At 35.7% G+C, this 130068-nt stretch overlaps 6 protein-coding genes across 9 annotated transcripts; 3 read left to right on the top strand and 3 right to left on the bottom strand.

Moving 5' to 3' along the window:
* Positions 1-18634: 18634 nt before the first annotated feature.
* LOC127853644 (sodium-dependent glucose transporter 1B-like) lies at positions 18635-22555 on the bottom strand. Its single transcript, XM_052388332.1, has 3 exons — positions 22292-22555; positions 20042-20333; positions 18635-19831 (listed from the first exon to the last, which is right to left on the bottom strand). Exons 1-3 carry the CDS (start codon positions 22349-22351, stop codon positions 18744-18746), a joined length of 1440 nt encoding a protein of 479 aa, XP_052244292.1. The 5' UTR covers positions 22352-22555; the 3' UTR covers positions 18635-18743.
* Positions 22556-26408: 3853 nt separating this feature from the next.
* Positions 26409-32668, bottom strand: LOC127853643 (sodium-dependent glucose transporter 1-like). Its single transcript, XM_052388331.1, has 3 exons — positions 32267-32668; positions 30339-30630; positions 26409-27778 (listed from the first exon to the last, which is right to left on the bottom strand). Exons 1-3 carry the CDS (start codon positions 32324-32326, stop codon positions 26682-26684), a joined length of 1449 nt encoding a protein of 482 aa, XP_052244291.1. The 5' UTR covers positions 32327-32668; the 3' UTR covers positions 26409-26681.
* A 1809-nt stretch (positions 32669-34477) lies between these two features.
* Positions 34478-47745, top strand: LOC127853620 (uncharacterized). Of its 2 annotated transcripts, none has more exons than XM_052388290.1 (3): positions 34478-34626; positions 38078-38765; positions 44898-47745. In XM_052388290.1, the coding sequence occupies exons 2-3, from the start codon at positions 38107-38109 to the stop codon at positions 46228-46230; spliced, it is 1992 nt and encodes a 663-aa protein (XP_052244250.1). In that variant the 5' UTR covers positions 34478-34626; positions 38078-38106; the 3' UTR covers positions 46231-47745. The 2 variants fall into 2 exon arrangements, with proteins under 2 accessions (XP_052244250.1, XP_052244249.1); XM_052388289.1 differs by lacking the exon at positions 34478-34626 and adding an exon at positions 36447-36867.
* Positions 47746-49406: 1661 nt separating this feature from the next.
* LOC127852829 (nuclear migration protein nudC-like) lies at positions 49407-87275 on the top strand. 2 transcript variants are annotated; one of them, XM_052386820.1, is made up of 11 exons: positions 49407-49576; positions 66486-66563; positions 67233-67342; positions 68377-68470; positions 69722-69826; positions 74277-74384; positions 75349-75417; positions 75697-75822; positions 78860-78943; positions 80389-80507; positions 85670-87275. In XM_052386820.1, exons 1-11 carry the CDS (start codon positions 49505-49507, stop codon positions 85719-85721), a joined length of 1017 nt encoding a protein of 338 aa, XP_052242780.1. In that variant the 5' UTR covers positions 49407-49504; the 3' UTR covers positions 85722-87275. The 2 variants fall into 2 exon arrangements, with proteins under 2 accessions (XP_052242780.1, XP_052242779.1); XM_052386819.1 differs by lacking the exon at positions 80389-80507 and adding an exon at positions 79721-79839 and having other exon boundaries at positions 49408-49576.
* A 1-nt stretch (position 87276) lies between these two features.
* On the bottom strand, positions 87277-106256 carry LOC127852830 (uncharacterized). 2 transcript variants are annotated; one of them, XM_052386822.1, is made up of 10 exons: positions 106137-106256; positions 104975-105183; positions 102458-102626; positions 101549-101606; positions 100304-100367; positions 91692-91847; positions 90915-90973; positions 89383-89485; positions 89030-89089; positions 87277-87936 (listed from the first exon to the last, which is right to left on the bottom strand). In XM_052386822.1, the coding sequence occupies exons 2-10, from the start codon at positions 105127-105129 to the stop codon at positions 87786-87788; spliced, it is 975 nt and encodes a 324-aa protein (XP_052242782.1). In that variant the 5' UTR covers positions 105130-105183; positions 106137-106256; the 3' UTR covers positions 87277-87785. The 2 variants fall into 2 exon arrangements, with proteins under 2 accessions (XP_052242782.1, XP_052242783.1); XM_052386823.1 differs by lacking the exon at positions 102458-102626 and adding an exon at positions 102020-102188.
* A 7900-nt stretch (positions 106257-114156) lies between these two features.
* Positions 114157-119966, top strand: LOC127853804 (transcription cofactor vestigial-like protein 2). The gene is made up of 3 exons (XM_052388583.1): positions 114157-114392; positions 117961-118347; positions 119297-119966. The coding sequence occupies exons 1-3, from the start codon at positions 114230-114232 to the stop codon at positions 119350-119352; spliced, it is 606 nt and encodes a 201-aa protein (XP_052244543.1). The 5' UTR covers positions 114157-114229; the 3' UTR covers positions 119353-119966.
* The last annotated feature ends 10102 nt before the right edge of the window (positions 119967-130068 follow it).

Genomic DNA, 130068 nt, shown 5'->3' with positions numbered 1-130068 from the left:
CTGTTCTAAAACAAGATAGCCCTGTATCGCTCACCCAAAACTCCTTCTATAGTGTCAAAAACTTGTGTATGATTTGACTAAGTTGTAACCTAGCTTTAGCCTGCACATGACCAACTTGCAAATTCAGCTTGTGATTTGATTAAGATGGACATTGTAAGCAATTTTCATGAACATCAGGAAGATAATGTGACCTGTAGAAAGAAAAAGGAAGTTTTCTATATTTTGACCTAATGACCTAGTTTTTGACAAACTACCAACTTTCAAACTGAAACTTTATTTCATCGAGATAACATTCTGTCCAATTTTCATGAAGATCTGGAAGAAAATGTGACCTCTGGAGTGTTCACTAACCTTTTCTGTGATTTGGTTTGTTGACCTAGTTTGAACCACATATGACCTACTTTCAAACTTAACCTAGAATTGACCGAGATGAACATTAACCAACATAAGACAAACAAGGGCTGTTTGTAAAACATGCATGCCCCCAATATGGGCTGTCAGTTGTAGTGGTAGCCATTGTGTGAATATATTTTTTGTCACTGTGACCTTGACCTTTCACCTAGTGACCTGAAAATCAATAGGGATCATCTGCCAGTCATGATCAATTTACCTATGAAGTTTCATGATCCTAGGCCTTACTATTCTTGAGTTATCATCAGGAAACCTTTTTACTGTTATGAATCACTGTGACCTTGACCTTTGACCAAGTGACCTGAAAATCAATAAGAATCTGGCAAAGAGGTGACACCCAAATTTAAACATTGTAAAATGAAATCTTATGTGTTCACAATAAACTTTGGATAAAATACAACAGACAAAGAGTGATAACAAAAGCTCACCTTGTCACATCATAACAAGTGAGCAAAATAACCAAAACTATGACATCATAGAATTGCTCAGTTACTTCCAATAACAATAAAATGTTACTTTTGAAACAAATACAATACCTTCCCTTTCTTACTACAGGCTGTTCTAAAACAAGATAGCCCTGTATCGCTCACCCAAAACTCCTTCTATAGTGTCAAAAACTTGTGTATGATTTGACTAAGTTGTAACCTAGCTTTAGCCTGCACATGACCAACTTGCAAATTCAGCTTTTGATTTGATTAAGATGGACATTGTAAGCAATTTTCATGAACATCAGGAAGATAATGTGACCTGTAGAAAGAAAAAGGAAGTTTTCTATATTTTGACCTAATGACCTAGTTTTTGACAAACTACCAACTTTCAAACTGAAACTTTATTTCATCGAGATAACATTCTGTCCAATTTTCATGAAGATCTGGAAGAAAATGTGACCTCTGGAGTGTTCACTAACCTTTTCTGTGATTTGGTTTGTTGACCTAGTTTGAACCACATATGACCTACTTTCAAACTTAACCTAGAATTGACCGAGATGAACATTAACCAACATAAGACAAACAAGGGCTGTTTGTAAAACATGCATGCCCCCAATGTGGGCTGTCAGTTGTAGTGGTAGCCATTGTGTGAATATATTTTTTGTCACTGTGACCTTGACCTTTCACCTAGTGACCTGAAAATCAATAGGGATCATCTGCCAGTCATGATCAATTTACCTATGAAGTTTCATGATCCTAGGCCTTACTATTCTTGAGTTATCATCAGGAAACCTTTTTACTGTTATGAATCACTGTGACCTTGACCTTTGACCAAGTGACCTGAAAATCAATAAGGGTCATATAACAGTCATGATCAATGTACCTATGAAGTTTAATGGTCCTAGGCGTAAGCATTTTTGAGTTATCATCCGGATACTATTTTACTGTTTTGAGTCACTTTGACCTTGACCTTTGACCTAGTGACCTAAAAATCAATAGGGATAATCTGCAAGTCATGATCAATGTACCTATGAAGTTTCATGATCATAGACGTAAGCATTCTTGAGTTATCATCCGGAAATCATTAAACTGTTTTGACTCACTGTGACCTTGACCTTTGACCTAATGACCTGAACATCAATAGGGGTCATATTCCAGTCATGATCAATGTACCTATGTAGTTTCATGATCATAGGCCTAAGCATTCTAGTCACTGTGACCTTACCCTTTTATCTAGTGACCTGAAAATCAATAGGATTCACCTGCCAGTCATGATCAATGTACCTATGAAGTTTCATGATCCTAGACGTAAGCATTCTTGAGTTATCATCCGGAAATCATTAAACTGTTTTGACTCACTGTGACCTTGACCTTTGACCTAATGATCTGAACATCAATAGGGGTCATATGCCAGTCATGATCAATGTACCTAAGTAGTTTCATGATCCTAGGCCTAAGCATGCTAGTCACTGTGACCTTTCCCCTTTTATCTAGTGACCTGAAAATCAATAGGGTTCATCTGCCAGTCATGATCGATGTACCTATGAAGTTTCATGATCCTAGGCCTAAGCGTTCTTGAGTTATCATCCGGAAACCATCTGGTGGACGGACCGACTGACGGACTTACCGACATGTGCTAAACAATATAACCCGAACAAGCCACATAAGAAATGCAGCATAACACATTCTAAAAGTAAAAGACATCTGTGCAATGATATCTTTTCCTGAATGGTAAGATGAACAAACAAGAGGGCCTGAAAGGCCCAAAGTCGTTCACCTGATATAACAAGATATTATTGGGACAAATATTGTGACCCATTTTCATGAAGATCGGAAAATAAATGTGACCTCTCGAGTGTTAACAATGTTTTACTATAGCAATATAAGGAAAGATGCCCCACCCCTGGCAGCCATGTTTTTCATCCAATTGTAACCATTTTCGAACTGATCCAAGATATCATTGAGGCTTATATTCTGACCAAATTTTATGAAGATTGGAATATAAACGTGGCATCCACAGAGTTAACAAGGAAAATGTTGACGGCGCACGACGGCAATAAAGCGATCACAAAAGCTCACCATGAGCACGTTGTGTGATTACACTCAATGCGTTCAAATTTTTCTCACAGGCTTTGCCATTGACCTTTATAGTATGCATGGCTTTGTTATTATTTATTGATATCATGTACATGCAATATTGTATGTATGTTTACAATACACAAAGCATATGACATAAATAGACTAATTGAGCTTATAATAATCTGATTACTATAGCCAGGTCAATTAAGGACTTAAAAAACATTTTTGTTGTCCTGATTTCATGAAGACTTGAGCTATTTATGCACATAGAGTTTCAAGATATGGGATTATCCACAAATAAAAAGTATTTTTGATCTGTGTTGTGCAGGCTCTTTTTCCATGGCTGTCAAAGTGAAATTTCCATGTGAAATGGATGTCGATTTTTTCATTCAACCATTGTGTATAAAGAACGGTTCTGCATATAATTTGCCATTTTGATAGGAGATTGCCAGGGTGACAGAGAAAAGGGATATGCATTTTAGATCTGGTCAGGAATCCATATAAAAGTGGTTATATTTAAAAAATGTTTAATTACCACATGACCACGGACTCTAGATCTCCGTGACATGACAAAGGTTCTAAATTTATCTAGTATGAACATTTGAACTATATCTTTTTAAAACAATTAAAAAATAATATTTGATGTACAAATTTCATCTACCAATGTGTACAGATACTACTTAACATATATTTGACAGTATTGAATGTAGGAACTAGTTAAAATATCCATTAGAAAAAGAGATCAGGATATGAAATATTCATTGCCTGAAGCAAAGACCCTGGAGCTATTTTTATATATCTTTAAACACACTGATTAAAGAAGTAAAACAATACATTGATACAACAGAGGTAAAATCATCCCCTCTGAACAATATGATACATAATTATGGATCATATCTTTTTATCTGGATATGGATAGGTACACAGCAGGATGTTTAGGTGTGCGCGCTGCGGGAGAGATAAAGGAGTTACTTTTATTTTGGATTTAATTTAATTCACTGAAATTCATCACTGAAGTTACAGTATGATCTCATTTGATATAGATGTACATGATTGTATCAAGCAAAATATATTAAGTAATTATCAGTATTAATTCACTGTCATGATTTCAGTATCTTTAAAATGATTTCAGTAAAGTCTATCATTTATATGCATCAATTTTGTAAATATCAATATAAGTATACTACATGAAAACATTTTTAAAAAAAGGGCTGTTTGTAAAACATGCATGCACCCAATATGGGCTGTCAGTTGTAGTGGCAGCCATTGTGTGAATACGTTTTTTGGAACTGAGACCTTGACCTTTGACCTAGTGACCTGAAAATCAATAGGGGTCATCTGCGAGTCATGATCAATGTACCTATGAAGTTTCTTGATCCTATGCGTAAGCTTTCTTGTGTTATCATCCGGAAAACATTTTACTCTGTCAAGTCACCGTGACCTTGACCTTTGACCTAGTGACCTGAAAGTCAATAGGGGTCATCTGCGAGTCATGATCAATGTACCTAAGAAGTTTCATGATCATAGGCGTAAGCATTCTTGAGTTATCATCCGGAAACCATTTTTCAAAGTTGAGTCACCGTGACCATGACCTTTTACCTAGTGACCTGAAAATCATTAGGGGTCATCTGCGAGTCATGATCAATGTACCTATGAAGTTTCATGATCCTAGGCATAAACGTTTTTGAGTTATCATCCGGAAACCATTTACTATTTCGGGTCACCGTGACCTTGACCTTTGACCTAGTGACCTGAAATTCAATAGGGATCATTTGCGAGTCATGATCAATGTATCTATGAAGTTTCATGATCCAAGGCATAAGCGTTCTTGAGTTATCATCCGGAAACCATTTTACTGTTTCGGTTCAACGTGACCTTGACCTTTGACCTAGTGACCTCAAAAGGGGTCATCTGCGAGTCATGATCAATGTATCTATGAAGTTTCATGATCCTAGGCATAAGCGTTCTGGAGTTATCATCCGGAAACCATTTTACTATTTCGGGTCACCGTGACCTTTACCTCCGACCTAGTGACCTGAAAATCAATAGGGTTCATCTGCTAGTCATGATCAATGAACCTATGAAGTTTCATGATCATAGGCATAAGCGTTCTTGAGTTATCATCCGGAAACCGTTTTACTATTTCGGGTCACCGTGACCTTGACCTTTGACCTAGTGACCTCAAAATCAATAGTGGTCATCTGCGAGTCATGATCGATGTACACATAAAGTTTCATGATCCTAGGCATAAGCGTTCTTGAGTTATCACCAGGAAACCATTTTACTATTTCGGATCACCGTAACCTTGCTCTTTGACCTAGTGACCTCAAAACGCTATATTCATTCATCCACATTGCTCAGACACTCAATTATAATGGAAATTATTACGAATATCTGACAAAAACTTGCATTATTTATTTTTATCTTTAAACTTCCATTTCATAAATGTTTGTTTTTTTATAAACGTCGTCAATTATTAAGTGTATATAGATTTCTCTATAGTTTGAAAAACATTTAGGCAAATATTTCTCATGTAAGATAAAATGCAAATAATTAATAAAATATTCCATTTTAATCAGTATGTTGGTTTATCGGTCAATAACAATATCACTTTGAACATTGAATTATTTAAAAGTTATAACAAACATTAAATGTTCTCCGAACAAATGATTCATAACACATATAACAGATTGATAGGAAGATATGAACAAATCAAGGTTGCTAGGTTGCCCACCTAGAATGGTCCTGTTAGTATGGAAGTACTAGATATATAAATTTATTAGCCTGTCGGTGTTGTAAAGACATAAAATATTTTATGAATGTCTCAAAGCGTAGAATTATTTTGCATTTAGTAAAAGAAAGGCAACATATAACCCTTAAGTGGCTGACAAGAACTTGTGGCTGAATACAACTAAAAAGAGGCATTATGCTTCTTGAAAATAAAAGCAAACATCATTATATATGAATTTTCTGATCAAAAGTGTTATTTTTAGTGAATAGGGGAAATACATTTTCAAGAATAAACAATATAATTATAAATGTTTTGGCGAAGTGCATTATAGTATTATCATAGTACCAGTTTTGGTCTAAAAATCCAGTAACATTTTTTAAATTTCATAACCCCTTGTTGCAAAAAAAAATCATGAAAAATAGAATTTTCAGAGTAACCTATTAAAATAAAATAAAAAAATGCTTAATTAGACCCTAGATATTATTTTTGCAATCATTTTTCATCAATTACAAATGTTTAAAAAAAATTGTTTCATGTTACTCATGGTACCAGTTTTTTGTCGAAAATTAATTACATTTTTTAAAAATGCGTTACCCCTTGTTGCCAAAAAATTCATACAAAATATAATTTTCAAATATATCCTTTAAAACAAAAAGAAAATGCCTTCTTAAACCTTAAATTTTATTCCTTCAAGCATTTTACATCAATAATTATTTATGTTTGAAAAAATCATTGGTTCATGCTAAATACTGTTTGATATACTGTAAATAATGTAACTACACATCCAAGTAGTGAGTCCATCAAACTATTGCAACCGAAACACCTGGTGTGCCAAGGCACCAGCCGAAGTCAAATGCCTTCTGACTTAGTGCATTTTACTATTTATATTTGTATGCATTTGTATATGTTTGAAAAAATGTATAATCTTAAATGACATCTTCTGACCATGCATGTCCTAGATTTCAAAATCCAGGCCCTGGTCTGACACATTGGTAACATTAACGTTAAACAGTTACCAGGCTTCTGAATTTAATTAGCCAGGTCACAGGAAAAGGGCAGTCTAATCAGTATCCAATTAAACTATTTGTCATTGTCAGAAAACCGCTCTTAAGCAAACGGCTTTCAAGCAACTGCAGGCTAACTGGATCTAAACTGGCCACAATCGCCTTAATGTGTCTTTTACTGGGATACAGTTCATTTAACTTTAAAGGGATCTTTTCACGTTTTGGTAAATTGACAAAAATTGAAAAAAAGTTGTATCGGATTCGCAAATTTTCGTTTAAGTTATGTTATTTTTAGGAAACAGTATTACTGAACATTTACCATGGTCTAATATAGCCATTATATGCATCTTTTAACGATTTTAAAATTATAAAGCGTCGCAACGCGAAACGATTGAATAATTTGGAGAGTTATGTTGTTGTTGTTTAATTGTGTGAAACTACGAAGATTGCTTATATTAGGTATAAAATACGTCAACCATTTATACTTGGCAGAAAAGTCGAGCAGGCTAATGCGTTTTTACTTCAGGACTAAGGGGGTCACTGGTTCAAGCCCTGCGGCCGACTTCTTTTTTTTAAGAATTTTATTCTTGATTTTTAACTGGAGCTTTTAAGATCCAATGTTTACATTTATCAATATAAAGCATTTAATGACTAACTTCAAAACATGTTAAAATCTTTGAAAAGGCCCCTTTAACATAATATCTACTCCTATAAATATGAGGTCGATATGCATGGACTAAACGGTAAATTACGTCTATTTATTTGGACTATGATATCAACTACTTAAATAGAAAGAAGAAAGAATTCATACAAACCATTATTTGAATAAAGAGTTTGTTATCAATGTTGTATTTCAGGACAGCTTGGTGATATGCAATTCCCATATGAGCTGTTGATATCGGGTATCATAGCCATTCAATAAGTCTCAAAATGCTCGAACAAAATTTATAAAATAAATGTGACTTAAATTGATAACTAAAAATACCAGTATCATCAGTATGCCATTTTTGCCTTGTCAATCTGTCGAGATCCAGAAAGTGCTTCATTTCACATTGAATATATCCTTCGAATTCCATTTATTGTTGCATTACTAAATAGCGAAACAAGCCGATTTAAGCTGTAAGAAAGTTTTGACACGAGTATTATCAAGTCTCTCATGGGCGAAGCCATTGTTGTAGAATATGATCCATTCACATCGAATATATCTTTCGAATTCCATCCATTGTTGTCATTAGCGGTGATTAAGTGAATAAATAATTCATATATCATAAGTGACAGCTTCTAAATAGCGAAACAAGCCAATTTATGCAGTAAGAAAGTTTTGAATCGAGACTCTCATGGGGGCGGCCATTGTTGAATGTCGAAACACGAACGACAACTCTGCTAGGAGAATGTTATCAATGAAAATCAACGAGCAATCTCCTACGCAGTGGCGAATGCCCAAGGGAAGTAACTGAAACATCGAGTTATCTCAATCGGACTGGCTCGGTCTTTTACATAGGTCGCCATTGTGAAGAATTTTTTATGGTTATCATACCTTAGACAATGCTGTTCCAGCATCGTCAAAAAGTCAATTGTCAACCTAAAACATGATAACGAAACTCGCAATATAAATTAAGGGCGATGGCCGACTTACTCGTGATAGAGGCTACAATGTAACGGGCTGTTATTTTAACAAAAAGGGTCATTAAATAATGCCTGTAATAACTCTAAAACTCTAAAAGCACAGAAGATACAATCATAACGTTCGGGTAGCCAATGTTTCAAAAATATGTAATGAAAGAAATAAGATTTGAATATGAAATTGTACACAGAAAGGAAAGAGACAGTGTGACGAAGCACAATCTGTTACTTATAGTGATTTTATTGCTATTGATATCATGTGTAATGTCAATTTAAATGACCTGCGAGACGTCCTTAACAATTGTCAGTGATTGATTTCAATTATCTATTTGTTTCTTTTGTTTTTGCTTTTGAGTTATGAGTAAAAAATTTCGAGGTATATTAAACATAATAAACAATATATCAGTAAAAAAGATAGCCTATTCAAGCAGCCGTACACCTTATCATGCTTTATATTTTCTTATATAATCACATCGCATCTTATCGTAGGTGAAAGGGGAGCTATGCATCGTAAGTGATGCGTTTCGGCGCGTGCAGCAGATAGTGAAGGCGCGCATGCGTGGAAAAACGATCGATAAGGCCATGGAGATGTCCATTGACGAACACGTGGAAAACGGTGAACAGTCGGACGAACCGGACACACATGCGGGGTATGCGGACGGTGTGCACTAACAACGACACGTTTGCGTCTAATTCTTGAATGTAATCGGATATTTAATATGGTTGATCTCATATGAACAGTTATTAAGAAAATGTGTCGTTGTTAAATGTGATACGATTGTATTTAGATCTATTTGTATTGTTATAGATTGTGATGTAATGCATTATTTCCTATAAACGAAACAGCTGTTTGAAATAAGCTACTTATTATTTTAAGTTGCTATGTGGTTTTTGCATAAATTCCGTTAAACATAAAAATATATATGAACTTAATAGTGCTCGATTGGTCTTTGTCGGCTCGGGTACAACTAACATGTACCCCGGATACTCTTAAGTATACTTACATGTACCCCGGGTACGGTAAATATACTTAAATGTACCCGGCCGATATTATACTGTACCCGAGTTGTATTCCGCCAAAAATCCGATTTCGTAAAACGCGCTACCGATTACCGTTAAACGATATTGTTTATCTAAAACAAACTTCTCTTAAAAAAACTACATCAACATGCTTTTTGGATATGAGTTTCGATACTATAGAGGCCATTTAACAGAAAATTGACATAAATGTGAACATAATTATTTATTTTTCTTAAAGCCGACAACGACCGATTAAGCGTTAAAATTCCCGGGAACGTTTTAATATATTTTACCGTACCCGGGGTACATGTAAGTAAACTTTAGAGTTCCCGGGGTACATGTAAGTAGTACCCGGGCCGACAATGACCAATCGAGCCTTAATAGTATGTTTATTCAACAAAACTAAAACTATTTCTCGTTTTAAAATACATAAGTCACGCCAATTGCAGTTTATGAAATACAGTAGATCATAATGTATTTATATCTTATGCATGGATTTCATTTTAACTCATTCTTTTGTGCGAGCATTTTGCAAGTGTCTCATTGGTGTCGCACTGAAGTGCGGCGACTCGTATGTAATACGTTTTTTTTTTCGCTTATGGGAGGAGCAGTTATTTTACGGATCAATGTATATATTTTTGTTGTCAGAATATCTTGCATTGTGGTGATTTTTTGTGTAAATTAGTGTAAATAAGTACTGCATTTGTGCCTATTACATTTACTTCAACATTTATTGCCAATAATGCAAAGCTAATTCTTTTAATTAATAACTGATCACAGGGACTGGGCAATAATAAAAGATCACAGGGACTGGGCAAATACGCGAACCGGTGAAACTTTCTGGTTTTGTATAAAAACAAAACATAATCAAAATATATTTATTTTGTGGTTTTTCTAACAATAGCGCAGACTTTTGCTGTTCGAGTTTTGGTTAACGCGTATTTTCTTCAATTTTACAAGACGACAACGATTACACGGTTTATTGCTTTATTGATAACCGTTACACTACAGTCTCATATTAATATCTTAGTTAGAATGTGATTTTTCAAGCGGTTCCGTAGTGTAGTGGTTACACGCTCGCTTCACATGTGAGAGGTCCAAGATTCGAGCCCCAGTAGAATCAAATTATTTTATTTGTGTTCTATGTTAACTTTTTGTTTTGATGTAGACATTTTAGTTTAAATAAATATGCTGTTTTATTGTAACCATTTGTTGTTTTTATTATGCCCATGAAGTTGAGAAAAATATGAAAATACGCTTACAAGATGAAGCAGATTTTTTTTAAACCTACACAGTTCTGTTCCATTAATGAAAACTGCACACGGATGCCAGTAAAAAAGGAAACCAATGTAAATAAAATGATCTATGAAATATTTGGGAGTTTCAACACAAAATCAAAGATAATGGTCATTTGGGAGTTATAACACAACATCATAGATAATGGTTATTTGGGGGTTATAACACAACATCATAGATAATGGTTATACCAGTATCTTTTTCTATTTTGTTTAAAATAATCGGCCAATATTGTAGCGTACTGCCCCGTTTTGTACTACCCCGTATTGACTTAATTAGTTAGTCGTAGCAAGTTTCAAGCAAAATAACGCCGCCATAAGTTTACAGATTTATTCTATATAACGTACGTCGATTGTTGGATTACAACAGCGGATATACAAGACTCTGGAATATCTGGTTCATGGAGCTAAGCAGTTATTTCTACGTATACAGAAAACGTTAATCGACTAAAAAATGAGATGAAGAATCTGTATCTCGGATGAGTCACCACAGGATGTAAACAAACAAGTCAAAAAATGAGACAATTCATGAAGTTGAACCGATTGAAATTTCAAGCGAAACAATTACAAGAAAGAAAGTAGAAAACCTTATCTGCAAACTGGATCGGCGATTCAAGTTTAACTGTTCTCTTGATCATCCACCGAATAGCACCTCTTTAGTTCTTATGATACAAAATACGACCGTTCTTCGTGAAGGCTCGAACCGGAATGATTCCAAAAGAACGCTGATCTTCCTTGGTCGATTCAGCACCCGGTCGACCCGACATATGATCGAACAACCAACTAAGGCAAATCTAAGACAAGTTCTAAGAATCCAAGATGGCCGCCGTAGCAAATGTAAACAAAGCTCTGAAGAGGACTTACCATGAGCGATTTTTAGTAAAATGAGATATGATATATAACATAGAGGAAAATAACTATTAAAACTCTGTGGTGAGTTGAAATGGATACATATTACTAAAAAATGGAGAATTTGCCTATCAGGACACCATTAAACATAGAAACTGCTTCGCTCCTTACAAGTGTTAAGCAACAATAAAATAATTAAACGTTTATGGAAGCTTAAAATACAGTGAGGGGGGTTTTACTTATAAAATGCATTCTGTATAGACATAATAAATATGCAGTCATGTATTTGTATAAAATTCCCTCACTGGTGATCATCAAAACTCTTGGAATGTTAATACATGTATTAAAAGGTAAGTGTTCATTTACTACATAAATAGTATAATTTATTAACAAATATTAATATTCCGAATATCATTGAACAAAAGGTGGGGCGCATCATTACCCCCTCCTGCAGGAAGGCTAAGCTCCTGCAGCCTTAACAAACAATGAGGTACCAACAATGATATAACTATTAAACTGTTAACAAGAACAAGCAATATATAATAATTGAGATCAATTACTTTTGAGATCACAAAATCACTGTTCACTTTGAAAATGTCACCTTCCACAGTGTATTCACACACACAAGAATGTCACTTGAGGTTCCCACACACAAAATGTCACTTGAGGTTAAGCACAATATAATTGAATAAAATTAATCACTCTTGTGTATCACAGAAATCTTACACAGTGTATTCATACACTTAAGAATGTCACTTGAGGTTCACACACACAAGGTGTCACTTGACGTTAAACACAATATAATTGAATAAAATTAAGCACTCTTGTGTATCACAGAAATCTTACACAGTGTATTCATACACTAAAAAATGTCACTTGAGGTTCACACACACAATAATGTCTCTTGGAGTTGAACACAATATTATTAAATAAAATTAAGCACTCTTTTGTATCACAGAAATCTTAAAACACAGTTGTTTTTAATTGTCCTGACACTTTGTAATAGTTTGTAAGTTAACTGTTCATGTTGTATAAATTAAATGTCCATATTTATTTGCACAGGTAAAGATCTTCAAGAAGAGTCCACAGGTGGGGGGGAAATACCCGTACCATGCCCCCATAAGCGACCAATGCACAGTACGGACTGACCACCCACGCGGTGATCAGCGAATACCCAGATAGCACCAACTGGTACTACGTGGGCCCGCTTCCCAGCAGGCGCGACGAATACCCACCAAGTGCCCGCGTGGATTACCAGCACTTAGTGGGCCCCTGCAATTCAAGCAGAAGGCGATCATTTCCAAGGTATACAGTTACATTTTGCGCGGCCTCATGTTTTCCTTGTCCCGCCTTCGACTATCAATAGCTCTCTCGATGGAAGTTTACTCTGCGTTCCAAACGACGAAGCTCGTCCAGTATCCTTTCGGTGTTCCTGGCGGTGGCTTGACAGGCTTGAGCAGCTGTCTCCGATGCTCTCTGGATAGCCTGCAGTTCGGCATTGGGTTGTTCTTTCTCTGTTTGAGACGCCTTTTCTGACATTGATATTACCTCATAGAGAAGTGGATCCGCCTTGTCCTGTTCTGTAGGAAGAATGTCCACTGGTTCGTCCTGGACAGGTGTGGCTGCCAGGGCCTTAGGCGATGACTGTGGTGTCTTCAAGGTTTGGACCAGTGCTGTCAAAGGATCTTCATCAAAGCTAGGGGCCGTGTACAGTGCTGGGTTAACAAGAGCAGTTGATTGGTCAGGGAATATTTCCTGGGATTCTACCATTGATCTGGGTAACACGTACCTCTGCTCTGTATACTGCGGACTTAATGGAAGCGACATGGTTGATGGTGAGAAGTCCGCCTTCCTCTTTAACGGCCTCACATCCAGGAGCCATGGTGGAAGTGCTGGTTCCTCTGGATCCATAAACATGTAATCGTCTTCTTCCCTTATCGGGGTCATATCGTTGGCTGCCACAAACCAAGAAACGTTGGACTTGATCAGTATCTGTTTAAGGTCAATGTTCTGATTGCTGCCAACTGCCCTCACATGGCCCGCGTATTTGGTGAGGTGTTTTAGTAAATCATCCCTGGTTTCACACCGGAACTTGCATAGGGTGCAGAAAAAGGGAACTTGCTTTTCTGGTACGTGGTCTCTCAGTATGTGGGCCACCAGTCTCCCCTTTCTGTCCACTTTGCCGCAATGGCTACAACGATATGCGAGACCCCCATTGGATAACCTGTTCATCTGAAAATATAGCATTTTAAAGAAACGTTTAATGTGGAGCGATAAAACTTGTAAACCTGTGGTGACTCCTGTGTATAACTGTTGGTTCTGTTTTGCTTTGTAATAAAGTCTTTAAAACGTATTGTGTTGACTTTGTATATCCAACGTTACAATAGCTGATTGACAAAGCTGCTATATAAAGGTTTATTCTTGACAGCTGTTGTAATAACTTTCGTCTGAATGTGAGGCTCTCAGTGCTTTGATTTCTATAAACTGCGTGTAGGACTTTCAGGATTTAGATTTTCACTATAAGGGTTCATATCACGGGATCCACATTTAAATGGGATCCCACCGCTGCCACCAAAAAGTTGTAGCGTACTGCCCCGTTTTGTACTACTCCGTATTGACTTAATTAGTTAGTCGTAGCAAGTTTCAAGCAAAATAACGCCGCCATAAGTTTACAGATTTATTCTATATAACGTACGTCGATTGTTGGATTACAACAGCGGATATACAAGACTCTGGAATATCTGGTTCGTGGAGCTAAGCAGTTATTTCTACGTATACAGAAAACGTTAATCGACTAAAAAATGAGATGAAGAATCTGTATCTCGGATGAGTCACCACAGGATGTAAACAAACAAGTCAAAAAATGAGACAATTCATGAAGTTGAACCGATTGAAATTTCAAGCGAAACAATTACAAGAACGAAAGTAGAAAACCTTATCTGCAAACTGGATCGGCGATTCAAGTTTAACTGTTCTCTTGATCATCCACCGAATAGCACCTCTTTAGTTCTTATGGTACAAAATACGACCGTTCTTCGTGAAGGCTCGAACCGGAATGATTCCAAAAGAACGCTGATCTTCCTTGGTCGATTCAGCACCCGGTCGACCCGACCTATGATCGAACAACCAACTAAGGCTAATCGACCCGGGTCGACAAGTTCTAAGAATCCAAGATGGCCGCCGTAGCAAATGTAAACAAAGCTCTGAAGAGGACTTACCATGAGCGATTTTTAGTAAAATGAGATATGATATATGACATAGAGGAAAATAACTATTAAAACTCTGTGGTGAGTTGAAATGGATACATATTACTAAAAAATGGAGAATTTGCCTATCAGGACACCATTAAAAATAGAAACTGCTTCGCTCCTTACAAGTGTTAAGCAACAATAAAATAATTAAACGTTTATGGAAGCTTAAAATACAGTGAGGGGGGTTTTACTTATAAAATGCATTCTGTATAGACATAATAAATATGCAGTCATGTATTTGTATAAAATTCCCTCACTGGTGATCATCAAAACTCTTGGAATGTTAATACATGTATTAAAAGGTAAGTGTTCATTTACTACATAAATAGTATAATTTATTAACAAATATTAATATTCCGAATATCATTGAACAAAAGGTGGGGCGCATCAATATATTAATATTTACAGTAGAAAAAAATCGTTCCATGTAACTTCATTGAGTGCCTTTTACACTGAAATTCCCGACGCCCGTTGATGCTTTGCATCAATACTTATCTTGTATTTACTTCAGATGTTCATCGCACAGCAACATTTTGATACATATATGGCCAAGAAACTAACTTCAACATCTATTGAAATCCCCGTAACGATAATTAAAAAAAATAACATCTCATAATATGCATTAAATTTATTGAAATCCAAACATTAAAAGAGTCAGATGTGCGATATAAGTAACCGCAAGTTTAAAAGTAACAATTGAACTGTTAGAACAATACATAAAGGTAGAACAATAGTAAGAGATACAACAGTTCAAAGTTTATTGGTAATCGGCAATAAAAACATGCCTGTAGCCATTTACAAAAATAAGAATGGCAAAGACAATAAGATTGGTCAAGTCATATCATCACACACACAAAGTATACATATAAATATTCAAGCATAATAAACATGCATATATAAAATATAATTATGTGAAGGAACATTGATATACTTTGGATTAAGGAACAGATAGTTCTGTAAGGGTATTATTTCTATATAACATAGCTTCTTTGAGGTATATACACATTCCTAATATATCATTTATTTTTTTCGATGACATAGTAGTTTGTTTATTTGCTTATTGCTTATTCAAGATACTCAGATTGTTGTTTTATTGAAATTTATTTGCAAGCCCCAATTTATTGAATACGAATATATAGCATCAAGTATGGCTTGTAAACTAAGCTTTGTCGTGAACAATACAATGTCATCAGCAAAACCATGTACATAGAGAGAAGTTCTACATCTTTTCCAGTTAAATCTTCCAAATTGATAGTTTTAAAAACGTCATTTATTAATAAGATAAATAATATCGGCTATAGTGGCTCCCCTTGTTTTAAGCCCATTTAAACTTCAAAGAAATCTGAGTAAGAAATATTAGCATTATTTGCCTTTGAAAAGTTAGGCAGCTTGAGACACGACTGTACATTTGTATACATACATTTTATCATATTATTCATTTTGAAACTGATACCAGCTTTTACAAGTTTTACCCATTATGCATCATTGTTAACGGTATCGAATGCACGTTTATAATCAATGAACGCACACCAAAGTTTTTCCTTTGAGTTAAGTACCTTTTGAATAATTGCATGTAAAAGAAGGAATGCATCAGTCGTCCAATCGTTATCTACAAAATCATAACGTAGGCGAACGCTGATTGTTTTATAATTTACTAATAAAAATGTACTTTTGCTGTCAAAGACAAACGTTTTGTGTTCTATACGTGAATCTGCTACATAATTAAACTGCAATCTGAATAACCGTGTGTTTTTGTTCTTCATGTCAATCGAGTATGATTATGGACGTGATTTAAATTATCATAAAAACTTTAAATATATGTATCGCTTTACTAAAAAACCTCAATTTATATAATTCAAAAATTGGTAAGTGAATGAATGTTATTCAGCGGCGAAATTGGCCGAACTTTCAATATAATAATCTGTATACTGACATTGAAATATTAGGACACATTATTAAAATAATATATTCAATACATCAGAAACCTCAAGAAACTCAGGTGCATTCATGTAATTTAGACATCATAATCTTAAAAGATGATGCAAGTTTTGTTCACTTTATTTTTTTATTGCAGATTTAAATGGAAAACGGTCTTTCATTTCCTTTTTTACTTTTGTAAAGACATACCCGAATAAACGAAATGCAAAGTTATGAAACGTAATTTCGAAACAATTATGTTAATGGTTTCATTAAAACAAATAATGATATTTTGCCTCTTCATATTGCACAAATAGTTGTTTTCCATTTTCAATAAATTCAGATGCCAACGAACGGCGCAAAATTAAAAATAATATATGGCCATATTTATATATATATAATTCAACAATTGTTAAGTGGATGAATGTTATTCAGCGGCGAAATTGGCCGAACTTTAAATATAATAATCTGTATACCGACATTGAAATGTTAGGACACATTATTAAAATAATATATTCAATTTCAGAAACCTCAAAAAACTCAGGTGCATTCATGTAATTTAGACATCATAATCTTAAAAGATGATGCAAGTTTTGTTCACTTTTTTATTGCAAATTTAAATGGAAAACGGTCTTTCATTTCCTTTTTTACTTTTGTAAAGACATACCCGAATAAACGAAATGCAAAGTTATAAAACGTAATTTCGAAACAATTATGTTAATGGTGTCATTAAAACAAATAAAGATATTGTGCCTCTTCATATTGCACAAATAGGTGTTGTCCATTTTCAGTATATTCAGATGCCAACGAACGGCGCAAAATTAAAAATAATATATGGCCATATTTATCGATAAATTCTTAAAAATCATATTAAAATCGGTATATATGATTCAAACGTTTCCTTTCAGTACAATCTGATCAAGTTGTCCTTGACCCTTTTGTTAGTGTTTGGTTTTTGAGCACGTCATGCAGTTTTTATTTGCTGCACCTTGCAAATCAACTTTCTTATTGTGCGCATTGAACATATTTGAGCGATATTTAAAAGTCATAATCTTAAAAAAATATTTGTAACAGGCCGTTATGTACTAACTTGAGAGGGAGGCAGTACCAGCCAGCTTTATACTTCCATATTGTACGAGTTAACGAAAAATAGTCAGTGATTTACGTAAAATATGTTGGCTTAACCAAAATTTAAAATTTATAGAAAAACTCTTCATATTAAGAATATCTGGTTCGGGGTAAAGAAGATAATTGGGCGCAATGCAAAATCATGTTTTTTTCGGAGTGGGAATTCAAAGAACATCGAATCATGTTGTTGTTGCCTAAGTGATAACTGCATAAAAATGTCAGGATTTGTCCATAAATCATAATTCAACGATATGCAATTACTATTTATCTTTAACACCGGTTTCCTCATGATGCGAAATGTGTAGATTTACATACAACACAAAATAACGACCAGCACCTCTGAAATAAATTTCATATATAACCTACTGTTTGAACATGAATATGAGGTAAAACATATTTTAGTGACGTCACTTTTTTCATTTACTTTATTCATTAAGGTTCATTCATACAATAAAAGCGTATTTCAACGCATATTTTAATAAAATAACATTTGGACATTGGATATTACCTAGGTTGCACGTGTTGTGTAAGGTCTGACGGGTTCTAAGTTCGTGCTATACAACTTATATATTTTCTATAAATATTCTTGTCGGTGGTCTCACTTTTATTTTTGGTGACCCTCTCTGATTATAAACTCCATTTTAGTAAATACCATAGTTCTTACATGAGGTTCGTCCACCATATCTTATTTCTATTTAAAATTCATGAAATAATAAGAATATAAACTGTTAAGTGACCTCTCCCCTTTGTAATAACTAACATTTCGACTTATATAAGTCACGTCGTTAAAGACACAATTAAAAAGGATCACTAACAACGCATGGTATATTACTGGATAATTTCGTTTGTATCAGACATCTTTAAAACAAACTGATTGCTTGCGAGAAAAAAAGTATAGTCCATAATCAATATATTTATTGATACCATTAAACAATAACATTGAAAAGTAGACGTATAACTTAAAACCATGTACATGTGTGTTACTAATAAATATCGCAGTCCATTTGTCAGCTACTAGTATTCATGTCGCTATACCGCAAATCCGATGTCATTCTAATGTCCTCACCTGACGTCACGACCGGCGTCTGGTCCTCGTTGATCGCGAAGCGTTTTCGTGTCCAGCTTATGGCGACAAATATAACAGAAATGAGACACAGGAATATCGCAGAGAACTGCATAGCGTACAAAATAGTCCTAGGTCCGTACGCTTCGTAAAGTAGGCCCTCAATCCAAACATAAAGAAGTTGACCGAAGCCTGTAGCGAACACAACCAGCGTCAGCACCATTCCACCAACCTCTATATGCGTATTAATGTACGCGATACCGGCCGGAAATAGCGGCGCAATGAAGAAACCGACTATGGCAGTGAACGCCCATAAGAAATTTTTCCCTCGCGCTGCGAAAATATCCGCGAAGGTTACAGCTAAAAGGTTCATAAATAAATCTATCAAGAATAGTTTGCGCATAGAAATAAAGTGCGCTAAAACGGAGCCCGTGAGTCGCCCAATCGTGAAGCTGCCCCAGTAGACCGTATCAAGATAGGAGGCCTCGTTGCGGGCGAATCGAAGCTGATCTACGGAGAACGTGCGCACGAAATTTCCGAACAGCTGCTCCCCACCCACGAGATTTATGTACAACACAATGATAAACACAAACACGGTGAGACCGAACTTGAAATTTCCGTTAGCGTAGGTCGCTGGGTTTAGAATAACCAGCAATCGCTTTACTATCCCGTTCTGCGCCGGCGCAACAGTGCCCTCTTCCGGTTCATCCATGTTGTTATATTTGTTCTTGTAACGTCGGAAGCACTTCACGAAGGGGTACAAGAAAACTGGCAGCGCCAGCGTCGCAGAGCATAAACCAATCGTGACAAAAGCTAGGTTAACACGAGATTCCTTTATGACGATGAAATCCCTGCCTCCGGGGAGGGTGACGTCATTGCTCGACGCGTTGACGGGACCATACTCCAAAACGGCGAGGAAAGGGTTAATAATAATTGGAGCTAATAGGGCGCCAATTCCGAAGCCCATATGCATGGCATGCATGGGGGATGCAGATTCGTCTCGCCACAATTCTATCAGCATCCGCTGGCCGGCTGCAACGAAATTGAACGATTACTATTAGCCATTTGCTTAAACACTGTCTTTGTCTCAGGTTTTATGGTAATGTTATGGTTAATTAAGACCTAGTCATTTCGTATATTACGGTCAGAAGCAGCTCCTACGAATACATTTTTAATAAACGGCGCATTTATTGTAATCCAACACATCGATGGAGCACGTGTTTCGATAGGATAGACGCTTACCGACGTTGATAAGCCCTGCCGCTGTTCCGACGGAAAAGAACATCACCCAAAGCCAGGTCAGCGAGGCGACGAACGGCATCAAGATCACGGCGACAGTTGCTATGGTTTCCGCCAGCGTCACCACGAGGAACTTCCACGTCCTCATGGCGTCTATGACAAGCCCGCCTGCAAGCGCGCCGGCGAATATCCCGAAACCCTGGGCGGAGACTGAGCGCGCTATGTCGGCAGAGGAAGTGTTGAACTTCATGCGTAGATCCACCATAGTGGGCCCTCCGACCTCGAAAAACAGGCCCTGGATAGAATGCGATTGAATAAGTAATGGTACTTTTTATATGCGGCTGAGTAATTTCATAGGAAGTTCAAGACTAACAAATACACACAAAGAGCATAGATAATCAACTATTCGCACAGAGCCAAACAACGGTTATTGCTATAAGATTGTTAGAATATGTTCGATAGCCGCATTAATGATTGTTTGCACTAAGGTAATTTGACCAAACACAACAATACTGTATTCAAAAAGATTATTTACGTAGGCAAAATATGACAATCTTATACTAAAAAACTGTCCTCTGAAGAGCCGTTATCAATGTGTTTTTATTTCGATGTTTAGGAAGCCCTTCCGTGCCCCAAGATGCATAATGTGATGACCCGGAGTGTGTATCAGTACACTTGCCTAATAAACTTAAGGGGTTCGCGAAAGTTTGGACATATTTTAAAATCTAGCCGAAAATTCCAGCTACATGTGTTTAGTGTTTACTTAAAGACATTCAATTTTGCTGCTTGCGCTGAATATGTGCGGGGGGGGGGGGGGGGGGAGGAGCGGAGTACCCGGAGGAATCCCCACATGTCCTATCTCACTTGAAGAGGAAGCGGGCATTGAACCCGGGTCGACTAGGTGAGCAGCACGTGTACCAACCTCTGCACTAACCGGACAGCTTACCTTATCAATATTTTATGTGTTTTTATACATAAGAAATCAAGATGTTTGTGTGATAAGTATCGTCTTGAAATATATGGCCAACGTTGATCATTTTGCGCGAATAAAACTAAACATGTCAGGGTCGACAACTGTGACTAATAGGTGTTCACATGTACTACGCAGTGATTTCCATTTTTCATTTTACAGTAATAAACTACAAATGAAGTTGCATAAAATTATCGTTATTTTATTTAAGTATGTGTACTTTAGTTGCTGCTTGATTAATCGTTGCACATAATTTTGATTGATTGTTCGCAATGCTTTGCTTACGAAAAAATACTTCGTGCGTCTCGTTAACAAACTTTCATTTTCATGTGATGTAGGGTTATGCAGCTGTCACAAAAAAGAGCGTCACGTGAACTAAAACTAATATTATAACTACTGACTTGCATGTATATTAAGTACACGTGACACGGTAATTATCTTGATTAAACGTGAGATATCTGTCCAACTTAATACCATTGTTTGTTTGCAGAAATTTGTGTTTCAAGTTGTTAACATTTGTGTGAATGAAGTTTGATATCTAAGATACATGTATATGTCAATGCATAGATAACGCAGACGATAATAATATATAATTACCTGATTGCAATTATCGGTACGCATTATTTAATGCGAATATTGTCGCTTATTGTCTTCTTTATTGAGGTTGGTTGTTTAAACCGGAAGCTAAATAACACAAGTATTATGCGACAAAGGTATCTAGTATTTAGATTGCATGCGCTGATAACTTCAACCCACCCCCATGCATGAGCCGGTTTAGGGGTATAATACAGACGACATAGACCGATGGTCGAAACATTTATGCAATTCTGATTTTACACATGTTGTTGCTGTTGTTTTCCATATAAATATCTTCTTCGTGGTATTTGCACTATAACAAACTGATAGTTTCCATATATATATCTACATCAACGTTTATTGTACTATAACAAACTATACATTTTAAACATATAACCAAGTACATAGAGCTATATGATCCTGCATTACTGCTGAAACACATGATCTCATACCAATCTGTATGAGTATTGGACATTAAGTAAATGTGAATCGTGATAATGATCGAATTTATGCAACAAACGTTCCATTCTTCATGCTCTTCACACGCCATATGCTGTTACAAAGCAGTACGAACATATCCAAATAAACCTTACATACGAAACCCGATTATAAAGCAGTATGTTTATAGAAAATACCGATCAAACAATCCGTTTTTCTGATTCTCTCCCATTCTACGTCGCTACACGAGCGGGCTCGTGTTGACCTACCATGGATATCCAGACCAGCACGAGCATCACGGTAATCAACTTCCTGTTGGTGTCCGACATATTGACTGATATTTAATCCGATTTAAGTATATCCTGTATCCCAACTGCTTTCAAACCATTGCAAAACATTGCTTAAGTCACTGTTTGAGCGCAATCTGTTTACAGCCTATAACGAAAGAATGGTTTAACCATTCAAATGAACAGTAGTTGTGTGTGTATACAAGTAAAATGAACTTGGCGTGACGCTATGTCATAGCATGTACAAATCATAGATGTTCTATATCGGTTGAAGTTGTACATTAAAGAAAGAAATCCGTGGCCTTATGTCGACTACTGAATTGGCTGGTTTGTCAACAACCCATTTCTTACCAGTTAGAATAATAACTTTATATTGATGATTATAAGATGAAATAAAAGCGGCCTTTTCACAGATTTTGCCATGTTTTGAAGAATGTCATTAAATGCTTTATATTGCTTAATGTTAACATTTGATCTAAAATGCACCAGTAAATAATACAGAATAAAATTTTAAAAAAAGAAAAAAGGTAACCCTAAACATGGCTCGAACCACTGACCCCTGGAGTCCTGGAGTAAAAGTCTAACATTTAGACCACTCGGCCATCCGTGCTCATACAATGGCACATGTATTTTATACTTTATATAAGCATTCCTCGTAATTTCACAAAATATAACGACAACAACAGAGCTCTCCAAATTATTCAATCGTTTCGCGTTGCAACGCTTTATAATTTTCAGGTTGTTAAAGATGTATATAATTGCTATTTTAGAGCATGGTAAATGTTCAGTATTACTGTTCCCTCACAAATATCATTACTAAAACGAAAAAAAATGCGAATCTGAAAAAACTTTTTTTAATTTTGTAAATTAACCAAAACGTGAAAGGCCCCTTTTATCCATCACCCTTATGACAAAGAAAAGCATAACATTGTAAAACTACTTATTAACAATACGAAATAGAAAATCGGAACTCAAGGATAGCTTAAAATGTATTTTTGTATCAAATAATATTAACATTAAAATTTTTTTAATCATCTTTATTTATAAGTTATTGAACAAGTTTTCTTTCTTTGTCAATACTTTGTCGATTAACTGCTGCACATGCTTATTGACCAAAAAAACGAGTAATCGATAATAATTCCTAATATAACTTAAAAAGAATGCAATAATGCCTTACCATTTAATCTATACTTGAACTGCCTGTTCGATCTGTAAAGCAAAGTAGTGCTCGTGAAAGGGCCATTTTAATATTTTGCATACAAAATAAAAAGATCAACGTCGACAGTATTGGCACCGATTGTCGAGGCAATTATAAAGAACACAATTTAAGATTTAAAGAAAAACAGATATTAGACACAAACATAAAGCGAGAAACAGCCTTAAAAACAAATGAGATATTACTATTGAGCAACAGCTCGTGTACAGCGACGATTAACATACAAGAAAGCTCTGAAATGAGTTTATTTGCAGCACGCAGCTGTGAATATGTTTCCATTTTTATATAGTTCTCATGTGGTTTTTATATTTTACTGAACATCGTATACGCTTGAGGGATCGTGATTTACCCATGGCTTTAAGTTAAAATGGTCGGGGTTCAAGGTATAACGATATGGAAGAGTTATCTTCAAATTGTACCACTTATTGACTAAGTTTATGTCGAGTCAACATTTAAGTAGAAATAAAACCGAACCCGACCAGCTTTTAAAGGGGCCTTTTCACAGATTTTTTTTGGCATGTTTTGATACTTGTCATTAAATGCTTTCTATTGATAAATGTAAACATTTGCTCTAAAAAGCTCCAGTAAAAAAAGCAAGAATTAAATTTAAAAAGAGAAATAAAGTAACCCTCAACAGGGCTCGAACCACTGACCCCTGGAGTAAAAAGTCTACCAGTTAGACGCCTCAACCATCCTTCCGCATACAGTGCAGGATGTATTTTATACTACATGTATATATAAGCAATCCTCGTAGTTTCACAAAATATAACGACAACAACAGAACTCTCCGAATTATTCAATCGTTTCGCGTTGCAACGATGTATAATTTTCAGGTTTTTAAATCATCAAAAGATGCATATAATGGCTATTTTAGAGCATGGTAAATGTTCAGTATTACTGTTTCCTCACAAATATTATAATTATATCGAAAATTTGCGATTCTGAAACCAGTTTTTAAAATTTTATCAATTTACCAAAACGTGAAAAGACCCCTTTAATAAGCCTTAATTGTTTTCAATATACGGCATCATCAAAGCGTAGTCGAATTGATCATTAATTTTTTTTAAGCTATTTATCTACGACGCCGGCACAATCATATCCCAAGAGGACCTTTATTAACCCATTTATGCCTAGTGGACTCTCCCATCCTTCTAAATTGGATCAATTTATTTCTAAAATTAGGGATGTCTAGTATTATTTATTTCTATATTTAGAAAATTTCTTACAGAAATTCCTTTAAGCAAACAGCGCAGACCCTGATGAGACGCCGCATCATGCGGCATCTCATCTGGGTCTACGCTGGTTGCCAAGGCCTTTTTTCAGGATGCTAGGCATAAATGGGTTAATACAGAGCCAACCCGACCGTATTCTACGAAATAAAAAACACCAACCCGACCATATTCATAGGAGGCCTTTTTTGCTATTTATCTTCGGCACCATTACGACGTAGTCGTAGTGATCCTTAATTGCTATTTGCTATATAGTCCAAGAAAGCCTGTATTGATATTTATCTACGGCTCAACCACAACAATATCATACGAGAGCCTTAAATGCAATAAAGAAAAGACACTAACCCGATAATATCCACAGGGAGCCTTAATTTCTATGTATCTACGGAACCAGTCCGACCATATTCTAAGAGAGCCTTTATTGCTATTTATCCCCAGCCACAACCTGAGCATATTCTAACAGATTATTCATTGCTAATACTCTACGGCGCCAACCGGCTATATTTTTACAAAGCCTTTATTGCTATAAATATTTGCTATTAATATTCTACATGTGACATTCAACCGGAAGTGAAAGGCCAAAAAAATAGTCCGCTTTGTACATGAAGTAGAAGTGTAAAGGCTGGTAGGCATGTAAAGCACAAGTTTACAAGGCACCCACAGTTTCCTTATTTAAAATCATCTTAGCTGTTTAATCAATTTTCCAACCATCTTCTGTATGATCATATACACAAAGAACAAACTATTTTATTAACTTCGCCATTTTAAATGTTGTATTTCCTCCATTCATACGCCATTTTAAAATTTGTATTTACTTCATTCATAAAACAACTGACAATTACAATGTTATAAAAAATAAGGTTCATTGCATGCATACATTTTTAAATGCATCGAATGTGTAACCATTAAAGGGGCCTTTTCACAGATTTTGGCATGTTTTGAAGTTTGTCATTAAATGCTTTATATTGATAAATGTAAATATTAAATTTTTAAAGCTCCAGTAAAAAATCAAATTTAAAAAAAGAAAAAAAAAAGAACCCGCAGCAGGGTTCGAACCAGTGACCCTCGGAAACCTAAAGTAAAACGCATTAACCAACTGAGCTATCCTGCCAAGCATACTTAAGACGCGTATTTTATACCTTATATAAGCAATCTTCGTAGTTTCACAAATTTAAACGACAACAACAGAACTCTCCAAATTATTCAATCGTTTCGCGTTGCAACGCTTTATAATTTTTAGGTTTTTAAATCGTCCAAAGATGCATATAATGGCTACATTAGACAATGGCAAATGTTCAGTAATACTGTTTCCTCACAAATATCATAACTAAACTGAAAATTTGCAAATCAGAAACAACTTTTTCCAATTTTGTCAATTTACCAAACCGTGAAAAGATCCATTTAAATAAAGTGGACACTTGTGTTGCATTTGTTGTGTAACGAGTTTAGTGGTGGTGGTTAGGGACGGGGCTTCCACCTCTAAATCCGATCTAAACACCGTATATACTATCTAGGAATATTATTGTATGTGTTCTCACTTTAAGCTTGGGGATAACATTTACTTATCAACTCCATTGTTGTTAATACCACAGAGTTTACATAAAGTACGTCCACTGCGTCTTATTTCTAATAAAACAAATAAGAACAAACACTGTTTAGTGACCTCTAAACCTTTTTAATTATGATGATTTCGGCTAACATAAATAACGCTGTTAACGACACATCAGGGTATCTAACAACGCAGGGTATTCAACTGTTTAACTTCGTTTGTATTGGACATCTTTAAGAGTCGTTGCACGACCAGAAGAACATTATAGTTCATAATCAATATTTTCGATGATTATAGTAAACAATTAACACTGAAAAATATCATTATTACGTACATCTATGTATAACAAGTACGCACTGTTAAAATATCATAATCATGTCAGTTACTAGTGCTCAAATCACTGTACCGCAAATCCGACGTCATCTTGACGTCATGACCCGACGTCACAACCAGCGTTTGGTCCTCATTGTTCACGTATCGCTTTCGTGTCCAACTTATTGCGACAAATATAACTGAGATAAGGAACACGAATATTGCAGAGAATTGCAGAGCGTAGAGAATCGTCCTAGGTCCATACGCTACGTAAAGAACGCCCTCAATCCAAATATAGAGAAGTTGACCGAAGCCTGTGGCGAACATAACCAGCGTCAGCACCATTCCACCAACCTCTATCTGCGTATTAACGTACGCGATACCGGCCGGAAAGAGCGGCGCAATGAAGAAACCGACTACTGCAGTGGATGCCCATAAAAAGTTCTTCCCTCGCGTTGCGAAAATATCCGCGAAGGTTATAGCTAAAAGGTTCATAAATAAATCCAACAGAAATAGCTTGCGTATTGAAATAAGGTAAGCTAAAACGGAGCCTGCGAGTCGCCCAATCGTGAAGCTGCCCCAGAAAACTGTGTCAAGATATGAAGCCTCTGTACGGGCGAATTGAAGTTCATCCACAGAGAATGTGCGCACGAAATTTCCGAACATCTGTTCCCCACCTACGAGATTTATGTACAAAAGAATGATGAACACAAACACAGTGAGTCCGAACGTAAAATTCCCGTCAGCGTAAGACGCTGGGTTCAGAATAATCAGCACCCGCTTAACAATCCCGTTCTTCGCAGGCGCAACAGTGCTCTCTTCCGTTTCGTCAATGTTCTGATACTTGTCCTTGTGGCGCCGGAAGCACTTCACGAAGGGGTAAAAGAAAAACGGTAGCGCTAGTGTCGCCGAGCACAGACCGATGGTGACAAAAGCAACGTCCACTCGGGATTCTTTAATGACGGTCAATTCACTGCCGCCTGGGAGGGTGGCATCATTGCTCGATGCATTGACGAGACCGTCTGATTTTAACTCCAAAACGGCGAGGAATGGATTAATAATGAGTGGTGCTATCAGAGCGCCAATTCCGAAGCCCATTTGAATGACGTGCATGGGAGATGCGGCCTCGTCTCGCCACATTTCTATCAACATCCGCTGGCCGGCTGCAACGAAATTAAATGGTAACTATGTGCTAGCAGCCTTTATTGCTTTAACATTGTTATATGATGAAACATAAGAATCATATTATTCGCATTGTTTTACAATCCAAACAAGATTATCTTTTGCAAATATTTTGATTTGTTTTCAATCATACATAATTTGGTTATTTGTTACAAACAGAACATAAACACACATTCTACATAGATCATATTTCGCTAGCAGCGGTAGTATTAACTTAACTTGTATGCTCATATTTTGGTTTGTATTCGTCGTATTGTAACATTGACCAAACATACCCCTGTCTGACATACTACCTTAACTCGTATGTATTTACGTACACATTTTATGTCATGTTAAATGATGAAATTTCATGATAAATCACCGGATAAATAATAACCAATATTGTTATCAACAGCCTGATCAATATTTACTTCTTTGAATTTTTTTTATTTGATTATAATTTGATCACATACATCGTATTAAATCATAAAACAGATTTGAATATAAACAGTATTGACTTTTTTATAGTACAGTTAAAGCTAATAAATACTGATTATTTTTTAAACTCGTTAAGAAAACATTGTTTATACATGTGATATAGTACATGCCTTAGTATTTTTGATCAGGGTTCTGATAAAAGCGAGCATTGGAGCTGGTAACCATGGAACAATGTCTCTAGGGTTCTGATAAAACTCAGCAGGCATTGGAGCTGGTAACCATGGAACAATGTCTCTAGGGTTTTGATAAAATCCAGCAGGCATTGGAGCTGGTAACCATGGAACAATGTCTCTAGGGTTCTGATAAAATCCAGCAGGCATTGGAGCTGGTAACCATGGAACAATGTCTCTAGGGTACTGATAAAACTCAGCAGGCATTGGAGCTGGTAACCATGGTACATGTCTCGAGGGTACTGATAAAACCCAGCATGCATTGGCGCTGGTAACCATGGTAAAATGTCTCAAGGGTACTGATAAAACCAAGCAGGCAATGGAGCTGGTAACCATGGTACAATGTCTCGAGGGTACTGATAAAACCCAGAAGGCATTGGAGCTGGGATTATTTTAACTAGCGTTATTTTAAAGTATTTTAAATCCGAAGTTGTGCTGATCCGAATCCGACATCGTGTTTTCCAAACCCATCTGCCAATTCAGTCACATTGAAATTACGGAATAATCAAAGAAGACAACAAGGTTAGCCTATAATTAATCATGTCCAGAACACTCTTCCAGCGTACATCTTAAACAGCTTTTTTTGCATTTTGAGGAACATAATTAAATGTATCAATCTTGTCGATAATTTTCATTGTTTTACCGGAACTATTATTAGATATAATTTGGTTTCCCATTGTGACCCCCAATTTTACCAAGGTCGACTACTGTGCATTGAATGTTTATAAAAAGGTCATAAGACACTAAATAGTTTTTCTATATAATTCAATGTAAAAGCGACAACTTTGAGCGAAAATAAATGCAACAGTTTGCACATAGAGACCCCCATAACCATACCTTTTCTTAAAGGCCATTCTAAACGGAATCGATTTATGCAATAAAAAAGATATGTCATGTACAATGCAAGAAAGAACTTGACACAAATCAAAATCGACTGTTTTTGCAACTTTTTTTTTCGGCCGTTTCTTAGTGGAATGTAACCTTTTCTAGTGCAATGGTTTACTATAGTCTTCAAGTGTATCATATTTCAGGGATTCAGTAGTGAACACCTATTCATGCCCTACCATTATCTCCGCAAGATAACACCCGAATAATGGTAAAAAGTGTAAAACATGCCTTCCTGTCAACTATGATATTTTTTTTAGAGAGTACAGCCCTACATGAAGCGATCATTTAGTGTATTGTAACCAAAACATACGGATAAGCTTCATTTGAAGATACATGTAATAACAATTTGGGGCGCCCAACTGGGAATTATATTGACCGGAATGGCAAAAATACAAAACAATATTTATTTGTAAGCATAAAATATAATTTTAAAAATTGTTGGATTTGGTGGATTTGTGCGCGACTCCGGAAAATATCATTTTCTATGATCACTTGTCAATTAAAATGGATATTCCACAAAATCCAATAAATAATCTTGTTCAGAAAACTCTTCAATCGTACATCTTCAACAGTTTCGCATTTTGAGGAAAATAATTAAATGTATCAATCTTGTCTGCATTTGCACATTTCGACCGTGACCTTTTGTTGAAAACACTTTGTCTAAGCATACACCGCACTGACATTGTTGATGTATACATTGCATCAGCTCGGGTCAAGACAGCTCACAAACTTGAAGACCCTGGTCATTTGTATATAAAGGCCATAAGCATCCTGTACAAATTACGTTTGAAATCCTCGACGCATTTATTGAAATCAAAAATGGCGTAAGAATGTTGATTTCTTAACCCCAGTTCCACGCATCCATGAGAAAAGTTATGGAATGGGTAAAAAAAACTGTTAAGTTACTTGACTGATAATTTGTTTTCACAAATAGTACCCTGAAAGCAAACAAACGTTATACATGTACTAGTATATGTATAACGTGAGACGATAGACAGGCACTTACCGACGTTGATAAGCCCTGCGGCTGTTCCGACCGAAAAGAACATGACCCAGAGCCAGGTCAGGGAGGCGACGAAGGGCATCAAGATGACGGCGACAATTGCTATGGTTTCCGCCAGCGTCACCACAAGGAACTTCCACGTCCTCATGGCGTCTATGACAAGCCCGCCTGCAAGCGCGCCGGCGAATATCCCGAAACCCTGGGCGGAGACTGAGCGCGCAATGTCGGCGGAAGAAGTGTTGTACTTCATGCGTAGATCAACCATAGTGGGTCCTCCGACCTCGAAAAACATGCCCTGGATATAGATTAGGTCGAATATGAAATCGTACTTATAAAATGGGAACCATGTTTATTTGATGTTCAAGCTTAACAAATACATAAACATATTATGTTCACAAAGCCATGCAACGGTTTTTGCTATTAGAATGTTAGAATACGTTCGATATCCGCATTTATGGTTGTCAGCACTAACATGACTGTGTGCGGAAAAAAAAAGTATTACAGTAAACAAAAATATAAACGCATAGTTTTATAAATCTGGGTTGTGTTATAAAGTTTCAAAGCACATAAACATCGTCCCAGTCTTATGCAATACCTTTTCAATATCTTAAGTAACGATACGGTTTTATAGACACTCAAAAACAGATCTTTATGATCAGTGTCGTCGTGAAATATAGGACTACCGTTGATCTTTCGTTAACTGAAACGAGACACGGTAGACAACTTTGAATGATTGCAGTTTAAAAGGTATTACGTAGTGATTCCCCTTGTACAATGAACAGGGATAGAGTTGTTTCATGATCATAATGATTGTTGTTTTTAATTTAATATTGTTACATAACAAAAGTTATTGCACTTTAATGACTTATTGCTAAATCTATCTACATAAATCAGAATGACCTTGACGTTATATATAAGAGAATACGCCAAACATCTCGTTAACAAAGTCTTCATATTCACGTGATGTATGTACATACGGCAGTCACGAGATAAGAGCAGCAGGTGACATCAAAGGAAGCTATCTTAGAGCTATTTTATAACTAAAGACTTGCATGTATATAAAGAGCATCTGACACGGTTATTATTTGGAACAAACGTTCGATATCTGTCCACCTTAATTCAATTGTTTTTATGCAAACGATTTTATTTTCAATGTTTATTTTTTGTTTAAAAGTATACAGTCTGGTCTCATATATGGATGTCAATGAAAACATAGCGCAGATGATTATAATAGATGAGTACTCAATTGCAAGTATGGGCACTCGCAATACACCTAATTATTGGGATTGGTTGTATAAACCGAAAGCTATTTAACATACTCTTATTATTATACGACAATGTTCAATTTCACTCGATTAAACACCTTTGAACATACCTGTTCTTGTGGTGTCACATTGCATTTACATGAAATTTCCACCCCGTCCACATGCAGTAGCCGGGGTAAAGGTACAATACATTTGACCGTAACCGATGCTCAAAACATGTATGCAAATCTGACTCAACTCGTTTTGTGGGTAGTGGTTCTTTCAAAATAAATATCTACGCCACTTAAGTGAACTTATGAAAACAGATATAACCCAGTTCAGAGAGCTACATGTGTATATTAATGGTAATATGCAGTCCTGCATAACTTCATAGACGTATGATCTTAAACCGATCTGTATCAGAATTAGACAACTCGTAAATGTGCACCGTTATAAATATCCCATTTCCGCAAAACATGTTTTATTGTAGTACCTCTAAACTCGCCATCGTCTGCAGTACATTATAAAACTGTCTGAACAGAAACATATTTCAATCAACCGCTAATACGTAACACGATCAAACCGCGGTATGTTTAAAGAACATGCCGATCAAACAACGCGTCTGCGGTGCTTCTCTCTGATTTTACGTTGCAACATGAGCATGATGAGGGGCACGTGTTTACTTACCATGGATATCCAGACTAGCACGAGCATAACGGTTATCAACTTCCTGTTGGGGTCCGACATCTTGTCCGAAATTTAATCCGGTGAAATAATACCTTATATACCAACTGGTCACAACAAATGCTTCATTCACGGTTTCAATAAACGCACACTGTTAACAGCATATATCGAAAACTGAAATAATGTTTCGTCCACATGATCGGTAGTTGTGTGTATGAAAAGAAGTGAAAACTACCAAAGCGTGTCGCTATATCATAAGATTTCTCAAATTGTAGTAAAATGTTCTATATTTGATGACGTTGTACATATTAAAGGCAGGAAGCCATGAAGTCTTATCAATTTATTGACAGTGCCGTCAACAAACAGTTCTGATCATCACAATCAGAAAGAAAAAATCTAGATTATTATAATCTGAAATCAAAAGATCACACTAAAGACATTGAATAATTTTGCGTTGTAAAATTACGTATTAACAACACAACATAGAAAAATCCAATCCGAGCAAAGCTTAAAAAATATTTCTTCATCAAATCATCGTAGTATAATATTTGTTAATCTAAATGTATTGGTAAATCAACAAATTATTGTCGTCCTTAGTCGATACTTGGCCATTTGACAACTCTTCTTAATGCACTATTTGTTTAGTATATAAGTATGTGAACCTCAAATCGTGCACTATTGACCGAAAAAAGAGAAACTTGCGTTTACAATGTTTGCGACTCTGAAACGACATGTAATAAATTATGAAATAAAGTATTACCCGTTTGCATCTTAACACAAGGTTCCTGGACGAACTAACAAGTAAAGCAGTGATAACAAAATGACAGTTGTTACATGTACTTACATACAACGTATACATACTGAATCCAAGCAAAGACAATACTTTTGGAACCATTTTCGAGTTTATTATAAAGAACTCCCGATTTTCAGACAACCAGATATGGGGAAAAAACTAAACGCGACAAACGGCCTTTAAAATAAATATGTAAAGACTATTTGGTGACAGCTTGCCTACCGCTTGTCGTTGAAGCGATTGACTTTTTGAACTTTGCAAAGATTTGATTTCATTTTCGGCCCGAAGCTGTGTATCGTTGTCACTATTACATAAGGCTGATTATTTATTAGACTTTACTGGCCGTGGGCATAGCATTTACCTGTGGCAACGTGTTTACCTTTGCTGCTTAAAGGGGCCTTTTCACAGATTTTGGCATTTTTTAACTTATTCATTAAATGCTTTATATTGATAAATGTAAACATTGGATCGTAAAAACTCCAGTAAAAAATCAAGAATAAAATTAAAAAAAGGAAAAGAACATTGCCCGGAGCAGGTTTCGAACCAGTGACCCCTGAAGTCTTGCCAGGGTCCTGAAGTAAAAACGCTTTAGCCTACTGAGCTATTCCGCCGAGTACACATACTTGACGTATTTTATACCTTATATAAGCATTCTTCGTAGTTTCACAAAATTTAACGACAAAAACAGAACTCTCCAAATTATTCAATCGTTTCGCGTTGCAACGCTTTATAATTTTTAGGTTTTAAAATCGTCAAAAGATGCATATAATGGCTATATTAGACCATGGTAAATGTTCAGTATTACTGTTTTCTCACAAATATCATAACTAAAACGAAAATTTGCGAATCTGAAACAATTTTTTTCAATTTTGTCAATTTACCAAAGCGTGAAAAGATCCCTTTAATAGACTTAAAAGTTTAATTGTTAGGGGTTTAAGTTATACCAATACGGAAGAGCCTATTTCAAAATCGTACGGATAGTTTGCAAAATTGATGGTGATTTAATATTAAACTGGAAATTGAATTGGGTTTTCCATAGCCTAGCGCAAACTTAATTTAATTAGTTAGTAGATACTGGAAGCTGTCGTACACCATGTTTGTTCAAACTACGCCCGTTTTGGTACAAAACAGACCTGTCCCTTGGGGTTACATTTTAAATGCATTTATTCACAGGAGTGTTCAACGATAAGAAGATAAATTTCATTAAACTTATTATTGGATAAAACATTTCTTATAGAGGGATAGCCATGGTGTATAATTAAGATCTTGTAAAAGAACGTTGTTCTGTTTATAATGTACATTCAATTATTCTTCTTGTAGTTCAACTTTAGGTGTCCAGATTTTCCTCAAAATAAATTGTCATAACGCTCTTCTGTGCAGCCTCAAATAAGTCCGATATGTCTTTGAGAAGACGCAGTTACAAAAAATAGTATTTGACACGCGTCTTTTGGCAACATGACGTCATGAACGTTTCATTGACGCTTACGTCTTCAAGCTGTACTCACACTAAACGTTCCAAAGGAAATTAAAAGCAACACAATAAGTCCAAAAAATGAATGGAACACGCAAGGTATGCTGTTTTCTTATCTAGCCACATTGTTTATAAATCATTATCATGAACACCTGTACTTCAGACGTGTCTATTGTACACATCATACCCGTAGCCAGGGGGGGGAGGGGGGAGGGGCGTTGGGTGCACTTTTTTGACGAGTAAACAAATATTTGTACTATAAGATGCACGCAACTTCATTCTACGCAAAACGATTATTTATCTTTTCCCGGAATCCAGTGAGTCTTCGTATTTAAGCGTTACAATAATGTTGAATTCAATATGCTACCGACAGGAAAGAGAGTACATTTTAGATTATTATTAACGGAATGTAATGCCAGCTTCCGAAAATGACGGAAATCAAAAGACACCCGTCGACTATTGCCGAAGACTACTGAGTTAATAATTTTGCATTATACCACTATTTATAACATTTACACATTGTACACAGCATTTTCGACGGATTGCGTTTTTTTTGTCTTTTTGTTATATCCCCTTACAACCATTTTCGGAGTACATGTACCTAAAGGGTTTTCAAGCAAAAAATATCAGCTATGCTCAAGACAGGATAATTTTTTGTTGTTGTATGGCAAGAAAACAAATCATTTCTACAAAGCGATGTAGCTATTTTGTAGTTTACCAACACCTTATGGCATCCGTCCTACTCCAGATACAGAACTGCCCACAATGTTTTAATTATGTCAAACTTGACTCTAGGAAATATGCCCTACTCTTAAACAGTTGTTATAATGAATTTAAAACGATATAACGTATATGATCAGGTGGATTTTAACGTTTAATGTTCATTAACTGTGACGGATCTTGAACATATGGGCAAATAAGTTCATCTTTTCTTCAACGTCCTATTATACATTTATAAGGACTTTGAGACGATAGGACCAGTAGTTTGTGACTATAGGGTCTTAATGAAGCCTTAAGTGTTATATTCTGAAATTCGTTTGAAAAAAAGATAACTAATTTGTTAAAAATAGTTGTTTAGTTTTGATGCAAATTAGAGAAGACCCAGTTTTGTTAATCAGTGCCTGTTGTACAATACACTATTAGCACGTTTAGAGCAATGCTAAGCATCGGGTTCTATCCGTAGTAGCAGACAAACAGTTGTTTTGACAAAAGTCAAATATTTCAATTTAATTTGCTTGATCTAGGAATGGTTGAATTGTGTAATGGATGAATACACCAATTTTATCAAGATTCCAATAAGTAATGATATTGTATACCGTTCTTATTGTTGATTTTATATTCTATGAACGTGTTGTTGCATATGTAAACAACGTGTGTGCGCGCATACTAGCTTCGGGTATAAAATAATGTATTTCCGTGACTGATCGAAAAAGGTGGTTATTGAAAAACGGCAGTGGGGAATACATGTAAGTTATATCATATTCATGTCGATCAGTCACTGAGTATAGTCAATGAAAGTGAATTTTCATATAAAAATGCTCTATAACTTCAGTCTCTCAAAACAGATAAAAAGCCACCAGAATGCAGGATTTTACTTTTCATATTCAACATTTTCTAGGGGGAGGACCTCCAAAATCCCCAATTGCAGGAGGGGGACACCCCCTCCACCACCTACCGCTTCGCCACTTCGTTGCTCAATTACAATCGTTGATGGGAAAATTCGCACCCCCTGTTCAGAGCTCAGGCTACGGGCCTGCACATTGATTTAAGCTCTGTGTTAATTAGCTCAAGAGTATTGTAAAGCGTCATTTTTACAACGTACAATCCGTAAACCTATACAAGCTGTAGCCATATACTTGCCCGTCAATTACATTACTTCATGTTCCGTATTGCGTTTACATTGGGTAATCTACTAACAGTCACGGTGTTACACATGTAGACTGCCTAATACTAGTTGTTTCATAGTCGTTCTACCAGCACGTCTACTATACAACATTAGAGTTACTTTAAACCACGGTTAACCAGAGCAAATCGAAAGTGCGGACATACACCAATAGCACATACATCATTACATGTTACCAGTATACGAGGTTCATATATAGTAAGGAAATTAATTCGAAACCAAGTTTTTGTCCGCTGCGTATTTACTATGGATAAGATACTTGCACCTTAACTAGGATCGTGAAAAGATAAAATATAAATATTATTTCGTTTCTACCCTTCAATTATACCACGTGTGTGTGTGTGTGCAATTTTATCAAATGGGATACAAAGGCGTTGTTATACGGTTAAGTATGGAGTGAAATGGTTGCTGAAAGGATATCATCTTACATTGAAAGGGTAAATACAATTTCATTGAACAAATCTTGCATAACGATTCGTATTTTAATTGGCTGTATTAATCTCATAATAATATATGCTCGATCTAACAGTTTAAGTGTACATGTATATGGTGCACGCTATTTGCTTGAAAGAATTATTAAAAATAAAGCTTATATCGCCTCGTGTTTGAAATAGCATGTATATATGTGTTTGTTTTCATTTAACATAATGTTTCGAAAACACTTTACACTGTTCTGTTCTTTACAACCACCGATATTATAAGGAATGTTTACTTCACTTCTGTTACATGTCCAATGCATGTTGTTTGGCTATGTACTAATGTATTTGCCAATGAAAAAACTTGACTTGTTCAACTGAAAATCGGAGAAGGTAATAATGTTACGATTACTAAGTATAACATAACAATACCGCGTGTGCGTCTCATTACTATAACAATTGTGCTTACCCAATAATAATATCTGTGTGTTTGTACATGAACTGTTAGGCAATTCGCGTACAGCAGGAGTCTTGATATCTCGATACTAAAAATACACATAGAAAAGATTTAAAAAGGGCGTTGTATTTATATGCATGGCTATCTAATTCAAGATAAATTGATTATGCATTTAATAAATGTACATAAATTTGATATGCATACATAAATAAAATGATATAATTAGTAAAAGAGCAGATATATCGGTACACTCTGTTTTAGTTTGCAATTAATATGAGATACGCCTCTGTACTGGTAACTCGACGCTTGAGTACCGTACTTGGTTTGAAAGACTCTTTTGGAAAAACCCATTAATCGCAAAACAAAGCGAAGCCTTTTATAATCATTTCAAAATCACACCTCGTATAAATCGTTATTTGAACGAAACTTACATATGAGGATAGAATGGACCAGCATTGTTTGTACAGATCAATTAGTGGAATTTTCAATAACCATGAAAGCGCAATCCGCGATTAATTCGGGATGGGATTGAAAGCGGAAATAACACACTAATCCGTCTATACAAACACAGCTAACAAGTTAAAAATCCTTTCAAAATCAAAACGCGAATCAACCGTAATCATTTGAATGCAACTACAATTGGCGGATAAAGTCGGTCATTGTTGTTTCTACCGACTAATTTAATGGGGTTTTCCACAAAAATGGAAATCCGGATTACAACCGTTTGTTTTAAGTATGTTGTGTGATGTCAGTAAGTGTGTATATATGTTTCAGTCCACTTCAGTCGTACATGACATTGTGGAATGGAGTCGCAGGGACAAAAATCAGATTTATCATATCCGGGAAAATCAGACGGCGAGATATTAGATCAATCAGATCCGGGAAAATCAGACCGTGAGCATTTGGATCCGTTAGTTGCGGTGAAATCAAATCGCGGAATATTAGAATTTCAAGAAGAAAAGATCAATCACGAAAGGATTGATAACGGACACTTAGATACGGGGATTTCAAATCACGTCAAATTAAATCATTCAATGTCAGATCCGGGGAAGCTTGGTCTAGAACATACGAACGGAGTAGATTTTCAATACACTACAATGAATAGCGAGTTTCCGGTTGAAACGGAAGTGGACGGCCTGGAAAATGGGATCGCTCAGAAAGAGGAGATAAACTGTGAGGCATGCAAGAAACAATCCAAAATGAAAGTTGCCACGAAATACTGTTGGCAGTGCAGCCAGTACATCTGCGACCATTGCGAGACGATGCACGGCTACTTTGCCGCTCTCGAGACGCACCTGTTGGTCAACATCGAGGAGCTGCGCGCCACCCGGGCGCCGGAAGCGGATGGCGCGCCAGTGCTGCCGATCGAGTACTGTCCAAAACATCCGGCGAAGCTAATCGACATGTATTGTCGGAACCATGACGTGGTCGCGTGCTCCCTGTGTTTTCTGCCCCACTATAAGTAAGATATTTCGAGCTTCTTATTCAAAGTCTTAACTGTTAGTGAATGGTATTAAGTAGACAGATAATCAATAATGAGTGTGTAACCATACGGAAATTATTGCTTCGATTGTCTTGTTCATTTATGCATAGAACATTAATAACATAGTCTTGATATTAAGTATATTTCATATTTATATCGCTAAAAAGCGCATTATAAAAATAGTATTTGATACATTATAAATTGTTGGATTGGGTTCATGTAAGCCCGATGTAATAATATACATTTGTAGTAATTTAAGGTCACTTCCAAAACCATGTTAGGCTAGCTCTTTAGCGACGTGGTTAAAGTGTCTGACTACCACTCTGGAGGTCAGGGGTTCAATCCCCAGCTTGAGCTCATTATTTTCCCAATAATGGCGACGAGGCAAACACGAACTGTGAACATGCAAATGGGTCTGAGCCTGTGATAATCTGAGCATAATGATTTCAGGGAGCCGCATGTGTAGCGATCGACACTTGTAGCAAAAGGTGTCGGGGACCTTGAAACATTAACATACATGCCAGCTGAATGTATCGTTATAGAATTTACCTTGTGTTTATAACTTTATTTGTAACAGAACTCAATAGCGCGATCTTAATTTGATTTATTGTATAGACTACTATTGTTAGGACTCACTTAAGACGCCTCGCAAACACTGTTCACTAAATAAATATATCGAAAGAATGAAAAACTGCTGTGGTGAGGGTAAACACGTCCACCCTGCATTTAATCGATTAGATTATAAAAATGATTTGCACAATCTGACGGGTGATTCGTGCGATTGCATTAAACCACGTACGCTGAATTTTCATAATGCTTAATGATATGAATATCGCTGAGGAAAAGCAGGTCTTAATACATGCGCGTAAAGTGTCGTCCCAGATGTGCCATCCGCTTTTATAAAATTGTTTAAAGAAAGTCTGCTAAACGGAAATCCTGTCTAGGCGGAAAGTACGGAATCCGGATAGTGCCATCTATAATCTCGCACTTCTTTCATCAAGGGCGACACAAGACACGCGAAGCGATACTTGATATTTTTATTGACAGTCGCGGCGACGCACGATATTGTTATTGGCAGTCGCGGCGACGCACGATATTTTTCTTGACAGTCGCGGCGGCGCACGATATTTTAACACGATATATTTCCCTTGTATAGGTAGCCCAAAAAGCGATATATCGTGTTCAAATATTTCGTGCGTCGCCGCGACTGTCAAGAAAAATATCGTGCGTCGCCGCGACTGTCAAGAAAAATAAAGTATCGCTTCGTGTGTCTAGTGTCGCCCTTGATGAAAGAAGTGCGAGATTATAGATGGCACTATCCGGATTCCGTAGGAAAGCGTCGTCCCAGATCAGCTTTTGCGGACTTCACATGCCTTAAACCCCATTTTCACAAGGGCGAGGCTCACACGGCATCTTGAATGGTGCTGAAGCCTGCGTTATAATGTACTGCTCGTACGTTGTTAGGATATAGCGTCATGGTTTGACGTTGTAAACATTATAAACGTACCAAGTACCATGTCTCCGCCTCCAACCTAAGGAACGCCAAAACTAGCTGTATTTTGTTGAGATTAACAGATTTGCTTGGTAAGTTGGTATAACCTCGAGTCATGTTTGCGTTATGATGATTGGTGATGACATTATATTAGGTCAAATTGGCACGACGTGAAGTCAAAATAGGATAAGGCTGAGGCATGTTTGCTTACGGTTAATTTTTGTATACATTTTCTTGTATTCTTGTATACATTTGGTTTAGTCAATTTGCTATTTGGTTGAGTCAATTTGACAGTTTGTTTGGTCCAAATGTCATAATGTAGGATGAAAATGGCATTATGTAATATTAAGATGGCATTATTATTTTGAGTCAATCGTGCATTGTGTGAGGTCAAGTTGACATAAGATTGAGTCCTTTTGGTGAAAACGGCATAAAGTGAAGTCAAGATGGCATAGGGTTGAGTCAAATTGACATTATGTTGGGTCAGGTTGGTATTAGATTGAGTATATTTGAAATATAAGTTATATTGAGTCTAGTTAGTATTTAACAGCGTTAAAAAAATTGGTTGAGTGAAGTTGGCATAATGTTCTGTAAAGTTGACATTTTGTTGAGTTAACACTAGGTTAAGTCAAGTTAACCTTATGTTAGGTTAAGTTATAATTAGGTTTAGTCTATCTGACATATTTTGGTCAAGTTGGCATTACGTTTATTCAGATTTGCATTATTTAAAGTCAAGTTGCCATTGATTTGGGTCAAATGTGATTAAGTTTGCGTCCAGTTTTCATTATTTTGAGTCACGTTAGTATTCGATCGGGTCAAATCTGCACGTTGGCTGGTGAAGTTCACATTAGGTTGAGTCCAGACATTATGCTGGGTTTGGTTGTCATCATACTGAGTGAAGTCAGTATTACATGTAGCATTTGAGTTCGCCGCGGCGTCATTGATAAGGTGTCTGCCTAGTGATCGGGAGGTCACGACCCACGTGTTCGATCCCCACTCGTTGAGCGTTCTCTAGATGTTCCCCGAAAACACCAAGGACTGATTATATGCCCAGGAAACGGACTCAAGAGCTTTCGATGCAATCGAGCTAAAATAAATAGGTTTAAACTAAGTCAGCATTAGGTTTTATTATATACCTGTTAAAATCCCGTATTAAGCTACTCGCTGTTTCCAATTCCGTATTACCATACTAGCCGGACTACTTCGACCCATTTAATGACGTCACATTACGCGCACCGAAAGTGGAAATATTTTATATTACGAAATATATTACTTAGTACATCGTGTGACTTCATTTCTGTGACGAAACACAATTGTTTTTTCTAAACTCTATGGAATTTAAGGACATGTCGGACGTGGTGTTTTTTAACAGTAAACTATTTGTTAAAAACATCGAACGAATTCAAAACGTATTTTGGAGTGTGTGTTTATCATTCATAAATGTATATTTCGATAGGAATACAATAAAATAGTGTGGTTTAAACTAAATTTCGATAAAGACATGGAAGAAGTGGAAGTGCATATTGTTTCAACGTTTTTGTTATAAACATCGGATTAAAGTTGTCAACTTAATTGTTATAAACATTGGATGGCATTAAGGAAAGCGTGTCAGAAACCTGTGTTTTCCCGGTTCGAATGTTTACACGTTAATTTACATAAACTGTATTCATACGCGTCTTAAATAAACTATGGCGTACCGTTTTAGTCATTGTTTTGTCAGTTTTGTTAAAGTAAAACAACAATTGTTTACTGTTTTTGTTAGTTGTTGTATCTAACAAAAGAAATATCACGCTAGTAAATTGTTCCAAGAGTTTGTATCACTCTCGTGGCTTGTGCTATTTCGCATCACACTCGAGGCTCCGCCTCTCGTGTGATACGTCATCACACAAGCCACTCGAGTGGTACAAACTCTTGGAACAATTGACTAGCGTAATATTCCGTATATATCAAACGTAATACACGTTAAGCGGTTTTTATTTTTTGCCTAGTCATTGGTGTGAGATGTAGTGTTAAAATCGGTATTAAATCATCAGACACTATAACGTTTTGTAGTGTGCTATAATCCTTACCAAGCATAAGAACCATACCACTTAACAGTGAGTTATATTGGTCGAATGTTTTATTTCTGGAACGCAACATTAAAATGCACTGACTTTACTTCAAGTAAATACCCTTTAAACATAATATATCATACTTTTTGCTATATAATGCCAATTAAACCAATCCAATGTAAATTGTACCCAGCGTAATGACAACTTGACTCCATCGACTTGCCTTTTGACGAAACACAACGCTAATAACTAAACCCCATTTCATATAGACTCAACCAAATGCCAAAAAGACTAAATCATATGCCAACAACTGAACTCAATATTATGCGATTTCGCTTAAACTTCGTGTCAAATTTACTGAACATTATACCATATTGATACAACATTATGTCAAATTTACTACGTATTATGCCAATTCGACACAGCTTTGCTAAAACTTATGCCAACTTTGCTCAACGGAATGAATTCTGGGCTTTACGTTGTTAAGCAAATTTGACGCAACAATATCAACTTAACTCCTCAAATTGTCGACTTGACTCAACTATACGACAACTAACCAAACATATCAGTTTCTTTAAACAAAAGTCAGTTTTGGCGTTCCATACAAACCGCCTATGTCAATGTCAATCGGTAAATCAATTAGTCAGAGTCAGATATTTGTTATCTACATACACTTAAAACCGTGCTTTGGAATTCAAAACTTAACAAAGCAGATTGACAAATGATTGTTTAACGTGTGCAGTCCCACCCCAAGAAACCCGATACCTGGTGAGCAGCGTAATACCAATCGAGCAGCGCTGTGCATTTTCGCATGAACTTACACATGTACATAGGGTAAGTTAATTGGAAAAAATAAAAAACTTCAAAGTTCAATTTGAAACAACTGTGAATTAACACGGTTTCACAATCAAATCCATTCATAGGGCAGATGTATTACACGGTTTCACAATCCAATCCATTCATAGTGCAGATGTATTACACGGTTTCACAATCCAATCCATTCATAGTGCAGATGTATTACACGGTTTCACAATCCAATACATTCGTTGTGCAGTTGTATTACACGGCTTCACAATCCAATCCATTCATAGTGCAGATGTATTACACGGTTTCATAATCCAATCCATTCATAGTGCAGATGTATTACACGGTTTCATAATCCAATCCATTCATAGTGCAGATGTATTACACGGTTTCACAATCCAATCCATTCATAGTGCATATGTATTACACGCTTTCACGATTTCAGCTGTATTACACGCTTTCACTATTCAATCAAGTCACTTCAAATTCGTGGTAAAAACCATGGAAAGAAACAGAAAAGCATCGTAATCTGTGTATAGAATTAAAATTCAAAGTGAAATCCATTACTGTTTTACTTGCGAGCGATACAATAATGAAGATTTAACACAAATAATCGAAATAACTACCAGATATTTTTTGTAAACAAAAACAAACAAGCTGTACGTGACACATCCAGAGACTGTGCGGACTGCACAGGCTAATCTGTGACTACCTTGTACGCACATGCAGTAGGCCCCGTTTTCCCAGAGCGAATCATGTATACTGTTGGAGGCACTCTTTCATATTAAGCATGTATTTGTTTTCTATCGATTATTGTATCCAACGATTACAATGCAGTTGTGTCAATCTCTAGCTGTTTTCCATGTCATTGAGCCGCGCACTGTGAAAATGGGGTTTAATGCATGTGCGTAAAGTGTCGTCCCTGTGTAGTCCGCACAGGCTTATCAGGGACGACACTGTCCACCTCATCTAGATTCTTGCTAAGTTGAGACTTTCTTTAACGGAAAATACCAAAAAAAAGCGGAAAGTGTTACTTTATAGACACTTCGCACATGCATTAAAACCCCTTTTCACAGAGCACGGCCAATTTTTATTGTTTGTTTCATTGACATTCATTTAATTGAGTACACGCCAACATTACATGCGTACTACAGTGTGGTATGCAACATTAAGGTTTGCTAGAATTTGTTCCGAAGCCAACCGCAGAAATAGTTATGTGACATGTTACCATGCTAGACATTAATGGTTGAGATATAACTAGTTTTAATAGTTAGTGTCCCCAATTAACTAGCGTGCACGTTAATCGGTTGCTATGGGATAAGTGCCAAGAGTAATTAATGGCTGATGCAGTTGCTTTTTATATGAAGCCTTTGTAAATATAGCATATATAGTTTCTCAATGCGCCAACTCAGATTGTTGTTCAATATACACACAGTGATTAAAGGGTCCAAAATAAATATTCCTAAATAACCTAATCCAAAAGTTAACAGTCGTTATCTTAATTGGCTGTTGTGATCAATTCAACTAAGGTTATCTGCAGTGTATTTCAGTCATATTGATGTACACGTCTATTTTTCAGCTTCAACGCTTGTCCTTAAGTTTTCGTATGATCTACAATAAAACAGGATACATATCCCTCAGTCCGTACAATTACGACGGTCGTTCGGCTTCTCCTGATTTACAGCACGACGACATAAGGGAGATTAATGTGATAGTTTGAGGTTTAAAATCGTCTTGCTTACGTTATCCTCATATCCATTTCAGGTTATGCGGGGATATACACTACGTTCCAGACATTGCTCAAGAAACCGTAGATATGGTCGGAGTAGAAAAAACTCAGACGGACGTCCGGGCCACCACGCGAAATATCGATGACGTCATCGCCATGTGTCAGACGGTAATCTCTGACCTTGACTCTTCTAAACAGGTTGCCATGGAAACCATCAGGGACTTCCGGTTGTATCTGAAAAAGGTGATCGATAAAATCGAGCAGAAGACTATACACGATGTAGAGGCGAGACACAAAGACCTTGTTAATCAAGTTGAAGCCGAGATTACAAAGGCCTTGACCCTAAAGGTCAGTGCTGAAGAGAGGTCACTGCAGCTTCAGATCGCAGATGGTAACAAATCAAGGTTACTGGTCAGTCAGACGTTCGGTAAACATGTAGTGTTAGATTATGAGTCTCTAATAAAACAAATAAAGCAGACGACGGCTAAAACGAAGATTTTCTATCGAAACGATTCCACGATAACGTCGTTTCTCAACAGTTTACCCGGTCTTGGGTTCATACGAGACCAAAAACCTAAGTTCGCGGTTGTGAAAAGCTGTGAAAAGTATGACGTAAAGCTGGACGGTGACGAAAACTGTATTATCTGGGGGTCCTGCATAGATGGCAATGGTAACATAGTGTTAGCAGACAATGCAAACAACTCGCTCAAATTAATGGACAAAATGAACTACAACATTATAGCAAAATGCCCTCTCCCGGCCTCCCCACGATCCCTGTACAGAGTTAATGAGACGGAGGTCGCGGCAAGTCTTAGTAACAGAACGATTTGTTTCGTACAGAGCGACGAAGAATTGACAATAAAGCGTTTTGTCGAAGTAGATCACAATTGCTTCGGCCTGGCGCTTGCCGACGGTGAGATGTACATATCCGACGGCAGCCAGCGCGTGTTAGTGTACACATTAGACGGGAAGCACGTGCGAACCATCGAGAGGGATCAACACGACGATGTGATATTCTCGGAAAGTCGCGATATCACCACGAGCGATGACGGGAACCGGATCCACGTTGCGGACAGTAGAAAAGGGGTCGTGACATTAAACAAGGAAGGTCGGCTGCTGTGGCGCTATAAGGGGTCAGAGGTAAAAGGGGCCTACGGCGTCTGCACGGACGGCTCTGGAAATCTTCTGGTTACCGGCATCTTGTCACACAATGTGGTCATGATCGGGAAGAATGGGGAGAAAGGCGGCGAAGTCGTCAAGCCGAGCGATGACGTCACTAGTCCTGTGTCCGTCTGCTTCGACAGACAGAACGAGCGCGTGCTGGTGACGCGAAATGGAAACTATATATATGCATTCGAATTTGAATGAAATTAGCGTATTGCAACTGCTCAAGTGCAGTAAGAGCTGTGATTTTCACTCTTTACTTCACAAAATTCCTGTCTCAGCCATATCGTTGCCATGATTATATTGAGTATTTTTTCTCAATAACTTTTCACAAAAGTAAATTTAAAAAAAATGCTTGATGTAATGAATGTTAACTGTCCAGCCGAAACAACAACAACATTTTTTTTAAAGGGGCCTTTTCACAGATTTTGGCATGTATTGAAGTTTTTCATTAAATGCTTTATAGTGTTAATGTAAACATTGGATGTAAAAAGCTCCAGTAAAAAAAGAGCAAGAATAAAATTAAAGAAAGCAAAAAAAGTAACCCTCATCTGGGCTCGAATCACTGACCCCTGGAGCAAAAGTTTATCACTTAGACCACTCGGCCATCCATACTCATGCAATGAGTGATGTATTTTATACTTTATATTTAAGCAATCATTGTAGTATCACAAAATATAACGACAACAACAGAACTCTCCAAATTATTCAATCTTTTCGCGTTGCAACGTTTTATAATTTTCAGGTTTTTAAATCGTCAAAAGATGCATATAATGGATATTTTAGAGCATGGTAAATGTTCACTATTACTGCTTCCTCACAAATATCATAACTACAACGAAAATTTGCGATTCTGAAACTTTTTTTTATATTTTGACCATTTACCAAAACGTGAAAAGGCCCCTTTAATACTATTCATTGAATGATCTGGTGTATACTATTTATACGGATCACGAGATTTACCTTAAGGGTTGTAAAGACGGCGGTGTTGTTATAAAATACCATCGATAGTGCATGCAAACATCTTAAAAATATAAAAATGATATCATATATAACTACATGTAGTTTAAGTAAACCGTATCTTTAACCGGATCTTAATGCTTTGTCTGTTTTCATGAAATACAAATGGCCACATATTTACCAAGATAGTATAAATCTTGTCTGGGAGAAAAGAACTGTCCAATTTGATACAGATTTTCGTGTGTAAACAAGGAAGTCGTGTTTGGGTTTCACACTGTTTTTGTTATCACTCTGCACTTATTCGAACACAATGCATTTTGACTTTACAAACGTGCATGTTTTTGTTTTTGACCTAAATGGTCTTTAAACAGGCCTTATACTGCAAGGATTGCGTTGTCAGCCATCATGTTTTGTTTTGTTGCTACAGTTTTGTGCAAAGCAATGAATTTGACGATGTATATTTTGTTCCGTTTTACATATATATAATGCATAACTCTTTCAGAGGTTAACGTCCGTAAAAAAACTGTATTATTCATTTGAATTTCTATGTTAACTCGAGTAGTTACACTCAAATATTGTCCCATGGATACCTGTGGTGCTGATGTGTTGATATGTGTCTATGTTTCATGTAGCCGGCGATTGACCCTGCATCGTTATTTTGTTTTATTTTAAAAATGTATAGATTAAATAAAATACATGTATACATAGTTGATTGAAGTGTATTCTGTTTGTTAATTTTATTAAAACTATTTTATTTTACTATTGTTTGGTGTGCCTCCTGTTGCTTTTCAGTGAAATACATCCGTATGTAAGTTGCATCTGGACATGGGTTGTACACTTTAACCTGAATGTTAAGAAATCCGGTACTTACTGGCGAGCTACTGGAATTAAAATATCCAAATACCAAAAAAATCAAGGCAAACTCTTGTACGCAATATTTCAATGTCCATTGTATCCAATCGTTCAAATTGTCCAATAGTTAGCGGTATGCCTTATTATACTCCCACAAACGAAGTTTAGGGGGGTTTATAGGAGTGAGCTTGTCTGTCGGTCGATCGGTCTGTCGGTCCGTATCAAGTGTCCGCTCTCTAATTCAAGTTGTTGTCATCCGATCTACACCAAACTTGGTCAGATGTTTTATCTAGTTTGGAAATAGAATACTAATACCAACTTTTGCGTGTTGTTCCGCGTTTCAAATTATTATATTAGTAATAACCCAAGCATTCATAATCCACCAGATGTCCCATTTATTTTCCGGAGAACGCACGTCCACTAGGTATGCACGTGTGCATTTATTTTTAACCAATTTAAAAAGTTCAACAGTCTGCAGTTACTTGAACTTACTCCGTTCAGTAAACTGATTACACACATTCACATGTGAATTTTTATACAAACAAACGAAACAGTATATGTCGCTGCAATGCCATCTCCTATTACAGGGTTATATGATTTACATGTATATTGTATTTTAATGGCGCAATAACAATGGTTGCAACACACCGAGAATTGTCAGATGATGCAAGATTATTATTTTGATTCTTTTTTTTGAAATATTGATTTATCGTTATGGGGAGTGTGCAACCATTTTTGCTTAAATACACTTTTTTTCTAAAGATTATTAATGATAGTTTTGAAGAAATTGAAGAAAAGCCTCTCAAAAACGCTTGTTTATTTTTAAATCCTTTGGCATCGATGATTATACATAACTAAAATACATTTTTTGACATTTCTAAAATAAAAATTATTTCAAAATTCCAAGATCAGAATATGTTCTTATTATTTAGTTAATATTTTTAATTATTACGTTATGAAGATATTAGTATCAACGCAAATATTTCAACCCGTATTTTATTGTGTTGGTTACAAACATTTTAATAATATTATCGTTCTTACTAAGTGATCTCTCAAAGCAAAGAGACACTAATTCCTATACACTTACCCTATCAGTATTTGTACATGACATGATTTGTGACATACTGGCCGTTAATTTGCGCGAACTAGGGGCCTATACTGGCTGTTAATTTGCGCGATCTAAGGGCCAGTATTTTAGCTGATCATTACTGTGACCGAAAAAAAGGGCGACCGACTTTGAGCAACACAGGAGATACATTTTTCAAGCTAATGGAAAAGGCGGCGAAAATTTGAATACACGAACAGCGTTCAATGAATACGGGTGTTGGCCTGCCACCTGTTAGCAAATATGTTAAATACAACAAAAAATAACTGACCGTATATGCAATAACATTTCAGACAAAAGCGTCGAATATTCAGAGTAATTTGTCTGACAAATGAGACGTTTAACGCGAGTTTAGATATACTATTTTTATGATACTTAATTAGCTACAATATAATTACACAAATGTTTTTATGAGGCCAACAAATAGAGCTATCAGTGTAGTGTATCCTATTGCGCAGTCACATGCTTCAATAACGACTGAGGTGCTCCGAGTATATAGATTGAACTCGAAAACTAGTGACAAGACAGAACTCGCCATTTTCTTTTACGTTTACATTAAATATGGCAGATGACGAAAAATTCGACGGTGTTATGCTAAATTTGGCTACACAGCTTGAAGGAGGCGTACCCGAGGTATGTAAAGTGCAAACATTTTTGTCTCCATCGTCAACTTATCTCGCGAATTTATCTCGCGAAATATTTTCGCTTTTGAACAAAATGGCGGAATCACGCTTAGTCAAAACTGGGTGGGGAACGTAAATTTTTTCGACATAATCTGTTGATGTTTAAATCGATTTCTATATCAGTTTCAGGTTTGTTGATGTTTTAATAAAAGATTAACCTGTAGATTATGACTTTCTGATCTATTGCATTAAAACAGATAGTGATACTGTGGGAATCGCCCTGATTTCCTGTTCCGTTGTTCTTTTTGCGTATCTCTCCAAGGAATAGGAGCCATTCAGCATTGAACATTATCTGTGCATTCACAATGAAGCTTGTGTTTTGCATTTCTCTTTATTTACTAGGTTGATTGTACTTTCACTAGCCACTTGTTGAATGGTCTTAATCAATGTTAATCAGTTAATCAGTTAGTGTGTAGTTAGTTGATATCACAGGGATCATTAAGGTTCATGTAAAGTCCCAAAATGACCCCATATAGATGAAATTTTAAAATATAAAAATGATCAGTTATACCCAAAATAAGTTAATGAAATTTACATATGGTTGCAATAATCACATTTTTATTCCATATATGTACACAATTAAAAAAAACAACACTCACAAATGGTAGTAATAATGTAATTATTATCAAAAATATTGCAAGGTATGGCAAATTCTCAATTTCATTAAAAAAACACAAATGCACCAAATATAAACACCAACAGTATATGCAAGTTATATGTAAGGTACTCCGAGCATTGAATTGCGTCAATACAGCCCCACAAAGACACTATGCGTATTTCAAAATGAACATGTCAATGCCATGAGTCGCTATTTATAGATTTGGAAAAATACTAACTTTCTGCGCGCATAGCATGCGATCAATAAGAGTTATGATCTTATAAAATAAAATTAATGAAAATATATCATTTTCACAATATCTCCATAACAATGACACTTACTTGAAACGCACTATTTGAAAAGAATCTTGATATAATTGACTCTCCTCCCGATTTAATTTCATCGGTCGTCCATCTTGGTCAGAAATGTGTATTGATTCGTATTTGCGAATTTGTTAAATATTGCTTATATTAAATATTTACTTTATAACATAACTTGAAATTACCTCATAAACAAATTATACAAATTTTAGAACAAACGGATCGTGAGTAATTTATCAATGATCGATTTTGAAACGAAATATTTTTCGAATATACTTCCGGCAAATAATGGCTTCCTGAACAAGTAAACATGACAAGACAATAACAAATGCACTTTTTCATCGATGACAAGGTTTTTATAGAAATGTAAGTGTTCAGTTGGTTTAATATGTGCGTGTGCCCAACATTTGTATAATTCATTTTTCCGATCCCACAAATATTATGCCTAGATCGTTAATTGAAATATTGTTATGTCGACTTCCTTGAAACCGGATGTTTTATGCCCCACATGTTTAACTAACGTGTATGGAGTTCGAGATGTGACATAAACATGTTGTAATTTGTTTTAAGGTAGCCAATTAGTCGTCTTTCCGAGTCCTATATATTTCAAATGAACAATCAAAGTGTTTTCCCTTTTGGTAATATAGTTTATTTTTTGTAATTGTGTCATTTTGTGACTATAATGAGTACTGTATTGCGAATAAATAAGTAATTTTGAAAATGAAGGTTCACTGGTAAGTCCACCATACTTAAAGTAGTTCCCAATTATTGTGTTAACTTTTGACATTTTTTTAATGTTTTTCTTTTCCTTATTTTAGGATTGTTGGTGTGTGTTGTGTGGACTTTTCATTTGTAGTACCTAACATTAAGTGTATACAATATTTTGACCAAAGGAATTTGTTCAATTTAACTCCGTTTGTTATTTTGATAATTTCATGCATGCACTGTATATTTCTTCAAAAGCAACATTTTGCATCATATTTTTTTTTATTAGCATTTTTAACCAGGTTTTCCGAAGGAAAAAACTGGTTATTAGATTGGCGAATGCGGGCTGGCTGGCGGGCTGGCGGAACAAGCTTGTCCGGGCCATAACTATGTCGTTCATTGTCAGATTTTAAAATCATTTGGCACATTTGTTCACCATCATTGGACGGTGTGTCGCGCGAAATAATTACGTCGATATCTCCAAGGTCAAGGTCACACTTTGAGTTCAAAGGTCAAAAATGGCCATAAATGAGCTTGTCCTGGCCATAACTATGTCATTCATTGTGAGATTTTAAAATCATTTGGCACATTTGTTCACCATCATGGGACGGTGTGTCGCACGAAAGAATCACGTCAATATCTCCAATGTCAAGGTCGCCACGACTAAAAATAGATTTAAAAAAAAAAAAAAACTTACAAAGGGGGTTAATTTTGTTTGTTCATTTAAAAGTTCAGTTTGAGTTTTCTCCCTTTATCAGATTTTTTTTCACAATGAAAACCTGGTTTTGTGACAATTTTGTCCCTTGTCTTATATGTTCTACAAGTGTTTACGAGGCTATTGACTTATAAATTGAATTTATTGCCATAATATTTATTGAAGTATTTCTATGTGAAGAATACGCCTTTTTACACTTTACATGAACCTTAAGAAAAAAACCTACATGCTATATAACAGTATACAAGGGATACAACTGTCAAATTTCCTGCACAACACCATGGTCTGAACAAAAGCAAAAAAATCTTTTCCAAAAGCATTAATTACACAAAATAAACGGCATACCAACAGCAGAGACATTTATCATTCAGAAAGTAATAAACTTGGCAATAAACTACGAACATTCATTAAATTAAAACGATACCTTTCATGCAAAAAAGCTCAAAAATCCTAACTGCGACACAAGTGTGCACAACTGAAAACTGATAATTCTAGTTGTAATTTCCTTATTTCTTTGAAACTAACCCCTTTTGAACGTACATATTCATTTGCTAGTTTCTGTTTATAGTTTAATTTAAGAAAATTACAAGTAATTTTGATATTTTGCTCGAAATTCGTATAAAAACACTCCAATGTCACAATAACAATAGTCTACTTTCATTTTAGATATTACACTTCATGTATTTCAAACATGCGATTTGATTGGTTAATTCTCCACTGCAGGAAAGTTGGAAACAGCTAACCAATCACATTGCGTGTTACATTACTTAACAACTTGCATGTAAACATGCTTGAAGATTGTAGATAATGTAAACAATTTAAGATTTACGGTGTTTACACATATGCAGTTACGTGCCATCATACAAGTTGTCTACTTTGATTCATAAATTATATTTGGATTATAAAACAAGGTAAAATTTGCTGAACTGCTCAGTATTATTAAATTATGTCAAAGTGGTTGTGCACACTTTTGTCCGAGTTCGAAAATTGTACAGTTTTTTATGAAACTTCCGTTTCAAAGAAAACTACGCATTGACTGCTATAAAGATAGTTATATTCTGAAAGATAAATGTCTTGGCTATTGTTATATTGTTTATTTGGTGCAACTTTTGCTGTTGTAAGCAATTATTTTACTTTTGTTCAGATCATGGTGTTGTGCTGGAAATTTTACAGTTGTATCCCTTGTGTATATATTTGTAATATGTAGAGAATTTTTATTAAATGTCCCTGTGGTTGATATGGTATCTGGACAAACAGCACCCGGACAGTCTGCACCCTGTGTGTTTTTGCATACTTGGACAATTGGCACACCGTCAATTTGTCAACCAGGACAATTGGCTCCTGATTTAATTGTAAACCCAGACAATCAGCACCCAATTAAAGGCGATTGATAACACCTGTCTGCACCTTGTTGGACTAATTTGTCTAATCTGCTAATTGGTTTGGTAAAACCGATGATTTAATAAATCCCGTCAACAAATTGTGTTATCTAACTAAGATTTTCTTTTTTATGCTCCCGAAAGAGGGCATTTAGTGATTGCACTGTCTGTCTGTCTTTCCGTCACACTTTTGCATTTAGGTTTCTAAAAATGCTTAAACTTCTATGACCCTTCAGATGTAACCTTCATATTCTGTACGCACACAAATGTTGACCCCTTTGACCTTGGACTTAGGGTCCAAGTTTAGTTTTGGTTTCGAAATCTGCTATTAGGTTTCGAAAAAAGCGTTTTTCAGGGGGCATATGTCTTCCAATGGAGACATCTCTTGTTTACACATGATAGTGACAAACTGACATTATGATTTGCTTTAAGGAATTTATGATGTCTTTTTTGGTAAAAAAAAAATGTTTCTTAGCCTTAAGGCGGGTGCCGTTTGTGCGGGTTTACAATTTGATCAGATGCTGATTGTCCCGGTCGACAAATTAATGAGGTGCATATTGCTTGGGAATGTAAAAAATGCAGGGTGCCGATTGTTGGGATGCCGTGTGTCCTACAATCGTAGATGATTGAAAAGAAAAGAAATTTGGCTGCTACAATTTTTAGCAGAATTATGGCCCTTTTTTCCCTTTTTCACAACATACATGCGGGGCTCCCCCTGGCTCAACATTTTCTGTAGAAAAGTTTACCTTTTTATGCTCTCCGTAGGGTGGCATATAGCAGTTGAAATGTCTGTCAGTCTGTGTTTCGGTCCAAAACTTTAACATTGCCCATTACTTTTGCAATGTTGAAGATAGCAACTTGATATTTGGCATGCATGTGTACAATGTATCTCACGGAGCTGAACATTTTGAGTGGTGAAAGGTTAAGGTCAAGGTAAAGAAAAAACAAATCCAAGCCAAGGGAAGTAATAAGCTTTAAATGATTTGATTTGGACATAAGTACTCTGTTTCTATAAAGTTACTTAAAATACCCACTCTATAATATTTATGCCCCCCTTCGAAGAAGAGGGGGTGTATTGTTTTGCTCATGTCGGTCCGTCCGTCCACCAGATGGTTTCCGGATGATAACTCAAGAACGCTTAGGCCTAGGATCATGAAACTTCATAGGTACATTGATCATGACTCGCAGATGACCCCTATTGATTTTGAGGTCACTAGGTCAAAGGTCAAGGTGACTCGAAATAGTAAAATGGTTTCCGGATGACAACTCAAAAACGCTTAGGCCCAGGATCATGAAACTTCATAGGTACATTGATCATGACTTACAGATGACCCCTATTGATTTTCAGGTCACTAGGTCAAAGGTCAAGGTCACGGTGACCCGAAATATTAAAATCGTTTCTGGATGATAACTCAAGAATAATTAGGCCTAGGATCATGAAACTTCATAGGTACATTGATCATGACTGGCGGATGACCCCTATTGATTTTCTGGTCTCTAGGTCAAAGGTCAAGGTAACAGTGACAAAAAGCATATTCTCACAATGGCTGCCACTGCAACTGACAGCCCATATGGGGGGCATGCATGTTTTACAAATAGCCCTTGTTTATCATAAAACTCCTAAGTTTTTTTTTAACAATTTGGTTCTTTCTACAATAACCTAAAGTGTATAATAGTTAGGAATCTTACTGCATAATACAAAATATAATAAATGATAATAAAATATTCTAATAGAGGGATGTTTGTAACTCATTATAATATAGCACATGATGATCTGTCGTATGAAAACAAGTATGCAACATTGAAAAGGGATCGAACTTACAGCTCAGACAAGTGTGAAAATTGTTTGGTACAAAATGTATGCACTATATAATGAACAAGTGTCATTTTGAAACTCTGCATCAAAACAAAAATTCGGAATTTTTCAAACAGAAATTACTTTGTGCTGGATTTTTTAGATGATCACATGCCTGGGCAATTCCTGTCTTAATTGTTAAGGTAAGTGATCCTCTAAAATATTCTTGTTTCTGAAACTAGGCTCATCTCGCAAGTTGTTTATATCCTAATATTCAAAGATAATTTGCAAGAATGAGCATTGAATGTGATTTGAACAATGTGAATTATGAAAACAGCCTGTATTCAGAAATTACTGGGTTTATTTAACTTATTGCAGCTTGCTTGAGCCTGGTTCTTTTGAGATGATATGAAAAACATAGCAAAAGATTTTTAAAAATCTGTAAATGCTAACAATTTATTTTATCTTAAAGAATCAAATCTGTCATATTTAATAGAGTGAATATATAACATGTAAAGGCTTTAAAATGAAGTTACCTGTAGAACATTCGTAATATCTCTGCGACTGGATGCCTAATATCTCTGTAACTGGATGCCTAATATCTCTGTTACCAGATGCCTAATATCTCTGTAACCGGATGCCTTATATCTCTGTAACCACATACCATATTTGTCCATTTCAGTTCCAGTCCACATCAAGCAAGTACCGCAAGTCCTACTCCTATGCCGACCTTCAGCGTGCCCTGGCTTTGGTCCAGCAGAAGCACATGGCTGTGCAGACCGCTGCAGACATGTGCGGGATCCCAGAGTCCACTCTCCGGGACCGGGTCAAGGGCAAGGTCAAGCAGGGAACCACAAAGTCTGGACCCCCACCTGTGCTTGCGGCAGAGGACGAGGGGCTTCTGGTGGAATACCTGCACCAATTGTGCAGCTTCGGCTACAGCTATTCGCGAACAGACATCATTAACCTCGCCACAGACTATGCTATAATCCTTGGTAAGCGTGATCCTACTGACTGGCTGACGCACCAGTGGTATTATAAGTTCCTTGAGCGCTGGCCTGGGCTTGAAATCAATCGTGCCTCCAGTACCAAGAAGCAGTTTGAGAAAGCTACCTCCGTTGACAGTCTTAGTAGGTATTTTGTTCACCTGCAAGAGCTTATCGATAAATATAACCTTTCTAACAAGCCGGATTCAATCTTCATGATAGACGAAGTGCTGATAGAACTTGACAAAAGTCCGCCTGGGCTTACCTCGTGGAAGCATTTTATGAAATTCGAGAAGTGTCAAAAGAGAAACAGTATTTTACCATCAATGACAGTGATAGCTAGTGGCAATGCTTCGGGCGCCAGATTGCCAGCGTTCTTCATTTTTCCTGGTAAGACAGTGAGCTCTGAATCCATTGAGGACTGTTCACCGGGGACTGGAGCTACGTGTAGTGACGATGGGCTGACTAACTGTAATGTGTTCCAGTTGTACCTGGAGAACCACTTCCTTAAATTCATTGAAAGGAAGGATGAGGAAGAGGCCATCTTAGTGCTGTTTGACGGACACAGGACGTTCATGTCTCCAGCCATCGTGGACATGTATAAGACACAGAACGTTCACCTGGTTCCCATACCACCCAGTGGTTCCCAGTGCCTGTCCAGTTTGGACAAGGGCATCTTTGGGGACATAAAAACAATCTTTGATAGGGAGAGTGACGCTTTCATGGAAACTGAGGTCGAAAAATCCATTCACTCAAATATTTGTGTGGTCGCGAGTAATGCATATAATGATGCAGTTAGCAGTGATACCTTGAAGAACACGTTTAAGAGATACGGCTTGTGGCCATTCAAACCCCAGATTGTTAACAAGAGAATAGATCTTAACACCGCACCACCTGAACCCCCTAGCTTGAGAAGTGAGAAGATGATTATCATCCCACCATCTCTGATTAGGTCGAAGAGAAAAAGAACACAAAAGACAGACTCAAATTTTGTGAACATGGATACTCTACAGACGCAGTTGATGTCAACAAGGAGAAAAAAGAAGATGCTGCCTACGAAGAGGTTGAATTACAGCGGTCGAAAACAGTCTGCAGAATTCTTGGCACGTAAACGTGAACGGGAGCATGAGAAGAAAATGTCGCTGAAGATGAAATTCGTACGGGACATGAGCAGTGTTGGTAGCGTGTCAAAGAAAGGACGGAAGAGGAGATCTATAATGAACCGCCGCAGCAGAAATGACAGTGATTTTGAGACGGATTCGGACTATGAAATTGATGAAATGCTGTCAAGTGAGGAGGATGAAGATGAAGAGGATAACCAGGAGAATGCTCAGCGTACAGTGGATATAGCTGTGCAGAGGGAACACTTTGAGAGTGCTCTCAGAAATGAACTTCTCAGCTCACATGGGCTGTACTTTGAGGGGACTCAACGGGAGAAATTCGAGCGGGAATTCGAACGTGTGAAACAGGAAACCGGAAACAAGGAAACAGTGATCACAGAAGAGGTGGTTGAGGAAGCTGTCCTGGACCAGAACCAGGTGCATGCACAGATTGTGGAGCTGGATGGTACGATAAGCAGTCAGACCGTGGTACAGCAGATAGTGTACGGTGATGTGATCCAGCAGACTGTGCCAACTGAGGAGGAGAGAAACCACAGCATGATTTACACAGAGGAGCCGTCAACGTCTGTAGAAAAGGTAGAGACTGGTCCAACGGTGGTGATAGAGACGGTCCAAGAAGAGATACCCGAGACTGAGATGTGTTGTGTGTGTAAAAAGTTCTACCCGGAGGCTGGGCGGGATGGATATGTGCTGGAGTTCTGCACATGGGGGAAGTGCGACTATGAGGGCTGCTTCCACTGGACCCATCTCAAGTACTGCTGCGACGTGAAAGTGTTGAGACGGCATGACATCTTCTATTGTCCGTGTCACAATCAAGTGTAGTGCATCGTCTTAGTTTTTGTTGTTGTTGTTGTTCTATTTCTGATCTGCCTCAATGTCAGTGTATGTTAAACTGGACATTGAAAAAAACAACTGGGCATTGAATGTATTTTTTTCACTCTTGTACATACTAGTAAATTTTGTAGATTTTAAAGCAACCTTCCTTATGTACATGTATATCCATACATATTATTTGTAAATAATGTATTATACTTCTTAAATACAGGTAAAAAGTCTTTAAATAATATTTCGTTAAAATTGAATGCAATAAATTGTTTGTTTCTCATGAAAACTCTGATTGATTTAGTAGTTGTATTTTAATATAAAAGGCATTTAAAACAGTTGTGTTATCTTGTCTTGATCAAACTATAATAAGTGTTCACCCACTTTAAAGCAGCATATTCAATCATTTACTTCATAGGAAAGCTTTAAAACTAAATAAAAAATAGCTTTTTCAACTAAATTAAAACCAGTGCTCCAGCAAGGATTTTAATTGGACAGGGTGCTTTTTTTTCAAAAGAGCACTTCAGCCCGTAAGGTCATAGTATCCCTGTCAGTGGCATATATTAATCTTGTTTATGTGGTGGCTGGCTTTTCCAGTTGTGACTCATTTTGTGTCTGTAAAACCCTAAATCGCCTGTTGTTGTATCTTATCTATGATAAAATTACACATTTTGGTAGTAGTAGTCCCCCTTTCCGATTTTGTTTACATCAGTCAGACCACTGAGGAATTAAACCTTTCCATAAGAAGCAAAGTGAAAATGGCTTTTGCAACCAGCATAAAACCAGAACAGCCTGCGAGTAACTTGCATTATGTTCAGATTTTATGCTGTTTCCTGCTCATTAGTATCTACGGGTCAGAAATGAAGCCTTGAAAACTTTAATCTAGTTAGAAAGGTCTTTTATTGTCCCCTACCGGTTTCACCGGAGGGGACTTATGGTTTTCGCTCTGTGTGTCTGTCTGTCTGACTGTCTGTGAATCTGTCTGTCTGTCTGTCACACTTTTCTGGATCCTGCGATAACTTTAAAAGTTCTTCATATTTTTTCATGAAACTTGAAACATGGATAGATGGCAATATGGACATTATGCACGTCATTTCATTTTGTTCCTACGTCAAAAATTCTGGTTGCTATGGCAACAAATATATATAAAAAATCTGACAATGGTGGAATTTTTGACAATGGTGGAGCCGGTAGGGGAAATATATTGCTTGGCAATAGTCTTGTTAAATTTAACTTTCTAAGGGACTACAAATGTCTCAAAATACGTATCTACATGTAAGTGGTAAAGGTTTAAAGGACTGGGGTGGAGGAAAAATATGTGCTCCTGGGCTGTAGCTGATATTTGGCTGCTGATTTGAATTAGAAAATCATGCTATGATACATGTAAGTATATCAAACTGAAACCTAGTAAATATCCATGTAATGGTATGATATATAATGTTCCTTAGCTGTACGGAGAAAGAGCAGCTGCTCCTTATCAATATGTGCTGATATTGCTTAGAAAATGTTGACATTAGTTAATAATTGAGAATGATGTTTTGTGCATTTATCTCTTGTGTTTTCTAAGACATTAAGAGTTGTATATGTGTAAATAAACAATAATGAAAAGTTTGGATGCAGGTAATTAAACATCAGGGATATTAGAGTTGCTTAATACAAAAGTGCTAATCATTTGCAAAATCAAATTATTATAATCCATAAATACACTGTAAGGCTACTCCAAATTGATTTCTTGGTCTACAGATTTTTTTGAAAAAAGTTGAAGAGGCGAGCGAAAAAAAAAAGTTTTTCAAAACACGAAAATTCCCGAGTGACCAAAGAGCGAAGAATAAAAAATCACATTTCGATAGAAAAATATTGCGTTTTCAAGATATACAAGTTTAAACAGCTATATTTTACATTCAAATCAATTCTTATACAAAAAATATATATTGACCTCATATTTATAGGAGTAAGTTGCATATGACCTTTGACCACGAAATATACATGTAAACCATATCATTGAATTTGAAGTGAGGGACACATGTTTACCTACTGCTGCTTATATTTGTTTGAAGTTTTAAACAGTGAAAGCTGTGAAAAGGTATACCATGTTGCAAGCTGTGAAAAGGTATACCATGTTGCAATAGCACTTGAAGATGGACAATCATCAAAATGATAATGACAGACAGTCGGACAAATGTCATGCATATAATCAATTGTAGCTTACTTATTTTAAAAGGGGCCTATCGATGACTATTAGGGTATTGTATTTTTCTGAAATAAATGTATAAATTACAAAGAACTTATCTGATGTTTCTGAAATACACGGACCTAGCTGTTAAACATGTTCCGTCAACTATGTATTTTAAAAATTATAAAACTGTCCTTGTGAAACTTTTAGAACCAGCATTTAAATGATTTAATGACTTTATGTTTAATTTTTGTTCACTTAAAATTGTGTTATAGGATAAATTTGCCTACATACAGGGAAATACCGTCCATATGCCCATTTAATGAAGAAAAAGTATTAAAAAAACTTGCGTCCTGTTTCGCGATGTTGTTTGAAATTGAACATGCTTCAACGGTATATGCAGATAGATGCATGTTCGAACGTAAACAAACATATTCAAATAAGTCACAGAATGTAGAAGATGTGTTTATATTTTAAGGCTTGGCTGCTGAAACTTGTCACCGCAATTTGTTAAAACGGTCACAACAGCGATTCATGTACTGCTCGCGCAGGAAGCTATTTTTTCTGATCGTCTCGATCAAACTTTTTAGCGTCTGCAGTTATCGAGTTAAAAGGTTACGAAACACTATATTTGTCATTAGTATTCAGCGTCAAAATCTTTCTGATAGATCATGTTTTTTTGTTTTTTCTTTCCCAAATTAAAAAAATACATGCGCTATGGTTACAGAAGGACACAAAAATGAGTGCGAGCGGTAATTTTTTATTTTTTTTCCATTTTGAAAAAATAGGTGCGGCAAATCCGATGACCAGCAGATCAATTTGGAGTGGCCTAATACTGATTTGTAAATAGTTAGTTCTCTGTTATTAAATAAAAGTCAAGTGTTACAGTTTCCAAACTACATTTTCGAGTAATTTTAATCAGGAATTTAACAAAAAATGGTTTTGTTGGATTAATGATCTCAAGGACAGATACATACTAGTTCATGAGTTTTATTGACCCGTGGATGTTTTAAAGTTCTATTAATATTGCACAAAAACTTATATGTTTAAAAACAAGCTCAAAAATGTTTTTCTTTAAATAATTATCCCCACGCTTTTTGAAAAGAAAAGCGTGGGGGATATTGTGGTTATCTCCACCGTCCTTCTGTCTGTCTGTCTGTCCGTCCTGGCCACTATCTCCTCCTACACTATTAGCACTAGAACCTTGAAACATACATGGTAGCTATGAGCATATGTGCGCCCCTGCACTATTTGGAATTTTGATCTGACCCCTGGGTCAAAAGTTATGGAGGTTGGGGTGGGGCCGGGTCAGAGATGTTTACTCATTTTTTTAAGGTTATTTTACTATAATTTCTACACCGATGGTCTTCAAATTGATACCGAACCTCTCTTATGACAATACGGTCAATCTCGACTATGCATGGCCCCATTACCAACCCTGGGGCCCCCGCCCACATAGGCCACGCCCACCCAAGATTGCCTTTTACTATAATTTCTTCATTTCTACACCGATTTACTTCAAATTGATACTGAACCTCTCTTTTGACAATACGGTCAATCTCAACTATGTATGGCCCCATTACCAACCCTGGGGCACACCGCCCACATAGGCCAGGCCCATCCAAAATTGCCTTTTACTATAATTTCTTCATTTCTACACCGATTTACTTCAAATTGATACTGAACCTCTCTTATGACAATATGGTCAATCTCAACTATGTATGGCCCCATTACCAACCCTGGGGCACACCGCCCACATAGGCCACGCCCATCCAAAATTGCCTTTTACTATAATTTCTTCATTTCTACACCGATTTACTTCAAATTAATACTGAACCTCTCTTATGACAATACGGTCAATCTCAACTATGTATGGCCCCATTACCAACCCTGGGGCACACCGCCCACATAGGCCACACCCATCCAAAATTGCCTTTTACTATAATTTCTTCATTTCTACACCAATTCACTTTTAATTGATACTGAACTTCTCTTATGACACGGTCAATCTCAACTATGCATGGCCCCATTACCAACCCTGGGGCGCCCCTGGGTCAAACATGTGGCGTGGGGATACGCGTCGGCCTCTGCCGCGCCATTTCTAGTTATTATTTAATCTAGTCTTTTCTTTTCAAAGGTGAAAGAAACAAAGCTTATATGTGAAAGCAAAACAAAAACAAAATGTGAACATGGAGCTAAAATTTGCCAGCCATTGTACCTACATACATGTAATTATATAACCGTGGAATACAATGATGATTATGTATATTACATTTAAAATGTTGATTCCAGACTTAAAGTATGATTTCAGCTATTTGTACCATTTGTATGCGATAGTAATATTCTTAGCTGAAGACAGTTACTTGTATTATCCATTTGTAAGTCTTAAAATGCTTGCTGATGAAGGATGTTCATTGCCTCATGAAGGTGGTCAGTCTTGGATTTTTATGTGCCGTGCTCTGTGAAAAGGGAGTTTAATGCATGTGCGTAAAGTGTCGTCCTAGATGCAGTCTACACAGGCTAATCAGGGACAACACTTCCTGCTTTTATGATATTTGTATGCCCCCGGTAGGGTGGCATATAGCAGTTGAACTGTCTGTCAGTCAGTCAGTCTGTCTGTCCGACCGAAAACTTTAACATTGGCCATAACTTTAACAATATTGAAGACAGCAACTTGATATTTGGCATGCATGTGTATCTCATGAAGCTGCACATTTTGAGTGGTGAAAGGTCAAGGTCAAAGGTAAAAAAATACAATCTTAGGGAAGTAATAAGCTTAAAAAGGGAGATAATTTCAAAACCTGCCAAATGATATATTGAAATTTTATTTCAAAGCAGCGCAATAGGGGGCATTGTGTTTCTGACAAACACATGTCTTGTTCGTTTCTAGAAAGTCTCTTCTTATTAAAAATCTTGTTGAGGCAGAAAGTGTTGTTCCTGATCAGCCTGTGCTGTGTGGTCTTCTCAGAGGGTGGCTAAGATATGCTTTATATTCATTAAACACTGAAACTTGTTGAGGGTAAGCAATCATCTTGTTCGTTGTAATTGTCACTTTTGTTGAAAGTTAATAAACTCATTCAATCTTTATGATTTTTTTTTCATTTATTTATGCACGTATCGATACACCGGGTATTATTTGTTGCTAGTTTTCACCAATTTCCTCCGTTTCAATGTCAAAAGTCATCTACAAATTGTTATAACCTTTAAGAGTTTTGATGTAGCAGTAAAGTTGGTGCATTATTTTTCTCCCCTGATAGGTTTCTGAAATCCCATTGGATAAACCATTTTCTGTGTAAGTATAAAAAGCTGTCAATCGAGCTGTGTGCAAGGCAGGTTTGTTGGAACTTACGGTTGCTAGTAAGACATGGAGCTTTCTTGTAAACAAGTACATACAATGTAATCAATAGCTAAGTACTAGTTTTACAGTATAAGCCTTCTTAAATGTGTGTGTCAGCTGACTTAAGCATACTTATATAGCTGTAAAAGTATACTTAATGATGACACATTTACAGTATTCAAGCTTTGGAATTCAGTACACGTGTAGTTGCACATTTGAAAAGACTGGGTTCAGTATATAGACTTCCAAGCCGAGTACCACGGGTTTGATCCCTTTCCCAGCCACACTTGTGTAGGTATTGGTCGTGAAATCCTTTTTGAAGCCATTCCCCACCCACCTTTGATTGAACCGGGGTTGATGTCAGCCACTGGCATAAGTATGTGCACCTAGAAAAGTAATGACCCAGAAAAAATGTGAGTGGTAAACAGACTGCAGCAATATGACTGAAATACTGTTGAAAACTACAACAAATCCAACACAGCAAAATAAGAACATGAAATATATCACTGAAATGTGACAATTAGACCATATGGCTTTGTGAGTAAGCCTCATCTTGGCCACATAACATGTGCAGATTGATGTCATAAAATCATGTCTACGGCCAATTTTCCTCTACTTTTCAGGGACTACCCTACGGGGGACTATGAGCGATAATTTCGCTCTTACGCCCGTGATTTCGCCCTACGAGCCCAGAAAAGCGAAGTTAAAGTCGGACGATTTTTTTAGTAAACAAGACCGGAAAAGCGAAAATCAAGCCGCCCGATTATTTTTGCTAAGGCGTGCTACCGCCCGCAGGCGATAAGCAAGTTTATTGTTTGTTGTTTATCAAACGGTGACACAATTTACCCCCCGCACAGATCGTTAATTGACCGTGACAAAGCAGTCCCCTTAATATTGGTTGCTATAACAACACACTCGTGCCTCTTCGCGAGTGCCGCAAGTTGTCTACTGATTACGTGATAATTGATTGACCATCCGATAATTGCAGGTTTTTGGCAGACAGCACGGTTAAAGAAAGTCGGCAAAAATAATTCAAGAAAAACAAACTTGATCAAAGGTCTATAAATTGCGTAAAATAAACACGCTTTGTTTTTGATATAGTTTGCACAAACGTCTCCCTGATTTTCCAAACTTCTCCCTGTTTCAGAACAAAGAAGTCACTTCTCCCTATTTTTAAGGCCTAGGGTAGTCCCTGCTTTTGTTTTAAGTAGGGCCATATATGCAATTGGTATTTAAAAAAAAAACTTAGATTATCTTCCGTTGGCAGGAATAATGTACCGGTAAGTGAGTTACAGTTATAATGATCACCTTCATAGAATTGAATTACTGTAAATAAATCCAAATAAATAAACACAATTTAATTCAACCATAACATGTAAGGATAATTTTAAAAAATGTTTTGATAAAAGATTTATTCCTAAGATAATGGGCAATATTTATCACAATTCTTTTGAAGACAACACATTACAGATAGAAGGAAATTTAGTGTTATTTCAAAGTATCTGTCTGGCAGAGTCTTAAACTTGATGTGTAATTAAAACATTCTTATTTCAAATAAATTGTAACCAGTCATTTGTTAACATTAAAGTCTAAAAGTTTGTCCCAATTAAAAGGATAATGTAAACAAATTAGAATGATGATTTTGCTCTTTATAAATGGTTACAGTCCATGCAGAAGGGCGCAGACTGCTTCAATTTACTATAAGTGACAAATGCTCATTAATCCAGTGAAATAGTTGGATGCAACCTTGTCAAGTTCAAGAAGGCACACTTTATAACCACTACATCACACATGATGGGGGAAAAATGAAAAAAAAATTGCAATTAAAAGAATATGTTTTTGGCAAAAAAGGAAGTCAATTTAATGTCACACAAAAAAGTGAATTGTGTTATGATCATTTGTATCATATGAAACTTCTCTTTTGGGTATCATAATTATTCCTCCTTTGACTCTACCCTCTTCATTACAATTAACCTTAATACTGACTTCTCACCTGGGACCTCAAATCATGTCTCCTTTGAACATCTTACAATTGAACCTACATCTTGATTCAATTGCTCATTAAGAGCTTTTAAACACTCTTTTTTTCTGGCTTTAGATTTTTTGTTTATTAAAGCTTCTTAAAAGCTGTAATAACGATTGCCATATTTTGAAATCTACTCTATACTCAAGCACACTTCAAGAAGAACTAGAGTTTCCTATTAGAGTGAACAATTTGGAAGACTATATAAATTAATAACTAGAAATGGCGCGGCAGAGGCCGATGTGTATCCCCACGCCGCTTTTTACCTTTGACCTTGAAGGATGACTCAAAATGTGCAGCTCCATGAGATACACGTGCATGCCAAATATCAAGTTGCTATCTTCAATATAGCAAAAGATATGGCCAATGCACCATAACGGGGGCATAAAAATAAGTGAAAATCTTTGACCCGGCCCCACCCTAACCCCCATAACTTTTGACCCAGGGGTCAGATCAAAATTCCAAATAGTGCAGGGTTGCACATTTGCTCATAGCTACCATGTGTGTAAGTTTCAAGGTTCTAGTGCCTATAGTGTAGGAGGAGATAGTGGCCTGGACGGACGGCGGATATAACCACAATATCCCCACGCTTTTCAAAAAGCGTGGGGATAAAAATGCCATTCAGCTCCTAATTACATGTATATAGGACTCAAACCTTTTATTTTGCAGCGCTTTGGGAAAATGGGGTTTGATATGTGAATAAAGTGTCATCACAGATGAGTCTGATTGGACTGCACAGGCTAATCTGGAATGACACTTTCCACTCCTGCATTAAGCCCTGATTAACGCAAGAGCGTGGCACAAATATTTGTGTAAATAATAAAATTCTTAGTTAAGCTTGTTGTGAGATTCTTATAAGGGAAGGACCCTGTTCCTATGTTACAGCTGCTGGAGAAAATATTCAGTTTCCTGTCCAGGAAAACTGACTTCTACACTGGCGGAGAAAAGGGACAATCAGAAAAGGTGGGTACCGGTAACCATGGCATTATATCTTAATTTATATTTTTGGAACCTTATATATTTTTGGAACCTTTACACATATTTGTTATGTCATACCAAATGTTGTTAACACAAAAAAGAACACTGAACTGGGAAATTTCCATGCCATTTATACAATTATTGAGGACAATAATAGAATAAATAGATTATTAAATTTAGTTGAGTATTAGAGAAAGATCATGTCTATTGTGCTTGAAACAATCCATTTGAGCAATTGGCAAGACTCAACTTATATACTCTATCAGGCTGTTTCCTCTTTTTTCTGTCTCTCTATTTCCAGATGAAATTACACAACTGATATTCTCTATCTCGCTGTTTCATGATGTTACCGAATACTCACCTGATTTCCTCTGTATGATATTGTCTCCCTGATGTCCTTAATGTGATATTGTCTATTGATTCCCTGTTGTCAGATGTTGATGGAGAAGTTCCTCTATGTGATATTGTCTATTGTCTCCCTGTTGTCAGATGTTGATGGAGAAGTTCCTCTATATGATATTGTCTATTGTCTCCCTGTTGTCAGATGTTGATGGAGAAGTTCCTCTATGTGATATTGTCTATTGTCTCCCTGTTGTCAGATGTTGATGGAGAAGTTCCTCTATGTGATATTGTCTATTGTCTCCGTGTTGTCAGATGTTGATGGAGAAGTTCCGCAAGTATGAGAGGCAGGCCCAGGAGAAGCAGGCTGCCCTGAAAGCTGAGAGGGAGGAGGAGGAGAGGAGGAGGCAGGAACGAATACGCAAGTAGGGCATATGACATCTCACTTAGTATCCTTGTGCTGTTAGAGCAACATCCATGAGTACTGCATATACCAAATTCGGAAATAATGTTTATGTTTTGATATGTGACAGCATTCCCTGGAACTATAGATAGTAACAAATATTGGTGAATGTTGGGTTTTCAATGCTTGAGCTAGGTGCTGTTTTGTCAAAAGCGCACTTTAGTGCACGTGGTCGTATTATCATGGTACATGACTGTGTTTTCATGTAAAGCATGCTTTCTATAAGTAATCAAACAAATTTGAATGTGCTAATTTAGCTAATTTATTGAAACTACTATTATAATTTGCTGTATGATAATGTGAATGGTTCAAAACAAGGCATGGCGGATCTCCAAAAGGGCAGCATGGGACTTAGGGGCGACAGCGTGCTGCGCCCTTCCACTTAGATCTAGCTGAAGCACTGTTTTTATGCCCCCGAAGGAGGGCATATAGTGATCGCACTGTCCGTCCGTCTTTCCGTCACACTTTGCGTTTAGGTTTCGAAAAATGCTCATAACTTGTATGTTGCTTCAGATGTAACATTCATATTTGGTATGCATGTGTATATGGACCCCTTTGACCTTGAACTTACATGTTGTGACCGCGTTTAGGTTTCGAAAAATGCGTTTAGGTTTCGAAAAATTCTCATTACTTCTATAAAAGTGTTTATCGGGGGCAAATGTCATCCTATGGAGACAGCTCTTGTTTTTATTTATCTTAACTAATTGAGTGGCGGGAACTGCTAGTTTCCATGGCATATGTTGAGTTATTGTATGTGAGAAAATTGGGCTTAATACAATTGCATAAATTGTTGTCCCAGATCAGGGGTGACAATTTCTGCTTTTATGGCATATTTCGTTTTTTTAAAGGGAGTATCTTCTAAATGAAAATCTATGTTTAGGCGGAAAGTGTTGTCCCTGATTAGCCTGTGCATAGACTTATCTGGAAAGACACTTTTCGCACATCCACAGATTTCCTAGAATGAGGTTTATTGAATTGTTGCATGTTACCTTGCAGGAAGAAAGAAGAGGAGGAGGCAGCCCTCAGTGAGCCCAAGATCAAAGAGCTGACAGAGGAGGAGGCAGAGAAACTGCAGCAGCAGCTAGACCAGGTACGCTGGAGGGTCAGACTCAGAGTATTGTTTTGGGGAAAATGGGCTTAATGCATGTGCATTAAGTGTCGTCCCAGATAAGCCTGTGCAGTCTGCACATGCTAATCTGAGAAACATTTTCAACCTAAACTGGATTTTTTCAATAAGATGATGAGACTTTTTTTAATGAATACCATAAAACCGGAAATTGTCTTCCTTGACTAGCTTGCGAAGATTGCACAGACCAATCTGGGATTGCATTTTTACGCACATGAATGAAGTCCAGTTTTCTCAGATTGAGGCTCTGTCAGTAGAAACTCTGTCTGGGACTGAACTGGTTGTTGTGGAAAGCTTTATGCCTTTGATGTTTTTCTATGAAGATGATCTGTTTGCCTAATGGTTGACTGTCTAGTGCCATGCTAATTACTGTTCTTTAACTTCTCAGACAAGTTTGCTACTTACCACAGTTGAGTTTAATTTTAAGGTCAACATACAGCACTATTAAGATTTTTTTCAAATATTTCATGAAAAACGAAATAGCTGGAATTTATATCAATGATTTTAAATTAGTCACAACCGTCTTAAATCTAAAGTTTTTTATGCATAAGATAGTAACACTTCCTGCAGCCTCATATTATGTATGTAAATTTGGCATTGAGGGTCCTCATAAACTTAAAAACCATTTAAAATGGATTTCTTGATATTTCTGTTAGGCTCAATCATGAAGCACTAGCCAAGGCTTGTTCTGCAGATTTCCTGACGCTCGATATATAAACTAACCTTAACTCATCACTAACAACCCTATTCTTTATGCTCGACTGTATGGTAAAACAGAGTTATGCATTTTGCTTATATGTATGAATAATTATTATACCCACAATACAAAGGTCAAGGTCTCAGTTTCAAACAAATGGTTAGTATTTCTGCTCGATATAACTGACGAAAGTCACTGATATCTGAAGTTTTTCTCGGTTTTCTTAACTGAAGACAGTGTTAACTTAATCTTTTTCCAGTCAGATATGAGTTATTAAACTTTTTTAGCCCCGTAGGATATCAAATTGAATTTAAGACATTTCTTTCTAGATTCAAGTTTTAAAGCCTTTATTTCCAACCGAAAGATACTGATGAGCAGCAAAGAGCATAAAACCTGAACAGACTGGATGTTACTCGCAGGCTGTTCTGGCTTTATGCTGGTTGCATATAGCCATTTTCACTTTGCTACTGAGCGAAAAAAGGTTGAAATGGACACAGTGCGCTCATTGCCTATTTCAGAAAAAAGTCGAGACGAAAGTGGAGCCTGAGGCTGATAAGCCTGCTGTGGAAGAAGTTCCTCCTGCAGAGAATGGGCCAGCTGAGGAGAAGAAGGAAGGAAATAAGGTGAGAACATGGGATTGTAGTACAATAGGGCAATGGTATTTATCACATGCCATACCCTGTTTCCCATGTAATATAACCATTACATATTTTTAGCTCACCTGTCACGAAGTGACATGATGAGCTTATGTGACCGTGTGATGTCCGGCGTCTGTTGTGTGTGTGTGCGTGCGTGTGTCCATCAACAATTTGTTTGTGTAGACAGCAGAGGTCACAGTTTTCATCCAATCTTAATGAAATTTGGTCAGAATGTTTATCTTGATGAAATCTGGGTTGGGATTGTATTTGGGTCATATAGGGTCAAAACTAGGTCACTAGGTTAAATAATAGAAAAACCTTGTGTAGGCAATAGAGGTCACAGTCTTCATCCAATCTTTATGAAATTTGGTCAGAATGTTTTTCTTGATGAAATCTCGGTTGGGATTGTATTTGGGTCATCTGGGGTCAAAAACTAGGTCACTTGGTCAAATAATAGAAAAACCTTGTGTAGACAATAGAGTTCACAGTTGTCATCCAATCTTTAAGAAATTTTGTCAGAATGTTTATCTTGATAAAATCTGGATTGAGATTGTATTTAGGTCATCAGGGGTCAGAAACTAGGTCACTAGGTCAAATCATAGAAAAAACCTTGTGTAGACAATAGAGGTCACAGTTTTCATCAGATCTTAATGAAATATGGTCAGAATGTTTGTCTTGTTAAAATCTGGGTTGGAATTAAATTTAGGACATCTAGGGTCAAAAACTAGGTCACTTAGGTCAAAGCTTAAAAACACACTTTTGATGACAGTAGAGGTCACAGTTTTCATCTAAGCTTAATACAATTTTACCAGAATGTTTATCTTGATGAAATCTGGGTTGGGATTGTATTTGGGTCATCTGGGGTCAAAAACTAGGTCACTAGGTCAAATCATAGAAATACCCTGTGTGAACAATAGAGGTCATAGTTTTCATCTGATCTTAATGAAATATGGTCAGAATGTTTATCTTGATAATATCTGATTTAGGATCGTATATGGGTCATCTGGGGTCAAAAATTAGGTCACTTGGCCAATTCTAGTAAAACCTTATGTAGATGAAAGAGGTCACAGTTTTTAGTGTTTTTCCCAGGCCATTTTAGCGTGGCGAAAAGCCACGCCGCCCTCCCGGATCGCCAAGCTGCCCTTTTCAAAGACAAATTTCGCCACGTGCCCTTCTTTTCAAAGGCAAATTTCGCCTCGCGCCCTTATCGATAACATCTTTATTGCCTTACGATCTAACTTGGTCCGCAAAATCAGCGTCCTTGATTGTCTGTGATGCTCCGACTGTGCTTGATTTACTCGAGAGACATCAACGTCTAATCGACTATATTATTTGAGCAGATTTAATCTATTACAGTGCTCGATTTATAGGTAGACTGCTCCAAAGCTGTGAATTAGTCATGCGTGAATAACCCCGTGTCAGTATCAATTGATAATGCCAAAGGCCGTTACTTCGGAGAATTTTGATGAAAAACTCGATGTTATTCTCGTGGCAATTGTACATTGCATGCATTATTCAGTTATATCAAAACATATATTTTTACGCATAATTACATTTAAAAACACAAACAAATTCATTCTTTATCGCTTTCGTCTTTAAGATAATTAGATCTAATTATTGAAATAATTACTGAGACATATACTAATTTAACAAAATGCCAATCGCGTAAACGATTTAACGTTGCTATGCGCACCTGTCGCTTACATCATTTGACATTTGAAGAACATGGCGGACTATACAGAATTAAATTGCGACTCGGCAAAAATGGCAAATAACGTCGTAAACGATCGAATTAACGATGGAGATTATATATTAAGAAGGAATTAATGAAATGTCTGTGATAATCAACGATGCATAAAAATGTTTTAGATAGCAACAACATTATTTATTTATTTGTAATCTACTTGGTGGATGTATGTCTCGGAAACGAGTGTTTGCATATTGTTAGCGATCAATTTACTCGCAATGTTATTTTAAACATCTGGCAAGATTATTGTTAGAAAATGGGATAAGACAAACATGGTTTCATTTATATGTTAGTGGATCTGTGTATAATCAGATTCATATGCATATATTGCTTTATTATGTTTGTCGTGCTGTACAGTTTATTGAAACAGCATGGAACTTAAATGTACATTGCAAGGTAAATATATTAATATAAATCATAGTAAGTTAAATACATCAATTACCATTAAATGTGCTTGTTTATATGTTATTTTTTCCACAACTGCTTCAGATGCGATTACATGCTGCCCCGTAATTCAGGTATTCAGGGAACGTTTTTGCCCTTTTTTGCCTAAACTGCGCGCTAAAATGCCCCTTTTGAAAGTAATGCGCCATGCCCCTTTGCCCTCCTGGGAAAAACACTAGTTTTCATCACGTCTTAATGAAATTTTGTCAGAATGTATTAATTTATGAAATCTGGCTTGGGATTGTGTATGGGTCTGATAAGAATTTAAGTCATGTAGCAAGGTTAGTCAGGTGAGCGATTCAGGGCCATCATGGTCCTCTTGTTTTATATTACACATGTGTAATAGCGTTTTCATTGGCTTAGTTTTCGTTTATTGACCAATCGCATTTTGTTATTTTGCTGAAATGACGTTGCAACATCAAATGACGTCACGAAATGTGAACAACATTCGGGATTTATCATTATGTTTGCGTAAATATTTATTTAATTTGCTCATTTAAAAGCATGAGATAAAAAAGATCAGACACTTGTTGTCATATCATGCCATATTTTATTAAACTCGTCCAGGAAATTCGTTGGTAAGCTCGCCAAAGACTCGTTTTCTAACAAAATTCCTGAACTCATTTAATAAAATATGGTATGATATGACAACTCGTGCCAGATCCTATATGTATTAAAGCCATGTTGTGCCACATTGGGTCTAATGCCATATGTGGACAGCGTAGTGTCAGACCAGCCTGTGCATTCACCAAATCTGGTTATGTCTGGTAATTGGACCAAGTAATCTTGCTTAACGCTAGCGAATATGGTGGCTTTTGACCAGACTGCGCGATTGCTGAGGCTTGTCGAGAGATACACTAGCCACAGACATATTTTCTCATGATGCAGTTCGATAAATTGAATAAAATGAGAGATCTTGAGTACATGAGATTAAAAGCTTTTGGTTGGTTTAAAACATTTTGAATTTACTGTGTGGTTAAAAATTATTAATTCAAAATTATACAACTGGGAAGAATTAACACTGTCTTTATAGAAAAAAGGTTAATGGTTTACTTTTGTTTGATAAATGTACTGATCGCTCTTTAAATCTTACTTCCATCATTAGGCAGTAAACTGTTCTTTTATCATATTTTACATCATAATCTCAATGAAACAAAATTTGCTGTTACTTTTAATTACATATCCCATTTCTTCCAGTTATTGGATGTTAACACATACATTTTGATCTGAAATAATCAAAGCTGAAATTTCAAGCTGAAACTCTTGTTAGAAAGAAAATACAACATTTCTATGGGATTTTTGTAAACAACTATTTCAATATGGCATGTTATAACTTGTATTAAAGTCATATTATGGGTATTTTTTACTGTCGAATTGAGCTGAAAAGAATTAACAGGTCAAAAGAGTTAGTTAAAATGTGGTAACTGACCAATTATCTACAACTCATCTTGCTACCAGTTGTTTATAAAAACATATATATTATATTTCATATTTTACATGACTCACCCAGTCCTCTAAGCTGAAATGATCCGTAAAACAAAATTGTGTCTTTGTGTCGTATGAACGAATCTGCATGAAAAGTACATTAAAACTCACATCTTCATCGAATCATTTCTGTCATCAGTTGTCAAAACGAAAGTACGGTTAATATTCCAATGCATTATTTTTCTATTTCCGGGATATTGTTTTAGTATGTTGATGCTGCATTAACAAATATAAGTGTATATGAAGTGAAAACACCAAAAATAAACAACGGTTGCGATAGACACCTATAAACTGTTAGATGTCCATAATATCACTTTAACCCTTTCAGTGCGGGAACCGAATTTTAAAGGCCTTTGCAAACAGTTTGGATCCAGATGAGACGCCACAGAACGTGGCGTCTCATCAGGTTCCAAACTGTTTGCTATTCTGATAATATTCTTTGAAAAAAATAGAAGAAAATGCTAATTTTAGAAATACAGCAGACAACATTTTAGCAGACGACAAATTTCCCAGCATGCAAAGGGTTAAGTGTCTGTGCTGTTCACTGTGTTACAGTAGATGTCCATAATATCACTTTAAGAGTGTGTGCTGTTCACTGTGTTACAGTAGATGTCCATAATATCACTTTAAGTGTCTGTGCTGTTCACTGTGTTACAGTAGATGTCCATAATATCACTTTAAGTGTCTGTGCTGTTCACTGTGTTACAGTAGATGTCCATAATATCACTTTAAGTGTCTGTGCTGTTCACTGTGTTACAGTCAGATGAGGAGGAGGATGAAGATGCTAAAGGGAAACTGAAGCCAAACTTTGGAAATGGTGCAGACCTTGAGAAGTACTCCTGGACTCAGAGCTTGTCAGAGTTAGAAGTAGGGGCTTTTAGTATGTTTTCAGTTTTTAGGTCTTGTGAGCACATATAGGATTTTAGGATACCATTTTGTCCGTTTCCCATCAGTGAGTGGGTGTGTGGGTGGATGTTTTCTTCTAAGGACTTCTGTTGCTGAACAGCAGGTCAGATTTTAATTAAACTTCAAAGGATTGACTCTTTCATAGTTGTTCAAATCATTCTAGTTGGTTTGCCACTGGAACTAAGAAAATATATATATTTGAAAAATGGAAACTTTGAAAACCTTCTTTGAAACCACAAGAGTCATGAGGTTTTATTCATGAATTTGGTGTATTACATCATCTTGTGGTTCTCTGATGAGTTTGTTAAAATCATGCCATTGAAGTCAAAACTGGCTATGCCCCAGGGGTCACATAATTAATGTTGACTTGTATAGTAAATCAATAAAAAAATCGTTTATGAAACCACAGGGTCCGAGGTTTAATGTTTGGTGAGTAGCACCATATGATGGTTTCTACAAAGTTTGTTCAAATAATCCCCCTATGGACAAAACTGGCCCCTCCTTGGGGTTACTTGTTTTCTTTTAATGTTTATAGTAAAAAAAAATCTTCTCTTAAACCTCTGGCCAAGAGGTTTGGTATTTGGCATATATCATTGAAATGGTGGCCCTCAACCAAGTTTGTTCAAATCATGCCCTCGGGTAAAAACTGCCCACACCAAAAGGCTACAAGATAAATGCAGATATATGTAAATAATGTTAACCATCTTATTCTTTGAAACTAAAAATGATCAGGGGTTAATATTTGGTGTGCGACAGGTGGTCTTCTACTAAGTTTGTTTAAATAATTCCCCTGGGGTCCCTATTGGCCATAATAAGGGGCTACTTCTTGTTCTTGTATGCTTTAAGTGAAAACTTAAATTTATACTTATAATGTCTCAGACCTCATCAAGTATCAAATATTTCTACAAATGTCTTTGTTTTTCAGGTTGTCATTCCATTTGATGTGAAGTTTAGAATAAAAAGCAAAGACATTGTTGTCATCATAGAGAAAAAGGTAAGATAAGATTTTTATATTAATATTTTACTGAAAGTTGCTCAGTATTTATCTGGAACATTTATCTATTTGATAAGTCTCATTTAGTATTTTGACCAGTTTCAAGGTTGGTGCTTAGAAATCTGAATAAGTAGCTGAAATGCATGTTTTCAGGAATAAAAATACCATATAAAGACAAAAATGTTCTTTATTTTGAAGTTATTTACATAATTTTGTAGCCATTGGCTAATTGGGCCACTGGTAATGCTAACACTTAAACAAGAAAGTTTATTTTCACAGAGTGTGAAGGCAGGCTTAAAGGGCCACCCCCCGGTGATAGAGGGAGATCTCCAGCACGACATCAAGGTGGAAGAGTCCACGTGGACACTGGAGGATGGCAAACAGCTGAAACTCTTCTTTGAAAAGGTGAAAATCTTGCTACAGTCGGCATTGGCTAATAATTGGGACAGCACTTACCACTTTAATTACATTTTTCATTTAAAGGACTCTAAATGAAAATCCAGTCTAGGCGGAAAGTGTCGTCTCTGATAAGCCTGTTCAGACTGCACAGGCTAATCTGGGATGACAATTTACATACATGACTTAAGTCTGCAAACAGCAACGCTTCTTTAAGAAGGTGAACTTACTTCAATTTGCCACATTTCACTGCCAAGATAAACAACACAAACAGTTTCTTACTTTGTTAGATCTATTTACATGGTTGAAAGTTTTCAGTATTAATACTGATTTCAGTATTAAGTTAATTATTTATTCAACACAATCAATAGAAACTATGAATTAACAATCAGATTTAAATATTTTTATGAAATGGAAGGGTTTTGATGAACCTTTTATGGAGATAGCTCATTTTTATGCTTCCCAAACAGGGTGTTCATGAGCGTCCAAAAACCAGAATGTAATTTGACAATATTGAGTTTGAGTTCCAAGCTCTGTCATTTGCATCCAAAAACTAGGTAATGAGGTCAAATCTCAGGAAAACCTTGTAATCCCTGATGAGGCTAGATTTATCTTTTCAATATGTAATTTGAGTTCGAATCTGGGTCATATAAGTCCTAAAAACTAAGTCACCAGGCAAATCTTAGAAAACCTTTGTCACCTCTATAGAGGGCACATTTATATCAATCTTGATGAAACTTTGTTTGCATGGTTATCAGGATAAAACCATGGACAAGTTCGAATAGGGGTCAAAAGTGTCTAAAACTAGGTCACTAGGTAAAGTTCTGATAGTTGGTTTTCCTCAAACTCATGTGAGTGCTTCAAAGCCATGATTGCCCTCTTTTTAATTTTTAGCTCATCTATTTTTTTTAAAAAAATTATGAGCTATTGTCATCACCTTGGCGTCGGCGTTGGCGTTGGCGTCGGCGTCCGGTTAAGTTTTGCGTTTAGGTCCACTTTTGTCAGAAAGTATCAATGCTATTGCATTCAAACTTGGTACACTTACTTACTATCATGAGGGGACTGGGCAGGCAAAGTTAGATAACTCTGGCGTGCATTTTGACAGAATTATGTGCCCTTTTTATACTTAAAAAATTGAAAATTTTGGTTAAGTTTTGCGTTTAGTTCCACTTTTCTCAGTAAGTATCAATGCTATTGCATTCAAACTTGGTACACTTACTTACTATCATGAGGGGACTGGGCAGGCAAATTTAGATAACTCTGGCATGCATTTTGACAGAATTATGTGCCCTTTTTATACTTAGAAAATTGACAATTTTGGTTAAGTTTTGTGTTTAGGTCCATTTTATTCCTTAAGCATTAAAGCTATTGCTTTCATACTTGCAACACTTACTAACTATCATAAGGGGACTGTGCAGGCATAGTAATGTAACTCTGACTGGCATTTTGACAGAATTATGTGCCCTTTTTATACTTAGAAAATTGAAAATTTGATTAAGTTTTGTGTTTAGGTCCACTTTATTCCTACAGTATCAAAGCTATTGCTTTCATACTTGCAAGATTTATGAACTATCATAAGGGGACCGTGCAGGCAAAGTTATGTAACTCTGACTGGCATTTGAACGGAATTATGGGCCCTTTATACTTAGAAAATTGAAAATTTGGTTAAGATTTATGTTTTGGTCCACTTTACCCCTAAAGTATCATAGATATTGCTTTCATACTTGGAACACTCACAAACTATCTTAAGGGTACAGTAAAAGGACAAGTTGCATAACTCTGGTTGTCATTGTTACGGAATTATGGCCCTTTTTTGACTTAGTAACTTTTAATATATGGTTAAATTTTGTGTTTCGATCCACTTTACTTCTTAAGTATCAAGGCTATTGCTTTCAAACTTCAAATACTTACATGCTATCATGAGGTAACTGTACCTGGCAACTTTAATTTTACTTTGACCTTTGAATGACCTTGACTCTCAAGGTCAAATTATTAAATTTTGCTAAAATTGCCATAACTTCTTTATTTATGATTAGATTTGATTGATACTTTGATGAAACTACTCTTACCTGACATACCACAATAGACTCCACCCAAACCATCCCCCGTGCCCTCCCCTCCCCCCCCTCCCCCCCCTCCCCCCCCCCCTATTTTTTTTTTTTTTTTTTTTTTTTTTTTTTTAAGATCATCTCACAAATGACCACCACACCCTCACACTATACCCCCACCCCACCCCCCCCCACCCCACCCCCCCCCCAATTTTTTTTTTTTTTTTTTTTTTTTTTTTTAAGATCATCTCACAAATTACCACCACACCCTCACACTATACCCCCCCCCATTTTTTTTTAAAAAATGGTTATGTTTGAAATACCGTCCAACCATCGCACCCAAAACCCCCCCCCCCATCGCCCCCCAACCCCCCCCCCCCCCCCCCCCCCCCCCCCCCTGATTTTTTTTTTTTTTTTTTTTTTTCGCTTTTTTGGAAGATAATGTAATAAATGTCCACAACCCCACACTATACACCCCTCTTCACTCCACTCCTCCCTCCTTTGTGATTGAAAATGAGAGTCCCTTCACCTTTAAAAAGAAAATAGATGAGCGGTCTGCACCCGCAAGGCGGTGCTCTTGTTATGCTATATCATTATTATAACAGAACAAAAAAATCACAAACCTGATAAATAATCCATATTAGCTTTAAAGCATCACATATTATGGTTGTAGAATGTTTAAAACTATTGGGAGAAAAACTGTTCATAACATTTATGACTCAATCCTATTGAAATGTGTTATCTTTATAGATGCGAGTTCAAATGTGGGACATGTGCATCCACAAACTTGGTTGCCAGGTCAAATCTTAGAAAGTAAAACTTAATCCTCCATGTTAGCCTTAATTCATCACAGATTATGGTTGTTGACTGTTTTGAACTTCAGTTATTTTTATCCACATTTCTCAAATTCTGTGGTCAGTGTACAATAAATTATCCATAATATTTAATATTTCTACATGGTAGATATTTTAAGACAGAAATTATGTTGTAATTAACAGGTGAACAAGATGGAGTGGTGGAGTAAAGTAGTCATGACTGATCCAGAGATTAATACAAAGAAAGTCCAGCCAGAAAATTCCAAGGTTAGTGTGTCATTGATCCGGTACAGTGGTGACATGCTCTAAATACAGTGATACTTTAAGACTAATTTTATTCTTTGAAAATAAACTGCTGAAGCCATATAAGACAAACAGAGGTAGAAAAGTCCTATTTACTTTACACAATGACATTTCCTTTCCAACGTGTTACTGTATTGAAAATTTCAAAATTGCCATCTTACTGAAGTAGAAGCAAAGTAGATATATGAAAAAAAAACACATACAATTTGATAAAATTGATACTTGTATATGAGAGAAACGATTGCATTAGTCTAATACAGTGAATTACCTTTCCACTTTTCTTCACCACCAGAAACTACTCTTATTTTTGTTGTTGTTACCTTTTATGATTTGAGTTTCCATGGCATACATTACTTTTGTTTATTTTTTGTTTACAAAGAAATATTGTTTAGTTTCAGATTTGGTTAAAAGTAAATACAATTAAAGTAAATACAATTAAAGTAAATACAAATAAGAGTAATAATCAGCAATCAAATAACTGTTAAAACACAAGTTTAATATTTAATATTTATATCTGTTATAGTCTGTTATATCTTTTGCAAAGCAAGACTTTCCTTAATCCTTCATATTTATCACAAATAAATACAATATTAAGTTATGATTATCATAGCTTTCATTCCAATTTCAATACAAATACGATTCAATATGGAGTTCTGATTATCATTCCACTATCAATACAAATACTAATACACTGTATGATACAATATGTAGTTATGATAACCATAGTTACCATTACCATAGTTATCTGACCTTGATGGTGAAACTCGCGGCATAGTTGAAAAAATGATGTACGACCAACGTCAACAGGCTCTTGGCCTTCCAACCTCAGAAGATCAGAAAAAGAGGGAGGTTATGTCTAAGTAAGTATCCATACCTGGCTTGCCTAGGTAACAGGGCAGTGTGTAAGACTTATGTGTGCGAAGCTTGTGCTATCAACATTTGTTTCAGATGGTCCCGAAAGGCCTGTTTGATCGTATCGAAGCAACTTCTTTAGCATTTATTTGTACCCACGTACAAGGTTTTGACTTTTTGTGAGGTATTAGCATAGCGGGAAATAATGTCAAAGACAAAATACAGCATGCTGGGATAAATTGTGAACACGTGTTGAATATTAAGAGAAATGCTTTATAAACAGATTTTTTGTTAAAAGCTTGGATAAAAATCAAACATGATTGAAACTAGTTTACCTGTAAAGGGACTGGACAACATGTATGGTGAGGTACACTGTACTTTCATGCAGAGAAATGCTAAAGGAGTTGGTTTATATGTCAAACAGCTTGATTTTTAAGAGGAGATGCTGACCTCAGGGACAGGAGCCTTCCTGGCAGAACACAGAAATGGTTTCTGGGTGTAGGTTCGCGTAGTTGATTTTATGTGCTTGAACCCTGTGCACCGCTACTGTTTTACAGTTGTCAGATCTGGACGGGGAAACACGGTCGATGGTCGAGAAAATGATGTTTGATCAGCGGCAGAAAGAAATGGGTCTGCCGACGTCAGATGAGCAAAAGAAGCGTGATGTGATGTCGAAGTGAGTGGGGGCCCATGGAAGCATGGCTCAGCATGCTAGTTTTTGTTGTTGTTGTCACTTTTGTCTGTAGGGCTGGCATTGGTTTTAAAAAGCACTTTGTAAATTTTGTCATTTGGCACCATCTGTTCTTATCTAATCTATTGTCAAGGCTGATATTGTATAGAAAATATGTACAATATTAATCATCTATATTTTAGTCAATTTGAGAGAGAAACAATCAGTCATTGCAATTCATGAACACAAATTTAATATTTTTGTTGGAGCTTGATAAACAAATCAACATTTCTCACCATGTGAAATTTTACTAGATTTGTATAAACTTTTCAAGAATTATTAATTATAATTTTGGAATAAACTTCTGTACAGTTCACTTTATTAGTAAAAATATACAACTTGTACTAATACAGATGTTTGGTATGTTCTCTTACTCTTAACCAGTGCCAGTCATATAACCAGACAGTTAGTAAACAGTTAATGGTCACCATCACAGTCATGTAACTGTTAGAATAGTTTGGAAGTATAAGTACGAGCACAAGCGACTTGAAGCCACGGATTAGGTTCCAACTGGCATTTGTTTTACTCCCTTATATCAATAAACGTGGATAACAGGATTCAAGTTCATGTTGTTGATGTTCATAATGTTACTTCCAAAAGACAAGAGCCTTGCTCTTAGAAAACGAGTTGTAATTCAAGTGCCTAAAGTATCGTCTCAGTTTAGTGTTTGCAGTCTGCGTTGGCTAATAAGGGATGACACTTTAAGCCTTCAATGATTTTTAGCTCACCTGTCACGAAGTGACATGGTGAGCTTATGTGACCGTGTGATGTCTGGCGTCCGTTGTGTGTGGGTCCGTCAACAATTTGTTTGTGTAGACAGTAGAGGGCACAGTTTTCATCCAATCTTTATGAAATTTGGTCAGAATGTTTATCTTGATGAAATCTGGGTTGGGATTGTATTTGGGTCATCTGCGGTCAAAAACTAGGTCACTAGGTCAAAAACTAGGTCACATTAAAGGTCAAATAATAGAAAATCATTGTGTAGACAATAGAGGTCGCAGTTTTCATCCAATCTTTATGAAATTTGGTCAGAATGTTTATCTTGATGAAATCTGGGTTGAAATTGTATTTGGGTCATCTGGGGTCAAAAACTAGGTCACTAGGTCAAATAATAGAAAAACGTTGTGTAGACAGTACAGGTCACAGTTTTCATCCAATTCTTATGAAATTTAGTCAGAATGTTTATCTTGATGAAATCTGGGTTGGGATTGTATTTGGGTCATATGTGGTCAAAAACTAGGTCACTAGGTCAAAAACTAGGTCAAATAGTAGAAAAACCTTTTGAAGACAATAGAGGTCACAGTTTTCATCCAATCTTTATGCAATTTGGTCAGAATGTTTATCTTGATGAAATCTGGGTTGGGATTGTATTTGGGTCATCTGAGGTTAAAAACTAGGTCACTAGGTCAAATAATAGAAAAACCGTCAACAATTTGTTTGCGTAGACAGTTTTTATCCAATCTTTATGCAATTTGGTCAGAATGTTTATCTTGATAAAATCTGGGTTGGGATTGTATTTGGGTCATCTGGGGACAAAAACTAGGTCACTAGGTCAAAAACTAGGTCACTAGGTCAAATAATAGAAAAACCTGGTATAGACAATAGAGGTCACAGTTTTTATCCAATCTTTATGAAATTTTGTCAGAATGTTTATCTTGATTAAATCTGGGTTGGGATTGTATTTGGGTCATCTGGGGTCAAAAACTAGGTCACTAGGTCAAATAATAGAAAAACCTTGTGTAGACAATAGAGGTCACAGTTTTCATCCAATCTTTATGAAATTTGATCAGAATGTTTATCTAGATGAAATCTGGGTTGGAATTGTATTTGTGTCACCAGGGCTCAAAAACTAGGTCACTAGGTCAAATAATAGAAAAACCTTGTGTAGACTATAGAGGTCACAGTTTTCATCTAATCTTTATGAAATTTGGTCAAAATGTTTATCTTGATGAAATCTGGGTTGGGATTGTATTTGGGTCATCTGGGGTCAAAAACTAGGTCACTAGGTCAAAAACTAGGTCACTAGGTCAAATAATAGAAAAACCTGGTATAGACAATAGAGGTCACAGTTTTTATCCAATCTTTATGAAATTTGGTCAGAATGTTTATCTTGATTAAATCTGGGTTGGGATTGTATTTGGGTCATCTGGGGTCAAAAACTAGGTCACTAGGTCAAATAATAGAAAAACCTTGTGTAGACAATAGAGGTCACAGTTTTCATCCAATCTTTATAAAATTTGATCAGAATGTTTATCTAGATGAAATCTGGGTTGGGATTGTATTTGTGTCACCAGGGGTCAAATACTAGGTCACTAGGTCAAATAATAGAAAAACCTTGTGTAGACAATAGAAGTCACAGTTTTCATCTAATCTTTATGAAATTTGGTCAGAATGTTTATCTTGATGAAATCTGTGTTGGGATTGTATTTGGTTTGTCAGGTGAGCGATTCAGGGCCATCATGGCCCTCTTGTTTATTTAAAGGAAGTCTTTTATAAAGAAAATCTAGTCTAGGCGGTAAATGTTGTCCTAGATTAGCCTTTTTTGACTGCACAATCTAATCTGGGACGACACTACGCCACATGCATTTAACCCCGTTTTCACAGAGCCAGGCACAAATGCACAGGGTTTTGTCTGTGTCAGTCAGTATGTTATCAGCTTTTTAAAAAGATTTTGTTGTAGTAGCATCACAGAAATTAAAGAACTATATTAGACATTTTATAAAATCTCTAGAAACAAGGTACGAATAATATTAAAATTGTTCATACTAGAGCTCTTGTCAACTGATTTACAAAGTCTGCTTTGACTTTTTGTATTAGATAAAACCGTGTGCAGAATTTAGTGTTATTTATGTACTATGATTTTGCAGCAAGCAAGGCTGTTGTTGTTATTGTTGAGGTGTTGGTTATTTTTCAGCCTGTAAAAGATTAACCACGTTATCCCATCCTATTAATCTGATTGACATGTTGAGCTTTACATAAAAAAAAATATTAGGGCCGAGCTTTGTGAAAAGGGGGTTTAATACATGTGCGTGAAGTGTGGTCCCAGATTGTGGACTTCACAGGCTAATCAGGGATGACGCTTTCCGCTTTAATGGTATTTTTCATTTGTTAAAATATCTTCTTAGCGAAAATCCAGTGTAGGCAGAAAGTGTCGTCCCTGATTAGCCTGCACAGGCTAGTCTGGGATGACACAACACACATGCATTAAATCCCCTTTTCACAGAGCACAGCCCATTTTTGTACATTTTAAACTGTGTTTGGTGGACTTTTATTGAAGAGGCATGGTAATAAACCCAACAGCATCGAGTTCAGTTCCAGTACAAATACAAAAGTGGTCTGTTACCCTTTATTGTAATAAGTTTAAATGGGTGTTTGAAAAAGTTTGCATGTATTTAGTGATTTTTATCATATTATGCAAAATTTGCATGATACAATGCTAATGCTAATAACATATATATAACTTCATGTTCACATTATCAGATTCGGGTAGTGAGTCGTAAGTGATGTTGAACAGTGTTCTGATTATTATTGTGTGTATACATGTGGACCATGTATTGTATAAGCAATGTATCTTCACTAAAATTATCACTGGAGACATTCCATCTCAATAGGTTACATTACTGCAACTGACTTGTGAAGCACAGACATTCTTTTTATTTCATTAAATTAATACTTTTTTGATTCATAGATTCTGACTTATTTTGTAGATCTTTAGTTCATGACTTTGTTTACATGTTTATGATGTCTACTATAAGACTTTGTACATAAATGTTTGTCAAACATTTCATTTAACATTTGAGTATCTAAGAAAATCCAAACAAATTAGTGTTTCAAATAATATTGCTTTCATAGTATATTGCCTAAAACCTGTTTTGTCTCTTAGTGCTGCCTGTTTATTCCCCTACCTTGTTATATGAGATTCCATTGCTCTATGATAACATAGGAAAACCAATAAAATATGCTTTGTATTTTTAGCTCTGCAAGATACAATGTACTTTTGTGAGAAGTATATGTAAAAAGGCCAACAAGAATTTCAATAGCCTTGAAAACTAGATTTTATTGCCCTTGGCTTAAATTTTGTAATGCACATTATCATCTTATGGTAGTTAAATAGTACAGTTTGGAATACATAGAAGTTTGATAAGAGTTATTTCAAATTGTTTGTTCTGATAATTTTGAATGTAGAAAATTGAACAATGAATGAAAGTGAGGCAAGGCAGATATTTGTGGTCGATTGCATCTAGCTAGCAGCAGGATTTTGCATCAAATGTTACCTCTAGAACAAGTTTCTTAAAAGACCCGTAAAAAGGGTCTTGTTCTCATTAAAAAAATGGTTATAGATTCAAAAATAATGCATACATCAAAATCAAGCAAGCGATTTAACAATCATGACTAAAAAGTACTTGTTAAATGGTTTCTTTTATAGATAATAATCAATAAAAAAAATAAGTTTTTCATTGATAATATGTCAAATCATGTACTAACAGTGCATTTAAAATGTGCTTCTTTGTTCCAAAGCCTGAATGGCCTTTAGATTTTATTATGCTTCCCCAAAATAAATCAAAATTTATTTTGGGGGGAGCATATAGTCGCCGCTTCGTCTGTCCATGTGTGTGTCTGTCTGTCCGTCCGTGCACAATTTTTGTCCGGGCTATTTCTCAGCAACTAATGACTGGAATTCAATGAAACTTTATGGGAAGCTTCACTACCAAGAGGAGATGTGCATATTATCAGCGGGTTCTGGTCGGATGATTTTTCACAGAGTTATGGCCCTTTGAAATTTTCTATTAAAAAATTCTTGTCCCCCCAACTACTGTACCCTCAAGACGTTTCCTTTTATCTGATTATATAGTGCAATATTGTAACAAAAAAAACCTTTGGGAAGCATCACCCGTCTCCGACGGTTTCTTGTTTCTAAAGCTCCTGTGTTCGTATAACGGCGGTGGCGAACAATATTCTTTTTTTGTTGTTGATATTATTAATAATTTTGGATTATTAAAAAAATCGGCATTAAATAATTTTTGGAAAAATAAGAAAATCTGTGAACAACTTTATTTATGTACACCCACTTCCTTTTAATTACCACACGTTTGTTGTCAATTGTTCAGGTTCATGGCAGCCCACCCTGAAATGGACTTTTCCAAGTGCAAGTTCAACTAGCCGTCCAATGACATGCCATAGCCGTCTGTGATTTCACCTTCATCTTTCAGTGACCTTGACACTGCATCTTGTGGCGTAGTTAACATGGCCACATCAAGTATCACCAAAGCTGTTGTGTCGGACATATAATCATATAAAGTGTGATTGCTTTTCTTGAAAGTATTTGTGAAGATTGCCTAAGGCATTAAATATAACATATTTGCATGAATGTGAATGGATATATCATTCTTGGATGGAAATATTATAGTCTGCTTACACTACCATTATTTTCTTACTTTTTTTGTTGACTTTAAATGTTGCATCCAATTAACATTATAAGTAATATATATATATATATATATATATATATATATATATATATATATATATATATATATATATATATATATATAATATAAAGTAAATGTTACTGTTAAGAATTTAAATGTTAGTATTATTAAGCTTTTTCATATTGTGAAAAAAAGCATTTTACACATTTGTGTCATTACTTTCAATATAGTTCTTTCCATTCCATTTATAAATTTGCTTGTTCGTGTGCAAACTGTTTACACATTGGCTGATTAATCTCCTTTTTACTTAGATATGGACAGTGCTCTGTGAAAAGGGGGTTTAATGCATGTGCGTAAAGTGTCGTCCCAGATTAGCCTGTGCAGTCCACACAGGCTAATCAGGGGAAACACTTTCCGCTTGATTTTTGCTAAGATGGGACTTTGTTGAAACTAAAAATATCCTAAAAGCGGAACGTGTCATCTCTGATCAGCCTGTGTGGACTGCACAGGCTAATGTGGTACGACACTTGACGCACATTCATTAAGCCCCTTTTTCACAGAGCACGGCTCTTATACATGTATGTAATGTGATTATTTGTCAGAAATAACGTTTCTTGAGCATGTTTTATTTCGTTCCAACTCAAGTTCCGTATTCATCAATGCGTTTTTGGACAGAGAATAAAGAATAGTCTACCAAGGCTAATCTGGGAATACACTTTTTACATGCATTAAGCCCAGTTTTCCCAGAACAAGGCTCATAAATTATGAGGAGATTACGTGGATTGCCATTAACTTAGTGTTCTCCATGTTAGACAGACTCAACATTTTCAATTCGTACCCAGGCATCATAGGGTGAATGTACTTTGAGAACTGATGAGCAGCAAACAGCATAAAACCTGAACAAACTGCGAGTTACTCTCTGGCTGTTCTGGTTTTATGCTGATTGCACATAGCGATTGTCACTTTGTTCTGAGTGGGAAAGGGTAAATAATACACGTATGTTTTGTATTAGACTTGAATCAGAACAGTTGATGAATATGGACATGCAATTCAAAACATTGTGTCCATTATAGACAATTTTAGTCTACCATGTGCTCATTGATGTGTCTGTGTTGAATCAAATCATTGTATGCAATTCCATTTTGTTCTTTGGCATCAGGTGTGCATCGTCCATTTTCAGTTCAGACTTTCCATTTTATAATGTGTGTTGAAAGAAATCATGTTTTGAGTGTTAGTATTATAACTGTAAGATGATTTGTTAGAGAATAAAGGTGAACAAATATGAGTGATAGTTCATTTAAATAGTTTATGTACATTAACAAAAATAGCAATTACATTGATAAAAATCAAATTGCAGAAGAGTGATTTATTAAATAACACACTTTGGATCTTCATATAAATTCCTTATCAACAGAGTGGCGTTTTATGCCTGCATGAAGGCTGCTTTGTTCATAATGATCCTGATTAAATGATTGTTATACGCTGAAAGCAGCAGTGACTAGTTCAAAATCAACACTTAAAACTCCTCTCTGTAAGAATTTGATATATGGACAAGCTTTATTCTTACCTGATTACATGTACATTCCGAATGCTCAGGAATGTGAAAGCAAACAAAACCAGACATAGTTAACCTTACCTAACAGAATGATAAGAATAGAATATCCAAACCGCATATAAAATTAAAAATGCATAATATTGCGTAACTCAAATAGTCTGACATATTTATAAAAACATTAACATTAGCACCAAATCTCTCTATCTTCACATTTATGCTCATAAAGATCCATTTCCATGGTTACTGAAACCCCCAGCGTGCCTTCAACTCCTCCATGGTTACAGCCGAAGGCTTCATCTTTTCGGCGTCGGCATAGAGACCAAACTGTTGCGCGGGCTTCTGGAAGTCCCCCACGTATCTTGGATCCGCCGGCTCATTGGCAGGCTGCCATCTGAAGAGTGGCAAAATAAATTAGCCTCATTCTAGAAAATCTCCGCTTTATGCATTTGCATAATGTCATCCCAGATTAAACACTTACAGTGCTGGAACCGAATTTTGAAGGCCTTTCCAAACAGTTTGGATCCAGATGAGACGCCACAGAACGTGGCGTCTCATCAGGATCCAAACTGTTTGCTATTCTGATAGTATTCTTTGAAAAAAATCAAAGAAAATGCTAATTTTAGAAATTCAGCAGACGACATTTTAGCAGATGACAAATTACCCAGCATGCAAAGGGTTAAGCTTATCAGAAAGAACACTTTCCACTTTAATGGAATTGTTCGTTTATAGGAAGTCTCTTTTGAATAATATTCCTTTGTAGTCAGAAAGTGTGGTCCCTGATTAGCCTTTGCAGACTGCAGAGGGACAACACTTTCTGTACATGCATTAAGCCCAGCTTTCGCAGAACGAGGCTTAAGCCATGATCAATTTGAATCAGTGTTAATACCCAATGACAGTATGTAGAGGTGGGACCTAATACTTTGTAGATGTGTGCATCCTGAATCTTGTTTTCTTTTTATTTAGTTGCTAATTTTATCCTAAGAGAGGTGACAGGTCACAAGTGCTCTTATTGATGCGCGTGTGTATTTCGAGGGTTATGAGCTCCTTCCATGCCTGAGGAATGGGGGTAGAACCTGGGTCACCTAGGTGGGAAGCAGCTATACAAATCACTGCGATATCCTGACAACATCAAATGAGACACAAATGCAGTGCTTCTTTTTATATGCAGTGAAATTTGCAGGTACAATTGCTCAAACAAGAGTAGCTTTATATTGTCGACCAGAGTCCTACAAGTTGAGCTCACTGACCTAGTTGCGATGCTGAGACCGATATTTTAAGGTTTCTCACATACCGGTATGTTGCATTCAGAGTAATTCCATGCAATCAGTACTTCCATTTTTTTAAACTTCAGTGAATCAATAGAATAATTTACGTTTTTCAACTTATTGTGAAAAAAAACACTTGCCCAATACAAAAGTGTTATTATTGCCCTTGATTTTACTAGTCTTACATGTATATATCACAATAAAACTAGAATATCTTACCGTGTATCACAACTTATTCTAACCAGGTCCGTCAAGTTTGCTGTAGACATGTGGACAGTGCTGTAAACACAAATGTGCCTTGTAAATTACTACAATTTACCCATGCCAGGACTGCAGAGGTAATTAGGAGAATTTTTTTTATGTATTCTAAGAAACGGCTTTTTTGCAGATGCACCAACATATTGTAATGCTTGAAATCTATTATACTTAACTTGGACATTACAGGGTAGTGAAACATGAGAGTTGGCCAAAACGAACCGTAAGAAATTTCTGCTCATTTATGCGTGTATTCATTTGTTAGCGATAACTATGCAAAGCACAAAAGCACTCTACACAAGAGTTATCTCCCTTACTTCATTCCGAAGATTAGTGCATCTCCCGCCTTGAACTCCGCGGTTTTCCACTGACCTCCGAACTGCGTAATCTCGAAAGGGTCCGTGGTGAACCAACCAGACCCTGAAAAGCAAATTTAACCCATTTATGCCTAGTGAACTATCCCATCCTAAATTGGATCAATTTATTTCCAAAATTAGGGATGTCTAGTATATTATTTCTATATTTAGAATATTTCTTACAGAAATTCCTTAAAGCAAACAGCGCAGACCCTAATGAGACGCCGCATCATACGGCTTCTCATTTGGGTCTATACTGTTTACCAATGCCTTTTTTCTAGACGCAAGGCATAGATGGGTTAATAAATTATCTCCACACGAAAAAGTTTTAAAGTAAGTATCTTTCGGTTTTCGTGTCCTTTGTGCCGTCAGGACGCCAGATGTCTTGTCTGGTGCATATATTTATTTCTTGCGTTCATGTACTTGAATTAATAGGTAGATCGGTCTCGCTGTGGGGCACACGCATGATATGAACCTCTTGCATCCATATTCTTAGAGTTATTGCCCTTTGTATAACACTGTAAAGCATGTTCGAAGCATATTTTGACAACTATAGAAGGTATCAACTTGAAAACCTATAGAGAATTAATATCTCCATATGGGTGAATGCAGTGAACAAAAACCATTCATGCTCCATCCATATTTTTTAGAGTTATTGCCTATTGTTAGTTGTTATGCTAAAGTATTGTCTGGATATTTTGAAAACTAGATGAGGTATCAACAAACTACAAGAGGTATCACCTGTGAATAAAATATGTAGGTAGATCTCAATAGGGCAAAGTGATGTGCGGAAGAACAATAATTTACCGGGTTTTTAAACTAAACTGCCCTCTTTACTTGCATGCGAGAGTATTTCAGGCAAGACAGTACCAGTTTTAGTGTTATTTACTGAAGTTAATTGTGCAAAAAGGCCTTTCAAACTTAAGTTAACAAACTTGCTCTATTGGGTCACTTCTATGGCAAGCAGTTCGACGCATAATCACAAGAAACTAGTTTTTTTCATAAGAACCAAAACCTTGGTTTTCAAATAAGAATATCGCCGTTTGATGCACATTTTATGATAACTTGGGTTCTGGTGAAAACCTAGGATATGGAATAAAAACTTGTGTTCTGAAAGCCATGTGCAATCTTCAAGCGAGAGCCTAGGTTCTCAAAATGAAAAACCTAGTTTCTTGTGATTATGCGTCAAACCGCTTGCAATACACTTCAATATGGCGAATAAACATTTCACTCGTGAATAAAATCCATGGAGCTAAATAAATTACCCAATATCTGACCGGCCTATACTGTATGTATGGAAAGTATACAAATGCCCTTAATTTTTACAAATTCTTTGCCTATGAGGTTATTTCATTATGAGGAATAAATGTTGTAAGTTTAATGAAATCTATCTATTAATGTTAAAAAGTCGAGCTTATACGCTAATGACAACTTTGTATGAAAGGTAAATGACAGATAAAGAATAATAACGTATAATGGTCGTTGAGATTTACCATTGAGATTAATTGCTTCCACGTCGATTTCGGAATAGGTTTGGTGAAACTTTTCGAACCTGAAATGAAAGATCACACCATTAGACGAGTGTATGTAAACAGACAAAGCACTAAACATACATGCACAAATATGCATATAATAATCATATGCTTGTCGCGTCAGCATTGGAAACACTGGGTAACTTGGCACAAGTTGCAGTGTTTTCCTTTACCATTTTGGGAACTTGCCTTCTGGATTGGGAAAATTCGCATCGTTGCGACTAAAATTAGGATATATAGAGGTACGTTTTTTGGAAATAATTAAAAAATTAGAATAAAAGTGTTTGCAACATTATATTTCTAAAGTTTCAACTCATAGACCAAACAAAAACACTGAATTGTTTTTAATTAGTTCCGTTACAATCAGAATTAAGATCCGAGTAACGTAAGTTCGCTGTTGGCACAGACGATTGAAACTCTGTTTTGTTGTTTCATGTACTAAAATTGGTGGTGTATATAGAAGGAACATATTTATATAAAATCCAAAATGTATATGCAAGATACGGGAGCTCAAATTAGTCACCGAATTACGCGACAACAACTGTTCGCTGATGTTAAAACAGTACACATAGATGGAAAGCGCCACTAACGTTAGAAACGACACATGGCGTCGTTATACTGCGCGCGCAACCGCCAATTTTCAGCATGTTCAAAACACAGCTTAATTAATACCATGGAATTTGAATTCCTCAGAACAGCAGTGTTAATAGGATTATATATTAATGTCCACTGACGTACCCCGGAAGTCGGTTAGAGCCTTCACAGACGGCCAGACAGCCTATTTCCGGGTCAACGTCACCAAAAGGTGTCCACATAGTGAGCAGATTCTTGGTGCCACGCGCCATGTATACGTTATCCACGTGCGCGCCCGTGAAGGCTTGTCTGTGGACCGCCCTGTAAGGAAATGCTTTTGAGTTATATACGAGTAACCTCATATGAACCGCTTTATGGGAAAACCGGGCTTAATGCACGTGCGTTATGTGTCATTCCATTAGCCTGTGCAGTCCGTAGAGGCAAATCAGGAACGATACTTTTTGTCTGCACACCCCCTACAAACAAAAATACCGTAAAAGCGGAACGTGCCATCCTTGATCAGCCTGTGTGGACTGAACATGCTTATCTGAGATTATGCATGCATTCACCCAAGTTTTCCCAGGCTCATATAATGATCATGCGCACAGAACAGCGTCGAATATTGACTTATAGCAATTTGTAATTCGTCATTTTTAATCATCATCATCGTCGTCGTCGTCAATATCGTCAGCTTCATGACTCTTTTCACCGCCTTTGGATGCGACCCTTAGCTCTCATTTTGATGGGAAACTCGTGGTTTCTGTAAACTTACCTGAGCACAACATGTTCATCGTGAGCTTGTGTGATCTCCTTTTGTCCGTCAATCGCCGTTTATCTTCATAACACTTGGACAGAACGATTGTTCCAATGATATCTCGGCGGCTGAGTTCGGAACTGGGTCAAGTGGGATTAAAAACTTACTCACAGTCTAATTAAATAACAAAAACGCTTGAAAACACTCTATGTGCAGCTTTTTTCAAATCATCATCAAACTTACTGAGAACATTTGTTCCTATGATTTTTGTCCGTTGATTTCCTTATATGTCAATAGTGTAATATTGTGAACACTCTAGACATCACGTGTTCTTAAATTGTGATGGTAACCTCAAAAAGCTGCTAGGAACAGTCCAGCTCTAGGGACCTTAGGTCTAAGGTTAGCGACCTTAGGTCTCTGGCCCTCGAGTATGTATATTGGGGCAACACGTGGGAAAACAAACATGTCTGGACCATAATCAGATTTAGGGGAAATTTTTTTATGCTGGCTACAACTACAGTAGGCAATTAAGGCGAGTTTCGGCATCATCATTATCACCATTGATTATCATCATGACCATCTTCGTATCCTTCCTAATCATTCCAGCAGAATCAACAGCAACAACATGCAGTAATAATGTTTAAGGCTTAAGCAGAAATTGTTTATGACTCCCGCCATTCAAAAAAAAAATCTAAAGCTAATCCGCACAACGTACCGGTATATCAAATAGGTCATATATACTAGAGGCAGTATTTCGTTTTTGTTAAAAAAAAAGTGGAATCTCACTCCCTCGCACAACACATATGCATTCGACGATCAAACTAAATTATCATAAAAGTCTCTCATAACTGGCGTAAGAAGTAAATGGAACAGGTAACTGTCCAGTGTCGGATACAAGCAAACGCACGTGCAAGTTGGCAGTGTGTTAATATTTTCTCGTCAACTGTCAGGCGTCAGTGTAATGTCGCGCAAATCGGGCATAAAAACGAAACGCCATGTGAAGAGACATACAATTAACGTCATAATTTGTTAACTATTTATCAGAACGCATTTCTCGAGTTTTTTTCCCAAATAATTGTAATATATGATGAAATGCATATTAAACATATATTTAATCTAATTGATGAAGGATTTATGATATCACTTAAAGGGACTGTCAACCAAGACGACGAAGAAAAGAAAAGTTGTAAAATACCATATTTTTTTACAATTATTATAGGTTATTAGACGTTTCACTGTACAATACGGAGATATATTCGGACGAGCACACAGTTTAAGTCATATTGGACGAGCCGTTAGGCGAGTCCAATATGACTTCAAACTGTGTGCGAGTCCAAATATATCACGTATTGTACAGTTTAAACGTCTAATAATCTTTTTATTCTATATCCCTTTCTAACGCTCTTTTGTTTCTTCTTTAAAATATATTACAAAACCAGCTTTCCGTATTTTTATTTTCATTCACCTGATTACGCAATTTATGACGTATCTCGTGTGACGTCATTTCTCTGACGAAACATACGAGTATAAGCAAGACTTTCTGCATTTTAGGGACAACACTAATCACTATGGACGTGTTTGTGTTTAACAGTAAATTAATCATAATATTTTTTTAAATCATCGAACGAATCCAAAACGTATTTCGGAGTGTGTGTTTGTAATGCATAATTGTTAAATTCGATAGGAATAAAACAACTCGCTCCGACAGGATTACGAATTCGTAAATCGTGTTTTGGGTCAGAATGGTTAGCATGGCCCATGGGATACAAACGCTATCAAAGAAAGTGTGGATTTAAATACATTTCGATAAAGGGATGGAAGAACAGAAAATGGAAGGGCATATCATTGAACTGTGTTGCTATAAGCATTGGATTAAAGCTGTCATTGAGGTTAATAAAATAGAGTTTTTGTTTTGCTGTTGCATTTGTTTTTCAATTTCAAACAATAACAATATCACTTGCTGTTGCATTTGTTTTTAATTTCTAACATTTATCCAATTTATTTATTTAAGAAATACAATCAAAATATCGCCTGTGTGAATCGAATATTGTACATTCGGATACTTTTTCTCGGTAACGGCTTTTATCGTTATAAAACAATCGCTTAGTGCACTTGTACTCAACTGTCCATTCTAAACATAGATGGTGACGTCACTACGTTATTGTCACCTCTATACTTAGACGCATCACGCACCTCCATTTGGAGGCATTTATGACTACGACACAAAGAAGTCCGCGGATGAATGAAGAATTTGCTTTATAAGTAAACATTCATGTTATAATTTATAAGTAAAGTATTATTTTGTTCAGTCTTACGGTCTTATGTTAGTATCAATTATAATTTTCGTTAGTTTTCAACAATTTCGCTCTTTATTCATTTTTTTTAAACAAAACTTTCACTTTCGGTTGTATAACAACATGTATCCTTTATTGACGAAAGTTTGCAATGAAATAGCGTTTTCAAAACCGCTTAAAAAGTTTCAGAAGGTGTGTCTTATGCATGTTTTGAAAAGACACAATGTCATAGCTATATTGCCGACTAGTATGGGAACAATTTGATATTTCGAGTGGCTCCATTTGCATTGCAAGAGAAGTTCAAATTGACTTGTTCAGTTTGTTAAATTTTGACACCCTTATTATATATTTTTTTATAAGTGCCTGATAGATTTCTTTCTTTAAATAATTGAAATCATTGAAAAATTTAGTAAAAGCACAGCATTGATGTTCTATGATGGTCATTTTTAGTGGAATAGTATGTTACAATAAAACAATTATAACTATTGTATTAATGAATTTAGATTAGGTGTCATTTTTAAATGGGGTAGTAATTCATTATATGAGATTAGCACATTATATAGTTGAAAAATAAATAACACTTTAATGACTTACCATAGTGAAATAAAGTAGCATAGAATATGTTGCAGGTCATAAAATGTAAAACTGAAGTTCAAACTCAGAAGAAGCTTTACAAATATTTTACACTGACAACACTGTTGATTTTCCAAAAAAAATCCTTCCTATCTTCCTGCCCTAGTTTTTTGGGGAAAATTTAAATATTATTAATATCATTGAGTTAAATTATTAAAATATCAATATGTTTTGATTAAATTAGCTAATTATAGTATTATATTATTAATAATGAAATACTTTGCAAGGAAAGTCCAATTCTGTTTTAATTAATCTTAATTAGCTACTAGTAAAATTGAAAATATCAGTGACATCCAATAATTGGATTATATGCGTGTGAATGCATATGTTTTTTTTGACAGTTACATAGTACCCTATTTAATTGTATAACAACAAATAACTATAGTTCCACGACCCAGCCCAAGTTTACACAAACTGAATTAATTCATCAATTGATCCTATTTAATTATATTAAAAACAACATGTGTAAGATTTTGAGAATATCCCATGTATTCCTCTAGTATTCCTTTAGTACACCCATGGTTGGCACCAATCGACCGCCCCCGGTTTTAACCGGCGGTTTTTACCGGTTAAAACCGCCCCGGTCAATACTCCCAAATTTGTCATTACTGGTCAATACTGGTCGATTGAACTTTACCCCCAATTTTGATTAATATTCCATGCTTAATTAACAATATAGATAATATAAACTAAACAGACATGTTGCCAATAATGTCTTAAGCTATTAATACCCACTATTTTATACCTGTTCATGCAAATAAGTCAAAGTTGGTCAACTGGATTTTTCTGGTTGATTGATTTTTTTTTTCAATTCTAATGAATCATGAATGCTCAGAAAATTCTGTGCTTGATTCAACACGAACCTGTCAATTACTGTGTATTAGTTGTTCCTCATGCCCCACTGTCCCCAGTCTTCTCACCTATACAGGTTAGGGCATCCAAAACTGATAATAGGGCCTTAAATGGCACCTTCTTGACACAACCCTTACTTGTCATGTATTCTTGCCTGGATTTCTTTAAGTACTTTTTAAACAAAATAGTGAAAAAAATATTTGAATTTCCATTGATATCAAAATTAAAAAAAACATAATTAGAAATAATTATTAAAAGAAAGTAGAGTAGACCCACAATTGGTAAACATTATTTGTTGGCAAAATCAAGACCTTTGATTGCTTATTCATTTGAAGACCAATTGAACTTTAAAATATGAAAACCCTCTTAATACAGAAAGGAGACAAGTTAGAAGTAACTATTAAATTAATAGCAAGTTATCTCCTTTTGTGTGAGTGAAATGAAATAGCCTAAGGGCAGATTTACTTCATTGTCACTTTCAGAGACATAACACTGCATGCATATTATTACCAATTAAGGCTTAGGGGCCAGATTTATGACCCTAGTTCTGTTTGTCATTCTGCCTATCAAATAGATATATCAATAGATCAGTAAAATGATTTATTATTGTTGTTTTTAGGGAAGCCTCAAACAAATTTTACCAATTAAATAGATCTAATTAGAATTGTTTTTTTTAAGTACCTGAATTTTTTTTCATTTATTGAGATCCTTGAAAAATTGAGTAAAAACACAGCTCTGATGTTCTTTGATGGTCATTTAAAGTGGAATAGTTGTGATTTTTAATGAAGAATAATAACTATATCCAAGTTTTAACTGAAACACAAATTATTTTGACTAAATAAATATCATATTGGGATATTTATTTTGAGACAAGTAAATAAAATTGTTATGTAACATTTAAATTATAATGTCACAATACAGCTAGTATGAACATTTTACATTGATTTGTAGTTCTCAGGTGTTACCTCTCAAAAATATTCTTTAAAAATTAAAGGAAACTCAACGATGAAAATATTTTCAAAACCAGGCAAATAATAGGAAAGTTATGTTTTCACTAATATTAAGTAACAACACACACCTACCATTGGACAATATATCAGGCACTTATGGTGCAATATACAAGCATTAATTGGATTAGCAAGTGTATATAACAAGATAACAGCTATTGTATGAAGGGGTACTTATGGTGCAATATACAGGCCCATTAATCAGCATTGATGAGATTAGATGACATCTTTGAAGGGGGATAGTCATTCATAAGATGAGATAAGTACATTATCATACAAAAACATTTTTATATAGTTTATCACTGTTTTAATTCATAAAGTTATTAATTTTTCCTTAAATTCCACAAATTCATTTAATAAAAACGGGTAATTGTGTTTTGTGTTTCTTATATCAATAAGTTTTGATTACATTTGCAAATAAATTAAATTATTTATAATGAAATAATGTGCAAGGAAAGTTCAATTCTGTTTTAATTAGTCTAAATGAGTTATTAGTAAAAAATAAAATATCAGCGACGTCCAATAATTTGATAATAAACATATGAATGCATGAAAAAAATGTTGACAGTTACAAAGTAAGTATTTATTTATCATATTTAACTGTTTCAAGGAAAACAGTTTCAAAATTAATTTAAATTTGATTTTACCATTTTTCTGTAATTCAATTCACCCATTGACCATATTTAATTTGATAAAAAAAACAACAAACACTACATTAACACAACCCTGCCCAGGTTCACTCAAACTGAAATAAGGTGTTAATTGTGTATTCAAAACGGGTCTTGATTACACATTACTCTTGGTTGCATTTGTGTTGAGCAACATGTATAAGATACTCAGTAAGATTTTGAGGATATTCCATGTATTCCACTAGTACACCAACATGCACTTACTAATGATTTACATGCAATCATTACACAGTTAAACCCTCCAAAAAACAATTCTAAAACCAAAAAACCATACAAGCTGCTTCATAGATATTAAAACTTAATTAAAGACTTCATAAACAAAATAATAATTTTGATAATAAACAAAGATTATACTTCAACCGAACAACTATAAATTTATTGGGGGGGGGGGGGAACATCTGCACTAAAACTAAAATGGGGGGGGGGGGGAACGTCTGGGGAGGAAACGTCTTTGGGGGGAAACGTCTTGGGGGGGAAATGACCGGAAACCATTCCCAAAATGGTGAAAAAAAACACTGGCATATAAATTAAATGGAAAAAATACAATATTATGTCAAGAAAAATAAAGCTGTAAAAATCTCACCTGCTTGTCTTTGATGTTGCAATTAGCACATTCAGCATTTTCAGTATCTACTAAATAAATATATGAAAGTGCCAAATGTCCAAGATACCATGACGTCTTCCTCAAAATGTTAGATCCTTCGAACTCCATTTTATTTTATCCCTGACTAATCCTCTCACACAATAGGCCTACGTGTAAGATTCCTTGTACTGTTCACAGCGTTTATTTTAAAGCGTTTACGTTCTCAAATTTCAGCAGGTATTTAATTATAAATATTTATTTATGATTTAGATTTATTTACTATTTCGAAGATACAACATGTTTTGTTAGTCTAAGTTACGTGTTTAGTGATTCTTACAAACAATAGACTGACATGAAAAGTGGCTCCTTTTGAAGCACAAACTGCATCCAACTATATATTACAGCTGGCCCGGTTTGATGGGGCCTGTTTTTGATAATAATTAATTACCATTTTTCACTTCCGTGTTTATTATGTTTACCAACGCCATGATGGAAAAAAGTCCGTTTCCCACAATGCTTAGCGCGCATTCACACAGGTCAGTAAAGACCGGTGTGACACAATGCTCAACTGTCCAATATGGAAAAAATACAGACTTTTTGGATCCAATACCGGAATATATTGGACGGTCACGTGGTACTTATGAAGAATGCCCATTGGATGAATTTATTGGATATAGAATAATTAGTTTATATTGATTAAAATATCACGACTGGTATATTACATTACTTGAAAAAAGTTTTCATATTTTCAGTATATTTGGTAATAAATTTTACTGGGAATGTCTACCAGGTAACTACCAGTTAACTATAAATAACGCCAGTAGATTGATCATCATCGTCACGTGGTAAACCCAGAAATGCAAATTGTGCATGCGTAGCGAATTGTATATATCTTATATATAAAATGATAAATCTACTTGCGTTAGTTATAATGTGTATATCGTTATGTCACCTATTTTCGCGATGTACTTCGATTTCACATCGCGAAATTTTATTACCAAATATACTGAAAATACGAACTTTTTTTAAGTAGATCTAATGTCATATACCAGTCGTGATATTTTAATCAATATACACTAATAATTGGAAAAAATACGGTATTTTACAACTTTTCTTTTCTTCGTCGTCATGGTTGACAGTCCCTATCCCAATAACAAGTCAGTTTTATAAGTTTCTTAAAGGGATCTTTTCACGGTTTGGTAAATTGACAAAATTGAAAAAAGTTGTTTCAGATTCGCAAATTTTCGTTTTAGTTATGATATTTGTGAGGTACAGTATTACCGAACATTTACCGTAGTCCAATATAGCCATTATATGTATCTTTTGACGATTTGAAAACCTAAAATATTATAAAGCGTTGCAACGCGAAACGATTGAATAATTTGGAGAGTTCTGTTGTTGTCGTTTAAATTTACGAAACTACGAAGATTGCTTATATAAGGTATAAAATACTTATTCTGTGTATTCACGGCGGGATAGCCGAGAGGGCTAATGCGTTTTTACATTAAGACTAACTCCAAGACTCCGGGGGTCACTGTTTCGACTCCGGGGGTCACTGGTTCGAGCCCTGGTACCGGCTACTTTTTTTACCTTGTTTTAATTTTATTCTTGATTTTTTACTGGAGCTTTTAAGATCCAATGTTTACATTTATCAATATAAAGCATTTAATGACAAACTTCAAAATATGCCAAAAACTGTGAAAAGGCCCCTTTAAGGGAGATATTAAGGGTATTTACGTTTTTTGTCATGATATAAGCCCCTGAGACCTTTGACCTGTTGACTTCTAAGTCGTTAGGCGTCATCTTTAACTCCCAATCGAGATTACGGTAGGTCTAAGCGTTCTAGAGATATCGCACAAAAAGAAATGGTCTACGGACTGACCTACATACCGACCGACTGAAGGACACGTGCAAAGCAATATATCTGCTCCTTCGAAGGAGAGTGGGGGTATAGTTATAACCTACCTTAGCCATTTATAATCAAATGTCCGAGGTTTCTCTCCGAAAAGGTCTTCAAAGAATTTGAAAGCTGAAAACAACAAAGCAACTCAAAGTCGGTATGCCAAATATTGCCCAAAACTAGTACGCGAAAAATCATTTTTGTTGTTGCATAAAATGGTCCCCTCACAGATCCCTTATTTGAAACCACGTGATGTAATTTTGTCATGATATATTTGAGCGTTTTATTTAATCCAAGATGGCCGCTGAAATTTGAAAATCGACCATTAATCTAGATTATTTCATCTAGAAGATTCTCAATGTTGCGTCAATGAGAATATATGTAAGGTCATGTTATAGACTTATTTTATGCAAAACCTGTTATGCGTACTAGTTTTGATTAAATTTATGTCGGAAAAAATTATATTTAAACAAATACGTGTATATAAAATCATGAAATGTAATGTTAAGTTAAAGCTTTGTTTGATATCCTTTATTTTGACCGTTGACCTTTCGTCTGAAACGCTGACCTTGACAAGAGGAATGTGGATCTTGCACGGTACGCTTCTTCTCTGATAGTTTAACCAAATTGTTTAATAAGTATCTAAAAGTTTTTAGATATAATTGTACACTAAAATGATCAAACAAATAATCAAACTATTCTGATTTGGGGCCAGGTTGTCGACCATCTAATATTTTGTTTTAATACATCAATAACATGTTTGGTTATATATGTGTAACACCAAACTAAATATAAAACTTCAGAATCGTGATGGTATGCATGATAATTTAAGAAATGTATTTTCGATTGTTGGCGGCTATTGAGGTGGCCATGTAGAATGTTTTAAAATAAAGATGACAAAGTTGCGTCATCAAGTGTCAATGTAGGGTCATGCTATAGACTCGCATGATGCAAAAAAATGTCTGTGTACTATTGTTGTTGTTTAGTTGACGGGCATACTATGCAACACTAATTCGCAAAAAAGGTAATTCTTCACCGTAATTTCTTTGCATTTATAAACATGTATTCAAAGTTAGTATACCGTACATGTCAGTGTAATGAAAATGTATATGTTCATTTATGTTAAAAAAGCTGCAGCATTAATCATGCACGTCGTCTTAATTAAAGCCAAACATTCAATTAGAAATTAAATATTGCATCATTGATATAGTGGGACTATTTTTTAGCCCAATAGCAGTGTTTATTACTGTTTGTAAGTAAGCATACTGACTTTGAAATGTGCATCATTTTAATGTATATTCGGTACTTACGACGAGGGCCTTCAAGAACCTTGATGATTGGCTCTGAATGTGTGACGTCATTCTTGCCCTGAAACATAACGCGTTCAATCACCTTATATATAATATGAGCGACCACCAAACACCCATATTTAATAAGAACATTATAAAGATTAATTGGTCTTGTTATGTGTATGCTAAAAATTGTAAATGCAAGGAAACAGTGATTCTGGTAGCAATTTATAACAATACGCGGTATTTACGATGAATAAGAACTTCCTTAAACCTTTCAACAGGATGTGGTATCAATGTTAGTACAAATAAATATGGGAATTACAAAGACTTCTAAAGCAGGACGAAGTATAGATGTTAGTACATTTGGGTAAGTGATAACGCTAGCATGCTCAATCCCAACATCCGGTACAACCTTCCGGTACAACAATTTATAGAAATACGTTTACGCCGACCGCCCGTCGGGACCGGAAGTGTCGAGAGACGCCGTACCTGCCAGTTGGGGACACAGCCGTCGCCACAGCGGGCGTCCAACACTCCCTCCTGCCAGGGGCGGCTGCTATCGAACTTCCGGTCGCCCGATTTTCGTATCCGGTCTAATACATACAGTCGGGCGTCTAACACTTCTTGCCGATCATGCATCCCTCGGATAAGTAAATAACTGCAATGTGTACGGGAATGTGGGAATCCGTGCATCGCACAGAGTTCGAAAGTTGATTCTTTCTGGGTAATTATTTCTATGGGTTTTTTTGGTTTAATTTATTTTATTGAATAAAAATTTAAAAGTACGATTTGATTATTCATTGAAGGAACCATTCGTCCGTACCTCTTAAGGCACTTTTGAGCGGTTCAGGCTTAGTTTCGTACAAAAATGAACCATAGAAAGATGGTCACCAATGAAATCAACTTCCGCGCTCTATTGCAATAAACCTCCATAAACGGAAGGCAGCCTCCCCCGCATCGTAAATCGAGCACACCCCGCTCCCAGTTTTTCTGCAAATCAAGCTTGCCCTCTCCCTGCGATAGGATGTACTGGAGCACGTGCAATCTGCCGGCGAGCACCTCTTCGCGGTCGTGAAGGCCCCGGATGAACACATAGCTGATGTATGAAATATTTTCTGCCATGATTTTCTTCATATCACACGAAATACAAACGCATATGCAATATAATGTAAAATAATCTAACATTTAGTTGGAATCATGGGGAATTCCATGTACTTGAAACGAGCATAAAGAATGTTCATTTTGGGTTTATATTTATATGAGAGCAGAAAGAAAAACCTGTACAACAACAAATCGTGGTCAATTATTGGTCAATCAAAATTAAGTTGAGACTTTAAAATCACAGAACATACATTCAATTCCCATTTCAAGACGACAAGTTTTCTTTCCAACTGAAAAACCTTTACTTCGGAAATACGTTTCTATTTCCAAGTACGTGTTTATCGGCTAAATAGCAACAGACGTTTTTGAACCAGAAAATAAACAAACGGGCTAAAATTCTGCTCGAATTATATCAAACCAATCACTGCTTGACAGCATATTTCTATTTAAAAAAAGGGAATATTTTCCAGTCCCGGACTATTTATTTATTATTCGGGGCAATCCTGCAAGCGCGGTGGTTGGTACACCCGCTTCTCACTTATGCGACCCAGGTTAAATCTCCATGCCCCATGCATTTTCAGCCAGGTTGGCGGTCGCCATACCGCTCAGATGCGATTTTCTCCGGGTACTCCAGTTTCCAACACAGCACACCAAAATTGACGTAACTTTGAAAATGTGCCTATTAAAGGGGACCTTTTCACGTTTGGGTAAATTGACAAAATTGAAAAAAGTTGTTTCAGATTCGCAAATTTTCGTATTAGTTATGATATTTGTGAGGAAACAGAAATACTGAACATTAACCATGCTCTAAAATAACCATTATATGCATCTTGTGACGATTAAAAACCCCGAAAATTATAAAGCGTTGCAACGCGAAACGAATTAATAATATGGAGAGTTCTGTTGTTGTCGTTATATCCTGTGAAACTACGATGATTGCTTATATAAAGTATAAAATACATTAGGCATTGTATCCGGAAGAATGGCCGAGTGGGCTAAGTGGGTACTACTTTTACTCCATGACTCCAGGGGTCAGTGGTTCGAGCCCTGCTGGGGGTTACCTTTTTTAATTTTTTTTATTTTATTATTTAATTTTTACTGGAGCTTTTTGTATCTAATGTTTACATTTATCAATATAAAGCATTTTATGACAAACTTCAAAACATGCCAAAATCTGTGAAAAGACCCCTTAAGACTTCTCGCGTGTCTTATCTTAGAATATAGCTATCAATAATCATGTCAATTATTAGAGTGTATTATAGTTATTTTTGCAATTAACCTTAACAATTATATTACCTTTTTTAAGTCGCGCATTGATTCATCGTTGAGACATAAAAATGATTCTGAATATAATAATAAGTCACTACTTGGAGACTTCTCTAACGCATCACTTAATCATATCAATATAGCTCTCTTATTTTTGAACGGATTGTGTTGACATTTGGACCAAGAATAATTAAACACATACTGTATCTGATAATTGCTGAAAATTAATTGAAATTGAAAAACAACAAAATATCAAACTTAACAAATTAAAAACGTAATTTCAAAAGTCAAATTCGCAAACTCGTACAATAATAACAATGTGAAAAGTAAAACGCATAAACTTACACGTCTTAATAACTGACCGGCTAGCAACATGCCGATTGAGCCGCTGCGCTCCTAAATATTCATACGAGCCATATTGTTTTTCTTTAATTAATGTTATGTTTTTCTTGTGTAAACTCACCTAGAATGATGAAATTGAAATTAAATTTGGAATAACATGTACATCCTGTTTCACTACACTTGGTGGCTTTTCTAACGCAACACATTAAAAACTTATATATCTCAGTAATAGGTAAATACATGTGTATTTGTATTTATAATTGCACTTGTGATCATTTGACAACATTATGTGCAAGCTAGCGATGAAATTATTCATCCATGACGATCGGACGCTTTAGCAAGTGGGGAAGGTAGCCTGCAAAATGAAAAGTGCGCGATTGCGCTGCTGAATATTCATACGAGCTATATTGTATTGTAAGTTAATTTTATGTTTTCCTTGTGTAAAAACCCACCTAAAATAAATTGAATTAAAACTAGAACTATATCGCGTTTCATCCATTTCCACGTGCAAAAATATGGAACCACACCCACCCCACGTGTTAATGTGTCTAATCGTCACGGATGAATGATTTTATTGTGAGCTTGCATAGAATGTAGTCAAATGATCATATGTAAAATTATAAATCAATATCTTCACTCATAAGTGAGATATTCAAGTTTGAAAAGTGATGCGTTAGAAAAGTCCCCAAGTATATATACGTGAACTAATTATCCAGTTTGTAATCGTGTAGATACCCTTTCTCTTTTATTTCTCTCCAGATGGCGTCTCTGTCCCCAATCAAGTGGTTGCTGTCCTGTAGAGGCTGGAGGTAATCGCTAGGAAAAGTCACTTCCTGTGTGCCCAGCTTGAACTTTCGGGGCTCAGGCGTCGACGGTTGCGAGGCACCCATTTCGGGAAATTTGCTCTCTCAATATTGCATCAAATAAGACTGTATATGAAGACTCTGCGGACAAGATGCAGACTTTAGGAAATAAACTAGAAATAACATTAATAAATCCAATGCTCTCTGTATAATACTATTGTAAATCGCAAGTTCAACAAATTTAGAATATCTTGGATTGCAAGAGAAGGCAAGTAGTTCCAATTACAAATACACTTGAGTTGAGAGCTATTTTATATAATTTGGTAAAACGCTCCCCTTTACACTGATAAAACTCGTCATATGCATTGTGTATGTGAATTTTTTACAAACTGCTGTTGTTGTTAGGGATTGATATTATTTATGTGTGTATTTATTATGTTTATCAACCGCGCTTACTCATAATTTCAGTACATGCCATACTAACGTATAAAGGTTTAAAGGCCTAAGTTTATTAATGATGTTATCATTTTGCGTGTGCTAAATGTGTCTACATGGGCCATTGGCCTCCAAGAAATGTTGTGAATAAATCTTAAATCACTGACAAAACATCTATACAATCTATTAAAATTGGGAAAGTTCTGGAACAAAATAGTACCGTTCATTGTGACATTTCCCGAATTATATAATAATTGAAGATCATATTATTTTAGTCTACAATACTGTAGTGGTTGTTAGCCTATGATCAGCTTTCGATATCATACTCCGACGTACTCGTATACATATGAGGTAGATTACGTCTAATTATTTGGACTAACTCCGACGTTGGTCAAACTTTGTATGTCCGAATCCGGACAAGTATTCGTATAGATTCATCGATACATTCAATGTCCATATAACACAACGCGTTGTGAAATATATCACGTACGCCCCTTGAGTTCCATTACATTTTACATGTTGAATATAAAACAAATCAAACTGAAATAATTACGCACAACACAAATTGTGATTAGGATTATGTACATGTCTGTAACTAGCTAGTACCACATTAGGAGCAATGTTTGTAAATTAAGTAATTACAAATAAATACCACTTACTTATATGACGAACTGTCAGCTGCGATCTCTATCATCAAAACGTAAACAAACAATTTATCTAAGTAGGTCAGCTATATTTATATGGTGGTAGTCTAAACGCGGAGCAATGGTAATATAATGTCGGAGTTTTTCGCTCGTTTCATTATGTTCTGCGATATATTATATTTGTTGGGACTATTGTTTTGTGAATTAATTATTTGTGAATTTTATGCTGACCTGTTGTTTCAAAGTATGTATTATGTAGTCTATAATGTGTGAAACATATTAAATTCGCCGAGAACCGAGACGCATGGAGGAAAGTGGAAGGCGGCCCTTTTCCCAGAAAGAACCACAGGCGACGATGAGCTGAGATAATGAAACATAATAAAGATTACGTTCAAGTCAGTTCTGTTCTGGCATCAAAGCTTGGAGTTTCTGTTATTTTACAATGTTCGACACATACAACGGAATATCAATTCTCCGATACGAAATACGTGTTCTGGTATTGATTGTTCAAGCAAATACTAGTTTATAACATATCAAAGTAAACGATATAAAAAATTTTTTACTGAAATAAACTCGGGAATGTTCCGTATCTTCGGAATAGCAAGTTCAGACGTTACCGGTACTTCTCATGCACGTTTAGTTAAATAAAAACGCGAATTACTGGAACAAAAGCTACAATAATGCCCCCATCACGAAAGAAAACAAATCTTTCGTTAGAACGACAAGTTCTCAGAGAATAGAGACGTAACACTGATCTTTAATCTAGATCTCCAAAATAATAACTGTCACGTGCGTTTACGACTCATTGACAATTCGCCGCTTCGGAAACAGTTCCATGTGCAGAAACCGCCACATATGTTCCCGCTCATCTCACGACGTTTTACGCGCATCGACCGTCACTGTATGATGTAAACGTCACTGCGATCGTCGTACGACGAGAATTCTCACAACTTAATTTCATGCGTCGAACTATGCAACATTGACGCGAGATTGCATCAAACGTATTTATGTCACCACCAATATCCCAAGTGGTCTTAATTATAGCAATTGTTCTTAAGAGTTGACTTCGTTCGCAGAAAACCTGCCACGTCGACCGTTAATCCGCGATGACGTGGGTATTGTTTTCTCGCGAGCTTTGACGGGTTTTCCGTAAGCGTTGTTGACGTTTACAATGTTGCGGTACATGAATGGCAGCAAATAGTTCCACAATAATTCGAAGCAGGTGTGATATTGTCTACTAGGAATGCCTTGCCAGATTTACTTTCATCGACTTAGATTATATTGTCCCATATGCATAACGTGAATATGGATAACAGGCGACGACAAAATATTATTTTTTAAAGATAGAACAATAAAATGATTCCTTGTTATGTTTTTTAGGCCTTATAACGGAAACATGTTTATTGAAACAATTTCAATTCCCATTCTTGTATGGGTACATTGGATCTTGGTTTTATTGACAAACATGTCGTTGATGATTCATTCGCAACAGTGATTATAAACCAACCTGTAATACCATACGATGAAAGTATGTACTCATGTGCGCACTTTTTTCGGAAGAGACTTCTGAATATGCTTTCCTTGACTTAGGAATTAGCTTTTATGGCAGTTCAAAATATTTTAACAGACTTGTTAATATATATTACATGTCTCAATTTGGCATTTTAATTGACACAGGACATGAAATGTTACAAGAATCAAAAATAGTAGAAAAATCAACAACAACAATCTTGAAAAAAAGAAACAATATGTTTCCATGTGGTTCGATTTGGGTTTGCCAAGATTGTACTGCAAAGCGTGAACATTAACTTAATGAACGCGATCCACGTGTTGATAGCACTTTAAACGAATCGACACAAATGTTTAAAATATATCGTAAATTCGCGTAACAAACGCACAATTTAATATTCTACATTTTTTACTGATTATTAAATGCAAAACTGTAAATCTATATTTCTATTTTTAAATATGTGATTTTTTTAGAAAAATGGTGTTTTATTTTGTGTTTTCTTTCTCCGTTCTTGGCCGGCACTGTGTTTTAGTATTGTTCTTTTCTTTAAAATTCGTGAGTATCATGGGTCATTACTAATTTTTTTAAATTGACCAAATTCGTGGGTACAAAATTCGGACGGAATTGTGTAGGTGTTTATACACAAGTCCACAGACTACGGAAATATTTTGCTTGAACCGCTTTGAAAACCATTACTGTGAATCACCGTTACTATGTGGTTTATTCACTTTCCTGTTAGCAAACTTTACTGGCACTCTGGGATTTCATGAACGGCATAAGTTTTACAATAGTCGACAACTTGAAATCATCGCTGACTTTCTCCGAGTGGGACTGCGGTTTTGTAAAGAAAGGAGAAAGGTTACGCGCGTGAGGGTTCTCATATTCTCGCGGTGTGGTCGCATATTTGCGGCAAGATTTCTCTAACATGGCCGGCTGACACTTATTTAAACATATTCATCATCAAATATTTGCATCATTTACTAGTATACGATTACTCAGCATAAACCTGTGCTATATATTTCATTCATTCAGTATAACTTCAGCTAAAGTGTTGCGCTTGCCAACCCTTTTTTATACAGGCGTGGATATACATATGTATTGCCCTGTGGGTCAAACATAGTGTTTTCTACTAAGTGCATGCTCCCTTAAACGTCTATCACATGTCTGAACGTTGGCAGTATATATATATATATATATATATATATATATATATATATATATATATATATATATATATATATATATATATATATATATATATATATATTTATATTCAAAAGTTCATGGCTACATCAGCGAAGTGTATATTTCATTTAAACTTTGACGTTCTTTTTCTGTTAAATTCTAGTTTTGTAATGGAACAGAATAAGAAGACAAGTGCACGCCTTATAAGCAATGTAATGAAATGCACTACCCGTCAATGTACTATATGTGTGACGTCATGACGCTCTTTATATATATTCCATTATAAATTATAATAATACCGGCGCATTGGCATGCCATTTCTCAATAAAAAAATTCTGAAAACATGACTTCATCCATTTTTCAGCACTCAGCCATGAGAAAACGTCACCACAACCACCGCCTCAGAAACACAAGCGTCGCAACACCAGGGGGTCCCGAGTTGGCACTAATTAATTTTCTGCCGAAAGCCTAATGAGCTCGCGCGTTGATCATGGTGTCATTTCACTCGCGCTAATGTCCCGTTTCTGTTGTTCCAAGATATGGCGAGGTAATCAATTAAATTTTTACGCGAAATTCCCGCATGATTTAGGGGATTGAAGTAGTATTAGTATTTTTCCGTGGTTTTACCCCGGAATTCGCAACGGCGGTTATACGGCCTGTCAAATTATTGTTTCAGCGTTATATTACATCTTTATGTAAGAAAGCTGACATTTTCATTTCGCTAACATTTTTGCTGTTTTACTGTCAACTCTGCCAAATTAAAAGAAGTTTGTTCTTGTCGTAGCGTTCGGTGTCGAAAAGCGGGATTGCAATGAACAGCTTTACGCATGAAATTTCTTTACAAATATGACGCTTGCATAATATACTTGTATACTGCCGCATTGTATATTTGAATGAAACCTGTTTCAGAAAAAAAAATCATAACTTGCAAACTGTATATATGTAATCACAAAGCATGTAAAGTAGGTTGCTATACTATTACACTCAATCTAAAAACAATCAGCAGTGTTGTAAAGTACAAGGTCATCAGAATTTAACTACCGAGAAATTAAAAAATTAAGCGTCGAACATGTTCTAGTTTGTTATAGTTGTTGTTTTTGGACTTTCGGACGTATTAAACACTATTTCTTTTACATTAAGGCGCTAACCAGTATAAACATCAGTAACTTTTGCAATCGGTTGATCGGCTTACACAACTGCAGTATCAGTACTAGTCTGACCAAATTTATAGAATTGCTCCATGCAAGCAACATGTTAAAAACTATATACATGTCTTTAATGGAAATACATGTGAGGGTAGGGGAGAGGCGTCTTTACCATGTCTACGTCAATTATTTGCATTACTCCCTTTCGTGAGTCGTATAATAAATGTAGCTGCAAACAGAATAAAACCGTTTACATTTTATAAAACAAACGATCGTTTAAACGGCGATGAAATGTACGCGATGGGTGGATATTGTATTAAAATTGACAGAAATATTGAAGCAACAAAACGAAAAAAGTCAAATTTGTTGAAATATAATAATTATAACAGTGCAGTAAACCGTCGTCCGTTCGTCTTTCAATTCCCGATCGTCAATCAGTGATGCGCCACAAATAAATAAATCTGAACTCTATTTATTTTACCTTTCTCGCTTCAATACTTATCAAGGATACGACTTGCTCTATTCCACCTCCCTCGAACGCGCGGAATTATCTTACCAATAAACACCCTGATTTATTTATTATGTTTCTGATACGATCAGAAGACGGCTCTTAGCAACATATGTAAAATCATTTTATCAGAATTTATCTCGATTGGGCGGCATAAGTAAATCTCGCAGGGCGAGCCCGTAATCTACAACGTGCATGTGACTTCGGCACATTAACATCAATTATGTGTCAATTATCGGGCACGTAACGGCACGTGCCTAAGTACTCCACAGAGACGTTACGCAATTTGGGATTTTCACGCGTAACATGAAGGAAAGGGACAGGTGCTCTACCGGGCCCGACATTCGCCCCTTAGGGAGCCGGATAATAGCGTGCATCAGTACGTGTAAAATGCGGTCCGGAGCCCATTCACAGAGATGCATTATCGGGATAATTAATCAACAGCTGATAAGCGAGTGGCGGTCGCATACGGATTATTGACCAATACTATTATGTGGGTGAGAAAACAAATAATATAATATCGGCACTGTTAACTTTGATTATAACCCACTAGAAGTATATTTATTGAGGTAGTCCGAAATATATGACTGGATAAACATGCACGTGATTATATACTTTGTCTGATATTCATGTATTGCACAACAACGAGCCATTGGCTAAATCTAGACATTGAATATATTCATGAAATCATTCGTTTGTTTAATGAAATAAAAAATAATTGAAAATTGCTCCTGAATGCTTTTTAAAACGGCACTTTTACAAAAGGTGAATATACGTGATTCGGTGAATAATAAATGTTTTGAAAAAATGTGGGGTTCATTTGCTCACACTAAAAACAGCAAATACATGTATGCATTTATGTGTACATAAACCACACCGTAGACTCACTGTCATCAAAATTGAAACATTGAACACATGGTACATTACATAATAAATTCGACCACTTAGACTTTGTTCCTCCAACCGAACCAACCAATCTTTTCGCATAATAAACTCCATCGAAACGATTGGTAAGCGATTGAAACTTTTTTCATTTACTAGCAGAATGTTTTATAATCGTCCTTATATAAATTAAAATAAGTAATATCGCTCAAAACTGGTGCATGAGCTTAAACATTACATATATTTCGTTTCAGATGGAATTGTTCCCGTAAATTGTGTCAAAGTTATTGTTTTAACGAATTTGTGCGCGTCCATTTTCATCAAGTATTAATACAATATTTGTGTAAGTTTTATTAGCATAGCCGTTGCAGGATTAAGACATTCAAAAATTTGTAGCCATAATTATATTAGAGTCACACATTGACACGATCGTTATTGCGTTAAGCATATACAACAACAACTAGTATAGGCATTTATTTCTGATGCCAAAGAAAATATTTATTATCAGCAAAACATGTGCAAACATTTCCACCTATCCTCCAGAATTTCCTCATTGGTTGGGAGCAAACGCTCACAAATCCACCCGTTGCGAAGAACGCTTCTCTGATAAGCCGAATCGGCTTTCACGCTGGCGAAAATCACGGCGGAACATGCGCTCCGCGAATAAGCTCCGCCTCTTGGTATTCTAGGAATATTCAAATGTATCCAGAATGTATTTGGTGTATTTGCAAGCGAAAGATTATCTCGAAGGAAGAATTCGAAAGAATTGCAATCTTTGAGTGTCTAGGGTGCCGGACGCAATGAGTGTGGAAGTTATGTACCAACCGTACGGCACTAGTTTTGGATATCAAAGAAATAATGAGCATTCTATGCAGGTAATCGGAAAATTATTGTTTCTTATTGTGCTCTTGGACAATGTCGGAAATGTCGCGTAATTTCGATGTCATTCGGAAATAAATGCACTGGGAATGCGGCAGGGCGACATGCTTTCTACTGATGTGTTTGGCCACAGAACGAAGAACGAATTCCATCCAATTTACGGCAAATACCGTAATTGTTTAGAAATTCGAGTGTGCGGTATTGACTATATTTTCATAGTTCGTACGGTGAAAACTATGGCTTCCCTCACAGGCGACATATCTGACGTGACTACCCACTTTGAATTACTGAACGTAAACCTGTTTACATTTGTATCGCGATCGAAAGTGGATTTCTTACATACCAAGACATTTGATAAACATTTTACACAAGACCGATATGCGTTTTATGAACGTGTCTATGTACTAGTATTCGAGAAATAGTAGACTGAGTTTTGCTTATAAATTGCTGCGATACTTAAGATAATACCACAGAACCTTACTTCTAGTCCAAATAACATATAATGTTGCGTGAATCTGGTAACAATGTAGATTTGTTAAAGATAAAGGCGTCAAAAAGTCTTCAAATTTAAAGTTCAAATTTGTATTTGAAATATCAATTTAATTATTTTTGCGCTTCGCAAACGCCTGTGTATTATATAACCGCATTTATACGCATCAATGACAAAACAGCCTATCGAAATGCTGAGTCTGTTGACAAATATGGTAATAATAACAAAAATACATTCATAGATTTTCGATTTTTTAAATCTTCAATGACATGTATGTACACTATTCATATTAAATATAATTGAATGAAAAATTCACTACGAACTCGAAACGTTTCATTTTGTGCATTTTAAACAGAATAAGTAGTTATCAAAAATTATTTCGAAAGTTGTCGCACACTTAATTCAATATGATTTACCATCAAGTACATATGAGCATTAAAAAGAGCATGCTATTAAAAATCGCAACGCATCTCTCTACACATTGTTTAGTTCATATGTCCGCCGCGACTAGCCATATCTAAAGGACGTTAAATTATTTCGTTGCATCTCTTGTAAAAACTTCTTTGAAAATATAGAAATGAATGCATCAACATAAAATTTGATACCGTTATTTCAATGAATGAAAACACTTTACGATGCTTATCTCAATTGCTCTAATATTCCGCATCGCGAGAAGTCAAGTGTGGATTCTTATCTTGCACTTGGCTCCTTAAATAACCAGGATCTACTCGAGCTGGAAAAATAGTATCATCATGCTGAACTATATGTAAAACATTTAGTTTTTTTAAATTCTATTTACCACTTGCATGCAATTAATGTTCTCTAGTATTGAGAGATCATATCTCATTTAATTTGATTCTATTCAAAAGTATCAATATTTAATGGAACTATTCTTCTCTGTTTTGTAACTTATCGTTTTCGAAACTAATCTTTTTTTAATTATTGCGAATATTATATTTGTTTTACATCACCATTTATAAAACGAGCTAACAAAACTTAAATTGAATTTTAAAATTTATTTCACCACAATTTGATCATGTATCTATCTATATATATACTAATATATACATCGCAACAGTTATAATGTGATTAAAGAACATATGAGGTATTCATGATTTTACGTGAGAGGACAGTATTTTGAATGTGTTTTGTAATGTATGTGAATATGGCGCTAAGTATATTGAATTTCATTATTTAAATCAATTATTTAATTCAGCAGTTGAATTCGGAACAATCATGTAAGTATAACAAATTACATATTTGGTAAATATATATATTTATATTTCAGTCGCTGTGTCTTCCAAAAAGCCAGGAGCCATTGGACCTGGGTCTTTACCCACCAGTCACCAGTTCCCTGGGTCACGCATTGCCTGGCCCGAACCCCCTCGGACCTCATGCCGTCCTCGTTCGGGCTCCACCACAGCACCATTGGCCACGGCAACCACGGGCCGATCGGTCACCATGGAAACATCGGTCACGGGGCCGTCCCCACCCTTGGGATGCTGAAGGATGAAGAGAAACCAGAGCAGCCTAAAGAGACCCAGTATCTCAGTGCAAACTTGTGTGTTGATGGTGTATTATAACGGTGACATATCGTCCAATGTGGATGAACATTTCTCTCGGGCACTTAGTCAGCCCAGTAGTTATAGCCCGGAAGGAAAATCTAGCAAAGGTAAGCACATGTTTTATAATTTGCTATTTTCTTCATATTCTTCTTTCTCTCAATAATGATAAATTCTCCTCCTCCTCCACATCATGATCATCATGATTATCATCATGATTATCATCATCATCATAATCATCATTATCATCATAATCATCGTTATAATCATTATCATCATCATTATCATCATCATCATCATCATCATCATCATCATCATCATCATCATCATCATCATCATCATCATCATCATCATCATCATCATCATCATCATCATCATCATCACCACCACCACCGCCACCATAATCATCATTATTATTCTTTTAATTACTATTTTTAAAATAATATATTTTTCATTTTTATTTTGGTTTATTATTACCAGTTTTATTTGTTTAAGTTACTTTACATCAACTTAAGTCAATTATGACCTGCACATGCATTTCCGAAATACATAAATACATTTTTTTTGTGTAAGAGCCGGATATGCGAGTTTTTATGAACTATAGTCTTAACAAGTTTGTAACAAAAATCAATTTTCAAATTTTTACCTTTCTTTTAATTTGATACAAATCCTGTGTTTTTTAATAAACATATCTACATACAATTATTTTCAATTTTAAAACTATACATATATGTATATCCCGCGCATAATGTTCACAGTATCATATTACTTTTCAAACTTGGTTTCAGACTTCACTATTTAAGGTTAAGAAATATGTGTTATAAAACATCGTTGATTGTAATTTAAACTTCAACATTTCAACAGAGGGACGAACAAATGTACTGATTTACTGTTTCGGTGAAACGTTCTCAGTTTAATCGTCGCTTCGTCCGCAAACTATGTTGGTCACCTTTTAAACTGTAATTTATCGGTAAAAAGTAAATGATTCAAACATTTGTAAAAACAAAGTAATTGTCAGTCTGTTCAAATGTGACACTAACAGATGTACCGATTTTTCAAGGCGTAAAATCTTTTATTTCGTTTTCAACGAATCTGGGCCTTTAAGAAAATAAACGTTTTGTCAAAGTTTGATTTAAAGGTTTCACTTTGTGAATTGATGAAAGCCAACTGTTGATCGCTCTCAGCGATAAAGGCTCGGCCCAGGCGTTGGTGCGAAAGTCACAAGATAATTTTCCAGAATGGCCGCCTTATTATTCACTTCGGTTAACCAGCAAATCTCTGCCCCTATGATCGCCCTTTTAACAATTCACCCTATACCACTTAGATACGTATTTTGACGTGTTTGTAGTCCATTAGAAAGTTACATTTAATTGAAGACCTTTATTACTAGATTCAAGTTTGAAAGGCTTTATTTCCAACCCTTAGTTACTGATGAGCAGCAAACAGCATAAAACCTGAACAGACTGCGAGTTACTCGCAGGCTGTTCTGGATTTATGCTGTTTGTACATAACCATTATCACTTTGCTTCCGAGTGGGAAAGGATTAATATATCGTCAGGAATAACATTCAAGGTTGCGTTTCAAATATGGATCTTTGTACTTTACAATTATGCACATATTTTATTGCTAAGTTTAATAACTTACACATATCCCGAATGCTAATGCTGAAAGAAACCAAAGAAAAATCATATTTAGCACATTATATAAATCATTAGAATTGGCTGAATGATCTATTATTTTCAAGATCTATATTTCCACGTTTACCTTTATTCACTCATTCATGAAGCTTAAACATTTGAGGGAAAAGGAACACAGGAAACGTCATGCTAACAATATATTGGTTATACATGTTATGAAAATTTGAGCTGAATTCATGATGAAGACAAATACAAACTATATGTGCCTTATTAAGAATACAGTAGTTATTATGACATATGTTTCACATGAATTTTTAAATTATGGTTATTAGTTTATTAGTAATGAATTAATAAGTGTAGTAAATTTGATGGGTTTCATACACAATTGATGTAATAATACATGTATACATGTACAATATACATTTGTGTATATCACTTTAAACAATGTAACGGTGAAGCTAGTGCAGTTTGAAGCAATAATGAAATTGAGTTATTTGAGTAAAAACACCCCCAAGATAGCAATAGGAATATAATAAATAAATATCACTTTCCATTTCCAAATTAAGTTTAAAAGAAAAAAAAATAACTTGAATTGTGAGCACTGTTATCGATTCACATACATGTATTCTAATATACCCCTGCTATTTACCGTTGATTTTTTCAAATTGTTAAACACTGCATGGTTTTAGTTACAAGAGCTTGCTGGAAATGTCTCTTTTCCATGGAACTCATACATTGACATATTGTTTTCAAGATTCACGGGTACTGGTAAATAATACAATAAATAATACAGCACATATTTTAATTATTATTATTTACATTGTATTTATATTATGATAATTTTATTATATAATGTTTAACGTCTAAAAACTACCAGAAAGGAAATAAACAAACAAAAATATACCACACTGATATAAAAACTGATGAAACTTGTCAAAATAAACGTAATAAACTAATAAAAAACATATCGCGTTTTTTTCTGAAGAACCGACTACCCTGCCACGCCCCCTTAAAAGCCTATGGCTTATGACATCCTATCTTTCAACGGGGACCTTTTTTTTACACGCTATCAATTACCTCCGATAATTTCACATGTTCATTTAACTTGTCACTTCGAAAACTGTTTGTTTCATTAGAACCGTAAACGCTGTATACCCGCTGTGTTTAACTGTTCATAATTTATTTTATAGTCGACTGCCAATTCAACTTTCCACCAGTCAGGTTGTTGCTAAGCGTCTGTCTTTTTGGCTCCGCGATGTAATTTTCTGTTGAAATCTGGTGTAAGTGGAACCTGTCATTTCTGCGAAACAGGTTTTTAGAATTAAGAGTTATAATTTTAATTAATGTTTACATCATTATGGTAATTTGTGCGCAGTAAATTTCCAACCTGGCAAACTCAATGGCAGCGTTTATTTCAATGGGAGTTAACGTGTCAATCCTCGCGGGTTCTACGTAGACTGTTTTTAAAACAAATTAACGGTTTCTAGAAAAAAAATCCCCTTGTGAATTGGAGTGGAATTTTGTTTTAAAAAACAAAGTCTTCGGCATTTGCTTCAGATCAAAATGTATACATGGGATTATTATTGTTTGAACTAAATGAAATGTGTTACTTTCGACGTAATATAGGAACATATTCTCCTCGCCAATCTATAGGCTTAAAATTATACAAGCAGGGTTCTTGTTGCAGATAATTATTTAATAAGTGACGTATTAATGAAACGATTCAAAACTACCAATGTAACGTATTTTTTATATATAAAATAATGACATTATACGCTTTATTTTGTGAACATAAGTTCATTATTATGTAGGTCCCAATTAGAAAAGATATTAACATAGTCATTTTAATATATACATTCCTCTACAATCGGAACGTTGACGACTTCTGTGTTAGAGAATGGCAACCAAAGCACCATTTTTAATGTAAACACAATTGAATGCCCAGAAAATTTAGATACCATACCAAACACGCGCATCAAAGTGAATCTATATATGTGTTTTTTGTTCTACATCATTTCCACATGTTACTTTTCCATTTCAGATCCGTCATTAATGTGTCAGCGCAAATTCCCTCCTTCCTTCTGGAACAGCAACTATTACAGCCATGGATCCTTCTATTCGGACTTCCAGTTTCCATCCGGACACTACTCCGCTTCGTCAATAGCCGGATTCTCTGGATTTCAAGACCCATGGTTTTCCAGATTCTCCTCGCAGTCGCACACGTTCCACCACAGACCTATGCACTACGATTTCCCTTATCCAGCTATGAGTGCAAGTAGATACAATTCAAACATTGGCTCTTTACTCTTGCAGTCTGCAAGATCTGGACATTTCCCCGGAAGTGATTATGGGAAGTCTACAGAATCTAAATTTAGATACCCGGACTACAGACTTGGGACAGATTACCCTACACAAAATTCTTTCCCAGGTATAAATTTTGCTTTATTTTTCGTAACATTTGAATTGTTGAAATTGTTACACTGTGCAACTTCTTTTCGAAACTATTCATAGTATTAAGTGCACCAAAATAGTTTATATCCTGACCAACCACAACATATCTACATCAACTACTCATGCACTCTCATATTCATATTCCACCGAGTTCTTTAAATAATTGGTCCGCTAATTGCAATGTGATAATCGTCTTGAGGGTCAAATCTGCGTCCTATCTGTTAGCAATTGTTCGCCACAGTATGGTCAGATCGGCCTGCTAGAAAGAGCACCACTATTCTGCCGGTTAATGACATTATTATTTGCCCCCATCTGTACAGTACAGTAGATATTGATGAGTTTCGTTGATTAGTTTGCGTTTGATGGCTGCGCTTATGTGCAGCAAACCATCTGCGTGGATCCATTGCCGAAGCCGTTAGCTGAATGAACAGCCCTGTAGACAAATATTATTGCTCCATGCACCGCACCGTTAATAATGCATGCGTTTTGTTGTGGTGTGATTCCCAAATTATATGTGAAATTTTCTTTAAATGATAAAATCCCCAAAACATTATTTCTGTGTTAAATATCTAACGATATTAGTGTTAGAATAAATAAAAACACAATAATAATAACTATAATTATAACAATAATAATAATAATAATAATAATAATAATAATAATAATAATAATAATAATAAAAATAATAATAATAATAATAATTAAATAACAAATTGTTTGTTTTATTGTCCAATTTAAATTATGCACTTTATGTAATCATATGTGAACATTTTTGTTCTAGTATATATCATTGTGGCATTATAAGAATTTAGATACGCATGTTGAGTGAGTTAACTTTTATTAACCAATCAGACGTCATGAATTATTCACATGTTTTCTCTTGTTATATATTTAAAATGGTAATATTTTGCTATGTTTATTTCCAGGTCTGGAAGCTACAGCCACGGAAACATCATCCGGTCGGGATCTGTACCTGTACTGACAGAGCTCTAGCCCTAATATCCTAGTGCTACCTAGTTTCAGCTAGCCGACCTCCAAAATGACGTCACTGCCGGTGCGCGAACGTCACATATCCCGAACGATGTTAGAACGAGTCTCATGCAGATGGCTTATTTTTTTTAAAATGACTTAAAAGAAGCTGTAAAAGATGTCCCAGCGTTTCCAAAACAAGTTAGAATACGATACGAAAAGATGCGGACAACAATGCATTGCGTTTGTCCTGTTTATATTTTTTCATATTTCCAAACTAAACGAATAAGGTTACATTTTAATTCTATTTTTCTTTTCGTACAATTACATGTGTAATTTGTTGAAAAGTAAGCACCTAAAAAATACCAAGATTTCGCCCAAAATAAAGCATCATAAGTGGAATGTTCAAAGATTGGTACATATCGACCTTGCAGGTTTTGTGAATTGTGACACATGCAGAAAGTCTTCTTGAAAACTAATGCATATATTAAAAGACAAAAAGTGTATTGAACATGAACTATTTACGATGAACTTCAACATTGAGATGGTCATTAGTCTCGCATGTTTCCGATCATGTGTGCTGTTGTTTGTATTGGTGTAAATATTCACTACTCAAAGTTAGACTTTGGTGTATGCGTCCGATTTTGTCAATATTTATTGTCTGTGTGTATATATTTATGTATGTACATATCCACATGTGTACCTTTTATTTCTTATAAAGAATGTATTATAAATTTATATGAGTCGAATAAAATAAGAGAATATTGTTTCCGGCTTTATTATTAGTGATTTAAGAAACACCCCATGATTGCATTCCCAACTGTTACTACATAAAGCACTTTCTTTCTTACAGAACATACAAATGCTATCAATTAATATCAAACGTATTAATTGAAAACACATTTAAGTCTATTAACATTACATCGAAATAAGCACACGTAGTGTTCAACAAACATATCAATATTTTACAGTTGAGCGTGCGCAATTTCTTCACCGAGCGACGTTTTACAAATACAGAATATATTATTAGAAAACACCACAATCAGAAAGATCCTTATTCATAACAAGTATTTGAAATCTGGCAGCAATGCATGTGAAGCAAACATTTTAAACAGTGTACCCGAATCTAAATGCCTGGTCATTTCATGAACTGCGAGGGTGGCGATATATGATTTATGAGTTAGATTGAAGTAATAAATTCATAACCAGGTTTTGACATGCTCAATCCTACACGTGGTTTAACCATTTCCCACTTAGATACGTACCGGTATTTTCAAGCATTTGTAGTCCCTTAGAAAGTTATATTTAATGTAAAACCTGTCTTTCTAGATTCAGGTTTTTAAGACTTCATCTCCAAACCTTAGATACTGGTGAGCAGCAAACAGCATAAAACCTTAACAGACTGCGAGTTAATCGCAGGCTGTTCTGGGTTAATGCTGTTTGCTGCTAGCCATATCCACTTTGGCTCTGAGTGGGAAAGGAATGAAGTGACGATATCAAATGCTGTTATTATCGAGAGTGTCTCACTAGGTGATGTCTCAGGTGTAACATTTTCCCTATATTTTTTATTAATATTTATGAATAAATCTCATTCACACTTAAATAAAATAAAAATCGCAAGTCTCAGTAAAGAAAACACACACACACACACAATACTTGGGTTATATACAATGTACGTACAACCGTACACATTAAACTGTTTTACAATAAAAATGACAGACCTTGTGTTATAAGTTTATCCTTATTTGCAAAGATATTTATTCAATCAAAATGAACTAAGGTTGTTACAAGTTATATTATTTCAAATAAAAACACAGCATGGTCATTGCCCTGCCATTTCTAAGTCGGACAGGCGTCTAGCGGCTCTACGTAGACCACACAAATTCGCGCATGTCGTAATCTACCTGAGTCCATAAACCTTTCCTACACAAACAAGATGTCATGCAATACTTTCCGAGGCATTTTTCTGGAGAACTATATCGCTTTTACTAGAAATAGAATATGGATGTTGATCTCTTTTGCAATGTTTAAGAGGATTTGTTCAAAAAAGTATTAAATAAGAATGCGAATCAGTTGACGTTATACGTCTAGTTTTCAGCGTTTCTAATTAAACTTATTGACGGCAAATGTAAAGTGTCTTTTAATGTGTTTGCTTATTTTTCCCTAAGAATGTTTTGTCATTAGACTGGGTATTACGCAGCTCCGTGTTACCGTTATACAGTGCTTAAAACTGGATTAAGCAAAATAGTTGACATGCTTGGTAGTGTTTATAAAACCCACTACGCCGCAATAATGTCTACCAAATGTTTAACGGTTTCTACGCCATGTTTTCATCTGTCCCTGGAACTTTTCGGAAAATGTTGATAAGCAATAACCGCATGATTGTGGAATTTAATAATATACCTTAATATACCGAATGAACTAATATTTCATTTGGGCTTCACTAATAAACGCGCAATAATTATTTCTGATGGAAGGTTTCATAGCTTCACATAAAATCACCAAAGACATACCTCGTCTAACAGTGTACTGGAAAAACGGGTTCATGCCCACTAGCGAAATTTGACATTTTTATTGGACCAATACAATTATATCCCTGCATGTATGGTTAACCAGTGCAATGGTCTATGGTATATTGATAGGATAGCAGGGGTAATATAATGGTGGTGAAACATGCATACTGATCCATACAAGTTAGTTCATGTCATCGTTATTTTCCTTTGCAAGTTGCCTTCAATAAATCAAGAGAGTTTGATCCGTGACTCATGTTTAACCCTTAAAGCGCTGGAGCTGAATTTTAAAGGCCTTTGCAAACAGTTTGGATCCAGATGAGACGCCACAGAACGTGGCGTCTCATCTGGATCCAAACTGATTGCTATTCTGATAGTATTCTTTGAAAAAAAATCGAAGAAAATGCTAATTTTAGAAATTCAACAGACGACATTTAGCAGACGACAAATTTCCCAGCATGCAAAGGGTTAAAGCAATACGCAACTGAAGATACTTCGTGCACTTTCATTGTTTATATATTTTCAGCATTGTGCGTCAAAATATGATATATTTAGCCCAAAATGTATGCTTTTTTATATAAAAGACAGTTCTATATATGTCGTTTAATTTCTTTAACAATTGTGTAATAAATATATATATGATTGCCAGTATGCGCTTCTTTTTACTAGTAAAATTCATAAACAGAATTGATATGTATCGATGTACAATCACATAACAAAACATATTTTAATGTGTTATTGATTTGTTTATTGTGAGAAGCACTATATTTTCTCATCGTGCCACATCAATGAAACGCTAAAAGTCAACGGCAATCTGTCCACACTTTTATACGATAAGGTGATATTGCACAAGAAGAAACCCGCTGGGTCCCCTGACATCCCCGCAAGCCGCCGTGTCGTCTCCTCCTGTCAACACCATTTGCACGCTAACACTCGCTACCTACCCTAATATACGCCGAACCCAGTTCGAGGGGTCAATGGTGCCGTATACTCGCATTAAAAAGCAAAGCTCTCGCAGCTTGAAAACAGTTACAACGTATCGCGTTGCTCAAAGCCGAAGGCTTTGCTCACACCTTTCAGCGCCGAGCATTTGTTGGCGGCGGACGGAAAACAAAATGCATTCTGTCAAAACGGCCAACTATGGCACTTGTGTTTTTTTATTTGAAAATAGCTGCTGTTAGTGGGTGATCAATGACAACGGTGATATAATAAATGGGTTTGCAAATTAGAATTAAAACGTTTGATTTCGAAATGGTTTCAAAAGAAGAACACCGCGCGGTGAACTACTTTCTACGTAGTAATTGACTCGAATCCCCACCCTTCGTATTATATTTACCATGACTTTTTATTAATTAGATATTTTTTATAAGCATTATCATAATTGCTTTTTTTCTCCTGTTACTGTTGATGTTGTTATTTTATTAAGTGTTCGTAATTAAGGTGATGTGTTTTTCTCCTACATTTACCATTTCATGAAGTTATGAACATTTCAATCCCCACAATAATTTTTTGGAAATAGCGTTTAATGTCAGAATTAACTTTAATTGACTAGTTTTATTGATAGAGAAAAACCAGGCCCTTCTCACGCGGTGTGAAAATTATGGAACGAGTATCACCATTGGCACATTAATGCCAACGAACTGTGTCCCAGGGAAAGCAATGCTGACCAAATGGTAGAAACATATGTTTTGTCTAGACATTGAAACAATTTGCCGTAGAAAAAGATAAGTGACTTATTATACACTGTTCCCAGTATGATGCGGTGTCTATTGACGACATTAAAACGAGAAACAAATGTTGGTCAATTCTGAGTAAGACTTAAACATGATGTACATACGCATAACATCAGCGCATGGAAAATAATTTAAGCACATTACTGTCTGCGAAATTGTGATTGAAGACATGACATTAACCAGTGGTCGCTCGCTGGTGTTAATATGATGGGCTTAATGCAACATTTTTACAAGAAATGCCACTCTAATTGTCTGTTGGCCATCAGCACTTAATGTTGCCGTAAACAACGGTATGCTGCATGAAGACGATAGGCAATGCATGTGTACTTTACTATACCTTCCACTAATGTCTTTAAAACCGAACAGTCCGGTCGTCTTTCTATGTATTTGAGCGTATTGAGGTTTTTTGAAGCAATTGTGTCAATTGAAGGTGCGTAAGAGAATGTGTCATACATGTAAATAGTTGACTAAGTACATTAACAGCGTGAGTGGGCTATACCGGTTAATCAATTTTGTGTAAGAATGTACATGTATACAACTTTGTCCTTTCGCGCCAAATTTGGATTTTAGATAGGATTTAGCACATAATTTGAACTCGAGTGTGCACAATCAATATCGTTTTAATAGATAACCAATGTCTTGCATTATGATTAGCATTCAATGAATGTTGCTTTGTCACTATGTAAATTATCGGAAAATATTATGGGTGAAAGCATCAAGGTTCAATAGAACCTTTCTTTACAATATTTGCATACGTTTTTAATTGTAACTTCACTCTTCAATGGACATCTTCGTGATACTTTCTCTCGTTATATTATGCCGATTTTTCTCATGACGGATACAGCATTAAGAAACCCTGATAAAGGTGCCGATTCAATATCGTTGGGTCCCAGCACGTTCCAAATTGTACGCCTAACAACTCGGAACTATGTCGAGATGAACAATCGGCTTCCAAATTTTGAAACTTTCCAAATTTGAATGCGAAAGTTTTCAACTTGCAATCCAATCAGGCACCAAAGGTTCCATTTTTTGCATAAGCGTTATGATAAGTCATGCTCTATACAAGCAGTCTTCGTTCATTTAGGTCAATTAAACATTTAAGCTACACGATAAGAAGCTAAAACTTAGGTTTAAAATGATAAAATTTGTGTAAATGTAGAGCCGGTTGAATTTTAAATAGTTTGCACGAAAAATTGTGCTTTTAATGATTTACACAAATTTGGAGATTAACGTATTTTTTAATTGCGCTCTCTCATTACAGTCGTGATATCCTGCAACTCATTCAACCCTCTTCAGCTTCCCTCAAATAATAATAATAATTATGCTGAGAACCTGGTTCCTGTCCATTACTCGCCCTTAATATCCGACATGTACAAGATAAGTTATCAGAGTTTAAAAGACGTGGTACATTCTCCGCTATCTTGAGTGAGAACGTTTCTTTCGAAGTATCACCATGGTAAATTCGTTAATTAATCATCTTTCATCGGCACCAAATTAATCGATTATCGTCCGTTTGATCGATTGCTATCGCCATGACGACCGAAAAATGTCGCCTTCAAGTTAGTAACTTTTGATGTCAAGAAATATTATCTGTTTTAGTATGGTATGAACAGAAATTCTGTAAAACTATTATTTAAACTAATTAAAAAAAACTAATTTAAACTATGAAAACTAATAATAATAATTATAATAATAATATAATAATAATAATAATAATAATAAACATAATAATAATAATAATAATAATAATAATAATAATAATAATAATAATAATAATAATAATAATAATAATAATAATAATAATAATAATAATAATAATAATAATAATAATAATAATAATAATAATAATAGTAATAATAATAATAATAATGATAATAATAAGATAAGAAGAAAAAGAAGAAGAAGAAGAAGAAGAAGAAGAAGAAGAAGAAGAAGAAAATGATGATGATGATGAAGATGAAGAGGAAAAAAATGATTAAAATTATTATAGTCATTATTATTATGATTGATGATTTATTAACATTAATATTATTACTTTTGTTGTTGCTGTTGTTCATGATGTTGATGATGAAAACTCACATTAAAAGAGCACATTTAAACCTGATTATAACATTTTATAATAACAACAGCAATACTATATGAACATAAATATAATTATTTTTGGCGTTCTGCTGCAAAGAAACAGTTACCCATGTGGAGGACACAGGCGACATGTCTTATTAAGCAAAATGTTCTTTAATACGTTGTTTCATTTTAAATCACATGGATTAATTTAATTAGTATAGCGAGTACACATAATTTGCTTTACTAATGGAACCGACTCATGTCCTACGGTGAATGGAAAATAAATTTTAAAGAACTTCATAAATTACGTAGCAAACATTGTCATATTTAGCATTCTTGTCTTGCGCATAAATTCTTTACAAACATACGCTGTAATTAAGCGCATGCCTACATGTGCATTTGTTTGGTGTTACATAACTGGTACATAGAACTGCCATATGTGAAAATTCTTTCATTATAACTCCGCATTCCACCTGACTGTGATCCGTTGGTTTGGAGTTCTTGGATTTCATTGAAACAAGCTGCAATTAATATAATATAGAAACTAACTTTCCACGCAAAGCTATTTGATGTTTTCTAAAGACAAAATGTTCTTCGTTGAGTTGAAAAGCATTAAATCATAACAGAGTCAGGCATATTGCGTCCAACTTATGACAAATATATATCGTATTAAACAGTTTAACATTAATTATACACAAAGTGAATCTTCAGCTCTAGCCTATTAAACCATATTGCGTCATTCATTTAAGGTAACAACGCAATTGCAAGACAATGAGGAACAACAAAGAAATACTAGATAAGACACACAAGTCCATAACAGCCACAAAAATGAACTAAACTGTGGCAATCGCCTTTGAACGGCCAATGCATAGCAATCAGATTTAAAGCAGTTTTCAGGAGCTTCTAACCTTACACTTTAGAAAAAAGGCCAGAGAAAAAGCACTATAGAGTTGAACAATCAGATCATCGTCGTGTTATTCAGGATAAGCTGCTATACGGTCGTGAAAGAAAAAAATACAAAGCTTGGTTGTCTATTTTAAGCGAGATCAATACAATACTTTAAGTAGTTTCAAATAAATAAAATTCGTGCAAGTAATTTCAATTTTAAATATCATGATTTAACAAAAAAAAAACGAGATTCATAATCTGAAAAGATTTCAAACCAGAATCGCATGACATCATTCGACACGACAAAAGTTTATGTCTATGCGCGCATTACGAATATACTTGAAAGAATAACACATTTTTTACGTTGAATATAACACTTTTTTTGTAAAAATCTCTTAAATGGACATTTCAAAAAATAAATTTAACTAGTTTTACTGATATTATCATAACTGTGGGTAATTGTGGATAAACTTTCCCGGGGATTAAGTAATACCACATTTCCAAATTCAACGGTATCATATGACGGAGAATGCATTATAGGTTTACCAAATGCTAGAAGTTCGACTTACTCCAGCCCCACATTCCTCTGGTATTGACATTGTATATAGATATCACAGCGAGAGGCATCACTCGCTATATTGCCGTGCTTATAATAACAAACATTGTTTATGGAGTCATTTTTCATTCGTATATTATATGTGTCCTCATTTGTTACTGTCAAGAAGACGTGACAGAATATGACAAAATAAGCAATCTGATGAGCCCAGCCTGATTGTGCGCACACGTTTGGTAGGTGACAGTGAGTGACAACAATTTCAACATTGCGGTTCAAAGCAACGACTATAGTAAGTTTCAAGGGCGAACAAATAGTTGTCAATGCGAAAAACATGAAGATATATGCGAAGGATTTGGCATGGGATGTTTTAGAAATACGAACGTGTCTAGTAGGTAATTTACATTAATGGTATAATTTACACATTTGCTGAAATAAACGCTCAAGTTTGTTCTAAAGAATATCATGACATATTCAAACGTTCAATTTTGTAATATAATTCACTCAGAAAAGCCAAGCAAAAAATATCCACTAAATGTGCGGATTTGCACGCAAACACAACCTGTAGTAATTTATATTAAACTTTGTTTTTATTGACATATTTTTGATATGATAAATACATTCATCTTCAATTAACTATATTTATTAAAAAAACTCAAGTAACAATTCGTCTGAAAGTATTAATGTTCATTTAAAACAATATCCAAATAATGTTGTTTTCACTTTATCCTTCAATATCATTCATCGTGTCATCATTGCGGCAAATTTACAGTTAGAGTATTAACCAATTTTGACTTTAATAAACAACCAAAGGCATATTGTTTACTTTCGGTTATTTAATACACCATAATCTATGTCTATATTAAACGATTGAACTAAACTGTTCTCATCACTATATTATATCGCCCAAGTTCTTTTCTCCAGAACATAACCAACCTATATCACCGTTATTACGTTTGCTTGTGCAAATACATATTTGTTATAATAACAATAAATAAAGATTATCAGTATTTGTTAGCGTTGCTAAACATTAGTGTCAGGCATTCCTCCTTCTTATCAACAACATTGTCCAAGTGTGTGTGTTATTCCTCGCAGAATAAACGTTATAAGTTTGGTATGGGACAACCACGTACTCTGACATTCCGCACATTGACGACATAGGTTCATGGCATTCCCTATCCGATTATTTCCCCCTATATATAAATGTTCGTTGATTCATCTTGATCAAACTAAGAGTGCTTCTAAACACCAAATGCCCGAAGGTTTACACTTGCGTATGTATTTCGTTGTGCTATAAAAGTAGTGGATTAATTGAAATGAAGTACTGCATTCAACAACGTGTCTTCTATGAGGAAAATACCGATGGAATTGTGTTTGCCTGAAACTCTAATAAATTCAAAAAGGATTTGTTCATCCATCTTTTATGAAGGCTTGACAATATAAGTGTGAACATGCATATAAAATATTTAAGACGTCACCAAAGGATTAAGAAATCATGCAAGGGATATTACATATTTAATGTATTAACATTACGTAACGAAACAACCCACCTGGACTTATGGGTTTGTATTTTTTTTAAGCATGTATATATGATCTTAGTTATATTTTTTCTCATACAGATACAACGATGATGAATAAAAGTTTAGAAGAATCAACAGAATTAGACTTTTAAACAATTCCAACTATAATGTATGATGTACAGCCGAAAGTCATTCATTTACACAAGATAAGTGCTTTTTTTGGAAATCCGCACTATTCTATATAGCTAAGTTAACTGGACAAATCGATACAATTTTTGGTTCTACAACCATGACAACGAGTGAACGTGTCGGTATCGTCATAACATGGTCGTTTAAAATATCATTGAAGTAAAACAATTTTCATTATATTTTGGTTTTCGTTCATTTTCATGTATAAGTTAAATATGGAGAAAACAAAATATTGACAGTCGTATAAACTCGCTTTTATTAATTCAGAATAAGAAAATAAAACAGTAAGAATGTCAACTTTTTATGCTATAATTGTATTGCATCTACCTTAAAAAATATTGAAACTTTATTATCTTATATTTTCACAGCAAATGCTGAATTTGGTCGACTTTTTCATTTTGAAACACATTAAATCGAGGCGGATTTTAGTCAATTTTCATGTGACAAGACTATATGACAACACTCGCTTAGCAACACAGCCCCTATTTCTTTGACTGGATATATGAATATTGGACGCCTCTTACAAGTTACATTATAATGAAATGTTCTCCGGGCATTCCTCGCCACATGAGTCTAAAACGTGGTCTAAATTAAATATACTGTTGCGACCGCCTCAACAGTATTGGCTTCGACGTTTATCGTTGTTGGGTATGATTTATCACCCCTTTGTATCTGACAAACAACGGCTGCACAGTAACTGTCCATTAGCGGTCCATTTGTATTAGAATTTCTATTGTTTTCATATGGACTGAAGGTAAAGGTTTTATTTTATGCGCGACTATTCTAAGTAAATGCAAACTATTCTATTCGCCCGGCATTTACGTCGAAGGTGGTCAACTCTGAAAGCATTCATGTACTTGTGTTTGTTTCTCAAAAATGCCGTGAGGAATTTCATTTAACTTTAAGCAGTTATCATTAATATTAAATGTGTCTGTTAACAATTTGTGTAACTCTTTCTGGCGTTTGTCAACACTGCGTGGACCCTTTTACAGCATGTATTTGGTAGAGCTGCAACAATTTAGCAAGAGCTAGATTTGATTCTATTTGGAATAAATATATATATAAGTTGAATATTTCTACTTGATAATTTTTCTCGATTATATGCTTGTTTTGCGTATACATGCGTATCGGCTTTTTTCAAATGAAACACAGTTAAGAATCTTTAGAGAAAACAACAAACAAAATAAAATAAATCTCTGGCTAAAGTGGAAGGTATTTAGTTTTAAAATAGTGGCATTGCATTAAAATTTTGTTTATTTAATGATTTTCTGT

Source organism: Dreissena polymorpha, chromosome 12 (genome assembly GCF_020536995.1).
Source record: "Dreissena polymorpha isolate Duluth1 chromosome 12, UMN_Dpol_1.0, whole genome shotgun sequence".
In the NCBI taxonomy this organism is placed as follows: Eukaryota; Metazoa; Mollusca; class Bivalvia; order Myida; family Dreissenidae; genus Dreissena; species Dreissena polymorpha.
The sequence above is the reverse complement of the archived record's forward strand: the minus strand, read 5'-3'. Positions and strand labels throughout refer to the sequence as shown.

Excerpts from the sequence above, each read along its gene's own strand:
- LOC127853644 (XM_052388332.1), bottom strand. The coding sequence starts at position 22,351 with ATGTCGGACACCAACAGGAAGTTGATTACCGTGATGCTCGTGCTGGTC. Across the intron at positions 20,334-22,291 it reads TGCTGGTCTGGATATCCATG|GGCCTGTTTTTCGAGGTCGG; the intron begins GTAGGTCAACAC and ends CATTCTATCCAG. Across the intron at positions 19,832-20,041 it reads GGCAGGGCTTATCAACGTCG|CCGGCCAGCGGATGCTGATA; the intron begins GTAAGCGTCTAT and ends ATTTCGTTGCAG.
- LOC127853643 (XM_052388331.1), bottom strand. The coding sequence starts at position 32,326 with ATGTCGGACCCCAACAGGAAGTTGATAACCGTTATGCTCGTGCTAGTC. Across the intron at positions 30,631-32,266 it reads TGCTAGTCTGGATATCCATG|GGCATGTTTTTCGAGGTCGG; the intron begins GTAAGTAAACAC and ends ATCTATATCCAG. Across the intron at positions 27,779-30,338 it reads CGCAGGGCTTATCAACGTCG|CCGGCCAGCGGATGTTGATA; the intron begins GTAAGTGCCTGT and ends ATTTCGTTGCAG.
- LOC127853620 (XM_052388290.1), top strand. The coding sequence starts at position 38,107 with ATGGAGTCGCAGGGACAAAAATCAGATTTATCATATCCGGGAAAATCA. Across the intron at positions 38,766-44,897 it reads TGTTTTCTGCCCCACTATAA|GTTATGCGGGGATATACACT; the intron begins GTAAGATATTTC and ends TATCCATTTCAG.
- LOC127852829 (XM_052386820.1), top strand. The coding sequence starts at position 49,505 with ATGGCAGATGACGAAAAATTCGACGGTGTTATGCTAAATTTGGCTACA. Across the intron at positions 74,385-75,348 it reads AGAGCTTGTCAGAGTTAGAA|GTTGTCATTCCATTTGATGT; the intron begins GTAGGGGCTTTT and ends TTTGTTTTTCAG. Across the intron at positions 78,944-80,388 it reads TCCAGCCAGAAAATTCCAAG|TTGTCAGATCTGGACGGGGA; the intron begins GTTAGTGTGTCA and ends ACTGTTTTACAG.
- LOC127852830 (XM_052386822.1), bottom strand. The coding sequence starts at position 105,129 with ATGGGTGCCTCGCAACCGTCGACGCCTGAGCCCCGAAAGTTCAAGCTG. Across the intron at positions 102,627-104,974 it reads AGAGAAATAAAAGAGAAAGG|CTATGTGTTCATCCGGGGCC; the intron begins GTATCTACACGA and ends TTCATACATCAG. Across the intron at positions 91,848-100,303 it reads TTTGATTATAAATGGCTAAG|GGCGGTCCACAGACAAGCCT; the intron begins GTAGGTTATAAC and ends ATTTCCTTACAG.
- LOC127853804 (XM_052388583.1), top strand. The coding sequence starts at position 114,230 with ATGAAGAGAAACCAGAGCAGCCTAAAGAGACCCAGTATCTCAGTGCAA. Across the intron at positions 114,393-117,960 it reads GGAAGGAAAATCTAGCAAAG|ATCCGTCATTAATGTGTCAG; the intron begins GTAAGCACATGT and ends TTTCCATTTCAG. Across the intron at positions 118,348-119,296 it reads TACACAAAATTCTTTCCCAG|GTCTGGAAGCTACAGCCACG; the intron begins GTATAAATTTTG and ends GTTTATTTCCAG.